General features: G+C 35.5%; 1 protein-coding gene across 1 annotated transcript; it reads right to left on the bottom strand.

Annotated features, from left to right (window-relative positions):
- Positions 1-74146: 74146 nt before the first annotated feature.
- LOC149556391 (hexokinase-1-like) lies at positions 74147-137566 on the bottom strand. Its single transcript, XM_089830676.1, has 10 exons — positions 136879-137566; positions 136041-136352; positions 121136-121286; positions 120858-121040; positions 119341-119415; positions 118918-119073; positions 118637-118735; positions 118405-118535; positions 75136-75217; positions 74147-75001 (listed from the first exon to the last, which is right to left on the bottom strand). The coding sequence occupies exons 2-10, from the start codon at positions 136310-136312 to the stop codon at positions 74663-74665; spliced, it is 1488 nt and encodes a 495-aa protein (XP_089686802.1). The 5' UTR covers positions 136313-136352; positions 136879-137566; the 3' UTR covers positions 74147-74662.
- Positions 137567-144179: the final 6613 nt, after the last annotated feature.

The following is a 144179-nucleotide window of genomic DNA, read 5'->3' as shown; positions in this document are numbered from 1 at the left end:
AAGCTCTTCATAGGCCGAGTATAGAAGCTATATCCCTACAATCATCATAGCTGAGCCCAAGCACATCTAAGGTAGAAGAAGTCACATCATTTGTCAATGTGAACTTGGATGAGGTGATTGATTTGGCCAAATTTGATTGTGCAACTATCACTGTTGAGAAAATGGGCATACTGTAGGATGCTCTAACAAAGAATAAGAATCAAGGACTGCTTAAATAGGAGCATAGGCAAAAGAAAGCCTTGAAAGATATCAAGGACATTTTCATTGATGTATTCAATCTACTGGCTCTAGAGGAAAATAAGCCAATAATTAAATAGTTAACCAACTTAGTGGAGAAGCTAAATGATACAGACCTATATTCAAATGTAAAATTAATCAAATGGTCTGAGAGAAAGCTCTAACGTAAGGTTGATGAAAAGATAAAGTGCTATTGCACTATCATAGGTTGAGTTAGCAACTAAAATAGACAGTTTGAAGAAGGTACTAGAGAAAATCTTCTCTTTGTATAGCAAATTGGGTAATCCCACACTCTTCACACAAGAAATAAGGAGTCATATTCAAAGTTTGGAGAGTTATATATAGTCATTTGGTATAACTCTACTAAAGTCTCCAACTTAGAGTGAGAAACATTTTAGACATCTCCACAACTCCCAAAGTCAGTTAGCAGTGTTACAAATAGATGAAGTGAACATCAAGGGTAAACTGATAAGCATCTAGTCAATTTTGACTCCACATATGGAGATATTACACAAGGACCTAGCCTTTGCTAAAACACTCATGAAGAAAAATTCACATCTTTCTATTCATTTAGTCTTCGTTCACCTTGTTGCCAAGTTGGCCATCTAGATCAAATCATCGGAGGTAGCTTGTGATAATTGGAATGTAGCATTAAACATCATGCTTGAGCTCCACAAATCATTTTTGGATAAACACACTCTAAGTGTATAACCCTTTGACATTAGTGTCAAAATGGGGGGAAAATAAGGTATGGGAGAGATAAGATGTAATTCCCCGCCTGGAGATCCTTGGAAACAAGGATTCAAATCAAGCCAAGATATTTTTTTTTACAAGTATGAATGCACATGACAACATCATACAGGAATCACAAAGATCGCAACGGAAGACTTCGCCACAATCTTGGCAACCAACGAATCTTTGAACGCCACTACCAAACTGACACATGTGAAAAAAAGCCAACAACCACCACAAACCAAATGAGGGCTCAAGGAATGACCACTCATCAACAAAACACCAAGATGGGGTATAATGCAGAATCCTAAAATTTGGCTAAGCCTGAAATCCTGAAGCCTTGAAGATTGGCTAAGTCTAGATTTTTGAAGCCCTGAAATTTCCTAGAATCCTTAACTTATCTCTAAGAGGTCTGAAACCTATCTCAAAAGATTCATCGCATATATTAAAATATATCTTAAGTATAAGAAATTATTTCTTATACTTAAACGATATATTTTAAACTCCAAGAGACTAAAACAGAAACATGAAAATTGGATTTCAAGAGAAACCAATAGAATTCAAAATGCAATAGCATAGGGTCAAAGAACACCCAAAAGGGTAGCCAAATCAACCCTCAAAAAGTTTGGAACACGACGAAAAGTGCCCGTTGTTCGCCCGCGCAGGTTTTTACAAAAAATCGTGTGATATTTCTCAAGAAGGCATGCGACACTCTTCCAGTGTCGTACGACATTTCTCAAGAAGGCGTTTGATACTTTACAGTATCATGACATTTCTCAAGAAGGCGTGCAACACTCTTTCAGTGTCGTATGAAATTTTTGAAATTTTTCAAGAAGGCGTGCGATACTTTACAGTATCATACGACACATTTTGCATGGGCGTGCGATACATTTTTAATGTCGCACCATGCTAAACAAATGTCGCCCAAAGAACACAAAAACACACAAGAAACAAAAACAACCAACAACTGACCAAAATAGAGCAAAGAACCTCCACACCAGGGAGTACTGGATTCACAAAGGCTTGAGGAATGAACACTCGAGTGTAAGAACAACACAAAATGATGAACATCTATCCATCTAAACTACAGTAGCAAAGAACATACTAAAGTAAACATCGCAATAAAAAAACAACCAAATTAGGTACGTGGATCCTCCCATCCGTCAATAGCATCATAAGACCATCATGGGTCCTAGTCATCCCCCGTGCGTAACATCGCAAGCCACTGACCAGATCGTTGGTACTGTCGTAATAGGGATGTCACTACTAAAAATATGTACAATATCAGCATAAGGAAATATAACATGCTAGTGAAAATGCATAAGATAATCCTATAGTAGATAACATCACCTATCACATGCTAAACAACAATAAGCAAAAAATATGCCACTACATCAATTCACATCATCTAATCATATGCTAAACATCATAATATGGGAATGCATGAAGTAAACTAACATCATCTAAACATGATATCCAAGCATTCTAATGAAAGCATAAATCACAAGAAAGCATACTTCGAAACCCGAAGTACCAAGTGAAAACATCCATCAACGGTCACACTAGGAAAAAAGACCATCTTTGTACACCGGTCCCTAGCAGTGGTGAAGGTAGCTATGCCTCCCAACCACGTGGAACCCATAGGTCCACACCCGCTGTGCTGATGGAGATAAAGATCCAACCACAAACACACAAAACAACATCCATGGCTAACACTCACACCAGACAGTATGATGGCTGCAACCAAGAACCTAAGACAATGCAAGGAGTACAGTTCCTAGTCAGACACTCAAAAGGCTACTAAGTAGGGGCTGACATCATGGAGAGTTGCTTGGCATCGAAATCCCAAGCTCGGATCATGCATTTCAACTCCTCAACGGAGGGCCCTGCACACACATTTTATTATCTTAAGTTTTATTACCAGTCACACATTTTATTTAGTTATCACTTATTTAAAACTTCCTATCCTCCGCCAAACCTATGGGACTAAGGTCACCAGGCTGCGAGATAGAAGCCCTCTCCATATGCTACCCTACCCTAACCATGCTCATCCTATGACAAGTGCCCGTGGGCAAGCATACTCCCATCCCAACCCCAATGATCATAACTTCCAGCAATTCCACGAAAGATCGAGCCTCGCAAGTCACCCAACAAATGTACGTGCACGTACTCGTGTGTGGCGCACCACTATCATGAAGATCATAACACAAGGAAATGAATGAGAACACAATGTAAAGAGAACACCCAACTGAAAGCAACTCAAGAGGACGAATTCTACACGAATCCCAAAGCCAAAAAAAGCCATACATCATAAAATCACTCAACCGGCCTCAATCTGAGAGTATGGATTCTACACGAATCCCAATGATGTAACAAGACCAAAAGTCATGAACTTACTCAACCGGCCTCAATCTGAGAGTATTGATTCTACATGAATCCAAGTGTTCACGAAACAAAAGAAAAGGTCCAACATAAACCATAACAACAAGTATAAAATCACTCAACCAAACAAGTCGAGAGTACGAATGCAACACACATCCCAATGCAACATAAAAGTGCAATAGTGGTTTGACTAATATCCAAACGGATCATCAAAGTCCATGACCCACATTGTGTCGAGAAAACCTAAGAAAATAGGGTGGTATGCAAAATGAGGTAAAAACCCTAAAAATTTGGAAAACTTCAAAATTAAAACCCATTTGGCCTTTGGGTTCAAAAACTCCAAAAATCCAAAAATAAAAGCGATCGGACACCGTATGCAAAATCGGCTAGCATAATGGCCCAAAAAACCAAACCCTCATTTCGAAAAATAAAGAAATGTTCGTACCCGCCCAACTGGGTAGAACTAACATACAGAAACAGAGGGGAACACTAGTTCTCAACCTCCAAACAAACGGCTACCAAAAATAGAAGCAAAAACGAAGTAGAAACAATAAAACAAGAAAGCCCTACCTCATAGCCAAAAGGGCAAAACAGGAATCTAAACCATAAAATAAATATCTTGTAGAAGTAGCTGAAAATTATGGCAATCCAAGGTTTTCCCGAGCTGGATCCAACGAGCTCAACCTCGTGACAATCTCGCACCCGTAGCTCCCACAACGAACAAAACAGTAAATCCTCATGAAGAGGATTTTGGGTTTTACTCTCCAACTTTCCAATTTGAAAGTGAGAAGTGAGGAATTAAATTCCTTTTTGGATACTTATTCACTTTCTGGGTGAATAATCGATCAGGGCATTTAACCAGCCAATCTAGTTAAACCCCAAATTGACCCAAACGAAAACAAGCTATTCCTATAAATAGGAATTCATCTATGGAAAAGCTACCACAAATTAAAATAAATCAATTAAAAAGCTCGAAAACCCAAAAACACAAAAATCTCCTTAATAACTTTCGCGACAATGCAAACCTCTAAATGCACAGACACGCTTACTGGTCTAATCACATAATGCAAATGAGGTCAGATTTAATAATCACCTAAAGGTTTAATTTAAACATTTTAATAAAGGATACGGCGACCATATAAGGGCAACATTGGTAAAATATGAATGGCTGAATCACTAACTCCATGTGCCACTGCCAGGGATATAAATCCTGCACACTAAACAACATGATCAAGTGCAATTGCATATAATAACATAGCCGAAGTACTAAATGCATTAAATCACCTAATTTAACCATTTAATTAATTATATTAAAATAATCTATTTACATCACTCACATTCGCATAAAGCATAACAACGTAGAAATGAAGTAAATAACCATAGCATTAAATCCATCACATAACATAATCAGAGGTATGACCAAATACCAAATAACTAGATATCATCATAAAACACACTGTCATCTCAAAATGACATCGTCATGCAATATGATCAACTGAACAACATAGTAGTCTAAAATATATGATACTAGAATCAAGGTGTAACATCTGACCCTCAAGTCCTCTCAAATATAAAGCATCACATAAGAATAGATATCTCTCAGATCAAAATATAACAAGATAAATGTCAATAGCACATAACCAAATAATCCCACATGAAAAATCCATTTCTAATTACTTAAGCATTTAATAATGATTGATTACAGAATCGACAAAAAGACACTTAAAACACATAAGCAAACATAGTCATAAACATTACTAACCACTGCTACAGGAACCTAGTCCAGTGTAGCATGGTAATAGTACACAGTGCAATCTCTGCACACATCTCAGGGTAATCACGGAACAAACTCATGATACCACATCGATCCTGGTAACCACTGGCACAAACCTCAGTGAACCATAAATCACATCATAATCTCATAGTTCAGTTAAAAGCATAAACAAAGAAACTGATACAGAAACATAAATCCAAACACCTTGACGGTGTAGACCACTCAGGGTCATAATCATGATCCCATCACAACAAAAGATCAACAAGGTTGCATCCATTAGGATGACTTACAGAAGTCAAATGGGAGAGAGACTACATAAGATGTATGAGGGAGATAATATTTTTCAGGGAGATGATAGGAATAGAGTACATACAAATCTACTCAACAGGAGGAATAATTTTGAGTTTAGACAAATACAAAACAACACAATCAACTTAGGGGGAGTTATTGAATTTTGAGGTATAACTAATGAGTCATAAGATTTTGAAAAATCTTGAAGTCTTGAAGTTTTGTATATATATGGTTATTATATGAGTTATGCTTGAAAGGCTAAAGGTTATTCATACATGCTCAAGTATTTTGCCACTCATGTCAAAGGGGGAGATTGTTAATCTTAGATTGGTTTTGAAATATGAGCAACATTATACTTAAGTCATTTATTTTGTTCATGCTAAACAAGTAATACATGCCAAGCATAAGTTGTCAGATAGTATATGCCAAGCAACATATATTTAGTGGATGCTAAGTAAACAGTGAGTGACGAGCCACTCATGTGCCAAATCACTCAAATGTCAAGAAGATAGTATGTGCTAAGTGATTCAAGTGCCGAGAAGACAGTGCATGCCAAGTCATTCAAATGCCAAGTGACAGCATTGAACTTGTAGTTGATGTTGATCATTAGGGACTTCAAGTGTCGAGTTACATAGTTTTGACATAGTTGTTTGTAATGGCACAAACTTCTATGTAAACCATTTTTGGGCTAACTTAAGGATTAACTTACAATCGTTGTTGATAAGGATGAATCTTAATTGTGAATCCCTATGCATTACATGCATCCAATCAAAAAAAGGGAAGGTTTAAGCGGTAATATGGGTGAATCACTACCATTGATTCATACCTAACCCTACGCCACCTAGGTCTTCTTAAGGAAGACAAACCCTAAACTTTATAAGAATTCTAAGGAGAATTGAAGTGATTTTTGCATGTGAAAATAGAGCATTCATGGTGATTAAAGTGTTATGAATTGAGTTACATTGTAGAATCAGTTAAAGGAGAATAGAGAAAAGGAATCAGAGGACATCAGAGATACATCTTATCAAAAAGGATCAAGTACACATCAATATAGATGTGATATGTTATCGAGAAACAAAGTGCTAACCACAAGATCATTGCTGAGACATTCTAATAGGTGAATCAGTTAAATCTCTTAACAGAGTAGTCTTAATAGGTTGTTGTAAATCCTTTAACAGGGAGCTTACTTCATTATAAGCTAAAGTCCTTTTACTAGGCACACTTTTATCAGGGTGTTTAAATTTTTTAATAGGGTAAGATCTAACAATATTGTAAGCCTTTAACATGGTAGACCTTTCATAGGGTATATTATGTGTCATGGTCAAACATTGTAACCTTCATTGGATACACTTTATTATTGTAGTAGTGAAGATTTGTGGGTGTCATCCCCACCCCATTTTTACCTTCTCCTTGGAGGGTTTCTGGGTAACCAAATATCTTGTGTCATACATGTGTTGAATATTTTACTTTCATGCTATGGATGTATATGCATAATTTGGTATTTCAGTTATATGCATAGATTGTGAGATGAATGTGTGGTGAATAGTTTTAGAGGTTGAAATTTTTAAGTGATGATTCATCTTGTCCCCCTCAGAGTTTACTCCCCTATTGTATTTCCAACATGAAATTACTCATATACTTATTTAATCCTAGGACACTTAGAAGCATACTAACAAAATTTATTACAAGTCCAACATTTAAAGATTTTCTTACCTTCAGGTTCTCTTCTCACAAATAGAGAATCCTTCTTCAATCTTTCTGTCTTCTTCAATTCTTCCTCTGCTAGTGTTAGCATAATCTCCAATAGTACTCACACTTCTTGTTAATGTAGGTCATACACTTAGTGCACTAAATTTTGTCACAATTATAGGAAAATATCCAGTTTGTCTTAAGCTTTTCTCCAATGTTTCCAATTTTCCAATAAGAGTCTCTCTTGTGAACTTCTTTGGGCATGATATAACATGTTCAACCATTTGTGCTATCTACTTTTACGCAAGTTTCAAATTTTTCATTATCTTTTGTACAATTTCATCTTCACCCTTTCCCCATCACAAGCTTTAATTCCTCCAACAATTTATGATATTCTACCAAAATAGCTTCTTATAAATTTATTTTCCATCATTTTAACTTCTTGAAAAAAAATATCCAATTCTATAATCTAGCCTTCTTAGCATGCTTATCACCTTCATAAGTAGATTCCAAAGCTTTCCAAATTTCATAGGCTAATCTTAAATATTTTACTTAATTGTATTCATTTTCAAGAAGAGATGTCAAAAGTGCTTTTGTGGGAAGCATGTTACACACAAATATTTCTCTTTGTCTTTCAATACAATCTTTAAGCTTTTCTTCTTTAATCACTTCTTTCTCATTCTTAGTAATCAACCAATATACAAGAACCATGCATAGAAAATGTTTCTTATTTTCTCTTTCCAACTATCATAGTTGGTTCCATCAAACTTTGGACTATCCTTTGTGCAATGACTCACCATTGATGTCCTTAAGACTTGATGCTCTGATGCCAATTATTCAAAAGTAAAGTCCACCATGATAATTGAGAGGGGGGCAGGGGGGGGGGGGGGGTGTGAATTAGTGATCCAATCAAAACATATTTTTATTAAACCTTGGTAAAACTAAGACATGTAATCATCAAGTGCAATAACCATAAGATGATAACCATACACAATAACACTAGATTTTTTGGCAAGGGAAACCCTTGATCAGAGGGAAAATCTTGTTGGAGATGGTACCCACAAAATGATGTAATATATAAGTTCCTTACAAAAGGATGGACACTGTTAGGATCCAATGAAATAAATTTAGTGCATATTAGTCCTTGTTAGAAGATTTGGTATCCCTGTGAGAAGATTCCAACCATGTTAGGAGTTATGCCAACCCTATTAGGAGTTGTGGAATGCATAAGGACCCATTATCCAAATAGATTTAGGGGAAAGATCACTAAACACACTATCCAACTAGCCTTTGTATTATTCATTTTAGAACAATAACAAAAGATCAAATGTCCAGTAACAATTTCTACCAAATGTAATCTCTTCGCTCTTTCACTATGCCTCTATTGCACCAAACACTTCTCAAATCTCAATACCACACTACTACATTTGGGCCTGAATTGCAATGACATGCCATCACAATTATGATAGTAACCCATCACCCAATTGACATCAAGAGGAATTGGCTCCCATTAGATGGGCATCCAAATTTTTTTTTCCCAATTTGTGATGATAAGGACAACCATCACAACTGTGATAGTCATAGGTGTCTTAAATTGAGCTAACATACTAGAAAACCATTCCTTTTCACCATCACAATTGTGACAAAAATCTATCAAAGACACAGTTGCAATTGTGATGTCTTTGCAACAAAAATGCTATGGGCCCCATGACAAAACATCAAAAACATCCATCACAATTGAGATGGGCATGTGGCAGGAATGTTGTAGAATCGACAACTAGCCATCACAATTGCAATGATGTGTTATATTAATTTTAAAAAAATTGGCGACGAACATTGAATAGCTATGATGCAATCATAGGTTAATATCGAGCTTTACTTGGTTTCTAGAATAGTTTGATATTCTCTACTAATTAGGGCCAACCATCTAAAGGTGGAAGCTCATTTGGCCCCACCCTCTTAATATCTAAATTCCTCATTAACATCTAAAATCTTTAAGAAAGAATCAATGTTTAAACTACAAAAAAGATTCTATATCTACAAAAGTGACATCATTTCCCCATCTTCTGGTGCATGTCATTTTTCTATCGCATCCAAAATAAGATTCTACCACTCTAAATCGAGAATGCACATGAAACTGCATTTTGTATGAATGGACAATAGAAGGAGCTAAAAAACCAAAACACATTTACATTTATTTAATAGGTCTATGCAAACCTCTAACAAAAATGAAATTTTTTTGGGTTTTTTTAGCTCCACCTAATGTCGTATGCATATGAATTGAGATTGCATATTGAACTATGGTGTCCTTTTGCATTGCTTGAAACCAATAGATTCACACAGTTAGTTGTCATACAATCATAAGTTAATGTTGAGATTCACTTGGTTTCGAGAATAGTTTAATATTCTCTACTAAGCAGAGCCAACCATGTAAAGGTGGAAGCTCATTCCCCCCCCCCTGCCCCCCCACCCCGCCACTAACATCTAAGTTCCCCATTAACATCTAAAATATTTTAAATATGATTAGTCTTTAAAGTACAAAAAAAGGTTCCAGACTTGCAAAAGTGACATCATTTTCCCATCTTCTAGTGCATGTCACTTTGCCATTGCATCCAAAATAAGATTGCATATTGAACTATGGTGTCCTTTTGCATTGCTTGAAACCAATAGATTCACACAGTTAGTTTTCATACAATCATAAGTTAATGTTGAGATTCACTTGGTTTCGAGAATAGTTTAATATTCTCTACTAAGCAGAGCCAACCATGTAAAGATGGAAGCTCATTTCCCCCCCCTGCCCCCCCACCCCGCCGCTAACATCTAAGTTCCCCATTAACATCTAAAATATTTTAAATATGATTAGTCTTTAAAGTACAAAAAAAGGTTCTAGACTTGCAAAAGTGACATCATTTTCCCATCTTCTAGTGCATGTCACTTTGCCACTCTGAATCAAGAATGCATGTGCATCTACATTCAAATGCATGAACAACAGGTGGAGCTGATAAAACACAACATGATTAAGTTTATTTAATAGGTCTATTAAGTTTTTAAAATTATAGAATATCATGAACAATATTCATGATGGTCTATAACTCAAAATATCTAATTAAAGATCTCAAAGTTGTCTATTTAGTTCCCCATTCTCCATCAAAGTGTGTATAGGTCTACTTGTTAGAAAACTCACTCTATGTATCAAATCCATCTAGTGATTGATCTTCATCACTAGTGAAAAACCCTCAAGTACAATATCTAACACAATATGATGAAACACATCCATAAACCTAAGAATTCTATTGATATATATTATATTTCATATTTCTTAGTTTTAGGAATCAATGCAAAGCATGTGCTTGTACTTGTACTTCATATAATTAAAAAAAAAATGCTACCATCAACCAAACAAATTATTGCTCCATTACCACCCCCTTTAGTAGTTTTGACTTGTGGTAACTCCATCCTTTGTTAAGAAATATATACATAGTAATAATATATTGTACACTGATAAAATTGATTTTGATATATTTCCAATATTATGTGACAGACATCCATAGATATGATGTCACATTGTGTCTTCTTGAGCTGATAGGCTCATTTCTATTGGACTTGCCATAAATCAGAAAGAAGTTCTTAGAAATTCAATAATCGATCACCCTCCACATTTTCATGAAACTTTGTTTTCTCATCTAATTCACACGTGGGGTGGATCGATCTTGATCATGGCAATTGATATTTGTGGAAATCCATATGTGGCCATTTCATATTTTTTGTATGGATGTCAAACAAGCCTTGAAACAAGAGATAAATTCTTTGATAATATGTCCACATGATGCATTTTATGTGCATACCTTCTATTGAAAACATTTGGTCTTAATAACTAGCACTTGCACCTCTAAAGGGTGGAAGGGTTGCGCTGATAAGTTTATATATGTTGAATGATTTTGTTATGTGACTATTGTGGAGGGTTGTAAATAGTGCTTTTGGTTTCAACTATGTTATATTTTTTTTGTATCAACATTTCAAATCATACTTTTTGATCCATCATGGGGATCAATAAAAGAGCATAAGGAGAAAAATAATCTTTGTGGAGAGTTGGTCATAATATTTTTTGTGCTACACATTCAAAACAATTTGGTATGCATATTTCTTCTCTAGTGTTAACTGTGTTACATTTCAAAAATGTCTTTTTTCCCTCAAGAAGTCACACCAAGTTTTCACATAATATTCACAACAAATCTTTTCTATGCACTCTTTATGCTATAAATATTTTCAAATCCTCAATTATTTATGACAACACATTAGTTTTTAATTGGCTTTTATTCTTTGAAAATACATAAATATTCTTTATGCTATAAATATTTTCAAATCCTCAATTATTCTATTATATTTGTATTGTCATCCAAAAGAATATGTTACTTATAATATTGTATCTACCCTAACGTTAAAAATTTCTTCTACCTAAAGTAGTCTTTTTAGCATGGGGTCTATATTGTTAGGTATTGAAAACCAATGTATAACATTCTTGTTTGTCAAAAATATCAAAGTTATGATTTTTCTTCGATGGAATTTTTTTTCACTCTTTTTCAATTTTTGCTGGCTTTTTTTAAGTTGAGATTTTCTAGCTATATTCTTTAAGGCTAATGTTAGTAGTTCATCTCTTTTTACCTTGTTTTGTATTGGGGTGTAGACTATTATTAAGGTGGGAAGGTTTATTATGACCATGGATATAAGGGTTTGGCTATTTTTGCTTATTTATTTATCTTTTTAAATGTTCTTATAGAGGTACGAGCTTCTTATATGAAGATAGAGAGTTTTCTTGTGGGAAAGGCTTGACAGTATGTTTTGGTGGTTGTACACATCTTTCATTTCTTGATGTTGAGCATGGAAAGAGGTTACTTTTTCTTCTTTCCTTTTTCATTTCTAGATTTCCTTGTTGAGATAGAGAGGGTTTCTTCTATAGTGAGTTTTCAACTTTTAGGAGGATAAAATAATGAGGGCTTTTAATTCATGATACAATGATGATATTTTAGTTTACTTCTATATCTTTATTTCTATATTCATATTTTGCCCCTTTCTCTTTATCTCCTCTCATATCTCCCTATGTCTTTAATGAATCTAATGGAAACAAACAAAAAAACCTAAAAACAAGTAAAATAATGAAATTTAATTTAAATATGCTAAAAACCAAGTCAACTATATTTATACTATATTTGTTTTCATTAGTTTTAGTATACAACATCAAATACTAACTAAAGCACAGAAACATCTCAAAATGAATATGAAATGGGGAAGTAACTAAATGTAATACATAAGTTTTATGTACCACATCATAATATTTTTCATATCTTCTCTTAAAAGGAATTTGAAACCCAATTAAAATTTTCATGGGTATGTAAAATGCATTGCTATAAAAATATTAACACCAAATTACATATACAAATAAGAAAAAATAGAAGAGACACTTATGTTGATATCTAATTGAAAAGATCATTGAATAACAAGATTGTTGAAGAAGACTATGTGTTTCAATCATTGTTTTTTCACTAATGACAAACTTGCTATTTGCTGGTAAGACAATTGCTTATATGTTTCAAGTACTATTACTTAGTTGATTGATGAGGAGGATTTGATCAACAAGATGTAACAAAAGTACCTAGAGGAAAGGTTGAGTTATGATTATGTAATGAAGTACAAGAATCAATTAAGACAGTGATATCATAATGTATTGATGATCAACCTAAGGTTACAAAATGGCTGGCTACACGTAGAAAGTTAAGAAGAATAAAGTTAAACAAAGTTCATTTGCCAAGCTTGACCAAGTGGATAGTAGGTGCCAAGCAAAGTTAGTTCAAGCTGAGCAAAAAGTCAGTTGGAGCCAAGTGAAAGAAAATTCTAGTGGATGTCAAGTGAGTTAGTAGATGTCAAGTAAGTTTTTAGTTGATTTTGAGCACCAGTAAAATTCAGTTGATGTCAAATGACACTGTATGTGGCAAGCATTAGAAGATTAATAATGTCGAGCTACTACATTATGGCAAAGATTAAAGATTCACCAAATAAAAGTTGACAAGTTTGTTTTCTTGGAACTAGTGAATCAGGAGGAAGATAAGATTGATGAGCTATAGGCATAGAATCTTATGTAAACCATTTTTGAGGAAAATTCAAAAGGATTCTAAGAGAAGTTTCTAGAGAAGACAAAATATGGGGTAGATACATTGTATCCTACCTAATCCATCCAAAAACCCTAATTTAGATGATGGATAATAGCGAGAAAATGTTCTAATTTCCTATATATATGAATGTCTAGTCATGAAGCAAAAGAGTTAGAGAGTTTGAGGTGAGAATCTGATAAGGAGAAGGAGAAAAGGATTTTTCTTCATCAAGTGACCTAAGAGAAGAGTCTGCAATGGCGTACTAAGCAAGAAGGCTTAAGAGGATGAATGCTTGAAGGGTGAACAAGTTGTCAAAGCTGCAAAGAATGGAAGCCAAGTAGAGTTTAGGACTAAACAGAGATCTATACTCTGCAAGTAAGGTTGTAAGTTGTATCAGATCAAAGCTTTACCATTACTTTCTAACAATTGTATCAGTCTAGGGTAAATCCTTTGGAGTAAGCTTTACTTAACAGTCAATGGAAAATCCTTTAAGTAGGTGGCATTCCAAGTGAATGGCCTAAAGTCCTCTAACAAGGCTTACTTTTAACAGAGTGACTAAAATCCCTTAACCAAGTCACATTTAACAGTGTGTATTGCAACCTTTAACATGGTTGGCCTTTAACAGGACATCACTTTAGAAGAGTGAAAAATGAGTAGCATATTATTGGTGGTTTTTCCCATATTGAGTTTCTATGTTAAATCATTGTGTCAAATGTGATGATGGATATGTTGTGTTTCATGCTTTACATTTTTACAAAATTGATTTGATAGTAACATATAAGTTTTAGTTGATACACAATGAATGTATGCATGGGTAAGAATGTTTTATGGGTTCATTGAATTGTGAAAAGTTTTATTTGTACATCTAGACCTTGAATAACTGATTCACCCTTCCCCCCCACCCCCCCTTAGTTATTCTAAAATAATTTTGACAATTAATTAGAGCCATTGGCTGACTAAACTACTTTGAAGGTACTAGAAGCACAAAGATCAAGATGTCAAAAAGAGAAGTACCCAAGCTCAATAGAGAAAAATTTCCTACATGGCAAAGTTTGATGATGCTACACCTTGGAGGACTTGGAGATCATGCACAATCTTGCATTTTAGTGGAGCATGTTGATCCAGCAGGAGCCCTAACTACTGAAGATATGAAGAAAAAGAAAGAACACAATCAGACGATGTTGGAGATTGCCTCTTCCCTAAGCTATGCCAAATTTGATGATATCAAAGGCCTTGACAGCATAAAGAAGATGTGGGATGTCCTAGCCACCATCTATGGATGAGACAAAAATATTCAAAGAGCCAAGTTAGAAAGTCTCAGAGGTAAGTTTGATGACATGAGAATGGAAGAAGGTGAGAATATTGCTCAATATGTTGCTAGGATAAAAGAAGTTGTTAGTGCAATAAAAGGTGCTACTAGTAAAATAGATGATGATATTGTGCTAAGTCTTGAGGATATTAGTGCATGTTTATGCCATTAGAAAATATTATTGAATAACAAGATTGTTGAAGAAGACTATGTGTTTCAATGATTATTTTGTCACTGATGTCAAACCTATTATTTATTGGTAAGACAATTGCTTATATGTTTCAAGTACTATCACTTAGTTGATTGATGAGGAGGATTTGATCAAGAAGATGTAACAAAAGTACCTAGAGGACAGGTTTAGTTATGATTATGTAATGAAGTACAAGAATCAATTAAGACAGTGATAACATAATGTATTGATGATCTATTTGAGGTTACAAAATGGTTGGCTACACTTGGAAAGTTAAGAAGAATAAAGTTAAACTAAGTTTATTTTCCAAGCTTGACCAAGTGGATAGTAGGTGCCAAGCAAAGTTAGCTCAAGCCGAGAAAAAAGTCAATTGGAGTCGAGTGAAAGCAATTCTAGTGGATGCCAAGCAAGTTAGTAGATGTAGAGTAACTTTTTAGTTGAGACCAAGCACCAATAAAATCCAGTTGATGTCGAGCACCAGTAAAATCTAGTTGATGTCAAGTGACACAATATATGTCGAGCATTAGAAGATTGATAAATATGTTGAGCATTAGAAGATTGATAATGTCGAGTTGCTACATTATGAAAAATATCAAAGATTTGCCAAATAAAAGCTGACAAGTTTGTTTTCTCAGAACTTGTGAATCAGGAGGAAGATAAGATTGATGAACTGGTGGCACAGAATCTTATGTAAACCATTTTTGAAGAAAATTCAAAAGGATTCTAAGAGAAGTTTTTAGAGAAGACAATATATGGGGTAGATACATTGTATCCTACCTAATCCATCCAAAAACCCTAATTTAGATGATGGATAATGAGTAGGAAAATGTTCTAATTTCTTGTATATAGGAATGTTTGGTCATAAAGTAAAAGAGTTAGAGAGTTTGAGGCAAGAATCTGATAAGGAGAAGGAGAAAGGGGTTTTGCTTCATCAAGTGACCTAAGAGAAGAGTCTACAATGACATACTAAGCAAGAAGGCTTAAGAGGATGAATGCTTGAAGGGAAAACGAGCTATTAGAGCTACAAAGAATGGAAGCCAAGCAGAGTTGAGGACTGAACATAGATCTATAATCTGCAAGTAAGGTTGTAAGTTGTATCAAATCAAAGCTCTACTATTACTTTCTAACAATTGTATCAGTCTAAGGTAAATTCTTTGGAGTAAGGTTGACTTAACAATCATTGGAAAATCCTCTAATAGCATAGCATTCCAAGTGAATGGCCTAAAGTCCTCTAACAAGGCTCACTTTTAATAGGGTGACTAAAATCTCTTAACTGGGTCACATTTAATAGTGTGTATTGTAACCTTTAACAAGGTTGGCCTTTAACAGGGCATCACTTTAGAAGAGTGAAAAAGGAGTAGTATGTTACTCATGGTTTTTTCCAAATTGGGTTTCTATGTTAAATCATTGTGTCAAATGTGTTGATAGATGTGTTGTGTTTCATGCTTTACATTTCTACAAAATTGATTTGACAATAACATATAAGTTTTAGTTGATACACAATGAATGCATGCATGGGTAAGAATGTTTTATGGGTTCACTAAATTGTGAAAAAAATTATTTGTACATTTGAACCTTGAATAACTGATTCAACCCCCCTCTCAGTTATTCTAAAAGAATTTCAACAATTGGTATCAGAGCCATCTGCTGACTAAACTAGTTTGAAGTTACTAGAAGCACAAAGATCAAGATGTTAATAAGAGAAGTACCCAAGCTCCACATAGACAAATTTCTTGCATGGAAAATTTTGATGAAGCTACACCTTGGAGGACTTAGAGATCATGCACAATCTTTCATTTTAGTGGAGCATGTTGATCTAGCAGGAGCCGTAACTACTGAAGATATGAAGAAAAAGAAAGAACACAATCAAGTGATGTTGGAGATTGCCTTTGCCCTATGCTATGCCAAATTTGATTGTATCAAAGGCCTTGACAATGCAAAGAAGATGTGGGATGCCCTAGCCATCATCTATGGACGAGACAAAAATGTTCAAAGAGCCAAGTCAGAAAGTCTCAGAGGTAAGTTTGATGACATTAGAATGGAAGAAGGTGAGAATATTGCTCAATATGTTGTTAGGATAAAAGAAGTTGTTAGTGCAATAAAAGGTTCTACTAGTAAAATAGATGATGATAATGTGCTAAGTAAAGTCTTGAGGACAATATTTCATGTTTATTCCATTAGAGTTTCTGCAATCCAAGAGTTAAGATGTAACCAAGAAATGATCTAATCCTTGAAGGTCTAGTAGGTAGATTTACTTCTTTTGAGCCATCAAATTTTGACAATTACAAACTAGAGAGTATTGAATCAGCTTTCAAAGAAAAATTATTATTGAAAGATTCTAAGGAGGTAAAGCAGAAGAATAAGAAGAAAAGAAAGATAAAATATGCATCCAGTGACAACAACACAAATGAGGAAGACATTGAACAATTGGAACCATTGCTGGCAAGAAGATTTCACAGAGAAAAAGGCAAGTTCAAAGGTAATTTACCCATCATTTGTTTCAATTGCAATGAATTTGGTCATATTGCTACAAGATGTACACAAAAGAAGAACTACAGAGAAGGAAACAAGCACAAAAATAGAAAATAGGATGATGGTAGAGACTAGAGAAACAAAGGCAAAAAGTCATGCTACATTGTTGATGAACATGACTCAGATGAACATGATGATGAAGTGGTGTATGTTGCAATGAAGGACGAATCTGATGAGGATGAGGCAAGTGCACTTGTGACTTATGTGAACAAGAATCATAAATGGATTATTGATAGTGGATGCTCACATCACATGACTAAAGACAAAAGTAAGTTTATTACCTTAACTTGTTATGATGGAAATAGTATAAGGTTTGGTAATGATGCACCATGTTTGATAAAAGGAAAAGGGTCTATCAAATTCACAGACAAGATTTCATGTGGCAATGCATACTATGTTGAAGGATTGAATTATAAATAGTTAATTGTGTCACAATTGAATAATCTAGGATGCAAAGTTGAGTTTGAAAATAAAACTGCTAAGATATATGACACAAATGGAAAATTGATTGGAAAAGATGATCAAACTACAAGTAATCTATTCTATTTGGATATAGATGATGGTACTTGTCTTATTGCAAAATTTGATGATGTATGGATTTGGCACAAGAGGTTATGTCATGTTAATTTTGATAATCTAATTAGTATCAGTAACATGAAAAGAGTTAAAGGTTTGCCTAAGTTAAAGAAACCTAATAATATAATATGTAAGCAATGTTAGCTAGGCAAGATGACAATGTCAAGCTTTAAAAGTAAAGCTTATACCTCTAAAGAAATACTAGAAATTATTCATATTGACTTGTGTGGACCTATTGAAGTGCAAAGCTACAAAGGAGATAAGTACATAATGCTATTTGTTGATGATTACTCTAGGATGATGATAACCATGTTTCTAAAACAAAAATATGATGTCTTTCAAATGCTTAAGTGTTACTTGGAAAGAGTTGAAAAAGAAATAGGTAAAAGTCTAAAATGTTTGAGATCAAATAGAGGAGGAGAATTCACTTCAAATGAGTTTGAGATGTTCTATAATGACAAAGGAATCAAAAGATAGACATCTACACCTAGGACCCCTTCCACAAAATGGAATTGTTGAAAGAAGAAAGGTCTATAATAGATTGTGCTAGAACACTCATGATGGAGAAGAATGTTGCTTTGAAATACTAGAGAGAAGCTATAAGCACTGTTGTATATACCATGAACCATGTACAAGTCAAGAAGGTACTCATTCAACACCTTTTGAACTATGGTAAGAATATCCACCTAATGTGAAATACTTTAAGGTATTTGGAAGTAAATGTTATATTCTTAAAGATGTTAGTGTTAGGATAAATCACAGACAGAAATAAAAAATACATTCAAATAAAACCAATAACAGAAAATAATAGATCACACAGAAATGAACACAAGGCATTGAGATTTAACATGGTTCACCCAATCCCTAGGCTACATCCACCAAACTGCAAGTCCAATATTATTACAATTCAGTGATTACAACCTAATTACAATCTGTAATCCCTTACAGCTCAATACTGCCGCAAGAAGTAATTTGGCATCACAACATAATGAAAATACCTAACCCTAAACCCTTTTATACAAGTATTTTATGTTGTCTTAGGGTTACAACATGTCGGCCATATGTCAGCCATATGTCGGCTACAACATTGGCCATGACCCAAAAATTATGAAGTATGTACAATACTTTCCTGATCAGTCACCATAATCTAACAATCTCCCACTTGGGGACTTACAGTACTTTCCTGATCAGTCATCATAAGCTAACAATCTCCCAATTGGTGACTGATCAGGCTCCACACTAAACAACAATCTCTCACTTGGAGACTGATCCTGTAGCAATACCACTACCACATGGGGCTCCCACTAGATCAAACCACCCTAGACTCAACTGTTCTTTGATTCATATTCAGTCTAAAAGACCAACCGAAGCTAAAGAGGAGTTCAGTTTCTCCCTTGTTACAACTTTTGTCAACATATCTACGAGATTGTCATTTGCATGGATCTTCTCCAGCTTTAGCTATCCATCCTCCAAAATTGACTGAATGAAATGGTACCGCAACTGTATGTGTTTGGTCTTAGAATGCAGAGCTGAATTCTTTGCAAGATGAATGGCACTCTGACTATCTGTGAAAAAATAGTTATCCTTCTAAGGATGTCCCAATTCTTCCAAGAAGAATTGAAGCCATATCATCTCCTTGGCTACCTCTATAGCAACAACATACTCTGCCTTTATAGTGGATAGAGCATTAATCTTCTGTAACCTAGAAACCTAGCTCACAACTACCCCACCAACAGTAAAGACATAACTTTTAGTACTCTGCCTAGTATCAATATCCCCTACCAAATCTGAGTCAAAATAGCCCTGTAAATCAATAGTAGAGCCCCCAAAGTGTAAACACTTATTGGATGTTCCTCTCAAATATTTGAGAATACACTTGACAACATTCCAATGCTCAAATCCTAGATGACTCATATACCTGCTAACGACTCCCACTGCATGTGCAATATCTGGCCTAGTACATACCATAGCATACATCAAGCTTCCTATAGCTGAAGCATAGGGTACCTTAGACATCTTATCCTCCTCTTCTTGTGTCTTAGGACACATCTCCTTAGTCAATTTCAAATGACCAAGTAGAGGTGTGCTGACAACTTTAGCATTCTCCATAAAGAAACGTTGCAACACCTTCTCAACATAATCAGCCTAAGATAGCATTAATGTTCTATTCTTCCTATATCTACAAATCTTCATACCAAAGATTTATTTTTTTTCCCCCAAATCTTTCATAGCAAATGCATGTGCTAACTGGCATTTTAGCCCCTTAATATGATCCATGTTAGACCCAGCGACAAGCATATCATCAACATATAAACATAAAATAATGTAGCTATCATCATCCAACCTCTTAAAATAAACACAGTAATCTAAATGACACCTATTATATCCATTCTCATTCATAAAACTTTCAAATTTCAGATACCATTGCCGAGGTGCTTGCTTCAAGCCATATAAACTTTTCTTCAATTTGCACACTAAGTTCTCCTTACCTGTGACCTCAAAACCCTGTGGTTGAGCCATATATATTTCTTCATCCAAATCACCATGAAGAAAGGTTGTTTTAACATCCAACTACTCTAAATGAAAATCTTCAGTAGCCACAAGACTTAAAACAGTACGAATAGAAGTCATTTTAACAACAGGAGAAAATATCTCATCAAAATCAATTCCCTTTTTCTGTGCAAATCCTTTGACAACTAACCTAGCCTTAAATATTTTTTGACCTCCTTCATCTTCTTTCAACCTGTAAACCCACTTATTCTGTAAAGCCATTTTACCTACAGGCAACTTGCATAGATCCCATGTCTTATTCTTTAGCAAAGAGTCCATTTCATCTTTCATTGCAGACTCCCACTAAATCTTAGTATTCACCTACAAAGCTTCATCATAACTATCAAGTTCACCAGCATCAGTAAGTAAAATAGAATACAAAGAGGGAGAAAATCTTTCTGGAGGTCTAATTTGCCTCGTTGACCGTCTAACATTCACTGGTGTGTGTGGTATTTATTGTTGCAGTTGTTGCACATCATGAGGAATGGCTGGAACATCATCTTTTGGAGTATCATCCATCACTACATAATCATCTTCTTTCTTCTCATGTTGTGGCAATAGATCTTTGTACAACACTTTCTCATTGAATATAACATCCCGACTTCTAACAATTTTAAGATTTTCAAAATTCCAAAGCCTATAACCAAATTCATTAATGCCATATCCAACAAAGACACATTTCTTTGATTTAGCTTCTAGCTTGGTTCTATTTTTAGAGTCTATATGAGCAAAAGCTTCACAACCGAAGGTCTTGAGAAAAGAATAACTCACCTTTTTACCAGTCCATGCCTCCTCTAGAATACCACAACCTAAAGGAGTAGAGGGACCTCTATTAATCAAATATATTACAGTATTGATAGCCTCCATCCACATGTGCAAGGGCAACCCAACATGCAACCTCATGCTCCTTGCATGCTCCATTATAGTCCTATTCATGCATTCAGCCACTCCATTTTCCTGTGGAGTCCTTGGAATAGTTTTCTGTCTATGAATACCATTAGTGGAGCAATAGTATTCAAATTCATGATTGCAATACTCACCACCATTATCAGATCTAAGATATTTAAATTTCTTACCAATCTCATTTTCAACCAAGCATTTTCATTTCTTAAAAGTTTGAAATATATCAGATTTTTGTCTAAGGAAATAAACCCATACTTTTCTAGTTGCATCATTAATAAATGTAACATAATAATGAGAGTCACCAAGGGAAGATACCTGAGCTGGTCCCCATACATCTGTACGCACAAGCTCTAATTTCTCCTTTTTGTTTTCCTTCCCAGTCTTTACAAAACTCACTCTTTTTTGTTTTCCATACACAATTTTTATAGAAATCCATATTAACACATTTTAGACCTGGTAAAACTTTCTTTGAATGAAGTACTTTCATACCTTTCTCACTCATGTGCCCAAGTCTGTTGTGCCACAATGATGTATCAGAATCTACACCAGCTATTTGTTCTCCCTGCTCAACTGCAACAATTGTTCCTGAACATTCATTTTTCTCTAAAATAATCAAAGTAGAAGGAACATTATGACCTGTACAAAGATATAAGGTGCCTAATTTCACACCTTTTTCTACTACAAGGGAATCTTTTGAAACCTTCCAATTTTTATCATTAAAAGTAACTACACAACCCTCATTATTGAGTTGCCCCACTAAAATTAAATTCCTACTCAGCCTTGGAACATTTCTTACCTCATGTAGCAGCCAGTGATTCCCATTCTGCAACTTAATCTTAATTTTTCCCTTTCCAACAATTTGACAGGGTTCATTATCCCCCAAATAAACAAGCCCAAAATCCCCTTGGACATAATCAATGAAATAACCTCTATGAGGTGTAGCATGAAATGAAGCACCAAAATCTAAAACCCATGAATCATCAACACTTTCTAAAGATAGAAACAAAGCATCCTCTTCGGATTTGTTACTTACCACATTTGCCTCCTTGTCTCCATCTGATTTATCTCCTTTATTTTTCTTTCAATTCCAGCAATCTTTCTTTTTGTGCCCTGGTTTTCCACAGTACCAACAATCATTTGGTCCTCTTGATTGAGACCTCTTCCCCTTTGACTTTCTGTTAGAATTCTTTAGAATAACTAAGAGGGGGGGTGAATCAATTATTCAAGGTCCAAATGCCCTAATAATACTTTTTCTACACTTTTAATAAATCCATACACTTTTCATCCATCCAAACTTAAATCAACCATATTAGTAAATTACAGTAAATCAACATGCAGAGATGAAACATTCAAGATCAACACATGACACAATGATTTATGTGGAAACCCAATTTGGGAAAAACCACCAGTAACATGCTACTTGATTCTCACTCTTCTAAAGTGGTGCCCTGTTAACGGCTTACAACACACTGTTAAATGTGACCTTGTTAGAGGATTTCACCAAACTGTTAGGAATGGGCCTGGTTAAAGGACTTTAGAACATTCACTTGAAATGTCACCCTGTTAAAGGATTTATCTCATGGCTATCAAACCAACCTAAGTCCATAGGATTTAAACAATCTGTTACAATTGCTAGAAAGTAACGATAATGGCCTTTTGATCTGATATAACTTACAACATACTTTGCAGATTTCAAATCACACTTTCAGTTTAATCCTTATGCTTGGCTTCAATCACTTCAGCTCTGATTGCTTGTCTTCTTATCAAGCTTCATCTCCTTGAGTCTTCTTACTCATCATGCCAATGCATCCATATCTAGGGTCTTCTTATTGAAACAGAGTAACTATGCTCTCTCTCCTCCTTAGCACCTCCTTCAACATTTTATGCTTTCATGCTTGACTGCCTCTCTCTCTTTTTTCTTCATGGACTTATGACTCCTTAAATAGAAATCTGATTTTGCCTTTGCCGCTCAATTCTTCTTCTCTAATTTTACGGTTTCAAAATGGATTAGGTAGGATACAATGTATCTACCTCATATCTTGTTCTCATCTAGAAACTTCGTCAGTTGTATCCTTAAAAATGTTTTACATAGTGTTTTGTGCCACCAGCTCATCATTCTTATCTTCTACTTAATTTACAAACTTCTAGATAACAACCTTGTCAGCTTAGATCTGGAAAATCTTTGATTTTCAAAATAATGCAGCAACTCGGCATTATTATTTTTACTAGTGCTCGACATCTCTGTGTTACTCGGCACTATTGGTTTTACTGGTGCTTGGCATCTCTGTGTTACTCGGCACCTATATCTGCTCGACATTTGAAGTTTACTCAGCATTTGATATCACTCGGCATCTGAAATTTACTGGGCACTTGATATCACTCGACATCTGAAGTTTACTCGGCACTTGATATCACTCGGCACTTGAAGTTTACTCAGCACTTGAAGTTGATCTTGCTCGGCTTCAACTAGGAATCTACTCGACTCCTACTAGCTTGCTCGGCTCCCTCTCTCTAATGAACTTTAGTTAGGCTTTAAAAATGTCTTAGCTAAAACCTTACATCTTTGATATATTTATGTGTGCCCATTCTCTATATCTTATAGTATGTCATCAACACACTTATTTTATCAATGGCTTGACTGATCCTTGTACTTCATTACAACATCATAACTTCAACCTTTCTCTTGTTGTACTTAGTTATATCTTATTGATTGCCTCCTCCTTGTCAATCAACTAATTGATAGTATTTGGATCACTAAAGCAATTGTCATTCCTGCAAATAGCAAGTTTGACATCAATGAAAAAATAATGATTGAGAACATTCTTTACAATTTCCATATATCATTTCAACAACTTTCCTCATGATCTTTTCAATCATTTCTAACACTTTCCTCTTGATTTCCCACGATTTCTAGAGTTACTTTCTCTCTCAGTCGTTCTACCCCTGCTTTGTGCATTCAAAGCACTTCCTGATGTAGATCCACCTAAGGATTTCCTACAAGTTTCCTCACTCAAAATAACACCAATCACGTCATCATATTTTAGGGTACTAGATCTAGGAACATAATTACTTACTGCCATTACCAAGCCATTCCAGCTTTCAAGCAAAGAACACAAAATCAAGAGAGCCATAATTTTTTCATCAAAATTTATACCAACAGAAGATAACTGACTAGTAATAGTATTAAACTCATTTAAATGATCTGCAATAGATCCACCTTCTGCCCTTTTCATATTAAATAAACGCTTCATGAGAAATACCTTGTTTGAAGTGAAGGGCTTTTCATACAGTGTCGCTAGGGTTTTCATCAACTCTTCTGTCATCTTTTCTTTTGTAATATTAAATGCCACCAATGGTGCCAAGCATAACCAAATGCTTCTGAGTACCTTTCTGTCCAAAAGATCCCATTCAGCATTTGACATAGATCCCTGATTCTTGGCTTTGCCTTCCAACGGTTTCCATAAATCCTTCTGATACATATAGTCTTCCATTTGCATCTTCCATAACTAGAAGTTTTTCCCATTAAACCTATCAACCCTCAGTTTACCCTCATCTGCCATTTCTCCCACTCAATTGTGAGAGTCCCACTCAACTGTGAAACTTTGCTGTAGAGGATAACTAAAAAAAACTAGGCTCTAATACCACTTGTTAGGATAAACCATGGACAGAAATAAAAACTACATGCAAATATAACCAATAACAAAAAATAATAGATCACACAGAAATGAACACAAGGCACCAAGATTTAACATGGTTCACCCAATCCCAGGGCTACGTCCACTAAACTACAAGTCCAATATTATTACAATCCAGTGATTACAACCTGATTACAATCCGTAATCCCTTACAGCTCAATACTGCCGCAAGAAGCAATTTTGCATCACAACATAATGAAAATACCTAACCCTAAACCCTTTTATACAAGTATTTTATGCCGTTTTAGGGTTACAACATGTCGACCATATGTCGACCATATGTCGGCTACAACATCAACCATGGCCCAAAAATTATGAAGTATGTACAGTACTTTCTTGATTAGTCACCATAATCTAACAATCTCCCACTTGGGGACTTATAGTACTTTCCTGATCAGTCACCATAATCTAACAGTTAGGAGTGGAAAGTTTGATGCCAAAAGTGAAGAAGGTATATTCCTTGGTTACTCCACAAGAAGTAAAGCTTACATCTATTTAAATATTAACACTAACAAAATTGTGGAAAGTGCAAATGTGAATTTTGATGAGTTTAAAAAAGTACATCAGGCTAAACCTACAAAGAAACCAAAAGAATACAAATCATTTGTATACTTCTATGAAGGAATGCTTGCTGAAGAAGATGCTACAAATCAAGTTGCAAACTAACAAGTCTCAATAACTACTGAGTCACAACCTGTGAATTTTGAGTTGCATTTAGGAATTGAGCTACATTTAGATGTTGAATTGTAGAATGAGAAAAATGAACATTCTGATCCTAAGATCAGCATACATGAAAGAGATGTTGAAACACATGATAGAGATGTACACAGTGACACTAAAGTTGAGAGACAAAAAGTAGTTACAAGAACTGTGCCAAGATTGTCCAAATATGTCAAAAGACAGCATCCTGCAAATAAAATCATTGGAGACTTTTGTGGTCCCACAACACACCCCATTCCCTATTAAAAAACCAAAAATTGAAAAGTCATAAAAAATATAAAAAGATAAAATTTAAAATTCAAATAATAATAATAATAATTTTTCAAACACTCGTGCACCACATACAAGGCATGTGACATGCACCACCTACATGGTGTGCATCGCGCACCTATGCATACGCGCAGGGGCGCTCCATGCACCCCACGAGTGGGTGGGGTTATAAAACCCTGCACTGCCCCCAAAACCCCAACTCATTTCATTTTTTGAGCTTGACCGTTCAAGCATAAGGTGAGCAATGAAATACCATGTAGCCCTCACACTCCCACGCTGCACCATGCAGCAAACGCCCGCCTCACACTCCCACATCATGTCACGCAATGTGTGCCCATCACCCCACTATGTGTAGCGCATGCCCACCTCACACTCTTGCACTGCACCGTGTAGTGCGCACCCATTGCACATGCTTCCACTTTCGCTCTGTGCCCAAGTGCACTGTGCCCACCTATGCATCGCACCTGCACCCGTGCCCATTTCAAAACACTAGTCGCACGCCTGTGCATGCTAACTCCATCGCTCCACTTGTGCCCACACTGCGTGCACCACGCGTCCACCTCTTAGTCAAATTTTTTTTATAAATAAAAATAAAAATAAAAATAAATAAATAAAATAAGAAATAAAAATAAAAGGATCCACCTTTTTTTATTTTTTTTTATTTTTCATCAATAGTCAGTTAAAGAGTAATTGAGTGGTTTTTCATTTTTTTGTTTTGAGATAATAAATGTTATTCTTGTGTCATACAAGTTAAATGGTGTCCACATCTAGAGAGAAAATGATACCCAAGCTCGTTGTGCTCAAATTCCAAGGCGTGCTATCAAAATCGAGATTTCATGACAATCATGCAGAAATCAAAGATATTGATCTAGGGTATACAGAAATGGGAGAGTTCCTTAAAATCTACAATAAACCCATTAAGAGATTAGCACTGATATCTGCCTTGATTCATTTCGGTTTGGTGAGCGTAGCTTCACATCCTATATCAATGCAATTACCAAAATTGATTATGACACTAGCACAACACTTTCACACAGGAGAGAGTGATTAAGAGCATGATAGGAGAAGTGGTCCTTGACCTCTGACCTAACAACTTTGAGAGGGTCTTCCACCTCTCGAGGCCAGATCAATTCATCAAACTCTCCTACAAAGCAGCAGAGAGATGGTATAGGGAGCACCAGAAAGAGGCGAACAAAATTATTCAATCATCCTACCTCATTGAGAAGCCTCCTTAGGGAAAGATCACAGGAAAGGTGGACATGATTAGGGGATACATGAAGGAAGATATTGGTTATTCCATCATCCTTTTGAGTAGATTCATGGGTTTACTAGCAGCTGGCCACCTCAGTGCTTTCATGGTCAACTTCATTGAGACAATCAAGACGGCGAGGATGCCATTGGACTGGGCCACCACACTAAGTGAGAACTTGTGTGAGTAATTAGGGGTAGTTAAGAACAAGAAGAAGTTCTATATGAATTCTTACATGGTTTATCTTCTTGCAGCAAGGGCAACAAACTACCCAGGTTTGTACAAGAGAGGCAGTATACAAGATCCTAATGCCTAGCCCTATATCATTTACCCTCAGCCAATGAGGAAGAAGCTCTCAACACAAAGAAAATAATACAAAATTGTGAATCATGCATTCATTTTCATGGTCATCTGATTCATAGAGGGAGATTATGCAAAGAGGTTATTTGATGAGGCAAAAGCATAGATAATAGCTCTTGAGGCCTACTCCATCCAATTCAAGACATTCACATATCTATAGGTAGCTGGTGCCACTATCAACCCCAAGAAGCTCCCCAAATATCCAAGTGACAAATTGGTGTTATTGGAGATTGCACAGAAAATTAAATCTGCATATGAAAAGGTGAATAGACAATGGAGACCTTGCTGGGCATGGCCCTTGCTCATAGGACCATATCAGGTGAAACAAAAACAAGATATTTTGTCCTTTGAATGTGAATGGGATAATTATCCCCTTCAAGAATACAATTCCCCTAGGCCCTACTTTGATAATATCGGGAGAGTGGAGAGTTTGGTGGGTAAGGAGCTTCACCATGAGGATGCTATTGAAGATCATTGGATGAATGCAACAAATGACTACAATGTCTTCATAAGGGACTATTGAAGGATGAATTTGTATCTAGTAGAGAAGGCTCTCAAGCTGAACATTCCATAGGAAATAAGGCAACAGGGTTCACGAGAGCTGCTGCACCCCCTGTTCAACTCAAACAAAATAGGAGAAAGGATCATCATGAATGCCGAGGTTGATAGGGACGAGGGAAATGATGTCAACCATCAGGCAAGGCATGTAGTCAGAATGACCAAGGATTAGACCAAGAAACCTTTTCAACTTGATCCAATACTTGACATAGTGATCTTTCATGCTCAAGCTCACCCTGAGAAAGGTAGAGGGAGGAAAGTTACAATTCCTACCTTTGCAGCCCAGTCTCCCATCAGGCTAGAGATAGTATACCAACTTGACTGCTTGGTTGGATACTATCATCATCCAGAGAGGAAGGGAAAGAACAAAAGGAAAAGGACCTCCCCTCAAAAGATTCAAGAAGAATAGGGTGAAGCACAAGTACCTCCCCATCAATAGGAAGAGAGTGTACAAGGGTCTAAGGATACTGGTGCTTCTCAAGTCTAGGATGACCCTCAACTGCCTCCCTTTGTGCCTAGCCAATTAGAAGAGGGAGAGAGTTAACAAATTTCCATTCCTCCATCATAAGAAGAGCTAGCATCCCCTTTTTCCTCGACAAAACAAAAGTGGACCAAGATCCGAATGGAAAAAAAAACAAAGGGTGACTAGGAGAATGGTGCCTTTTCTATCTATTCTGGAGACCATTCCAAAAGGAGAAGAGGAGGAAAAAGAGGAGACATATGAAGAAGAGTAGCTACCCTTGCAGAAAAGAACTCGACTAGCTAGAGCCACTGAGTAAGAAAGGAGAAGAATTACCACAGGCATATTGCCATCCACCCCAACAGGACCTTTGGAAGTCTCTTCTTTGGAAGATGAAGTATAGCAATGGGTGGATGAGAAAAGTGAAGAAGGTGATGACATTTTCAAAATATCATATTTTGATTTAATGCTCGTTGATACAAAACTAGTTGGGGATAATAACAAGGATACCCCTACAGATGAACCTCAACAAGAAGAATGGACATAGATGCCGCCATATTCATAGGGTCCTGATCTTACTCCCCCATCTCCAGCACAAGTCACGATGGTAGATAAGGGCTCAGTTACTCCTCTGCCCCAAAGTTCAGAAGAGGAACAGATTCAAAAGGAACCGTCACAAGGGGAGGAACTTGAACAAACAACAATCGATGAAGTGTCAAAAGAGGGACAAATGGTCGAATATTCTCAACCACCTTCCAAAGACATTGAGGTGCAAGTTACAGGGTCCACTGAGACTGAGACTGCAAAAAGAGAGCCTTCACAGAGGGAAACAACTCTAAGTAGGAGTGATAAGGGGGTAAGGTGTACTTGAGATTTTATCTCAAGATATTTCATTAACCACTCCTTAGTTCTGATTTTAGGAAGAGGTATTTCTTTGTCAAAATATTTAGATGATTGTGTGTCTTATACCAACTGAACAATGGACATTCCTTGCAGAAATAAGGGATTTTCAATCTAAAATTCAAGATTCTAGTCCAACAAGTTCTCAACACTTTGCAAATCTAAAAAATTGATTGTTTTAGGTGTTGTCGAATTAAAGTCAAAGATGAAAAGAGACAATCCAAACTTCAATTGGTTCAAACAGAAGGGGTCTTCTTGAAAGGTTGCTAAGGTCATTATTTGGCATGAGAGTTTCTAAAAGTTTTAAAAGAGGAACGCAAGGGACGTTCACAAAAGATTGAATCTAGGAAATGACACCGATGTCTTGGCTACATAGTCTAAGCATAGTCAAGATATAGAAAAAAAAAAAAAGGAAAAAGAAAATAAAAGAAAAGTACGGTGTTAAGACTGAAGGATTCTAAAGATCTGGAATGGCAAAAGATATGTTTTCAAAACAAAGTATCTTGCATCCAAAATATTGCTTCATCAAAGAGTAACATTATGAACTACATGGAGTGATTATCCAAATTTTTCATAAAATTAAAAGGATGTGGCAACCCCCCAAGAGCCCTCAAACTGATTCCCTCATCTAGTCAGGCAAGCAATTGACAAAAAGCATTCGTAAAGATTCTCAATGAATGAGCCAGGAGGAGTGGAAGATAGTTTTTGAGTTGTCAGAAAACTCTAATAAACTGCATCCCAACATGTCAAAGGGAATGAACACCACTAATCACACACTAAGCTTGAAGTATTTGAATTCTGGAGTTTTGATTGCAAATTCATTCGAAATAAACTCAAAGTATTCAAAGTTCAATTGGTGTTTGACACACATTGAAAGGATGTTTGCTGATGAAGAAATGCCTTGGTCATTTCTTCCTTTTTTTGTGGCTATTTGTTGTGGTCCCACAATGCATGCCCCATTCCCTACTAGGAATGGGGGCCCCCCTACTTTTTTTGAGTCACTGAATACATGATTCGAGATTCAGGAAAATTTTAGAGGGTCAAAAATTGAAAAAAACCAAAAATGGAAAAATCAAAAAGTCATAAAAAATATAAAATTTGAAAAAATATAAAAAAATATAAACTTTAAAATTTAAATTTTTTTTTTTCAAAGACTCACGCACCACATACAAAGCATGCGATGTACACTACCCGCATGGTGTGCACCACACACCTACGCATATGTGCAGGGGCGCATCATGCACCCCGCAGGTTGGCAGTGTTATAAAACCCCACACCACCCCCAAAACCCCAACTCATTTCATTTTTTGAGGTTGACTGTTCAAAGCATAAGGTGAGCAATGCAATACCATGTGTTCCTCACACTCCCATGCCACACCATGTAGCGCGTGCTCACCTCACACTCCCGTAATGCGTCGCGCAGTGCACGCCCATCATGTTGTCGGCCCACCTCACACTCCTACATTGCATCGTTGTTGTGCGCTTCAACTTTCACTTTGCGCTTGAGTGTGTCGTGCCCATTTTAAAACCCTAGCCGTATGCCCACTCCATCGCTCTGCTCGTGCTTGTGCCATGCGTCCACCTCTTAGTCAAAAAAAATTAAAATTAAAAAATTAAAATAATAATAATAAATAATTTTAAAAATAATAATAATAAATAATTTAAAAAATAAAATAAGAAATAAAAATAAAAGGACCCACCTTTTTAAATTTTTTCGTCAATAGTCAATTAAAAAGTAATTGAGTATTTTTTTCATTTTTTTGTTTTGAGCTAATAAATGTTGCTTTTGTGTCATACAGGTTAAATGGCATCCACATGCAGAGAGAAAATGGCACTCAAGCCCGTTGTGTTCAAATTCCAAGGTGTGCTGTCAAAGTTTAGATTTCATGACAATCATGCAGAAATCAAAGATATTGATTTGGGGCATACAAACTTGGGAGAGTTCCTTAGAATCTGAAACAAACCCACTGAGATATCAACACTGATATCTGTCTTGATTCATTCTGGTTTGGTGAGCACAGCTTCACATCCCATATCAATGCAATCAACAGAATTGATTATGACACTAGCACAACACTTTGTCCCAGAGGAGAGGAGCATGATAGGAGAACTAGTCCTTGACCTTCGACTTGACAACATCGAGAGGTTCTTCCACCTCCCAAGGGTAGATCAATTCATCAAACTCTCCTACGAAGTAGCAGAGAGAGGGTACAAGGAGCACCAGAAAGAGGTGACCAAAATTATTCATTCATCCTACCTCATTGAGAAGCCTCTTCGGGGCAGGATCATAAGAAAGGTGGACATGACTAGGGGATACATGAAGGAAGATATTGGTTATTCCATCATCCTTTTGAGCAGAGTCATGAGTTTACTAGTAGCTGGCCACCTCAGTGCTTTCATGGTGAACTTCATTGAGACAATCAAGACGATGAGGATGCCACTGGACTGGGCCACCACATTAAGTGAGAACTTGTGTGAGCAATTAGGGGTAGTTAAGGACAAGAAGTGCTATATGACTTCTTACATGGTTTATCTTCTTGCAACAAGAGTGAAAAACTACCTGGGTTTGTACAAGAGAGGCAATATGCAAGATCCTAATGCATGGCCCTATATTGTTTACCCTCAGCTGGTGAGGAAGAAGCTCTCAGCACAAAGAAAAGAATACATAATCGTGAATGATGCACTCATTTTCATGGTCATCCAATTTATAGAGGGAGATTATGCAAAGAGGTTATTTGATGAGGAAAAAGCACATATAATAGCTCTCGAGGCCTACTTCATCCAATTCAAAACATTCACATATCTGCGGGTAGCTAGTGCCACTATCAACCCCAAGAAGCTCCCCAAATATCCAAGTGACAAATTGGTGTTATTGGAGATTGCACGACAGATTAAATCTGCATATGAGAGGGTGAAGAGACAACGAAGACCTTGCTGGGCATGGCCCTTGCTCATAGGACCATATCAGGTGAAACAGAAATAAGATATTCTATCCTTTGAATGGGAATGGGAGAATTATCCCCTCAAAGAATAAAATTCCCCTAGGCCCTACTTTGATAATACAGGAGAGTGGAGAGTCTGGTGGGTAAGGAATTTCACCATGATAATGCTATTGAAGATTATTGGATGAACACAACAAATGACTATGATGTCCACATAAGGGACTATTGTAGGATGACTTTGTATCTGGCAGAGAAGGCTCTCAAGCTAAACATTCTAGAGGAAATAAGGCAACAGGATTCATAGGAGCTATTGCACCCCCTATTCAACTTGGACAAAATAGAAGAAAGACCCATCATGAATGTCGATGTTGATAGGGAGGAGGGCAATGATATTAATCATCAGGCAAGGTATGTAGTCAAAATGACCAAGGATTGGATCAAGAAACCTTTTCAACTTGATCCAATACTTGACACGGTGATCTTTCACACTCAAGCTTGCCTTGAGAAAGGTAGAGGGAGGAAAGTTACAATTCCTACCTTTGCAGCCCAGTCTCCCATCAGGCTAGAGATAGTATACCAACTTGACCGCCTAGTTGGATACTATCATCCTCCAAAGAGGAAGGAAAAGAAAAAAAGGAAAAGGACCTCCCTTCAAAGGATTCAAGTAGAATAGGGTGAAGCACAAGTACCTCCCTAGAAATAGGAAGAGAGTGTACAAGGTCTGAGGATACTGGTGCTTCTCAAGTCTAGGATGACCCTCAACTACCTCCCTTTGTGCCTAGCCAATTAGAAGAGGGAGAGAGTCAACAAGTTTTCATTCCTCCATCGTAAGAAGAGCCAACATCCCCTTTTTCCTCCACAAAACAAAAGAGGATCAAGATTTGAATGAAGAAAAGGCAAAGGGTGACTAGGAGAATGGTGCCTTTTTTGTCTGTTATTGAGACCATTCCAGAAGGAGAAGAGGAGGAAAAAGAGGAGATGGATGAAGAAAAGCAGCTACCCTTCTCGAAAAGAACCTGGCTAGCAAGAGCCATCGAGAAAGAAAGGAGAAGAAGTACCATGGGCGTATTGCCATCCACCCCAGCAGGACCCTTGGAAGTCTCTTCTTTGGAAGATAAAGTACAACAATGGGTGGATGAACAAAGTGAATAAGGTGATGACATTTTCAAAATGTCATATTTTTATTTTATGCCTGTTGGTACAAAACTAGTTAGGGATAAGATAAGGGATACCCCTATAGGTGAACCTCAACAAGAAGACTAGATGCAGATGCCACCAGATTCACAAGGTCCTAATCTTACTCCCCCATCTCCACCACAACTCAAGGTGGTAGATAAGGGCTTGGTTACTCCTCTGTCCCAAAGTTTAGAAGAGGAATAGATTCAGAAGCAACCATTACAGGGGGAGGAACCTAAACAAACAATAATTGATGAAGTGTCAAAGGAGGGACGAATGGTCAAATATTCTCAACCACCTTCCCAATACACTGAGGTGCAAGTTGCAGGGCCCACTAAGACTGAGACTGCAAAAGGAGAGCCTTCGCAAAGGGAAAAAACTCTAAGGAGGAGTGATAAGGGGAAGGAGGTAGTAGAACACACCCCTTTGTCCTTGAGAAGAAGGTCTTCAGCTGAGCACATCCCAAGATGGCTCCAAAAAGAAATAATGAGAAGTACCAGACTTCAATTCTATGCTCTGGAGGAAGACATTTTGAGATTGCAGAGATTTTGAATAAACCTGAGTCCCCATCACATGAGGCAAGACCGTTGACATTTTTCACCAATACATGGGACCAGGAGTTGTTTGCACAAGTGGTCGTTCCTCCTGAAGACACAGGTGTAGAAAGCCTTGGTCCCAAAGATTATCAATTGAAAGTGGTTATGTTAGGAAGACCCACACAAGATACAACCCAATTGATGGTGACCATGGGATTCAAAGAAGTCTTCAAGAGCATGGGGCAGGATGAGGTTGAACTCCAAACACTTCAAAGGTAGATTGAGATCCTGAAGGGATATTTGGTCGAAGTGGTTGGTCCTCTTGATCCTAAGCATCCTGAGGACACATTGAATACCATTCTTAGAGAAGGGGGCGCTATGCATATGGATCCATTTTTGAAAGTCTGTCAGCAATGGCAAGAAATTTTTGAGGAGAAAGGTATTCTGATTATCATGGGAAATTTGAAGCTATGGCATGCTACATAGGAGAACGTAAATAAAATTGTAGCAATTTTGAAGCAAGACTTCTACATTATGGATGAAGTAAGGGCCTTGAATAAGGATTTACAAACTCTGCAAGCCATAAAGGGGCAAAGGTACCAAATTTTGATTAATGTATATACAGGAGAAGAGTTAGATATGATTGATGATTGGATAGAGAAAATAGTAGATAGCAATAAAGTAATGGAAACATTACATGAGGAGATTCATCAACTCAAGGGCCAAGCCCAAGAGCGAATTTTGGAAGCAGAGAGACACTATAGTGATGCATGCTTGGATTTTTTTGAAGATGAGGAACGATAAAAGTTGTTGCCTGTAGAGACAGTGGTAGAAAATTTTAGGATGACAAGAAAATTTGACAAGCCTTCAGGGCTGAGAAGCTTCGTTAGAATTGGATACCAAACTCAAGGATTTTGGTGACACCCAAATTGAGGTAAACAATTACAGACAAAAGGTCAAAGAAAAATATGAGGCTTTGGATTTACTGGATGTGACTAAAATTACTAATATTATAGAGAAATTCAAGGGCAAACATCCAAACATAGCTTTGGGATGAAGAAGAACAAAACCCATATGCCAGAATTTCAGTTTTGACACTTAGTAAAATTTTGAGATTTTGGACCATTTTGAGGTGTGTAGCTCTAGAGGTCCATAGCTCTGTAGGTGTGCATTTTTGAAAATTTATGCTGACAGTTAACTACCAGTTCCAAAATAGAGCACTTTTCATGCATTGAGAACGCATTCTAACTACAGTTTAACTCCTACAAATGCACTGTGAAGGATCAACTTCCAAATTTGGTACTTCTAGACACTTCCACTTTGACTCAGAGCTTTCTCATTCTTTCTTCTCTCATAATTTCTTTGTTTTTGACATGTAAAGGTTCATGCATCTAATTAATGAATATAAAATGGATGGAATCCTACTAAGCACCAGTTAGATTTGTTAGTTTGTATATAATTAGTTTGTTTTATTGTTTAAAAACATTTTATTGCATGAAGATATCTCTCACTCTCAACACAAATTGAGGAGACAATTTCTTATAAATACTCCATTGCAACATGTAATTGGGGTTTCCATTATTTTGCAATAAAATTATGCTTTTGTTGCACGCATTTGGAGTATAGTAATTCTTTCCTGAATGTGTCATAATGTTGTGAATTTTGTTCATGGAATTGTGATTGAGCCAAAGGTTTATTGTTTTTTTTTTGGTTGTATGATCTTTTAGTTTTGGTGTTTGCTACAGTATTAACAAATTTCACTAATGTATCTAGCTTGAGAAAAAATCATTGAATTGTTTACATACCGATCTCTTTGAAAGCTTAACTCGCAAATGTGTTGTTTTTTGTAGGTTATGTCTATTAGAATTTCAATTTCACATTAGTTGCTTTGAATTTCATGTTATTTTCTTTAAATTTCTTTGTTATTTTCTTTATTAACCCCTTTTTAGAATAGGATTTCATACTAACTGCACTGTTAGATTGCATTCATAAAAAACATAAAAATACAAAAACATAATTCTTTTTTAGTGTTATTTTTGAAATAGTGTGCAAATCCTTCATTCCATCCGAGACCAAAAGGAACCAACAAAGGCCTCCTTGTGAACATTCATATTTATCCTCAACTAAGTGGATTCCAGTAGGTTGCAAGATCACCTGGAACCTTGGAGTTGATTCATAAAATCAATTTCTCAAGAGAGGAGTTCACAAGAATTCCTGTCATTTAACATCGTGTAAAATGACAGCTCAATAGAGACAAAGATGAAATGCCAATGACAAGAAATAGATTGAGAAGCGAATCGTGTTTGTTAAGCATGAAGGAACCTAAGATAGTAAAAGATGCATTGGAAAATGATGACTAGTACAAGGCTATGGAAGAAGAAATTCAGCAAATAGAGAAGAGCAAGACATGGAGTCTAGTTCCTAGACCAGAAGAAAAGAATGTGATTGGCACCAAATGGATATTCAGAAACAAGCTAGATGAGAATGGTGAAGTGACAAGGAAAAAAGCAAGACTAGTTTGCAAAGGGTATGCACAAGAAGAAGGAATTGACTATGGTAAGACATTTGCCCCTGTTGCAAGAATGGAAGGAGTGAGAATTTTGCTTGCTTATGCTACATACAAAGGTTTCAAAGTTTATCGCATGGATGTCAAGTCTACATTTTTGAATGGCATACTAGAAGAAGAAGTCTACATAGAATAGCTAGAAGGATTTGTTGACAAAAATAATAAGAACATGGTATGTAAACTACACAAAGCCTTATATGGATTGAAACAAACACCAAGAGCATGGTATGAGAGACATCATACTTATCTTGTGAAGATTGGATTTGAAAGCACCGATGATAACATCAATTTGTACATAAAGACATATAAGGACAAAGGTATACTATTATCTAAAATATTTGTTGATGATATGATATTTGGAGGACAAGATGCTTTGTGTAAGGACTTTGCAAATCAGATGAAGCAAGAATTTGAAATCTCAATGTTTGGTGAGATCAAATTCTTTGTGGGACTAAAAGTATATCAAATGAAATATGGTATATATATCACTCAGTCAAAATATGTCAAAGAGACATTGAAGACATTTGGATTAGAGGACTCCAAACCAATAAGTACACCTATGGTGACAGTACTCAAGCTATCAAAAAATGATGACTTAGTTGAGGTAAATCAAACATTATATAGATTCATGATTGGCAATTTGCAATATGTAGTACACAAAAGACCTGATATTGCATTAACTATACAGATAGTTGCAAGATTCTCTGCTATTCCCAAAGAGAATCACTTGATGGCTATAAAAAGAATAAGGAGATACTTCAAAGGAACAGAAGAGTTTGGTTTCTACTATAAGAAGAGTGAAAAGTTTTAAGTGAAAGCCTACACTAATGTTGATTGGCCTAGAAATATTGATGACAAAAAAAGCACCAGTGGAGGAGCATTCTTCTTAGGAAAAAGACTCGTTACATGAACTAGCAAAAAGAAGAGTTGTACTTCCCAATCTACTGCTGAAACAGAGTATGTTGTTGCTACTATTAACTGCACAAACATTGTATGGATCAAGTAACTACTTAAGGGAATGAAGGAAGAAATCATAGAACCAGTGACACTTTATTGTGATAATACAAGTGTTATCAATATATCAACGAATCATGTGATGCATATAAAGACAAAGAAAATTGTAATCAAGTATCATTATGCAAGGGAATTGGTTTAAGATAAAGAGGTGAAGATGTAATGTATTAACACAAAGGATCAAATTTCTGATATCTTCACAAAAGCATTACCTAAGGATGCTTATGAGTATCTAAGAGGTAAAATAGGGGTGATACCCCTATCAAAGGCTATGAAAAAGATAGAGGGAGTGCCCTGCATCAAACAATATGACATTCATTTAATACAAATTGATGCAGTGGATCTTACTTTAGGAATTGCCTAAAGTAATCATAGAATTGGAACTAAAAATCAATCACAAGCAAGGTGACAGAGGGAGAAATTGAAGAACCTACAAAAGCCTATATCTGCATATATTAAAGATGCCAAGTGTTGAGTATATGTCTTTGGCACTATTGTCAACGATGGGGAAAGTACATTAAACTGATCAAGTACAAGAGGAACAATGGAGAAAGTACACCATCAAAAGATCAAAATAAAGAAAGAGGGAGAAAGCAAAAAGCAATTAGATGAAGGATCAGAACAAAGAGTGAGATATTTGCTAATCAATTATGTATAAAAGAGAAGAGATATAGAAGGAACTCAAAGAGAGTTATATTTTGTAACCTAATCAGAAGATAGAAGTTGCTGATAGAGGGAGAAATTTCAATACAAGTTTTCCTTTTGTATTATCTTACTATTTTAACCTAGTAGTTTGATGGAACAAGATGTTCATCATTTGATTGACTTAGTTGATTAGTTTGGTTTTCCATCAATGCCAAAGAGGGAGATTGTTGATATTTGATTGAAAAGATCATTGAATAACAAGATTGTTGAAGCAAGACTATGCGTTTCAATCATTGTTTTGTCACTAATGTCAAACCTTCTATTTGTTGGTAAGACAATTGCTTATATGTTTCAAGTACTATCACATAGTTGATTGATGAGGAGGATTTGATCAACAAGATGTAACAAAAGTACCTAGAGGAAAGGTTGAGTTATGATTATGTAATGAAGTACAAGAATCAATTAAGATAGTGATAACATAATGTATTGATAATTTACTTGAGATTACAAAATGATTGGCTACACTTATAAGGTTTAGAAGAATAAAGTTAAACAAAGTTTATTTGTCAAGCTTGACCAAGTGGATAGTAGGTGCCGAGAAAAGTTAGTTCAAGCTGAGCAAAAAATCAGTTAGAACTGAGTGAAAGAAAATTCTAGTGGATACTGAGCAAGTTAGTAGATGCTGAGTAACTTTTCAGTCGATGCCAAGCACCAGTAAAATCCATTTGATGTCGAGTGATTTTACAATTGATTTCGAGTGATGCAATATGTGTCGAGCATCAGAAGATTGATAATTTCAAGCTACTACATTATGACAAAGATTGAAGATTCAGCAAATAAAAGTTACAAGTTTGTTTTCTTGGAACTTGTGAATCAAGAGGAAGATAAGATTGATGAGCTGGTGGCACAGAATCTTATGTAAACCATTTTTGAGGAAATTTTAAAAGGATTCTAAGAGAAGTTTCTAAAGAAGACAAGATATGGGGTAGATAAATTGTGTCCTACCTAATCCATCCAAAAACCCTAATTTAGATGATGGTTAATGAGCAAGAAAATGTTCTAATTTCCTGTATATAGGAATATCTAGTCATGAAGCAAAAGAGTTAGAGAATTTGAGGTGAGAATCTGATAAGGAGAAGGAGAAAGGGGTTTTACTTCATCAAGTGACCCAAGAGAAGAGTTTGCAATGGCATATTAAGCAAGAAGGCTTAAGAGGATGAATGCTTGAAGGGTGAACAAGCTATCAAAGTTGCAAAGAATGGAAGCCAAGTAGGGTTGAATAGAGATTTTTAATCTGCAAGTAAGGTTGTAAGTTGTATCAGATCAAATCTCTAATGTTACTTTCTAACAATTGTATTAGTCTAGGGTAAATCCTTTGGAGTAAGGTTGACTTAATAGTCATTGGAAAACCCTTTAACAGGGTGGAATTCCAAGTGAATGACCTAAAGTCCTCCAAAAAGGCTCACTTTTAACAGGGTGACTGAAATCCCTTAACTGGGTCACATGTAATAGTGTGTATTGTAACCTTTAACAGGGTTGGCCTTTAACATGGCATCACTTTAGAAGAGTGAAAAAGGAGCAGCATGTTACTGGTGGTTTTTCTCAAATTGGGTTTCCATGTCAAATCATTGTGTCAAATGTGCTAATGGATGTGTTGTGTCTCATGCTTTACATTTTTGCAAAATTGATTTGACAGTAACATTTAAGTTTTAGTTGATACACAATGAATGCATGCATGGGTAAGAATGTTTTATGGGTTCACTAAATTGTGAAAAGTTTTATTTGTACATCTAGACCTTGAATAATTGATTCACCACCACACCCCACCCCCTAGTTATTCTAAAAGAATTCCAACAAGTTATACAATTAGAACATCAATATTTTTATTTCAAGAATGTTTTATTTGAGATTTATTTAGTTATTGTTGACTTTTTTTAAAAGTTTGACTATGAAATGCCTTCAAATAAAAGAGATAAATACTAAAATGATCAGCTTGAAATTATGGAAAAGTTGATAGTTTCTTGAACTTTCTTAATTAAAACTAAGATTGAAAAATTACAGATATATCTTCTAATAGAGTAACTATTTTTTCATAAGTTAGTCGACAATTAATCAATTGTACTCACAAATAGTTCCTTGGACTTTGAGAAGTTAAAAATTATATTTCATTTCTATGATAAAACTATAATATGCCTTCGAAAATATGAAGCTATATCAAGGAGATTTTAACATTTCATTTGTGAGTTATTTTCTTTGATCAACTTGTTGTTGGATAAAACCAACTGCATCATCTTTATCTTCACATGATTTTGTATATAAATCTTCATGTACACTCTAATAACATTAAAAAGCATGCATAATCTTTGAGAAACTGATATATAACTTTATATCATCATTCAAGGGATTGATACACTTTGTAAGCTATGAACATAAGTTTAACAACATCAAAAGTGTTTGAAGCTCTCTAGATAAGTTCGTTATCAATCATGATACAAGTTTGTTCATAGTTTATAGTATTACTAGGTTAAATTATAAATATTAGTAAAAATAAAAAATATATTTCTATAATATTTATGAATTTCACAATTTATAATGATTATTATTGTTTCTAAGTTAGACCATACAAACTGATGCAATATAATAATAAATTTTCACCTAGAAAACAAGTACATTTCTATATTTTTGTAACTTTTTCAAGTTCTCAATTCAATTTCATATGAAATAATCAAATATATCTCATGAATAAACTATACATTTATTTATTTTTTATTTTAAAGAGAAATATCAAAATTCACTAAATATCAGGATACCCATGTTCTTTGAATACATATATAAGATTTCCAAGTAAATAAAACTTGTCCTTGTTAGACACTTGCATTGTTAACCAAATAAAAATTAATTTTCACATAGTTCATAGATGAATCAATAGTTAGGGGTTCACATTCAGTTTCTAATAATTTGTGTCATGTCTGAGATGTGTCTTAGATACCTTCTCTATCTCATTATGTTCAATTACTCAATGGTTGTCTAGATAGAATGTGCTAAGATAATGCATAATTAAACACATTTATCAAAGGAACTCAAAAATGTAACATATATCAACAAATATTTATCATTTTAATTTCCATAACAAATTCCTAGCCTATATTTAGCCCATAAGGATCATTTAGGACTATAAAAATTGAAGTGCACAATATTGTATACAAAGAAAAAATGCACAACTAAGTTTTCCCTTGAGTACCAATCTAAAAGATATTAATCTAAATTGAACTCAACAAAAAAGACATATATATCATGGTAAATTACATTTGAAAGAAATACTTTAAGTAAAAAATATCAACCACACAATTATAAATGGGATCAAGATTCAAATTAAGGGCATGATAATGTTATGTCTAAGTCAGTAAGTCACTACAGATATGGTGAGCGAAGTATTGAAGACATTCTAATCAAGAGTATTCTTTAAGTCACTTGTTGGATATGTTATGAGCATAGTAAAACCCAATAACAATGTACCCATTATTCTTCTATTGGTCCAAGAAATATTAGAATATGCATCTGAGTATCAACATTTTCCATGAAAATTCCAAGGCACTAATGATTCTAGGCATCTCAGAATCACCATAAATGCAAATCAACAAACCTATACATAAAGAAGGAGAGTTTGAAAATTCCCTAGAGATTGCAAAAAAAAAATTCATTCAATTATGATCTAGTTGAATATCATACTATTACTCTATGTTGATCACATTCATTGATATGCGATACATTATTTGAAGCATTTTCATCTATAGATTTTGTATCTATTTCATTTATGAAATATAGTCAAAGTTATGGAAGACAACCTTTTGGCATTTTTATGAAGTCACTTGACCATTTTATAAATGTGTAAGCAAGGGAAAGATCTATCTTCCAAATTTAATTTCCAACAATTTAGGAAGATAAATGGAAGATGACCTTATAGCTTCCCTAACATTTTAAATCTTTGGTAACGCTAACTCCCGACGACGAGATTCTTGACTGTTGGCTTCTATTATATGACGTCTGACACCATCAAAATGTCATAACTTCCAGTAACAGGCTCAATAGAAACAAGCCTATCAGCTTAATAAAATTATATTATTAGCATGCTAAACCACTGCTACTTGCATTGTGGTCGTCACCATTAAAGTGCAAGGTTACACTAAAGTTGTGAATAATAAACTAGTAAAGAATGCTAGTGTCTAGAAGTGTGTAAAATAAATTAACAAGTTCCATGTAGTGGCTAACTTGTTGCATTATAATAAATGCAAAATATTTATATGATCTTTTAATTAAATTTAATATTTAAATATAAATTATAAAATTTAGTTTAATAATTTAAAATTATGTTACGATATATTATAATATTATTTAATTATATCTAAGTTGTATATAATATATTTTTAAAATTATTTTGTTAATAAAATTAATGAATGATTTGAGCAATACACAAAACAAATCCATGAAGCCCTTGAATACCTGCATGTAAAAAACTTGTTATAGAAAAGAAAAAAACAAGAGGAGGCAAGGGTTTGCTCTGAAAAATATGCACATATATTCTTAGAAAAAGAAAAGATGCAAGATACTTGCAAACAATCTATGCTTATAGAATTATATCGAAACTCATAAAGGGTAACCTAAAAGGTAAATGTTATTTAATTATTACTAAATAACTATTAAGTGAGAATGCAAAAGTGCATAAAGTGAAATCTTAAGAAGGGAGAAAAAGTAATTTAATTAATGAAATTAAATTAACCTTTTTCTCTAACACCCCCTTAAGATGAGCAACAATGCAGAAAGAGCAAGGTAACTACAATGCAATGTTGAAAGCAAAGTTGGGTCCTGACAACAAGGCCTAATAAGGTACCCAATCACAACCAAATCTCTATGAAATAGAGAAATAGAGAAAAGTCAGTGGGAAAAATTCTCCTCCAAAAAGAGATAGTTGAAAATCTAGTGAAGGACTGCAGAAGCCTCCAATAAGGGGAATGTTCCAAAAAATAGGAAAAAAGAGTGATCATGAAGAAACATCATTGAAGCATGGAGAAGTTGTAAACTCTGTCAAAATGAAAATGTTGATATGTATAACCTCCATTGAAATAGAACCTGACCAGGTAGAGAAGACTATAATTTGCATCGAATCAGGAGGCATACAAAGGCAAACAACTAAACTCGAAGATACAAATGGCATGAAACACCAAAGCCTGAAGAGCTAATCAATCGAATGTGATGATCCTTCTCTATCATCCTTTTAGTTTTTCCCAATTTCTTAATATAAAGCTATTTATGAATGCCTTTTTTCCACGATATGATTTCCTCATTTATATTCTTACATATGAAAGATTGTGTCTTTCTATCTCCTTAGTTTTATTATATTATTAATATAATTACTATGTGTTTATATTCTTATATTATCAAATATAATACTATTATATTTGTATGTTATTATATTATCATATTTTAAGATCAACTATATTTAATATTTAATATCTAATTAAGTTAAATTTATATCTTCATAAAGTGTTACAAATATATCATTATTATAATAGATTATATTTTACTTCAATGTTATTATTCTTAATTATTATTATATTATTATTATTATATATTATTTAATATTTATATATCTTATTGATTTGGGCTCATGACAAGTCCACCCTTCCTCAATTTGCTTGCTCTCAAGCAATTTCTAATTTTCATTCAATAACTTATAATCATAAAATTAAATATTATTAGAATAATGATCATGCTCACAAAATCATGAAGTATAACTATATATAATGTATAAACATTAATGCATGAAAACATGAAGTAGACACAAAGTATACACATTGATGCAAGAAGACATGAAGCAAGCACAAAGTTTACACATTAATGCAAGAAGACATGAAGAAGACACAAAGTATATACATGAAGACATAAAATATGAGGTATAAACTTCAAAGTGATATCTTACAGAAGCACATTCTTAAAGTGAGTGGTCAGATTATTGTGCTTTGGCATGGAAACAATCTACTTGAGGCTTCCTCATGAACGAAGCCCATTTTGGGGATCTCAACTCAACATGACTCAATTAATCCCCTCTCCCTTCACTAGATTTGCATTCACTATAAGACTTTGAGGTAGATAGATACTTGGAAAAACTAATGTACATATTGGCCACTTACATTGTCCTATTCCTATAGTGAATGGTAGAATTATTGTGCTCAAGTAGAAATAGTCTCCAAGAGGCTCCCTCATGAACAAAGCTCATTTTGGGAATCTTCTCTTCACTGTGACCAGATTATCTCCCTTTCATAAACTCCCTATTCACTAAAGGAATAAAGAAATCATGAATCATTTGTTAAGTTGATAATATCAACAATAACATTTAATTATCAAGTAACTAGATGGATCTTCTTAGACACCTTCCATTTCCATAATGAAGGGCTAAATTATTGTGCTCAAGTAGAAACAAGCTCCAAGAGGCTCTGTCATGAACAAAGCCCCTTTTGGGAATCTTCTCCTCACTATGCTTGGATTACTCTACCTTTCATGAACTCCCTCTTCACTAATAATATGGAAAGACCTACTTTGAATATTTTAATAGTTATGTTACTAAGATATGAAATGATTCATTGAGTTCAAATATTTAGTTTTAATGCATGTGTGAGTTAATAATAGTGTTTTACATGGTCTTACCCTAGTTACCACTATTAACTTGTGATTTTTCCTTTTATTAGAATGTTATTCTTGGTGATACCTAATTGGCTTGTAAATATCATAACTTCATATTATTAATTATAATAGTTTAAAATATATTTATCAAACTTATAAGTTAATGATCTTATTCAAGATCTTGTTAATTTTCCTCTAAAACTCCTGACTAGAGTTTAGAATATGTCTATCAATAATAAATTTTATTATTTCATATTAATAAAGGACCATAATCATATATAATTATATAATTCCAATATAAAATTTGATATACAAATATTTGAACAAATATTTTTATTTTAAATTAAATAACTATTTTCTTTTTATCTATTACCATTCAAAACCTTGTATTTAATGTCCCTCCTATAATCTAGGCTTTTTAATGGCCAAGGACATTTAAAATAGTTTGAAACCTTAATCTCTTAAGACCTTCTCAATAGTATTCCCTTTTTGGTGCCTTTTCTTGCTTTGGTCAAATAGATATTTTTTAATATTCTTTATTTCTACTATAATTGGTATGCAAGTGTAATTCACTAACTTTTTTTGTGTAAGAACCATGTCCTACTTAAATTTAGCCACATCATCAAATTGTAGAAAATGTGGAAGAGAACCAATACAAACATTGTGGAAAAGTCAAACTGATTAACCATTAACCATTAACAAATAGTTTCTTACCATAGCATAACAACAAGATGTTGATATGCAATATCACATCTTTAACATGTTTTAAAAAATGATGTTTAGAAAAACACACTAATACTGGTGATAACTAATCACTTAACACATCTCATGTTTTGTCGATAACTAATACCATATAAACCAGGTTTTTGATCCAACATACAACAATTGCAGTGGTTATACATTTTAAACATTTTCCAGAATATACATTTTTATCATATACAATTTACATAGTTCAATGCATCTCATGGATGAAAGTTACAAGAATGAAGTTAACCTTTCCTGTTGTGTTTTTCAATGTAACCTATCTCCAAAGCTGTAGGATGTCATCCACCTACTATCTAAGATAGGAGTGTGGCCCAGGCACTTTTACCTCACCAAATACAGAGAGATTACTCCTCCAAGATTCTTCTTGACATGAAGAATACCTTGAACTTGGCACAACAAGCCTAGATTCTCAGAACAAGATGGATCAGATGGATCTGATGTGGCCATGAAACACACTACATGCAACCATGTGCCTAGTAGCCTAATCACAGAATGTAGTAGGGAATAAAATGAAACTACGCATCTACAAATATATAGTAAAACCAAATAAGCATAGCCACATACACACATATGCATTATCTGGGAAATCAAATGGCTTGGCCAAGCACTTATAAAGCCAAATTTAATGGTAGAAGGAACAAGAACAACATTTATCCATTCTACAGAACTGGCAGATAGAAGAAACTAAACGTGAAGTATCCATCTATCTTTCCCATTATTACTACATTGCACCCAACCATGAAGGAAATTACACGTTTATATGCTGATTTACAACAAGAGGTTTTAACTAAGACTATTTCATGACTAAAATAAAATAAAATATCGCATGTCTTTATTTTCTCCTTATGATACAGTCAATCACAATATTACAAAAAGAACGCTCTTGCAACTAAAGACACACAAAATGTATACCATTATGTTCTTATGGTTTAGTCAACACTTAAATGCTAAATGAATGCTCTTACAACCTAAATAAAACATAACATATTTATCCCTTCTGTTATTATGGTTTAGCCAAGGCTTAACTATTGAAAGAATGCTTTAAACTTTAGAAAACTAACAACAAATTTAAATACTCTCAATTGTGGAAGAAAAATCAATGAAAAAAACCACAAACTATTAATCTTTAAGTACTCAAAAAAATTTAGGTAGTAGTACATGCTAATAAATGGAATTATCCAAAAAAAAATCATTAAAATAGCTTCAGTATTAAAACTAAAGTTAAATTTTGTTTGCTAATTGTGTTTCTTATCTACTGGAATTAGAAGATACTTTGCAAAAGAAGAGAACAACTATCTTGGGCAGTCTCTTTTCTTGTTACAAAACTCTATGTTTCAGTTAAACTTCTACTTTAATCCAAGATGAATAGCTCACCATACAATTTAGACATTTGGATAAAGGAAGACCTGAATTTAGTGTTTCCTAGGTAAATGTTTCGTATTCAACTATAGTTATAAGATGTCATTTAAATAGCTATGTTGAAAAACTCTCCAATTTCCCAAAATTGACTACTAAGAATTCAAGAAGATACATGTGTGGGGATTACAAATGGGAAATGTATACTTCTGGGGGTGGTGAATCATAAGTACTAAACTCTAATTAATAAAAATTTTAACTTTAAAAAATTGCATGCTTGAACATATAGAAATAACATATAAAACAAATACATCCACATAAACACTTGACACCAAATATGATTACAAAGAAACCCTCCAATGAGAAGGTAAAATTGGGGTGGGGATGACACCCACAATTCTTCACTACTGTAGCAATAAAGTTCACCTGTTAAGGTTACATACTTTGACCATTCTCATGATCTGCCCTATGAAAGGCTTGGCTTGTTAAAGGCTTAAAAAGGATTGTTAGATCCTACCCTATTAAAGGATTTTAAAACCCTGTTAAAAGTGCACCTGGCTAAAGGACTTTAGAACACTCAGAATGTCACACTTACAATCTTGTATTACTGATTTCAAATCCCAATTTAGTTCATCTTGATCCTCTTTGATTTGATATGAAATTGCTATAACCTTGATCCTCTGTTCTACTAATTGATTCTGTAATTCAATCCTTCTTCTAAGTCACCTCAATCGTATGCTGATCAATTCACCCCTTTCACTACTATCATCACCTTCTTGCATGTATTCTCTAATGCTCTTTCATACATACTCTCTACGAATTATGGGGCTTTGTCTCCCTTTAAAAAGACTTTGGTGGCTTAGGGTTAGGTATGAATCCAAGATTGAGATTCATCCAACTTTCCTCAATTCCCTCTATTTTTATAATTGGTTGCATGTAGATCACATAGGGAATCCAAATAGATTCGATCTTATCTCTAAGCTTTGAGATCTATCCATATGTTGGCTCAAAAATGGTTTACATAATTGTTTGTGGCTTCACAAACTCTTATGTCAATTTTGTGTTTCTCAACACTTTTTAAATACTGATGCTCGACACTAACTAAAATTATGTTTGGCTTGACACTTGAACTTACTCAGCATCTATTGTTCACTCGACACTTTAAACTTTCTCGGCACTATCTATTTGCTTAGCACTTGAGTGACTTAACACTTACTATATTTCTGACTCGGTACATGTTGCAACTCGGCACTTGTATATATTATACTTGGCATATATTGCTAGCTCGGCACAAACTTAGAAAATAGCTTAAGTGTATTGACACTCAATTGTCAAAACCATTTTGAGATCAACAATCTCCCCCAATGACATGAGTATCAAAAACACTTAACTATACATGATGAGTCTATCTCCCTTAAGTATAATACAATTATAGTTCAATATATACACAAAACTTCAAAATTGTTCAAAATTTTGTGAAGGACTATATACCTCAAATTTTGTGTCTACGCTTGAGTTGATGTGCCTTTTTCTCTATCCAAAATTTTACTCCTTTGAGTGGATTTTCCTTATGTTGATACTCTTTTTCTGATATGACCTATTTTTTTCTTTTCTGATGTTTACTTCCCCTTTGTTTTGTTTGCTCTTCTCTTTCACATGTCTCCCCTTGCAGATTGTCTCCCCCTTTCTTTCATCTCCCTTTTATTTATCTCCCCCTTTTTGACACTTATGTCAAAGGGTCTATACATTGTATTTAGCTATAAAGTTTTTATTAACTTCCATGACAATCTTTAGAGCAGCATCCTAGTTTTGTATAGAAAATTCTAAGGATTTAATTTGTATTGTTGTCTCTGCTGCAAGGTGAACTAAGCCGTCTAATGTTGAAAGATTAGGATCTTTCTTTAATATTGTCTTAGCATAGGCTAGTTCCTTCCGTAGTATGTCCGTGTGAGGGGTAAGGGCAGCTTGCATTTGTATAGCTTGGCTCTAGTATTAGCCTCTTCTACTATGAATACAACTATTTCCTTCTCTGTGTGTAGCATGGTATTGAAGTGTTTTTCACTTCGAGCTGGGTCTTGTGGAAATTGCATGCCTAATACTTTCAAATTGCTCTCTAGACTCAAAATTCTTTGGCTTGTTTCTTGTGTGAAGAGTGTGGGATCACACAATTTAGTGTACAGTGAGAATACATTCTCAAGTACCTTCTTCATTTTTTCAATTTTATTTGCTAGCTCTAATTGAGATAGTGTTATCTCACTAGATATCTTCTCATTGACCTTTGCTTGAAATTTCTTTTCTAACCATTCCATAAGTTTAACATTAGCATCATGGTCCTCATTTGTCACCTGGTCAACAATATCTAAAATTGTCTGATATGTTCTTTGCTTCATCGTGTAGCTACAAGCTGAAGGCATCTAAGAAGATGTCCTTAATCTCATGTAATGCTTGCTTTTGTCTATACTCATTTCTAAGTATCTCCTACTTCTTTTTCCTTTCCAATGCCTCCTGCATGATATTTATCTGTTCAAGTGTAATGTTTTCTTAGTCATATTTTGGAATGACTTTTTCCTCATCTAATGTAGGATCTCCATAATGAAGTACCCTTGCAACTCTTGTGGAGCTTGAGCCTGGTGCAGAGATTTGTAGTGGCATAACATCAGTGCTTGTCTTCTAAAGCATTCTTGTACGAGTCCCAGTCGTTCGTAGATTTACCAATGTTTGAATTGCTTCTTGCTCCTTTTCCTTTAGACTATGCTTGTCCTCTTCTAATTTTTCTTTATCAATTAAAATTATTTGTGGTGGTGCACCTTGTACTTGTGCAATAGGTATAGAAGTGTCCATCTGTCCTATTTGTTCCTTCGTAGGCTCTCTTTCCTCTATAGTCTAAGTCTATTGTTCAATCATCATGACTTTTAATGTGTTATCAACCTTGGCAGATGTATCTATTGATGTTTTCACTATAGGTTGTCCACTTGTAGTTGTAGGGATTACAAAAGGTGGTTCTTGTGCATTCACCTTGTCCCTAGTTAGGTCAGCTACTACTTTCTACAACTCATCTACATTGACCAATATGAGATTGTCACACAAATTTGCTTGTAAAGTTGATTGGTCAAGGATCTTCTTTAGATCCTTTATAGTGAGTGGGTTGATGTTCTAAATTGTGTTGTCAGGAACATCTTTCACTTTGATTGTTTCTGCAGGTGTGTTTCTATCATGTGGAGGGCTAAGTGGTGGAAATTGTATGTCTGGCATACTTTGATTTGTTTGTTTGTCCTTAGCAATTGCCATTTCATCTTTTCTTTGTTGTGTCTCCTCCACTATGTTATCACCTTTTTCTTTCTCAGTTTCCTCTTCTTTATCATTCTCCTCCTCTTCCTCGTCATTCTTTCCCTCAAAGGGATTTGTCTCTCCTAGTTTATCATTAGTCAATCCATATATCAACTTCCACATCTTGGTGGATTTATTAACAACATCTTCAATGTTGTTTTGGAGAATGTTGAAGGCTCTATACTTAGGTGCAAACTTGCTTCCATGTTTCTTGTTTGTCTTTGTTAATTGGCTTTTTGATAAATCTAGCATCACTTGTGCCAATGTGGATTCCCTTATTTCCTTCTCCATGTTTAGGCAATAATCCCATTTATTCTCAACAATGGACTATAAATCCTTAGGCATAGTAGTGTCAAATTCAAGAGGTGTATTCTTGAATTTAGCCATCATGGCATACACTGATTCCTCAATCTTATTATGATCCTCTCTATTCAATTTATTGAATTCAATAGTTTTTAAACTAGTCAAGTCTGCATTATCCCTAATATTTTCACAAATGTTATCAATATTGGACTCGGGTGCATGACTTACCACTCTTAACTAGTTGTTTTCATCTGACTTGGTCCTTTCTTCATCAGAGTCAAGTTGTGCAACTTTGCAAGGCTTGGTTTCACAACTTTCTTACCTTTTGGCTAAGCAGTAGGTTGTATCTTTTCCTTTCTCTTCTTGGGCTCTAGTTTAGTTGTTGCTTCCTTGGCTTGTTCATCCTCAACACCTTCTTCTTCTTCAACATATTCTCCCATGCCTTGTGTTAAGGCAAGTGGCTTCTGGCCCTATTCTTCTTCTTCATCATCTTCTTCTTCCTCGATAGTTCCCTCTCCAAATTTGGCCTTGAGTTTCTTGACCAACTTGTCTTTCTTTTTTAGCGTTGATGTTATTTTCAACTCCATTTCTACTTTTGATTTCACAACATCATAAGTACCAAAAGGTTTTGCTGCTTTGTCAATTTCCTCTACTAGCAATGTTGTGATTGCTACTGATGCTTCATCAATGTTTATTTCATATCCTAGTGACCTTAGCCATCTAACTCTTGGCACTACTGCTTGAATATAGGTGTAATCAATATCAACTAGAAAAAAAATATCACTAAGGTGTTGCTCTACTAGGGAAATTGGAATTCTCAATCTTTTCTTCATAGACTTCTTAAAGTTCTCAAAATAGCTAGTCATTATGGTTTCAAAATTAGCTCCCATCTGTTCTATTTACTCATTACTTTGTACAGTTATAGACCTATTGGTCTTCCATCCTATCTTTCCAAATGATGAAAATTCATTCTGAACATAGAAGAATGTACATATGAAAATTGAACCAAACTTACACTGAGCACTTTCTGATCTTCTTATTGCTCCCAAATTTTCCATAATTTGTTGCAATTGAAGCTTTTCCAGATCATATGTATGATCTTTCTTCACAATTTTGTACCCAACATCAACTATAATGCATGGGATACTATTCAGTCAGCTTGACTGATAGAATTTATGAGATATGACCATCACGACAAATTCTAGAAGTAAATCCTTGATGATGTCAATAGTCATTCCCCTTTTGTTCCACTTTGCCCCTGTATTCTTCTCAATAGCTTCTTTTGAGTCACTCCTAAAGGTCTTTGGCCGATCTAGGGTTGGATATCCTGTAATCCTATGTACAATTCTCTTTGACAATTTAATAAGCCCTCCTTCCAACCATAAGCATCCATCATGAATCCTGCTCAAAACTATTCTAATCCACTCTATTTTGAAGATCGTAGGGAAATCTAGGGCATGTGTAGGTCCCTTTTTCTCAACAATGTTGAATTCCTCTTTCAACACTCCATTTTGGCATGATTTGTCATACGCTTGGTGAATCTCCATGTCACCAATTTCTCTAACCTTACAATTGTAACATTTCCTAACATCTTGTACCATCACAACCTTTGGTGGAATAACAGATAAAGCTCCTACTAGATTGTTCTTGTATGCAACCTCTAGTATGGCCCTAAAATTTGGTTGCTTAACTTCATTGCTAACTAGTTGAACCTCAAATAGTTCCTTATCCTTAAGGTTTTTAGAACTAGAGGCCATTTTTGTAATCTAGGGTCTTAGTAACTTTGAAACTGCGTAGCTCAACACTTGAGAAATACCTTGAATCAATGAAATCGCACTTGATTGTCATTGGAATCTACTCAAATTCTTTGGTCTTTGCTTGAAATTCACTTCTTTGCTCTACTTTCCCTTGCTCTTTTTTCGTAATGACAAGAAATGAGCAAAAAAATCTACTTTATACCCTTTCAATATGTTGCATTTAATGCTTGGTGCTTATACAGTTGTAAACTCAACTCCTATGCAATTTATGTTTCACTTGGTAGCTATTAGAATTTCCTTTACTTGTCTCTAATAGGAATTTCCATCACTCAGTAGCAACTAGCATTAATTTTTCTCTGCAGCAACTACTCACTTGGCTCCAACTAGTCTTGACTAACAACTCGGCACTCGTTATCATTCACTCAGGATCTGAAGGCAACTTTCTTTACTCGAAAACAATGTGAAAACTTAAAGATTTAACTTTGGATTTTTGTCATAAACTTGCATCTTTATTCATGCTAATTTACCCTTTTTAGCACTAACTTACTTTGGAACTTATGTATGATGAGGCACTTGAAAATCAATCCCACATACCTCCTTTTGCTTAGTTGGATGAAGTGTGACCACTTAACCTTTTAGGTGAAGTGATCCCTCCATTTGATGTGCTACATCCATCTCTTCTTTTTCATTTCTTATTCATTTCTCCTCTAACATGTTCAACATCTACTTTCCCTTTTCCTTTGTTGAACTTTGAGTTAGGTGTCTTTGTCCTTGTTGGGCAGTACTTGTTGATATGACCAGTCTTCAAACAACTAAAGCATGTAGTTTGACTCAACCATCTGTTGTAGCTTCCTCTAAAATGTGTTCTTATGCAATTTTTAGGAATGTGTCCATAATCTTGACAATAATGACAGTTGTGCCTTGTCTTGTAGTCCCAATTGTAGGAATTTTCATGGTTTCTTCCCTTGTTTGATGACCATGTGGGCTTTGATCTACATTCAAAGGCTTTGTGTCCAAACTTTTGACAATTGTAGCAATGTCCTTCAAATCTTGGTGCATGCATGGTTCTGGCTCTGCACTCATGTGTTTGATGACCTTGTTTGTTGCACTTGTAACAATGTGTCATGTTCTTTGGCTTAGCATTCTGACTAACATTCTTGCTCCTACAAACATTAGTTATATGTCCTTTCTTTCCACAATGATAACAAGTAGTTTTAGAGTTCTTAACTTTGTCATTCATTTCTTCAGTAGTCTTGGATGTCTCTCCTTCTTTAGTGCTTGTGTAGCCTGATCCTAATGTGTCTTTACTAGATCTAGGGGATTTTAGTAGTTGCTCAAAGTACTTGATGGCTTCATTTAGCTTGTTGAAACTTTCATCAAACTCTTTCTCTCTTTTTAGGTCATTCTACAGTTGCTCATTTTGTAACTTCAATGTAGTTATCTCAATGTCCTTGACATTCAACTCATGATGGGCATTCATCATTTGGCTTAGGGTGTCCAACTGCATGTTTGAAATCCTAGACAACTCTACTAATTTTTCTTCCAATCTATTTGACAAGATTCTTTTGTCTTCTTCAATCTTGACCTTGTCTTCTATAGCTTTCTTCTTTTGCTCAATCACCTCATATAGCAATATAGCTTGTGATTCTTGCTCCAACTTGAGATTTTTGATCTCCTTAGCTTGTGGTCTGTTCTTGTCCAATAGTTCTACAATTGTTGCATCAAATTCATAGGAGTTACCATTTGCAAAAAAAATTGTGGTGTTAATCTCTTTGTATTGAGTGTCATTTTCTGCTATAGCAATTTCTTTGCTTCTCTTTAGCGAACTTCTCAAGGCATCTCTGGCTTCATCCAGTTGTTGCAGTAAGAGATGTATCTCAATCTCCTAATTCTAAATGGTCTTTCCTAACTTGTAAACCTCCATCTCAAGATCTTTTCTCCATGTTTTAAGGCTTCTCCTAATGAGAACTTAGATATGATACCAATTGTTAGGATTACAAATAGAAATGTATACTTCTGAGAGGGGGCGGGTTGAATCAGAAGTATTAAACTCTAATCAATAAAACTTTTAACTTTAAAACATTGCATGCTTGAACATATAGAAATAACATATAAAGAAAATGTATCTACATAAACACTTGACACCAGATATGATTACCCAAAAACCCTCCAATGAGAAGGCAAAACTAGGGTGGGGATGACACCCACAATTCTTCACTACTATAGAAATAAAGTTCACCTATTAAGGTTACATATTTTGACCATTCTCATGATCTACCTTGTGAAAGGCCTACCCTATTAAAGGTTTACAAATGATTGTTATATCCTACCCTATTAAATAATTTTAACACCTTGTTGCAAGTGTGCTTGGCTAAAGGACTTTAGAACACTCACTTGGAATGTCACCCTATTAAAGGATTTCTCCATAACTGTTAAATCAACCTTGATACAAGGATTTCATGTTGTTGATACAATTGTCGACATTATTTTAATCATGGACCCTATTTTATCAAGATTTTGGGCGACATGTAATTATTAATTATAACCCTGAAGTGGTAAAAATACTTGTATAAAAGGGCTTAGGGTTAGGGATTGTTTCAATGTTGTGATGCAAAAATTGGTTCTTGCGGTTGTATTGAGCTGTAAGAGATTACGGATTGTAATCAGGTTGTAATCACTAGATCGTAATAATATCAAACTTGCATTTTAGTGGACATAGCCCAGGGATTGAGTGAACCACGTTAAATATTGGTGTCTTGTGTTATTTTTTGTGTGATCTATTATTTTCTGATATTGTTTATATTTGCATGTAGTTGTTATTTCTATCCATGATTTAATCCTAACGGTAAGAAGATATGATTTATTAATTTATATCGTTGAATTCAATTATTTCCTTTAATGAAAGAAATTTTTCTCATCAATGAAATTGGTAACCAATTAGATTGGTTGATGTTCCAACTGAACATGGAATATATCTATATGCAAGAGATAGGTTTATCTAATGGATTATTATTTCAGTCTTTCATTTATAAGAATATTGATTATAGCATATCTTCTAATATTATGTTATTTCCACAGCTAGCAATAGAAAGAAAAGGAAAGATGCAATGGTATAATGATACAATGGTATTGATGCCCTAAAAGATATAGTGGTATTTGATGCCCTAGATGATATATTGGTATTTGTCATTACAATAAAGTAGTATACCTATGTATTCCTTCAAAGGTATTTTATGGACTAACATGGGTTTTCCAGAAGCATCCCGAAATGGTTTTTCAGTTTTTGAAATTCTATGATATATAGATTTTAAATTCTTTGGCAAATTCATTGATGGTATCTTCAATTGTTAGTTATGAGATTTCTATTTAAGTGATTGTAACTGTTAATCTCATTCACATGAACATAATTGATATAACTATCTTCCTATGAATGTGAATTTAGTACTGTATTTCATTGAGATGTTAGTTGATACCTAAGGCTTGTAAACAGTGGTTGTTTCAATTTAGATATTTAATTTTTTTAGAGTGTAAGTATTAATTTTGGATAAGATATAAGAACAATGTCTTATATATTGAAGACAAAAAAATTAATATTGTTAAAATAATTTGTCTATAATATTATTAAAAAGGCAAAATTAGCAGGAAAAGTCTTTGTGAACCATTGGGTGATGGAGAATTAAAAAATTATGGAGTCCTTAGTACTAAGAATAACAAAGAAGAAGAGGGGAAATCGAGATTGGGTTGTTTGGGGTTAGGTTTGAATGGTTGTTATGGAATGAAGTGCACCATATATTAATTGATTGATCTGTCAGAATAATTCAAATCAAATCACATGGATAGAAATATAGAGATTTCAAGCGATTGGAATAAAAGTGGTTTCTCACTTTCTTTATAGTAATGGGAGAAACTAATCATATAGTATTTCATTTTTTAACGTCTTATTGGGCACAACAACTGCAATTGTGAGTAAACCCACTATCAACTCTATTTTAGGGCTTGTGATGTTTATCTTGAAGAAGAAATTATGCCAAAGACAAAAATTCAGGAGAGCCCAATATAATAAATCTGGCTATTGCAAAATGAAAACCATTTTAATTTTATTCCCCCACACCCCCTTCAAAAATCTAATAGACAAATCCCCTAAAAATTTCTTCTAAATTATTTCAATCCTTTATCTGCAAACATTCATCTTCTCACATATGCTTAGACCTGTTCAAGTAAGTACGCCTCATAAAAACATTAGATTTTCATGCCAATCTGAATGCTTTGTTCACTATGTGTGTTTAAAGTCCTTCCCACATATGCATATTGAGGCATTTGGTTAAACACTTTGTTGTCTTCCTATATTCATCTTCCAATATAGTAACCACAGTAGCAGGGAGGATAATTTATTGTTTTCATGGAGTCTTAGTGAAAAAGGGAAGGGAAACATTAACAGCATACATGGGATGTCACTTTGTAAAGGTAGTCTTAGCTCTTTTACGGAGATACTATTACAATTCTTATTACGTGACTGTATAAATATGTTTCAACACTTGCAAAACTCTATAACATTTTGGTTTTGTGCATTGTAAGACCCAAATCTAAAGTTTGGCTTGAAACTCCGCACTAAGGGATGATAGCACACTATGTCCATTTTGATGCATGGGATATATCCAGTGAAGATTGGTACTACAAATTGTGTTGGTCAAATGCTACAAAGGTTATAGTGCTTTGCGGGCATAATTGCTAGTCTTTTTGTAAGGATTTTTTTTTTGTGGTTTCAAGGGGTACGCATACTATTTCTATTTCTGTACATATTTTCTTTCAAGGTTTGATAAGCATGGGGTGACTGCCTGAGAGGAAGGATGCGTGAGAGGACAGAATACTGACAATGTTTCCAACCACTAGAAGGGTGTAGAACATTTTAAAGATTGATTTTATTTTATTTTTCTTTGTTTTAATCCATTACAAAGTTTTCAGTTATAGCTTGTAGCTTGTATATATTTCTTTGTTTTATTCACTACCCACACAAATCTTGGCTGACATTTTGACACAGTTATTTCAGTCGAGAGAAGTTATTTCGATGGCAAGATTATTGATTTGATCGATGATGGACGTGCTGCCACATATGCATGTCCTCTGCCTGCTCCTTTTTTCACTCTCCCAATAAACTCTACCACTTGTTATATCCATAAATTACGCAACATTGATGGGAAGACTTCTGACAATAACATTAATTCCATCTTTATCATTTGGATTTTCTGAACATTTATCATTTTGAGAAAAAAAAATGTCCAAGAAAATAGCTCTTAACCAATAAGAAAAAAGTATTTTTGTTCTAATAAATAAATTTAAAAATATTCAATTCAGATCTTTAGGAAATGAAAATTGTTCACTCAAGAAAGAAATAAGAGAGGGTCAAACAAAATTATTAGTTCCCTACCTTATATATAAGACAGGGACTAATAATATAGTGTGTGAAATTAAAATAATTATTTAAAGTGCATTTGTCTGCTTGCCATTGTTTCTTTAATAAGAAAATGGTATTGAATTAAAACAAGAGCTCTGAGAGAGCTTGAGTCTCTGCCTTGTGCAAGGGTTAGGAGGTAGAAGAATGAAATAGATAATGTTATAAGTGTGTTAGCATCATTGACAAATCATAAGAAGTTAATTTTTATTAATGATTATCTAATTACAATTCTGAAAAGGTAACAATTGGATGTTCTTGATGGATGAATTTTTGGTTGAATGTCTTGTTAAATCTCATTAAGATCTTCTTGGATAAGAAGTAAATGTATGAAGTGTAATTGTCTATCATTGTTGCATAAGGAGGAAAGACATGATTTTCTACTATCCAAATTTAGAATGCAAGAAGTGAATTCAATACTTCATCTTAAAACCACTTTTAATTTTGTTTTACTTTGACAAAAATTTCATATAGTTTACTAGAGAAACTTAGATTGTTATATTATTATTTTAAACATCAACTTTAGAGGGTGTTGTCAAATCACATTTTGTTCTCTAATATGATGAAAGATCTAAAGTGCTTAACTAAAATATTTTTACTCACATATCTCCACAACATTGAGGAGTATAAGGTGTGAAAAGAAAAAGAGGTAAAACTGAAATTTATGGGAAAAAAGAAAGATGAAAATAATTTTTAGAAATTTGATTTAAATAATATATTTTATTTTTTAAATTTATTTATTTTTTAGTTTATACAATTATATAAGTGACATTAAGATTAAGATTATTTTGACAGTTTTTATAAGAAATTTTTTTAACACTATTTAATTTGATTTTATCTTTTATAATTTTCATTTTAATTAAAATCTTTTTTAAAACTTAAAATAAAGTGTGAACACTAGAATAAAGAATAAAACAATGATTAGATATCTAAACTCATATCAAATTAGTAATAAAATACTATTTTCTAATGAAATTATTTGAAAAGATAATATAATTGAAAATTGATAAAAGATAACATAAACAAAAAAACCATTCAAATGCAAAATTAAATTAATAAATCATTTTAATTAAATAAAGAAATGTATTAATTTTTATTAGTATTTATTTTCAAATTTAATAGAAAATAAATATGAGAAGATATTAGTGGCTATACATTCTAAAAACATTTCAATAGTTCCAAAAGAAACTTTTAACTTAGATATTACTCATTAACTATCTGAATATTGGTGTTTATTCTAGACGATCTAATTAAATTACTTGTGATGTTGTAATCCACTTCCTTATCATATTGTGATCCGCTTCACAAATACCAATAACATGCATAAATGACAAACATGCTATTTTACAACTAAATAGAATGAATACATCTAAGCAACCACAATTTTAGACATAGAAGCTCATCATGTGGAAACATCCTTCTACTATCATTCAACCCATAAATCAAAAGCCAGTTCTTTGGACCGTAGCATTTTGTTTTTAATAATTCTACTAGGCAAAATAACACATGGACAACAACCATAGTGTTAGTTTTTATAGATCTCTGATAGACAAAACTATTACAGTAGATGTGGATAACAATAGATATTCTTACTTGAATAATTGTAGTGCAGATTTGTTCTTCAAATGATGAATGATCTCTAGTTGCTGAGATGCAGGATATCCTTCAATATATATCACTAATGACACAGACTGTAGAATGAATGTGTTGATTGTCTTCCAAATCAAATCGAAGAGCAGAATACTTAAAATATATTTTGCAATATTAATGTGCAGATCCTTGGGTATGTGATGCCTTGGATTGATGACATTCCCATCGATATGCACTTTGTTAATATAGATATGCAAAAGGTCATGCCTCTATGGAGGCACAACTAACTAATAGTGAGTTTAAACTAAATCAACACATGACTCCCAATGGCATATAATCTAAACATGTTAAGATGTCCGCAGATAATCTGAAGGTAATACTGCCTGTCGATAATATATGTTAAGACAACCATTCAAACGTGTGTGTGTGTGTGTGTGTGTGTGTGTGTGTGTGTGTGTGTGTGTGTGTGTGTGTGTGTGTGTGTGTGTGTGTGTGTGTGTGTAACATAAGTAAATATTATCAAAAGAACCTAATACAGATTTGCATATGTCTTAATAAACAAAATTTTCATAACATCATTACTTCTACTGATGTTAAACATTAACACTCCCTCTTAGCAAGGGAGAAGTAATACACCTTTAGATTTTAGAATAGAATATATGAACACTTTATCTGATCTTAACACTCTAAAACAGGGACTAGTCAAATAATTAAAATCACCATGCTATGAACACTATCATAAAATATATTATGATCTCTAATTGTCTAAAACAATATCTAGATTAATCATAATGGATATGTTATCTATGATCTCTAATTGTCTGAAACAATATCTAGGGATGTCCATGATAATAGGCATATCATTTGCAAGATTGTCACCTTACAAATGATTACCTTCTGAATATATATGTCCATAAAAGATCGTCACCTTTCATTACATATCTGGTGCAACTAGACAACAACACAAGCATAAACTCACATGAATTGAAAATTTAAGTTCAATATTCAATATTACAAATTAATCATACCAAGTTTTTCTCTGAAGTGTTTCAACTTCACTTTAGCAAGAGGCTTAGTAAAGATATATGTTGTTTGCTCATTACTACTGATGTACTCCAGTTGAATGATTCCTCAATTCACCATATCTTGAATGTATTAATAAAGAATTTCAATATGTTTGGAATGATTGTGGAAAACCGGATTAGTTGAAAGCTTGATGCAACCATGATTATCACAATGAATTACAGTGGACTTCAAAGGTCTTTTGGACAAATCTGCTAACAACTTCTATAGCCATATAGCTTCTCTAGCACCCAAGGAAGATGCAAGGTATTCTACTTTGGTAGAACTTAATGCAACTGGAGATTTTTTTTAGCTAAACCAAGAAACCATTCTAGATCCTAGACTAAAGAAACATCCAAAAGTACTCTTACGTTTAATAGGATTGTCTGCCCAATTAGAATTAGAATATCCATGAAATTCGATGTTAACTTTATCATATTTGATTCCCATGCCAATAGTACCCTTTAGATATCTCAAAATATATTTAGTTGCATGTAGATGTATCTTCTTTGGTGCACACATAGACTAGCTCAAGGTGTTAGTAGCATAGCATATGTCAGAACGAGTATTCATCAAATACATTAAAGACCCAATAACCTACTTGTAGTAAGTAGAATTAGTAGGTTCTGATTTGATCATATTATCCTTCAACTTGTGCAGATTGACTTTCATAGGAATAGAAGTTGGTTTACATTCCATCATTCCAAATTTTGTTAGAATGTCGACTGTATATTTTCCTTGATTTAGAAAAATATAGTTATCCTGTTGCCAAACTTCCAATCCAAGGAAGTAGTGAAGAAGACCTAAATCTTTCATTTCAAACTCTGCTATGAGTTCTTGTTTGCATTTCTTTATGAGATGTTCTTCACCTGTTATTAACAAATCATCAACATATAACACAAGAATAATCATATCATCACCATCTATTTTGAAGTATAAGTTTTGATTAAGTAAAAAAAAGTTTTGAAAGGACCCGAAACCTTGTACAAAGGGAGAAGAAAGATATAACAATGAGGACCATAACACAACTGTGGAAAACCACCCAAACAACTAGAGGGACACACCCAAGTTCCCTACAAGAGGGAAAACAACCCAAGAAACCAAAGACAATCAAGATTTACATTTTTATCTCAACTTATGACAACGTAAAGCCATATCAAATGAGGGTTTGGTGGACTTGCCTTTTTTCCTTTAATTGATGTCCAACCATCCTCCACCTTCCCTATAGCATTTTTCCAATCTCCACTAACCCCTAAAACCCCAGCTACAGGAAAAGCACCAGTAGTAGAGTTTTGGCTAGAGTCAGCAGCAAAAAAAGGGTCAGCATCAACCTTCTGTTCAAATCTGCCAAAGGAACGGCAATTGAATCAACAGGGTCAGTAGCAGGAGAAGAGCCATCAGTAAGACAAGTGTCAACAATCAAAGGAACAGCATTCAAATTGCCACAGACAACAACTGAAACCTCATCTGAATCAGCAAGAGAAGAGCAATCCAACTCATCTATCACCATGGACACTTTCTGAACCGTATAGTGATCATCTAAAGCCCCCAACCACCAAGAAGGTGATTTCTTTGAACAACTTTGTTAGAGGAACAATGCATCGCTAGATGGCCAGTCATATGACATTTCCTGCATCTAAAGGGGATGCCCTCATAATCAATAAGTTGAATCCAAGACCCATGAGGAGAAGCCAACTTTATCTTTTCTGGAAGCCCCTTAGAGACATCAATCTCCACAAGGATGAGGGGATACGTTGTCCTATAAATGTTGGAGAAAGCTGCACCAACCATCAAAAAATCCCCAAAGGCCTCCCCCACAATCTCCAAGACTAAATCCATCCAAAGTGAAGGGGGAAGTTTGGCAGCTGAACCCAAAGAGGAATCTTATTGAAGGTTTCTGTATTTGGATTAAAAGTTGGATACCAAGGCTTAGCCATTAGGGGGAAGCTTTCCTCCTAAGAGAAGCCACATCCCAGGATGGAATTTCTATCATCAACATTAGCAAATTTCACAATAAAAAACACCCTTTGCCATAGGGTAAATCTAAGCTGAATCTGAAATGATTGGTTTCCAGAATTTGGAGATCCAAGCATGCAAAGCTGAAAGAGAAGGACAAAAACTTCTAAACCTAAAAATAGCAGTAGTGGAAGAGTAATCTTTCACATATGTAGAAACCTCATCAACAATATCTGAATCAAGTTGAATCTCAATCAGTTTACTTATAGGAATAGGCACCGTTGAATGACTAACAGAGGACACAGCCAAACCAGACCCCAACTTCAAAACAGGAGCACCAATACCCACTTCAAACACAGCCGCATCTGCATAGGAAATAGTTGATCTCCCCACAACAACCTTTGATGCAACAGGGGAAGAATCCCTGGCAACAACCAGAGGACGAAGGGTAGGAGAGGCAACTAGATGAGCCCCAGCACGAGCTGCAAGGTCAAAACCAGGCGCAGGAGTCCGAACAAAGCTAGGCACAAGAACCCGATCAAAAGCAAGTGCATGAGTAGGAGCCATCATAGGAATCACCAAGGCTGGTGCCACGTAAACAGATGCATTGGGGAACCAAGCCGCAGCAGAAGGACGAGAAACCTTCACACCAGCACTGGTCGAAGAGCCATGGGCAAAGCAAGAGTTTGAAATGTCACGCGGGTGGGAGCAGGAGCCATTGAGAATTCTAAGTTATACTTCTAACAACGAGGGGACCCCCAAGACTTATTTTGAAGTATAAGTTAGGATCAACTTCATTTTTAGAATATCCTAACTTCATTATATAGTTGTCTATCCTTTCATACCATACTCTAGGAGCCTATTTGAGACCATATAGAGCTTTCTTTAATTTACAAACGTGAATTTTTCTGTCATGAGTGTTGAATCCTTATGGTTGCTTGATATAAACTTCTTCAATTTTGTCATTTAGGAATGTTGTTTTGACATCCATTTGATGAAACCCATCCCTTGGATGCTGCGATAGCCAAGATGGTTCTAACTGAAGTATATCTAGCAACTGGTGTAAATGTTTCTTCATAATCAATGTCTTCTTTCTGTGAGAAACCCCGTGCTACAAAACTAGCTTTGTACTTTGCAATGCTGCCATCATATGCATGCTTAATTTTAAACAACAATTTTGAAGAAACAATTGATTTGTTTTTAGGTCTTGGTACAACATCTCATTCATCATTTTTTAGTATGGAGTTATATTCTTCAATCATTGCTTCTTTCCAAGACTGATTTGAAAGTGCTTCTTTAACATTTGAATGTTCAGTTTTTATAAGTTTAGTTAATAATGCAACATAACATGATTGATTTCTTGTTCTTTTACTTTCTCGAATCACTTCATTAGGTTCAATCTAATTTTCTTCTATCATTTTCCTAGCCCAAAGTGGCCTCTTTTTATTGTTGACATTTTCAAAATCTTCATGATTAGAAGTAGTGGTAGAAGATGGTTCAATATCATTCTCCCTCTCAATTTTTGCTTGGTGATTTTCATCTACTTCAAGAATAGATTCAGTAATAGATTCATCATTTTTTCTAGAAATATTAAAGGTGATATCTTCTTCAAATTTCACATCTCTACTAATCTCAATTGTTCTTTAACTTGGAATGAAGACCCTGTAGCCTTTTGTTGTTTCATTGTATCCAATGAGTACTCTCTTCTTTCCGGATGCTTCTAGCTTTGCTCTTTTCTCTTTAGGAATGTGGATATAAACAGGACATCCAAATATTCTTAGATGACTTAGATCTGGTTTAATGCCTATAAATACTTCTTCAAGAGTGGTGTTCTCTAATACTGAGTGTGAACATCTGTTTTGAATGTATACTACAGTGTTAGATGCTTCAACCTAGAAGCAAGTATGAAGGTTTTGATCGTGCATTATTGCTCTGGTTGATTCAACAACTGATCTATTTTTGCATTCTGCAACTCCATGCTATTGAGGATTATATGATACAGAAAACTTCCTCTTAATCCCAACAACAATGCAAAAGTTTTTAAAATTTTCGTAGATGTATTCACCTCCATTGTCTAACCTTAGTATTTTTATTTTATGTCCAAACTAATTTTCAAATAGGGATTTGAATTCTTTAAATTTTGATAATACATCATTTGATTCTTTCTGTTTCCAAAAGTAGATCCATTTTTTTTTAGAGTAATCATCAATAAAATTACATAAAAGAAGCACCCGATAAGAGAAGGTACAAACATATGACCGCAAAGGTCAGTGTGAATCAATTCAAGAATGAATCTTGATTTGTGAACATTTTTAGGAAATGATTGCTTAGTATTTTAACCTAAAGCACATCCTTTGCAAATACTTAAGTAATCAGTTTTGAGACTAGGTAAAGCTTTTACAATTTTACCTATGGATGATAATGCACGATAGTGAAGGTGACCTAGCCTCCTATGCCAAATTTCAGTGAAATTTGAAGTTTCATGACTAAGAGGTAGGTTTTGATTATTACAAAGTTTATATAGACTTCCATCTCCAAATCCGATGAAAATGGCTTTCTTGATATTAGAGTTCTTTGGCCAAGATAGAACTTTGTCCTCTGGGAAAGTGATTCTAAATCCTTGATCAACAAGACCAAAAATAGAGACTAGGTTTCTTTATATTCCTGGTACATATAAAACATTTTTGAGTTAGAGAGTAATTCCTGAATTTAGGTAAATTGAATAGGAACCAATGCCTTTGATAGAATGAGTAGAGTTATCTCCAATGGTAACTTCTTGTGAGGATTGTTTTGAGAAAGTTTCAATTTGTCTTTAAAACTAGTGATGTGTTGAGATGCTCCACTGTCTATGATCCAAGTGTTGTGGTTTGAATTTAATTCACTTGAAAGGGCTAAGTAAAAAGCATAGTTTTCCCTTTCTTTCTCTACTTCCTCCCCTTTGATTTCTGCTAAGTCTGTTTGAATTCTCTTCTTTTCAAGGCAGAAGTTATGGGAGTGACCAATTTTATCACATTTGAAACATCTAACTTTGAACCAATCACATTTCTTATATGATTTGTCAGATTCCCTTATATTATGTTTGAATTTTCTTTTCTTGTTTGAATTTACATTAAGTGCTTGAATGTCTCCCTCTTGATTTGTACTTAGTCCTCTTCAGACTAATCTTGATTTTCTTCTGTGCATTCATTCTTTATTAAATCAAATTTAGAGAGTTCAAGTTGAGAGCTTAAACCTTGAATAAATATTTCCCAAGATAGAGGAAGACCTCTTAGTGCTATCATGTTGAGTTCTTTGTCATCAACTCGATTTTCCATTGTTGCAAGTTGATCTTTTAATTCAGAAATCTTTCGAAAGTAGGATGTAATAGATTCTCCATTTTTCATCTTTATATATAGTAGATCTGGTTTTAAGGTTAATAATCTAGTAGTATTGTTGATTTCAAACGTATCTCTTATAGTGCAGAACATCTCAAATGCAGTCTTGAGACTGGATATGGATGGAAGAATATGATCTTTTTACATAATGTATTATAATTTTCATTGTTTGGTTATTGTGTCTTTTCCATGTTACTTTCTCTAGATCATTTTCAGGCATGGATATGTTTGTTTCAATATACTCCTCTAATTCCATTTCTCTTAATATTATCATGACTAATTTTCCATGTTCAAAAATCTGATGCGCTCTCAAGCCTATCTTCTAGCCTTGCATGATTCACCATTTTGATTTAAGAATATAATTTAACTTTTGTAAATCTGAGACTTTCAGATTTAATTATGAGTAATAGATTTTCTTATCAGAATGGTTCTGATACCATGTTAGTTTTTATATATCTGTAATAGATAAAACTATTACAGTAGATATGGATAACAATAGATATTCTTACCTGAATAATTGTAGTGCAGATTTGTTTTTCAAATGATGAATGATCTCTAGTTGTTGAGATGTAGGATATCCTTCAATGTATATCGCTGATGACACAAACTGTAGAATGAATGTGTTGATTGTCTTCCAAATCAAATCGAAGAGGAGAATTCTTAAAATATATTCTGCAATATTAATGTGCAGATCGTTGGGTCTGTGATGCCTTGGATTGATGACATTCCCATCAATCTACACTTTGTTTATATAGATATCCAAAGGGTCATGCCCCGTAGAGTCGTGACTCTACGTGGCCTTTGGCCACCTAGGGTCATACCTCTATGGAGGCACAACTGATAGTTAGTTTAAACTAAATCAACACGACTCCCGATAGCATATAATCTTAACATGTTAATATGTCTGCCAATAATCCTAAGGTAATACTGCCTACCGATAATATATGTTAAGACAACCATTCAAACACACACACGTACGTATGTACATACATAGGTATGTATGGATGTATGTAAGTACGTATGTATGTAAGTAACATCAATAAATATTATCGGAAGAACCTGATACAGATTTGCATGTGTCTTAATATACAGAATTTTCATAACATCATTACTTCTATTGGTGCTAAACATTAACACATAGATGATTAGAAAGTGACATGAAATACACCACGTAATTTCCCACACTGCTATGAATTTAGCTTTTTCTAGGTCAGTGGCTCGCGAATTATTTTTATCCGGATCCTTCACTTATCATTTTTGGACTAGCATAGCTGCCAGATATATGTATTAGTTTATAGTTGGTTAGTTTAATTTTCTATTTTTTGTAATTGCAGAGTTTCTTTTAACCAACTATACACATTATATATCGTATCCTAATTTTATTTCAATACAAGATTTCATAATTAATTATTTTTGAAATAGGAAGAAGCCTTGATTAGGAGACTCGGAGGCCTCTACCTCTGCACCCTGTTCTGATGAAAACTGAGAAAATTAAAGTACATTAAATGAGGACGGCAATGGAAGTTCTCTATCAGTAGGTAAGAAATCCCGCTTGGTCTCCACTCATGAAACCCCACAAGCTGACGGCTGAGCGACCGTGGCCATTTGTGGAGAGGTAAAAATGTGGCTATAGAGGCTACATGGTGGAGGATGGGTTACCGAATAATTACAGCCCCACAAGGACACCTATGACGTGGTATCCAGACATTTTTGTGAATGATTTAGTAGCTATGAAGGAAAGGGTGTGGGCACTTGAGGAGAGGAACCAAATAGAAAGTATCACAATGAAAAGAGTTACTGAAGATAACTGGAAGCTGGCAGCGGAGGTCAAATCACTTAGAGAACAAATTCAAAAATTGCAATTTAATATGGAAAAAGGAGAGTATGAATTAATATTGTTGAAGAAAGAAGTAGGGGAAAAGAGGACAGCAGCAAGTACTATGGGAGAAGGAGAGGCTACAGAAGCAGACAAAAACTCGCAAATGAAAAATATACAAGATGCCATGGCCAATATGGAAATAAAAGAGAATCAACTTAGAGAACAGATTGAAGAAGTTAGATCATGGGCCAACATAGTAAAGGGGCCAGCAAACACTCCTATTGACAACATAGAAAAACAAGTTCGGAGACAGATTAGAGAGGAAAAAGAAAGAAATGAGAAAGCAACAAATATCGTTGTCAAAGGGCTACGAGACTATGGAGAACAGGAGAAAACAACGGATTTAGTTAAAGACTTCTTTAAAGACCAATTAGATTGGCATGGAACAACCATACAAGCTCAAAGAATCGGAAAATGGATTAGAGGAGGCAAAGATAGACATGTTAGAGTGACAATGAAGAATATAGGAGATAAAAATAACATTTTCAGCAAGAGGAAGTTTCTTAGAGGCACACGCATATATCTTGATGATGATCTCACCGTAACTCAGCAAGAAGAAAGGAGGAAGGAATGGGAAAAAGTGAAAACAGCAAGAGGAAAAGGCAAGTGGGCGTGGTTACAAGATGGCAAAGCCCAAATCAGCGACAAAATCACACGCAATAAATAGAAACTCGGGCCCACCCAGGAACATTTAACTATAGTTAGCTGGAACTGTAGAGGTTATCCTTGGAGAAGAGGACCTGGGTTAGGGCCGATAGCTAAAGATAATGACATCATTATGCTTACCGAGACTCATGAGCATGATGGATGTAGAGTTCCAGATTTTGAAGGATATAAGAAGGTATCACTGTGGAATGAAAAGATAGATAATGGTAAGGGGCATGGAGGCATCACCGTTCTAATAAAAGAAACTTGGAGCAGATTTGTAAACTTAGAGAAAGAAGATGTAAACAAGCAGTATATTTGGATAAAAATAACAGAGAATCAGATTTCTACAAGGGTGGCTATATGTTACTTCGCTCCAAAAGGCTCAAAAGTATATAAAAAACATAGGTTGGATCGAGAAGATCCGTTTGTTGCGCTAAAAAAAGACATAACAGCCTTTAGCTCTTTAGGGAAAATAATGTTAATAGGGGATTTCAATGCTAGAACAGCAAACAACCAAACTCTCAATCTTAAGGAGAGTTACAATGAAAACAGAGATCCAGTTTGGCTCGAAGAAGAAGGGACACAAAAATGGGAAAGATCTTCGCAGGATAGCATGGGAAAGATTAATCATTTTGGTGCTAAATTACTAGGATTATGCTGCCTATACAACATGGTTATATGCAATGGTATGGAAAAGTGGCCTAAATCAGGAGGCATCACATGCAAAAGACACAATGGACAAAGTGTTGTTGATTATGTTATATGCTCGCAAGACTATGTCGCAAAGATAATTAACTTTGACATAGAAGATTGCCCCATGGAGTTAAAATCTGATCATAACCCCATCTTGATAAGGGTGACTACTCACTTCAAAGATCAACATATTGTCCCAAAACTTTTACAGAAGAGGAAGATGATTCCGACTGGCAAAGTTTTAATGACACAAGAAAACCATGATACTTTTCAAGACTCTCTTTTGCGGCTGTCTAGGGTTCCGGGAAACCATCTAGAGTCTGAAAAACAACATTTCATGGACAAGGATAATCTTGTTCTTACTATCATTAAAGCATTGGAGGAGTGTAAAAGATCTAGGGCCACAAAAGAAGCCAAGAACACTTTTCCGGCCAATCCTTGGTTTGATGAGGAGTGCAAAATGGCAAAAAGGAATTGGAAAAAGAACATGAACAAAGAAAGTAGAAAAGAGTATAATCAACTGATTAAAAAGAAGAAAGAAGAGTATGTGAACAAGAGAAGAATAGAGTTGGTTAATCTTGGTAAAAACAACCCCAGAAAATTTTGGAAAGAGCTTCAGCAGAGAAAAACTCAGATAGTGAATAACATAACAGGAACCAAATGGCTGGAATATGCCAAGACTCTCTACGAATGTGATCTAAGAGAACACAGTATCATGGAAACAGAGACTACGGGGGAGTTATTCAGTGAAAATGATATTATTCAAGGCATCAAAAGGTTAGCTGTTGGTAAAGCGCAAGATATAGATGGGCTACAAGCGGAATACTTAAAATGGGGTGCTGAAATCCTCACACCACACATCACTAAGATTTTCAACAGTGTCAATAGAGAGGGTTTCCCTGTAAAATGGACTACAAGTGTGGTGATCCCACTCCACAAAAGTGGAGATATAAACAATCCTTCTAATTACCGAACCATCATGATCAATCCACTATTTGGCAAGTTATTTGGTAGTTTGGTAGAACAAAAAATCAGCAACTGGGCTGAAACAGAAGGCAAACGTGCAAAAGGGCAAGCAGGCTTTAGACCAAAACACTCTACTATAGATCACGGCATCACTCTCAGGCATTTGATAGAGAAAGTTTGGGACACTCCGGGGAACGAGGCTTTTTGTTGTTTCGTGGACTTTAAAAAAGCTTTCGACACAGTGCCACGTAATAAATTATGGGATAGAATGGTAGAGCTGGATGTCCCTAAAGAACTTACGTCAGCGGTTTACAGATTATATGAGCAGGTCAAAGCTAAAATCAGAACGACAGAAGGGTTATCAGAAGATTTTGATAGCAACATCGGGGTTAAGCAAGGGTGTCCGCTTTCTCCCACACTATTCGGGCTTTATATTGACAAGTTAGAAGAGTGGATAAACAAGACCAATGGTGAGGGGGTGCAGCTGGCCCACTTCGTGATAAGATTGCTCTTATATGCAGATGATCTCATTATTCTTGCTAGAACAGCTAAAGGTTTGAAAGAGCACTTGAAAGCACTAGAATTTTTTTGCCATGATGTAGGAATGCAAGTTAACACTAGCAAAACCAAAATTATGATCTTCTCACTAAAGAAGAATAGGGGCATACAAGACAAGTTTCTGTTTGAAAATAGTCCCCTTGAGATTGTGGAAGAGTACAAATACTTGGGCATCGATTTTCATAACAAACTCAACTGGGATACTTGTAGATCGAAAAGAATCCAAGGGGGCTGGAAGGCGTTGTGCTCTTTACAAAACAAGTGCAGGAACGCAGAATTATGGGATTGGACGACCATGAAAACTCTGTTTGGTTTGCTGGTCACTCCGGTTATTCTATACGGATGTGAAGTGTGGGGCGGTAGTATGTCCAAACAGAAATGGCGGCAAGTAGAAAGAATTCAAAAACACTTTATCACATGCAATCTTAAAGTCAAGACCACAGTTCCGTATGAAATCCTTTTGGCGGAGGTGGGTTCCTTTCCATTAGAAGCCGTCGCATTGACCCGAATGCTAAGCTATTTAAAGAAAACTCAAGGTCTAGAAACACATCGTTGGCCCAAGTTGGTAATAGAGGAAAAACTTGTGAGGCGGAAAAGCACATGGATGAAACAAAATGACAAATGGATGCAAAAATGGGATATCAACATCCAAGCTTGCCCGGATAACATTAAAGAAATAAAAAAGTTTGTCAATGAAAAATTTCGCAATATTCTGTGGACAAGACACATAGGGAGGAAAAAATCTTATTACATTAAAGAATTTAATCCCACTTCTAGTCATGATGAAAAGGCCTATATAAGGGCACCTATTAACTGGAAAGCAAAAATGTTGATGGCACAAATTAGAACTAGTTCACATCAGCTGCGATGTGAAACTGGTAGATGGCAAGTTCCAAAGGAAGAGTGGGCAGACAGAACATGTTTATTTTGCAATATGGGAACAGTGGAGACAGAGCAACACTTTGTCATGGAATGCTTGGCTTACAACGACATCAGATCTGATTATACAAAAATTCTGCAGAACAAGGACTTCAACTATTTATTTGAGGAAGATCAAGTGAAGAGAACAGCGGAGTTGATTATCAAAATTCAGAGAAGAAGAAACAAGTTAACCAAAACTTTGCAACTGACTAGTTTGGCTCTTGACTCGAGAGGGCGATTGCATGGGTCCCATAGACTACTTTAGTCTCGTGGACGTCATTAAAATCTATCATATCATATCATATCATCCATGGCAAGAGGAGGAAATTTAGCGAGTCCTGAACACCCTCCTAGGTAAAGGTAGGAAAGAGACTTTAGTTCGCAGATAGTTATCATAAGTCTTGAAAACTGTGCACAATCTGTCAATGGTGTCATGGTAAAGCTTGCAAAGATCGCTCTTGAGAAAGCATTGAATGAGGTATCTTTGCTTTTCAACTTCAAATGTGACTTTCTGTGGTTGGAAAAGCAGCTTGGCCAATTATGTAATTCTACACAGGCTACAAATCAGGTAATTGGGCACATTGAGGGTGTGAAAAACTGGCTGGCTCGAGTGCGGCATATCGCCTTTGATGAAGAAGATATTATTGATGAGTGTGATGTTGAGCATTTGTATTCTTTTATCCATTTGGTCTTCCGGTATATGATGGGGAACAGGATTAAAGTGCGGAAACAGAGGATCAGCTGTGTCATTGAAGAAGCACAGCAGCTCAAGCTTTTCCACGATATGACCCATCTAAGAAGCTTGCAAAATGAAGCTAGGATAATTTTTGCTATTTTTTGAGTTCAACAAAATTTCAATTTAACCCCAGCAAAATAGAAACTAGCCAATCAAAAAAAATGAATTAATGATTAAAAAGTAATTTAAAAATAAATTTGTTTTGAACTTTAGAAATTCACCAAATCTGATTTTGAAAATTAAATGTGAGGGGCAACTAAAACATTAGTTCCCTGCCTTATTTACTAATAATAAGTATTATTTATATGATAACTTGTCACTTTTAAATTCAATATGGTATTAGAGCAGGTAGTAGTGGTGGCTTGTTAATTTGTGAAGGGGCAAGTCTACAATTCCTTGCTTACCCTGAGCTATACAATCCTGGGAGAGAGATCTTTCAAGGATAGTGATAAGCGTTGTGTTTATTAGTAGTTTTAAACAAGCATAGTGGATTTCATTATTAGAAAACCTGAGTGGAACGTGCTGGAATGTAGAGAGAGGTCAGATCTCAAAAGAGATCGTGAAGGGATCAGATTACATAGATCTATAATTATTGTCAAATCCATTGATAGCTATATGTCCTCTATTGTTGTCAGTATTGAGGCTCCCATCTTTGTCCATTCATCCATTCGAATTGTGAATCAAATTGTATTTTTCCTCTGCACTGAGAAATGTAGGAAGCCAAAGTCCGGTGACTGAGAAAAGATTTTTACAAGAAGAATTTTTGGGTTTGATTGTGTTTAAATTTTTGCATCAATATTTTGAATCTCACTCCATGACCCATCATCGGGATGAAGCAAAGCAAGAAAGAGCAAAGTTAAATGGTTTGACTCGTCGAGCCTTCCAAGTTTCGCTGCCTATTTTCCCACTGTCAATGCCACTTTTTGGTCACCTCTTTCGCATTCCATGATAGCACTCCTATCGTCTCCTTTGTTTAATTGTTTTCCACTTTTGTGGACTAAACATTTCCAAATTTGTCACGAAACCTGAGCACTCTTTAAGATTTAATAATCACTAAAATTTAATTTTCAGGCACATCTAGATTCCTTGTTTGTGTTTTCCTTTCCCTAGCCATAGTCCGTGTTTATACATTACACTTCCCAGTTGTCTTTCCAGTTGTATCGACTATCTTTACTACTTGCTAGTTTTTCAAAATACTCATTTAGCTGAATCTAAAAGCCTTTAATTTGAACTATAACTAACAAACGCACTTGAAATAACACTCTTAACTAGTTTTTTATCCATTTTGTATAAGTTCATTTCTCTCTCTCTCAATACCAAGAAAGATTAGGCTTTTCTAAGTTCAACTTCAACTTTAGTGTGAAGTCTACTAAAAACAGTTTGGAACATGCACATTGTGTTCATGATGCATCTAATTTTAGGTAAGGATACCATCTAATGAACAGTGATTGATCCAAAAAGGCATTACCAATATCAACCATCAGACATCCCTTTCTTTGCCTTGCATGCAATCTGCATATCTCATCTTTGCGACGCTTATGTACATTTTAGGCAATCAACATGTAAATTATGAGTATGAAAGCCATGGTTAATATTTAGTTTTAGGAAATAAAGACAACGAATAAATGCAGCCAAAAATGGTAATAAAAATAAGATTTCTTGACTCTACTGAATAAAATATGAATGATTTTTTCTCAAACTCACACAGTATCGTAGCAACAGGAGAAACACCAAACAATGGATTCCTTGAAATTTTTTGTGTGACTAAAAATCAAGTTCAAAGCAACTTTATGAGAACCAGAGCTTTTCTCTGGCTATCAAAAAAGATTATATGGAAAGTTACAGGGTCATGTTCCAGCATGAGGCAATGCCACCATGTACACTCTTACTCATTCCTCATCAGCTCCCAGGACTTCAGATTAGATTTTGGTAGCCGTATCTGATTTAACCCTAATAATGCCCTTTTCGGATAAGCTCATTGTTGCAATTGAAAAATAAATCCTAAAATTTAACGTCATTATTTGAAACATCATTAATTTATTGACTGCAGTCTGTGGTGAAAACTACAAGAAACATACAAATGACACAAGATCCCTAATGCCAGCCTCAGTAAAAAGATACTGAATGAGGATGGCATTTTATAATAAATATGTAACTGATTAAACCTGAGACTCGACAAAAAACGGTTTGCCAAGATTAAGTAATTCCTCACAGTAATTGGCAGAAAACTTAGAAACAATCATCAAGATTGCTGTATATACTGTGAGTGAGATGCTGCAAGAAGGGCGGCTCCAATACCAGATCCATCTCTAGAATGATCTATAGCAATCATTTCTGAAGCTTCACTTCCAAGTAACTCTGTAACTGCATCTTGCATATACTGCCTAAAGAGTGGATAATGCTCATACAGTCCCCCATCCATTGCTACCACAGTTTTCTCTTTACATGTAATCTCATCACCTGCTCTGCCAATCTTTTGAAGTATTCCGACAATCCCTGCTGCAGCCAAACGTGCACCACGCTTCGTAACAGTGTCACAAAGCTTGACCACAATCTTTCGCTTTTCTAGAGAAGCTTTTATCTGCACATACAATTAAAACCAAATTAAAAATCTTGAAATGTAGATGAGACGTTTTTCATTTGAAGAAAGCAAGCATTTGTTATTCCTAGGGGCAAGCACATTTTCATTTCCTTATGATCTGAAAAGTAACTTACCCCGAATATACTCTTCAGTTTGTTTCCAACTACTTCCAGATTTGGTGAGTTGTCTTGGTGCATAGCAGACATATCTGGGGTTCTGCATAAACAAAATCCGTCAGAGCAAATTTAAGGTGGCAGGGCATGATGCAGAAAATACATAAGTACTCCAACGAACAATGTCGTTTCTCCATTCATAACAGTAATTTTGATCAAACAGTCATCGTGTCAATAAAATACTACTAAAAGTTTGGGTAGCAGAAAAAAAAGATTGACTGCTAGAACCAAAATTGAAATTACATTTAAATAATGATATTTTGAGATGATTACAGAGAAATGCTACATACAAATATTTTTATGCAATTTGTGTTTCTACTGTGCGTCAGTATGCATTGTGATATTTGGGGATTCAAATACATAGTTCTAATTCAAAATTTCAGTCCACATTGACCCATATTTGACATGTAGTGATTCTCAAGAACATGTCTCTGATGAGCATGTTAACTGCAAATTTTATTCAGATCATGTTGCCGATAAGTTTTTCTTCATATAGGCCATGCAATCCTGCTTAAGGAGTTCTAAATCCCTTAATTTAAATTCCTGGCGCACTTATATAGCTTATTTTCAATTATATGGCATCTATTTTAGACCCTGTTCTTGCAAACCATTTCTAACATCAAGGTTATAATGAGCAATATGAGAGCCTACTTAGTTCTTAATTGATTATTTAAAGCTACGCCAATATGGAGCATTAAATCTTTTTGCACTCGCATAAATCTCTAAAAAATATTTCTTCAATCACCATTGACAGATCTAAAATACTATACATCCTTTTAAAGTAGTTTTTGTGCTTTCAGATGAGATGCTCACACATCCTTTATGTAATGGCACCCCCAGAATGCTAAATATCCCTTCAAGCTGCAGTCTTTTTAATCCATGGGACAGCTAGGCAAGAGAGATGGCATCATGCCTGTTGCCTCATACAGAAACGGAACCAACAGAAATGTTTCTTAGGTGTTCCCCAAGGAAACTTGTTTCAAATCTGGACCATGTTATATATCTGGTATGTATCTGTTATATGTGTGAAGTAAATGAAGTCCTAAGCAAAAACATGTCATCGGGATGGGATAACACATAATGTTAACCCCTGCCATGTGGCACCATTTCAGGTTCCCACGAACTCACATGACTTGCCTTGTTATATTTCTCCCGAAATCAGTATGGACCATTGATCTTAAATGAGATGCACAGATCTCAATAAGTCATGTTAACTGCACATAAAGTTTGCCCACGAGTAGTTTAAGTATTTATGACAAAGTTTGACTTTGTGAAGCTTCCAGATGTTGGCGTCTTGTTTCTATTACTTATGTATTTTATACATTCAATGTATTTTTTGTAACCGGGGGTAATGTAATGTGCTGAAGCTGTAGATAACTGCTGGTGATTTATCAATAACAATAACCAGTTTCAACTCTGGGTTTGATGTGACTATTGTTGTTGTTTGTATTCCTTATTGTTTTATGCTCATTGTTTGTTCTATTTTATCTTTGCTCTGCTATTTTTCTTAACAACTGGTGTTAGAGCTGTGCAATTTTCCTAACTACTGGTATCAAAGCCATAGGGTTGGAGAATTTTGGAAAGCCAAGGGTATGCAACCCTGAGATATTTGTTGCAGGCAAAGTGAGGAGAGCAGAAGGTTGGGTTTGACTGAAGGAGATTGAAAGTTTTAGGCAAACAAGTCGTGTCCGTGTCCAGCAGAGACAAAAGGAGAACTAGTCGTGTTCATGTCCTGTATAGACAGAAGGTTAACCGATCCTGTTTAACCTCCAGAAACAGAGCAAGTGTGGGGTTCTGCTAGAGAGCAGTTCAAGTTATAGTTACCCAGGAACTTGTGAAGAGTTTGCTAAAGGGTTTTATTGGATTAAAATGAAGTCAACAACAACTAGTGATATGGAGAATTAAATGGGGCTAACTTTGCCCTATGGAAATCCCAAATGGGGGATATTTTGATTTTAAAGGATAAATATTTGCCAATTGAAGGAGTATCAAAGAAACCCACAACAATGACAAATGAAGATTGGAAGAAGTTAGACGGAAAGGCCATAGCAATCATTTGTCAATACCTAGCCAAGAATGTGTATTTTAATGTCGCTGGAGAGAATACAGCATAAGAGTTATGGAAAAAGTTACATGATTTCATTGATTTGTATGAGAAAGACACAACTTCAAATAAGGTTTTCTTGATGAAATTATACAACCTGAAGATGAAGGAGGGTGCTTCAGTAATAGAGCACTAAATGAGTTCAATATAATCACCAGCCAACTCACCTCTGTTAAAATTGTTTGGGATGATGAGATTAGAGCCATCCTACTAATGTGCTCCATGCCTGACAGCTGGAGAATCTGATTGTAGCCATCAGCACTTGTGCAGAAGCAGTAACCTTGAAGTTTGATGATATCTGTAGCAACCTAATGAATGAGGGGCTGAGAAGAAAATCTATCACAGAAAGTCAAGGAGGAGGAGACTTAACTTCAATTGACCGTGGTAGAAAAATGGAAAGAAGCCATCAAGTGCATTCAAGGTCAAGGGGCAAATCAAAATCAAGAAGGAGCAAGCTAATTTGTTTTCATTGTGGAAAGCCAGAACACATGAAAAAGAATGTTGAACTTTGAAGAAGGAGCAAAAGGATAAAAAATGGAACAATGTAAATAAGAAATCAGCTAGCACAAATGAAGGTGAGACCACAGCTGTAGTTTTGGATAATGAGGTTTTATTTATTGTTTCAATGGAAGATGCATGTTTATATAACTCCATTGGTAGTGTTGATTGGATTCTTGGTCTTGGGGCATCTCATAATGTAACCCCAAATATAATCCTGGTAATTACGGTAGAGTGCATTTGGGAGATAATCACTTTTGTAATATTGTTGGAGAGGGAGATGTCCAAATCAAGACAAAGGATGGACAAAATAATTTGCTGAGACAGGTTAGGCACGTTCCAAAGATGTGTATGAGTTTCATCTCCATGTGACAATTGGATGATGAAGGCTACTCCACATATTTTGGAAAGAGTGGCTGGAAAATTAGTAAAGGGGCATTGCTCGTGGCTAAAGGATCCAACCAAGCAAATTGACTTGAGGTATTATTGGATTAAGCGAGAGCAGGAAGAAGGAACAATTACACTTGGGAAAGATTCATACAGATGAGAATCCTACTGATATGCTCACAAAAATATTGCCAAGAGCAAAGCATGAGCTGAGCGAAACTTAATAGGCCTAGGGTGATTTGATCACTACTCTTGTTTAGTCCTACTTCATTTCTTTCAAGTGGGTGAATGTTATATGTGTGAAGTAAATGTTGACACAAAAACTTGCACCCTAGCCTAAGGGAATACTTCTCAAGCAGCCTTTTGTAACATGGAAACAACCTCCAAACTAGGGGAGTTGAACTATGAGGTTGAGTCTCCAGAGAAGGCCGGCTTCCTTTACTATCAGGGTGCACCTAAACTACGCTTGGAGAGGAAAAGAAAGAAGGAATGCATGAAAAGAAAATCTACCTATTCTAACCTAAGGGGTGATGCACCGAAATAGTTTGCTTGATCATATCTCTGCCTAACAATGCACTATTCATCAATAGAACCCAAATACACTGATTCAACCTCTATCTTAACCCAAAAGTTACATACGGATCAGAAACCAAATGAAATGCCACAAGGAAGGGATCTTCACTCTATAACATTCAAAGGGCAAGAATAGATACTAATATGCAGATTTAAGAATGAAAACAAAACACCAATAGAGGCAAGAAGGTTTTGCACTAATATTGATGGATGAATGAGGTAAAGTAAAGGATTACATTCATTATAGACAAAAGGGAAATACAGTAACAGAGTATAGGATACTACTGCTATAGAATCAGAGAAAGAATGACCCACCCTAAGAAAGATTACAAAATCTTCTTTTATAGTTCAAGCATAACTCAGATAACTTCTACCCTAAGGCATAGCACAACTAGCGCCATTAAGATTACAAAGAGAAATCACTGTAAATCAAGAAAATCAGATCTTTGGTACACAGCCAAATGCAAGAAAATCATATATTTCACCCACAGAGCTCTGAGAAGCAGCAGCCATTAACATTCTGATGGAGTAGATGGATAAAACCAGGATGGTGGAGTGTTCTTTACATTTTCTTAGCGTGGCATTCATTCGGAAGTGGTTGGAATCGATCATGGAGATCGGATTGTGCAGAAAAATTTTCTCACTTTCCTGGTTTGACAAATCAGCAGAGTCAGTAGGTCAATTGAGTCAAGCAACCGGAAAGAGCCACGTGGACCGATAGTCTTATTTCTTTCCGCCAGCTCACCAAGTCTTCATGAGTTTGACCGCCCTGTTGGTGCACACCTTGTAAACATAACCACAACTGCTCTATGAAACCACAGGCTTAACTACAATTGCTTACCTTCCAACTAGGTCCGCTGGGACACGTGGTCGTTCGTCGCTTCCCCGCATTCTCTATAGACCGAGAAACTTCATAAAGTACAAAAGCGAGAATCGTTGATCTCCACAAGATCGATGATCACGAAAGACTTTAGTTATTGCGGCCCCTGCCTTTAAAACTTTCGGGTCCATTTAACACCCTACTTCCACCTCGGCAGACATGTAGACCCCTGACCAATCAAGACCCGCTAACCTGCCACACTACTCTGACAAATTCCACGCTGGGGTGGTAAGCTCTACTTTTGCAGCCCAGAAGGGAGATGACGTCACGAAGTCCACGTGTCAAGACTTCGCTTCCCCACATTCTCTAAAGTTCAAGCAGTTCCATAAAGCGAGGAAGCGATGATCCTCTTACATTTGACAGCCCAAAAACATGCAACCAACTTTATTCACCATGTTAGTACCTCAGCCAATCAAATACCTGTCATATGCCAACTCAACTTGATAGCCTTGCCACCTTGTTTGCGGCCCACTGATGAAAGCTAGACGTCGATCCTCTTACATTTGACAACCCAAAAACATGCAACCAACTTTATTCACCATGTGAGTACCTCAGCCAATCAAATACCTATCATATGCCAACTCAACTTGATAGCCTTGCCACCTTGTTTGCGGCCCACTAATGAAAGCTAGACCCACGAATATCAAGCACGAATCAAAAACTGCCAACTGTACCCCTATCAGACAATCCACCAGCCGCAAAAGGGAAATGACCCACCGAGCCACGTGTCAAAAAGTTGCTTCCCCGCAATCGCTAAAGATCGAACATGTTCGAAATGCGGAAAAGCAACTGTCATAGATCTTAATCCATCTAACAGTCGACGAAAAACTTGCTGATGACTGCACAGAACCAAAGAGAAAGGGTCCCATGATGCTACATGACATGATGCCACTTTCCCACACTGTTTAAAGAACGTGCAATTTCAAAATGCGAAAAAAGAGACAATCGGCGATCTGTGCAAGATCTGACGGTGGAGAAAGTTGCGGGGCCCGAGAAATAAACTTAGGAAAATAAAGAAATACAATAAGGTTTTTATTTCGTTTAATTTTTATTTTCCGTTGGCATATTTAATATTTAAATATGGAATGTGACCGTTGGGTGGGCTATTATCATTTGAGTTTAAATATTTGGCGGGAAGGCAATTTTGGCTAACATTTCTGGCGACTCGAAAGGGATGCTAGCTTGCTATGCATAAGACCAATGACCTTAAGCATCCATTGGGCTACATAGTCATAAAAAATTGGGATCTACGCATTATGAAACACTAACCCTACCTCTATCTTCTCTGCAGCTGCAAAACCCCAAAATTTGGCTATCTCACAGAGAGAAAACCTGTGCTCATGCACTTCTTAGAAAACAGGGAAAAACTGAAAACAAAATTACTCTACTATGTACATGATTTTACATATATGCAGGGTTAAACAAACCCATTGACTAGTTTGTTGAAGTAGCTGCTCCTAACAAGTTGGTTTCTCCTTCCATGCACATGGGCAGCAGAAAATGGCAGCAAGCATAACAAAAATGTTGCTGCATAGAACACCTCTTTCCCAATGCTGAGAAAAATGAAGCTCTCCAACGCTAGGACATTGACTTGTGGAGCAAAACATACTTGCTCCTCCTTGTAGGATTCTTCCTCATACTCTGGAGTAAGCATGACTAGGGACAACTTGTATTGTTGCAGAGCTAGATGCCTGATGGGGCATCCTCTTGATGGCTTACGATCTGGGCAATCAGCTTTGATCATGTTGTGCTCTGCAACGGTAGCTTCCAACTGGTTTGGAACTGGCTCCTCCTTTTGTTGTGAAGAAATAATCTTCACATCTTATTCATGCTGCTCACGGACCACTTCCTTGGGGGCTACTGGTATGATATGATTCCCTACTTGTTGCTGCTGTTGAACATACTCTTCACATACATGATTCAACATCTATAGAAGAGAAAATAGCATCAAACTCATCCAAAAGGTCATCCTCATCACCAGTCTCCTCCATTATAGTTGCAATGACATGCATGGGTTGAGGGGCAACCTCATGCAGGTTAGCATGCTCTTTCTCAAGGATAGAGCCATCCTTGGAACTCTTTTCCCCATCCTCCAAGTCATGGAAAACTAATTGCTGCAGCAAATGATCCTCTTCTTGCTTGACTTGTAGCCGATCCTCGTTATCTTCTAAAGGCTCAAAAGCCATGATTTGTTCCTCAAGGGGAGAAACAACCTTGTTGTCTTCTTCTTCTTCCTCAACAAAGGAGGGCAGCTCTTCAAATAAGAGGATGGGATCCTCTTCCTTTCCTCAACCACTACCTCCTTGGAAGCTACTGGTATGGTGTCAAGCCTTGAGCAAAACTTCATTATGATACTGGAAAAATCCTCTTCCAGATCATAACATGCATCTATCTTTTCTTCTTCCTCTTGCGCATGCTTGTCTTCCTACTGCAACTAATGATTTCTCTCTTCTTCTCCTTGCAGCAAGTCTAATCTTTCTTCCACATCTGAAGCTTGATCAGCTATCTTTGGTTCCTCAAGGGTAGGAACTGTTAAGTAACATGGATCGAATTATGCAAATGTAATTATCATTGTCATTGTTATTGATGTGTTCCAATTGCAGATTTGCATCTCATATAAATATGAGGAGACATTTCTCATGAAGAGACATGTCTCTATAGTTAATCATCATTGGTTAGTATATTTTAATATAACTAACCATATGCATAATATATATATATATATATATATATATATATATATATTATTATATATATATGTATATTATTATATATTATTATATATATAATATAATATGTAATATTATATATATAATAATATGTATGTATAAAGAATATTTATCTAATGATGATTTACCTTTATAGTGAATCTCATATCATATCAATCTGACTAAACTGCAATTTAACACTCCCTCTTAGTTAGGAAGGATTGATATAGAACATACTATGTTCTTGAGTATAAGAAGATATCATCTCACTATGATATCCCTAGAATGGCATATCAAAATGAATTCATCAACACACATGTAAATTAACATATTTAACATATGGAATTTATTTCAATTCACTATGAGGCTAGAATCCTCAACACTCCCTCTTTAGCAAAGAGGTAATCAAAGTAGAAATAAAACACCACTTGAAATGTGGTCTAATAAATTATGGTGTCCAGCAAGATCTGGCCCAAAGAACCATAATAAATGGATTTTCATGGTGTTCAGCAAAATCCGGCCCAAAGAACCATGAAAGTCATCAATGTGTCCGACAAAATCTAGCCCGAAGAACAAGGATAACCCTTAACTTCAAACAATTCTGTTCGAAGCTAGATCAACTATAATAAAGTTGTCACTTTAAATAGGATCAGAACACAAGAAAGGTCGTCACCTTTCACAAGAAAAGTCGTCACTTTTCACAACACAAGCTTGCAAGCAATTTTATATTCATGAATATATTAGTTAATAAATGCATTTACAAAAATGCGATACCAAGTTTACCTCTGAAGTACACAATTTTCAACTTCGCAAGAGGCTTGGTAAAATATCAGCATGTTGCTCATATGTACTAATATAAACTAATTTGATAACATCATTGCCAACCATATCTCTTATATAGTGATAAGGAGTCTCGATATGCTTCACATGCTCCCATGGAGACAGCTACATACTTAGCTTTAGTAGAATTCAAAGAAACAATTGGTTGTTTTCTACTAAACCAAGACATCATAGCTGACCCAAGACTGAAGCAACAACAAATAAGAGTGCATTACAAAGAATTTCACTTAGAACTTCTTCTCATAGAGAGGATATCATCCATGAAGGATTGCATCTCAGAATTTCTCCCTCTAAATATCAATCCTAGGAGGTTAGGTCCTCTAGTTACTTCCACAAAAGTTTCTTCACCCAAGGATGCTTGTTAAACTCCCTCTAAATCTGATAGTCTTCCATCTTGGTGGAAAGTCATTATTTTCTCATGATGTACATAGTGGTAGGCCCATGAGGTAGTTACCCACATGTATTTCTAGACTCCCTTTGATTATTAAACTTCTAAGTTTATTTATCTTCTGAGCTCGAATGTTGCCTTTAGAAGAAGTGACAAACTCCCTCTTATTATGGAAGGATACTCATCGTCACGGATATTTGCTTTACAGTCCTTACATTATCCAACTTGATCATTAGAAGACTAATGAATTATAGATCGTAAAAGCTACTTCATAAGATTGAGTCTGTACCATTCTTGTTTTCCTACAAGATCATCTTTTAGATACAAATAAAAAGATCAAAGGAAAATAGTTCATAGAAATACAAATAAGAAAGAGACTAAAATAGATAAATGCATACTTAAGGATAATAAATACTTATCCTTGATACCAATTTCTCTAACAAAGATCCATATGCATTACAATTGCCTCTAATGGGAAATGCAACATTTTTTAAGTTAATCATTCACCGCCCCTCAATGTAGAATTTCGATATGCTCTTGTTTCTAGTATTGCTCTCTTGCTAGCTCAGATAGATATACTCTAACTGATTCTTCTCGTAATATTGTTTCTTTTCCAATACGCTAATCAAGAATGAGTTCTTCCCATGTGATGTAACCCTTTTTATTTTTGTTCATAATCATCAAGGATATTTTCTTTAAATGCCTAACTTTATACGTCTTGATCATCAGGGACTTTGGAGTTACTATCATCTATTTTAGCATGCACAATGTGTAATGTACCAGCTTTCTTTTCCTGTAAGATCAACTTCAAATACAAAATAAAGATGAAGGAAAATAACTCATATAGTACATATAAAATGCAAATAACAGAGAGACTAACTAGTAGATAATTGACTAATATTTAATAATAATGACTACTTATTTGTGTATTCTAGATACAAGTTGGTCCAATAAAGGTCCATATACGTCAAACAAGAGAATATCTCCAATGGGAATGAAACATTTGCTATTATTCCCCCCTTACTGTAAGATTCCCATCATTATATTGATAGACAATTTTACATCTCTCTCCTCTAAACTTTGGAAAGGCACTAGAATCATTTCCATGTCAATACCTTTATATACATTTGTTGTGACAAATCTGTACTAGTTAAATCTCCACATAAATGAAGCTCCTCAAAATGCATTCTTGATTATCAATTTTATTAATTTGTGATGTCACCCATTGTCATGGATACTAAGATTGGAACCATTATTAAACTTCAGGTTTGACAATGTTTATAGCATCATTTCAATTAGTATTAATAACTCTTCCTTTCTTGATTTCCAATTTATTTCAGATTATAATTGTTGTTATTACCAACTTAATAATATTTATGTCTTTCTCTATATTCATCAATTAAATATTCTTGATTACACTTGGTATAATGACCCTTGAATTTGCATCGCTTCAACATCAACAATACCAAATATATATTATAGACCTCTTAATATACATTATATTTTCTTATTTCATTCCTAATCAGCAATCCTTATATTTCTTGCATATGGACTATATATACATGTCTTGCAAACTTGTGATGAAAATTAGGTTTAGAGTTTAGAGCTTGTTAATTATATGACTTCAAAAGCCAATATAGTTGGAACATCATTTCTGGCCCTCATATGCTGCCATAGTCACTTCATTGGTACTATCTTCTTAAGATTATGCACCAAGCGAAGACGTGAACATTGAGATGTTTTGGCACTGTCTTTAACTTAGATCTCTTTGTTCCTATATCAGGAAGATGTGTGATGACTCAGCACTTCCAAATTTTACGATGGCTCCTAATACATAGAGGCTTCTTTGTCTCTCAAACCGTAGGTTGCTTGCATCAGTTTGAGGTGTTTGATGAGATACAATCTGCACTATTCAAACTTTGGAACGTTTTGTTTCAGATCTTCATAATAATAAGTGCTGGAAATCGTTGTAAAAAATCTGGAAATGGCTTGTTTCAAAAATATGTCTCTTACTTCAGGGTGTATCATTTTATTTTTGTATCATTGGGCTGCACAGATAAAAACAATTATGGAGTGCAATTGTTCATAATTGTTTCAGGAACAGGTCTGTTTAGCAGTCTGTATATGTGAATCTATATTTATTTTTTATTTTCACTTCAGATTGATCGCTTTTCCTCATATTGATAATCAAATTCTTGAATATAATTTTCAAATATTTTGTTCGTAATTGGATTGATCATAATTGATCACTGTTTACCTTAAAGAAGAATCTATTAGAAAGTAATGATTGATAGAAGCTGTGAAGAATGAACACATCTATAAGTTTCTCAAAAAGTCTGCAAGAAAGCCATGACAAGAAGGAAATTTGGAGTGCTGGTAATGTAATAAAGATTGTCAGTTTGGGCGATATGCAAAATAGGGAAAATGTTCCTCTCACATATCTACAATACTATATATCACTCTAAGGTATTTGTTAAACAACCTTCAAACACAGTCTTCACCACCAATGTCTCTACATCATTTAGAAGAGCAATATCTGTATAAAAACATAAACGGAGTCTTAAAATTGGGGTTCCATCAGGTGCTCTAGAAGCATTTTTCATTTTCCATGAATAATAAATGGGAGATTTTCGAAGATGTTGTCAAAGGAGCTCATTATGGAATCAAATCAACATGTAATTATATACCCACAACTCTCACAATTACTTAATCATATCATTCCAGAAGGACAATGATAATTAATTAGGTTAAGTCACTTAGATAATATTAACAATATTATCATATATCAATTCCAACTGTTGAAGGTGATCTAGAAGCATCAATAGTGTAATATTGAGGTATATTCTTCAAATAGTGTTTTGTATTTTGTTCCAGATGAGATTTACAGCCTACATATTGGAATATCTTGCAGCAGGCCCTAAACAACGTTAATTGGTGTTCAGATCTGAAACATGTTGATGGACGATTAGATTCAAGGAGTACGTGTCCAGATCTGCTCATTAATAATTATAAATTTGTGCATAATTAAATCACATCTGCTTATTATTCATATCTTCTGTGCACGTTCAATTCTGAGAATTTATTTGGATCTGCTGCCCAAACATAAACATTGTTCACAATAAAGTAGTCACCCATCTATAACTTCTGTCCAGCAATAATATACACAGAACTTAGATTTCCAACAAATAACCAGATTCCGCACAAAAACAACCCCGTATACGCATCATTAGGTTTCTAACTTCAAGCACGAAATTTCAATGCCAGTTTGTATGCCACAGCATGTTCGTATCCAGGTTAAGAGTACAATTTCTGGGTAGTGGCTATCTTTTAAATGTCTTTATTTTCTTGTATTTGCAGTTAAGCTCTAATACCATGTTAAGTAACATGGATCAAATTCTGCAAATGTAATTATCATTGCCATTGTTATTGATGTGTTCCAATTTCAGATTTGCATCTCATATAAATATGAGGAGACATGTCTCATGAAGCGATGTCTCTATAGTTAATCATCATTGGTTAGTATATTTTAATATAACATACCATATATATATATATATATATATATATATATATATATATAGTGTGTAATATTATATATATAATAATATGTATGCATAAAGAATATTTATCTAATGATGATTTACCATTTATAATAAATCTCATGATCATATCAATCTGACTGAATTATAGTTTAACAGGAACCACCTCATCCTCTTCTATCTCCTTCCTCTCTATTGGCAACTGCACAAAATTAAGCTGAGGAAGTGTAGGCTCTTGATGATTGCAGCAACGAATGGAAATCTGGGGAGGCTCGCTCCTTTTGAAGCTAGCAAACTTGCATTTGGGTGGCTATTCTTTAGATGGATTTGGCAACGTGGCTTGTGAGTGGACCTTAGGCTCTTGTGTGTTTTTTTGCATAATAGGAGGGTTGCTCTATCTAAAGCTAGCAAATGTTCTCCTTGGAGGCTCTTGTGCTTCAGCTGCTTGCAGTAGAGCAAGCTTGAGCCTTGACTCTTCAATCTACAAAAGCCAATCCTCTTGCAAGGTCCTCCTCAAACTGGGCTTTTCTCACCTCCCACTCCTGAGAGTGGAAGAGAGCCTGACTATCTAATTCTTGTTGTTGAGGAGAGGTCTGACAAGAAGTTTCTTGTCTACACTACCCCCATTGGACCTTCCATTGCTGAAAATCAAACTCAAGCTGCCTTTTAATCTCCTCAAGTTGCCTATCATGGGCCAGCAGCATTTCGCTTTGTCCATGAAGCAAACGGTCCACCGTCTCTTGGCATTACAACATCATATCTTTAGGCTCTTTATATCGGGATGTTGGGACTGGTGGAACAGGGGCAGAGGGAAGGTAATTATTCTAAGCATACTAGTTATAACCAGCCTGAGGCTGAGATTGAAATTGGCAATATGAGGGTTGAGGAATAAAATTTCATGATATGGGGGAAAATAATAGTTGTTTCTATGAAATGAGTCCATGGTTGTGGCTTAATAAAAACTGCAAACTCATAGAAAACTTGAAAATCACAAAGATCAAGGATGATCCTTACATACCAACACTGTGTCTGTATGAAACCAGAAAATGTGTACTAGAGTTGCCATGGTGTTTGATTGAATGCCTCCAAAGGCTGATTTGACTAAGAATAACACCAAATTCTCAATGTATCAAGATCAACTGGCTAACCAGTGGACTTATGTAGCTGAAACAATTAGTCCCACCGGGCGTGCCAAAAATTGTTGACACAAAAGCTTGCACCCTAGCCTGAGGGAATACTTCTCAGGCAGCCTTGTGTAACATGGAAACAACCTCCAAGCTGTGGGACTTGAACTGTAAGGTTGAGTCTCTGGAGAAGGCCTGCTTCCTTTACTATCAGGGTGCACCTAAACTACGCTTGGAGAGGAAAAGGAAGAAGGAATGCATGAAAAGAAAACCTACCTATTCTAACCTAAGGGGTGATGCAGCAAAATAGTTTGTTTGATCATATCTCTACCTAGCAATGCACTATTCATCAATATAACCCCAAAATACACTGATTCAACCTTTATCTTAACCCAACAGTTACATACAAATCAGAAACCAAATGAAATGCCACAAGGAAGGGGTCTTCACTCTATAACATTCAAAGGGCAAGAGTAGATAGTGATATGTAGATTGAAAAATGAAAACAAAACACCAACAGAGGCAAGAAGATTTTGCACTAATATTGATGGGAGAATGAGGTAAAGCAAAGGATTACATTCATTATAGACGAAAGGGAAATACAGTAACAGAGTATAAAATATCACTACTATAGAATCAGAGAAAGAATGACCAACCCTAAGAAAGATTACAAAATCTGCTTTTATAGTTCAAGCATAACTCAAATAACTTCTACCCTAAGGCATAGCACAAATACCACCATTAAAATTACAGAGAGCAATCACTGTAAATCAAGAAAATCAGATCTTTGATACACAACTAGATGCAAGAAAATCATATATTTCACCCACATAGCTCTAAGAAGCAGCGGCCATTAACATTCTAATGGAGTAGATGGATAAAATAGGGTGGTGGAGTGTTCTTTACATCTTCTTAGCATGGCATTCATTCAGGAGTGGTTGGAATCGATCAAGGAAATCGGATTGTGCAGAAAAACTTTCTCCCAATCCTGGCTCAACAAATTAGCAGAGTCAGCAAGTCAACTGAGTCAAGCAACCGGAAAGAGCCACGTGGACCAATAGTCCTATTTCTTTCCACCGGCTTGCCAAGTCTTCACTAGTTTGACCACCCTATTGGGGCACACCTTTTAAACTTAACCGCAACTACTCTCTGAAACCGCAAGCTTAACCGCAATTACTTACCTTCCAACTGGGTCTGCCAGGGCACGCGGTCGTTCATCGCTTCCCCGCATTCTCTATAGACGGAGCAGCTTCATAAAGTGGGAAAGCAACAATCGTTGATCTCCACAAGATTGACGATCACAAAAGACTTTAGTTATTGTGGCCCCTGCCTTTAAAACTTTCGGGCCCACTGAGTTTGTTGTGACTGTTGTTGCTGTTTGTATTCCTTATTGCTGTGTGTTCATTTTTTGCTCTATTTTTATCATTGCTCTGTTTCTTTGCTCTGCTATTTTTCTTAACAACTGGTATTAGAGCTGTACAATTTTTCTAACAGTATCCTCAATAAAATGCATAACTAGTAAAATCAAATCAAGATCAAGTATATGAAAACGATAATAGACATCAATCTTACCTATAACATATTTATTATATACCCCACAAAATGTATAAATTGGTTGTCTATTTATCTACTTTTAAATGTGCATGGGTCTGATGGTGAAGTTGAATGGTTCTGCATGAGCCTACCATGGATCATCTTGCTGAGTGCAGGGCCTTCGTACCATAAGGGATGAGACCAAGATCCCACCGAAGAAAATTTTGTTAGAATGGATAAAGCTGTTCTTGGTTATCAGCTGAAGAAGTTTAAGCCTAAGGCTCATTATTCTGTATTGGGTAGCTAAGCAACTCCATGGGTTGATATAAAACCCTCCAACAACAAAAATATCTTTCTAGTACCATGTTACTCCATTATCCAAATGCCTTCCATACAAGCCACCCCAAATTGAGTTTTAGCCTTTTGATCATTCACAATGAAGCAAATATGAATAAAGATCAAACTAAACATGAGACAGATGCATCTATCAAACTGGGAAGCAGCAAATGTTACAGCTGCAGTAGTTGCTCACTATATGAGAATCCAAATGGAGTTTCTAACATATTTGTTTTACTGGCAACCATAATAAGAGAGAACATGCACACAATAACCAGCCACAAACTCTTGTAAATGATCAAGGATCAATTATAAATGCAACTGAAAAACACCAGCTGTGATGGATGCCATTAATTCCAGCTAAACTCAGAAGGACAAATCAGGCACACATCACTTATTAGAAGTAACTGAAATGGCCTTAGAAATCTAAGGCCAGTCTTCGAGTTTACTGTTTGTTTAAGTACAAATTGGGAAAACTAGTAGACTATTTTGCAGATCAAAGAGGTTTGCATAAAAAGGACATGATAAAATGTCTTGGTACTGACAGTCAGTCATACATGTAAATAATGTCCTTAGTTAAAGTAGGTTGACACCAAAATGACAAAAATATAGAAAATTAGTTCAATATAATAATTTTATTGTACTTCTAAAGTAGAAAGTCCTAAGTTGTTTAGAGACTATCAACATACAGTTTCAAAAAATCTATATTTCATGCACAGGTTTTAATTACAACCGTGGACTTTAGTTAGTGAAAGTTATTAGATGTCATTGGATCCAATGTCAACTTGGATGACAAGAAATCAAGTTTTCAGGATAGTCACATTTCTACCCTTTAATTGAAACTTGTACTCACTGATTTATTTCTTCTTTAATTTTTATTTTGCAAGCGTCATATCTATGATCTTTTGTCTCTAGATGCAGCTGTTGAAATCAATATCACTTGGAAGAAGATTTGACTTCTTTTAATACTGGATTTTAAATATGAAAATATATTGTATATGTTTTGATAATTTTACTTTATTCATCATCATGTTTAGGCATTCTAAGTCCCTCAGATGTTAGAAAACAATGTGCCTTATTCTCAGTTCTCCGGATGTTGAAAACCGTTGGAGAATTTTCCCAAAGTTGGGACGTTACAGAGTTTAATCTCAAGGAAACTCTACAACCAATCAAATAACTAAGTTAATATTTTATTTCTAGCCCATCTTAGTTGAAATTTAACCTGTATTGCCTAGTTAATGGGGAAGCTACAACATAACTCTTATATTGGGATTCTGTCCATGATATGATATTCAAATCAAGTTCAAATACAAGAGTTCCCATTCAATCAGCCAAGGCAACAAAAGATCGACTTAAAGCTTACTTTTTACAAACTACTAAGATTTCCTCATCCCTTGAAATGGTTAAAATAAGAAACAACGCAATGTTCGTAAATTTAAGTGCAAGGTTCATCCTAGACTGTTCTATAGCAATGTCTTGTTTGAGACTAAGATATTATAATGGAGTTTTTCCCATGGAAGCTACTTTCTATCTATATGTACTTCTGATAGAGATAAATATAAGAAGATTTCACGCATATATTATGGAGTGTAAGATGAAAGACCAAAATGGCATTTGTAAATTACCCATCATTCAATGACTTTTTTTGTTTAATAAGTTTGGACAAATAATTTATACAGAAGAATACAATCACAATTGGTATTATCCTATTAATAATGGGAACACTGCATTGCTACTCTGAGATTTCAAAAATCTTCTGACACACTAGTAGAGAGATTGGTGTAATGGTCAGAAAGAGTGTATTCAATTTTTATTCAAGTTTGATAATTTTTGGTAGAATGTATTTCTGTAACTATTCTTAGGTATTCCAATTCCATCATGCTCTGATGGTATAATGTTAGGGCAATAAATAATGGAAAATCGATTGCCATGTTATTGTCTACTGTGATGATTGATATAAGAGTATTTTAAAATTTTCTGTAAATGTGTCTCTAATCTAAACTTATTTGAGAACAATGTTATTGAGATTGCTATATAATTTTAGCTTTCATCTTTCTTAGGCACATACACAGCATCACAACAAGGAGATGAAAATTCAAAATTTATATCGTTCTTGAGTAAGTTGGAAATTTCTTTCCAGCACAATGCTGCTTCTGTCCTGCTTAAGCGAAATTAATTAGATATGATCCGTAGGATCCCTTTTGAGAGGTAGTTGTTAATGTGAGTTTTGTATCACTTACATAACATATTAGTAATTGAATATCTGATACGGAGTATCAAACATGCAATTCCCCTCTTGAAAAGTTATTGCTCATGGGATATGAGAATAACTCCAATGTTCCTTACACTTATGGATACTCGCTCAGTTTTATCGATGTGATTCGCTGGTAATCATGTAGGCGGCCTTACGCAAATTGTTGGGATGACTTGGACTTTGGTAGGATGATGGAGATGGTGGTTCAATTTGAATGTTAGATGATGTTGATGGGAAAGTGATGGTGGTGGAGGGTGAATGGTTCTTACGACTGGTGTTTTTCTAACTCTCTTCTCCTAAATTCTAAGTCCTAAATTACTTGCTATCCTACTCCTACTCCTATGGATGGAAGACTAGCAAATGGACTGGGATCGAACCTAATGAAAGTTAACCAACGGCCTCACTTCCACAGGTGCAATGATTCGAAGGAAAAGGTAAACTAGTTTGCCACACAAGGCTTCCCAACAAGCCGCTAGGATGCTAGTGGTCTAGTATTGATCCCTATCAAACATCTACTACTGCTGCCATACAACTATCCATCTACTTTACTCTTACTTAGCAACTTGAAATGAAATTTGCTTCAACAATTTGAAAAGAAATCTACTCTAACTTTTTGGAAGTAGAAACCATGCAATAATACCAAAGGCCCTTAATCACCATGCAAGTCACAACAATGAGAAAGAAATAGCGAATTTTGGTATTATCTTATGTAACAATTTTCTCCGACCCTTACAAATGAGAGCAAATGGCCTTTTATAGATGCCAAAATTACAACCGACGGTAGAGATCAAAGGCAAAACCGACGATTCAGATTGAATCCTAGAAAACCTAATTAGGGTTGCCACCCCATCGGCCAATGAGAAGATGCCACCTCGTCAATGGACCAATGAAAAAGGTGGAAAAGTGGCAACCAATGAGAAGGCACCAAAATCACTGCCAATCAAAAATAGACACTTGTCCTATTCTAGAAGAAAGAGAAATTGCCACTTGGGCTTACATTAAATGATCTTCTAATATGACTCTCCCCTTTTCTTTCATTCTTTTAGCTAAGGCAATGAACCTAGCTAGCCTTTCGTTGACTTCCTCTATAGGAGGTCAAGGTGTGTGCTTTATCTTGAGCTTTGCCAATTTCATCACACTGTTTGCTGCTTGTAGTGTCTTCTCATGATCTTTCTCATACTCCTTTGCGAATCCAATGAAAGCATTTAGGGAGGAAAGGGTGTTCAAATGTTTCTTCTTGATGGCAACCCTTCCTAACTCATCCAATCTTGATCCGAGTCTTGTCTCATTAATATCCTCTTCTCTGATGTCTTCAAAATCAAGCGTCGTCCCGACGTCACTCATCATGGTTGAAATGGAAGTGTCGACGCTTGGGCTGTGTTGTGCAACTACCTTCTATATCTCTTCGAGTATTCTCAATCTGGTAGTCAAGGAGACAAACCAAGATTCGACCATACCCAATCCTCTCTCATCAACCAACTTGGCCCTCTGCAAATATGCCTCTGGTAGCCCAATGAACGCCTATAGCTTGGGAATAGCTAAATCTTTGATGGGAAGGAAATCCTTCCACTCTTCTTCAAATAATCTAAACTTATTTCTAATAGTCACCAATGACCAAAATGTCGAGATGAAGGCAAGAAATTTTGCCCATCTTGGATTGTATCATGGATCCAATCCCTAACTTCATATAGCTGAGTTGATATCTCTTCGAGGTTGCTCCCACTATCTTGAGGAAGGGCTGCCTAGTGCAACTGTTGGATGGGTTGGCAATCTCTCCAATATTTGTTTTCAGCCTCCAACTTTACGATCCTTTCATTTGCCTTCCTCAACCTTTCTCTGATTGAAGCTATACCCTCCTGAATCTCCTCACATTCCATATCATCCGTGTTTCTTCCCAAGTTGTGTTCCACTATCTCATATTCCTAGGCTGCAATTTCATCCACTGCCTTATTGACTATTGGTATAGCAATCTGAACCTTTTGGTGACCATCATTGCTGCTCCTGATTACCTTTGCCATCGTATTTTCCATTTGTTTCTGGTTCTCACTATCACCCTTTTCTATTAATCCTCGGATGTCTTTCGTCGTTCGGGCAATTACTACCTCGCCTCTTGGCATAAGCATTTGGTGCATCTCCCCAAATCTGGATTTGGTTTGACTAACAAAGCATCACCAATGGCCTCGGGTGCCTGACTTATTGTCTCAATGTCAATCGGCCCATCTTCTTCTCCACTAGTTACTGCCATATCATCTCCTTGTTGGTTTTCTAAGAGACGGGAATACTCGGTGCTTTCACTGTAACCACTTGATTCTGAATCAGAGCTTACTTCCACCGTGGCCCCTTCATCACTTGAATTGACCTCTTGGCTTCTAGCCTCAACTATGCTTTCCCTTGATGGAGCTGTATGCTCTCTTGGTTGGAGGTTCCAAATGTTCTTTGCCCTTCTCTACCTCCAAGGCTCTCTTCTTGTCTCTGGCTATTTCTTGTTGCCGGCTACTTCTTTCACCCTTCTGTCTGACTGATTCTGCTGGACCTCCTTTTGGCTTCATCTTCTCATAGGTAAGGGGAATCCTTTGTCTTTGTAGCCTCCTTAATCTTTCATTATACCATGACTCAGTATGCAAGTCAACTGCCCTTGTGACTGCCTCCAAGGAAGGATCCCAATGGTCATCCCAATCCATTGGATTCAATTCTGTTCCTTCTACCGTATCATAATCTTCTCTCAACACATTTTCATCATCTTCTAGTTGATCCGGAATATCAAGGCCTCTCCATTTGATATCTCTCATCATGTTCACTAACAATCTTGAGAAAGCAAGCTTCCTCACATGAAAGTCATCTTTGGCATTGGCCCAAAAGTCCTCTATAGTGGAAACATGCTTAAATGCATTTCCATGAGATACCTTGATAAGACCATTAGGATCGAATCCTTGCCTTGCTTTGTACCACCCTAAATGATACCACTCCAATTCTTTCTCCACAGCTGCAAAGGCGGCCCAATTGGGGCAACTATCATTGCCAATTCCGATTGAGAAGGTAATCCTTGCTTTACCTTCATTTCTCATTATTCTATCATAGTGCTCAAGTTGCCTAGCCAATTCCATCAAAACGACCTTGTCCGGTGGGTATCTTGGAAGCCTCTTAGGACAAACTGTACTCCCTACTACTCTAATGTAGGTGTATTGCAGAAATTGGATGAACCAACTTCCAAACTTCTTTATCTTTGCCTCTGCTTCTGATAAAAGTCTCTTAACAGGTGTCCCTTGTAGTACCCTTATTGTCTTCATGGCAAAGGCGTCACAGAATATCTTGTAATCCTTGTTGTTGTGCAAATGAAGTCGTGGATAGCATTCATGCACCAAATATTGCCCCGGCCCCTTGCCAACTTCTCCTAAAGCCTTAAGTCCCGAACTCTTGTACAATCTAGCAATTAGCTAAAACAGATTGTCAGATAGGAGCCCATGTAGAATTGCTTTTGGTTTTGGACAGTTCTAATTTGCAATTCTAGGTTCTCACTTATGATCCTAGCCCAATCAAATCTTCTTTATCCTTTTTCAATTACATCAATGAAGAAGTACATCCAATTTTCAAATTGTGTACCTTGAGCTAGGCCCATGATCCGACTAAGAAGCACAATGAGATCTCCATATTTTGATTTGAAGTCCGGCACTGTAAGCTTTGATGACTTAGTTACACCTTTCTTTCCCTCGTGTAGCCAATTTTGCTTTAGATGTGTGAAATAGGCCTCTCAGTTATCCTGAAATGATTTAGCTTGTTGATCCATCATTACTACTGTCATGTTCTTGTACTGGGGAATGTTAAATGCTTCTTCGATTGTTTGTCCGCCGATATTGGCCAACACCCTCTTCCCTTCACCAAAGATGATGGATTTACTAATCAGATCAAACTGGGATGCACATTCCATAACCAATTCCGGACAAGGCAATGTAGGAGGAAAAGCCGCTGCGTGTACAAGTCCACTTTTGTATATCTTCTTTGTCAAGGGAGATTGTCCTTTTAGTCTATCCTTGACTTGTATCATGTTTACTATACCGACGTTGGTATCGGTTATTCGCTTCATTTTCGAGAAGAAAGTTGTTTTGGGCATCATATCCTCTTTGTCTTTCTTAGTATTTGTTCCCTTAGGATTCTTGCTTGCACTACCATCCTCCATCTTGTCGCCCTATTACGAGATGGTAAAGTGGTGGACAATGAATGCAAGAACCACAGGAGACAATATCTAGACAATAATGAAAGAAGGAAGTCAGCTTAAGGACTCCTTTCAACTCTAAATAATTAAAAGTCACCTCTACCAATAGTCGGATCTTCTTTTCGAATCTAGGACCAGACTTTCAGAATTTCAAATCCCTTGAAAATCAGAATTTTACTTCTTTGGGATTGTCCACCTTTGGCCTCAAAAATCAGACTTTCACCTTTATCTCCTCTCCAAACTAAAATCGCCTAAGTCTGATGTAAAAAGGGTGCAGCTCTAATGGAGAAAATTAGACCCCAAACAAGAATTATTTAGGGTAAGGAAATCGAAAAGTGCAGATCAGCCTCTGAAAATCGCCAAGAATAAACAATATTCTGCCCTTGTAATAGTTCGCCAAGCATGAGAAAGTTCAGGTCTGCAAGTAAAATCGCCAAGGAAACAAACTGCTCCTTCTAGAAGAAATCGCCAAACATGGAAATCTACCTTTTGCCCCCAAAAAGAATCGCCAAGCAGACCAAAATTCTGCCCTTGGAGTAAAAATGGTCCAATCAATGGAGAAAGCTGCCCTCAAACCGATTCACCAAACACACCAAATCTGCTCTCCAAATAAAAATCGCCCAAGCATGGAAGAGAAGGAATGAAGAATGAGGGAGAGAGGGGAAAGAGTTTCCTCTTATACCCAATTTGTTTGCCCTCCCCAGCTGGCCAACTGGGACCTTGGGAGCAAGAAAAACAAATAATTAATGCAAAATTATGGCCCACAATTAAATACTTTGCTAAATATTAACTTTACCAAAATGAAAATTATTTTTTTTTAAATTGTCAATTAGACCAAAATTGCAAAAAGAAAGTAAATAATGCCTTGGAGATGCTAAATGTTTCCATTTAATGACGATTTAGCAATTAATATATCATTAAAATCGAATTTTGGCTAGCCAAAAGCCATTTTTCAATATTAAATCACCAATTTTATTAAAGGCTAAAAAGCTTTCAAGGCAATTTTAATTCATTAAAGACAATTTTTGCAATTTTTATCCACATCTATTTTGCTATGCCATTAAAACAAAAATTTGACAAAAATAAAATCACTTCTAGAGTCTAAAATCGATTTTGCAATTTGGCCTCATCTCCACAAAATTAATTTCTTCACCAAAGAAAAATTTAAAATTTTTCAAAACTCAAGTCTAACAAAATTTCTCTTTTGAAAATTATTCAAATTTACACAGTTATATCCAGATTTTCAAAAGAAAACGTCTAAGTACAAATTTACAATTTTATTTTGCCAAGCGTTGCCTCTTGAATTTTGTCCGTCCTAAGGATGAAATTGGTTGCTCTGGAAAATCAAGCGAAACCGGGTGAAATTAAACCTAGCCCTCTCCCCATCTGGCCTAAAGGTGTCTATTACTCAAAACTCTCAAAAAAATCAAAATTGTTAGACAATCCAAAAATTTGCCAAGGCAATTAAAAAAAGGGGGGTCCCCAAAATTTCGGGGCGATGGTGTGAGGACCTCACAACAGTAGTTTGCATTGAAGGTTCCAGGATAGTTTAGTCAAGTCTTTAGGCATGAGTTTCTCCTTAAAGTCTGATTGTATCTGGGCAAATTCCTCATGGAGTTGATCTGTTTACTAAGCTTAGTCATCCATATCCTATTGAAACTGTTTTCAAGGTTAATAAGTTAGACTTAGTGGTAAAATCTTGTTCTTGTTGAAGACAGAATATGGATTCCCCTGATAATAAATGACTGAGATGTCCTTGTAATTGGTTCCCAGCTTTATATTATCTGGCTACCAATAATCCCATCATAGCCATCTATCTCACATTGAACAAACCTAGTAACCTGTTTGTGACCATCAGGTAATTCGCTAGGTTCAAAACAAGCTGAGACATATGATCTCCTTTCCCAAAAGAGATTTCTGTGTCCCCTTCTATCCATCGGTCTTTGGGAATACAGTTATATCATGCTATGTTGATATCTGAACCAGTGTCATAAAAAAATTAAGAGAATATTTCTTAATATGATCAAAATGAAAATCTAGAATAATTGCTGGACAGCAGGTTTTTCTAGTCGTTTGAGATTTTCCTTAACCTAGTTCCTTGTCCATTTATACTTCTTCAATGGCCATCATGGTTTCCAATTTCTATTATTGGTGAATAGGTCTTTCCTTAAACAAAAAGATCTTATTGTTCTTTAGCTGGTTCCTCAATCTTGATTCCTTTGGAGGACTCTGGTCTATCTAATTCTGTGGTTAGCCAAGATATAAAATTCTCTAGCTCTTGTCTGTTTATTGACTTCTTTTATTTGATTTGGTTATATTATTCTACCAGCTGAAGTTCCTCTATCTCAGTTTGTATTTGCCTCGTAACTCTTGCTAAAAACTCAAGATGCCGGTGACGCCGTGTTCTCCTTGCTAGGATGTGTTTCTTCTATTTTTCTTTCTCTCGCTGGTATGGGAAGTGCTTGTCTTGATCTATGAAGCTTGGTCAATTGAAATTAGTTATTGATACTGGAGAAGCTTCTGATTCTTCTAATTGCTGTTTTAATGCATAAAGCACATTTAGCTGTTGTCTCTGTTTCTACAAGGTTCCTTGAGTTCCTAACAATTGTTTGTTTGCTTGCTCTAATCTCCTTATTTCAGCAAGTTTTTTCTGAATTGTCCTTATATTTATAAGGGTTGTTCTTTATCATTCTGCAAAAGTAGGATATTTCAGATTCTATGGCAGAGCTATCTGAACTAAAAGCAGATTCTGATATTTCTTTGTTGGCACTAGTGGAAACTCCCCCTTCTGATGACAATTTTATATCATCATTATGACTGGGATAATCAAATATGAAATTATATTCTTCTTTCATTCTTTATCCCCAGTTCCCTAACTGCTCTAACCTTAGCGTTTCCCTTTTCCTCATTTCTATCTGGTCACATATTAGCATAGTGATCACCTTTGCAGATATAGCAAGTAGGTTTCCATCTACTTGATATTTTGTGCAGGTTCTTCTTCCTGAAAAAACCTTTGCCATTTTCTTTGTTAATGTAGATAAGTCATATTTGCTAACTTGATATCAAAACTACATTCTTATTATTTGTATACTTCCTCTTATGAGTTATTAGGATAATTACTATTGCATTATTATATGTTGTGCAGATTGATAAAAGAGTTTTCCAAAACATTCTATGAACAAGTCTGAAGTCGGTTGAGGATGATGTTATTAAATTTGCTCAACATTTGAGTTGTTAATCTGAGTCATATTTTCTACTGAGAAACAAGATTTCATAATTATTTTGTATATTTTCTCTCATGGGTTACATGGATGGTCATGTAATTATTCTGTATTTTTGTAATAAAGGTGATTAGTAATTGCCATCAGCCCTTAAGAAGAGCACCATGGATGGATGCACCTTGGCATTTCAGGGATGACATCCCCCTAGCATCCCTAATATTTTTATGATAGACTGTTCCAGGAGGCTTTGGACCTTCAATGACTCGTCACTAACACATTTCTATTTTTAGAAAGACTTTCAAGCATGTCTTAGAATCCCCAATATGTTTGAGGGATGTCCCCTTCTGTTGGGAACATTCACAATAATATCCAACATCTACCACAACATTTTCCCAACAGAAGGTGATGCCAGCAGTTACTAAAATGCATAATGGGGAACATTTGATAACAAATGGAACAAATTTTAAGAGATGATGGAGAATACTAGTATCACCCCAACGGTAACCTATCAAGATGCTAGGATGTAATAACCACCCCTGATTTCTTGGTAATATATGATGCAAAATATAAACAAATCAAGAGTAACTTGCTGATTTTTAGCTTCAGATTACAAGAATGATAATGAGCCCACATATAGAAAGGTTCTCAACATCAAACTAGATGAATTGGGAATTTAACACCATCACCAGTCACAGTTAGCATGTTAGCATAAATTAGAAGAGCAGATTGCAACTAACCAGATGAAGTGGAGGTTTTACACCATCACCACTCAGTTAGTACATTAGCATGGAAAATACCATAGCATTGCAAGAGAGTCTTTTCTTCACATCTAGTTTATAATAAATCAATTACAATATCAAAGAGTTGCAATAAGAAAATAGAAATCAGACTTCTCATATAAAAACCAGACCTGAAATTGTCTTCACACAAATGTTACCAGCACTAAGCAAGGCATAAAATGGATGAGTGATTTTTTTGGATTATAGAATATGTCACTTGCTGGTCCAAGTCTGCTCCAGCACACTTTCTTTGTGAACATCAGTACTAAACTCAGTTGGAGACAACATTTCAATTCTTTTTTTAACCTTTCCTAACCAAGCGCATGTGCTAACAAGAGGTGATGCCTACAACTTGGGTTGATTTGGCATTTATAATTCAGTTCTTCACTAAAGGAAAAGAAATGACCACTCAAAATGCATCATGCACCAAAGAGGAATACTCAGAATAATACCTAGAATGATAGCAGGTCTGAGCACTGTGATTAGAACCAAAGTTTGAAACCAGCACTCAGAAGAAGAATCTAATCATTTCCTACCTTGAACAGCACTCCAAAAAGACTCATACCATGCCAATACCAAGAAACCCACATAAAACAAAGTAAGAATATCTTCACTTTCTCAAATCCAAAATTACACATAAAGTCAAAATAACTGTAAGTATCAAAACATGTACACCAACCAGCTAGGGTGGGTCTCTCACCACCAAAACCAGCAAACAAGAAGAGGGTTTTTGTCCTCAACCAGCAAAAGAAGAATTCCTTGAGCTCATTCTAGCAGCATTTTGTTAAGTTGTCAAATCAAACAACCAAATGAGAATATAAAAGGTGAGGAGAGAATTAGGGCAACCTTTTGAATCCATTTCCCTCTAAAATCATTTTTCCTGGAGCTCTCAAAATATAACATTAAACTTCAGGTCCCTTCAATTTTGGCATCCACTTTGGAAGCAATAGAATAATCTTCTAAATATTAAAATAGCTCTACACCTTGGTGTCCCCTTAATGAAATCTTTGTCTTTAAAAACAACTTAAAATTGTCATTTTACTTGGCAATGATCAAGGGAGTTTCTCATGAACACGTTACCCTCACTGAAGTCACGAAGTGACTTTATAATATACATAAGTGATAAAAATCAAATATCTCTATACAAAATTAGAACTTCCCAAGGCCAAAACTGGAAAGCATTGTACTCAGCTGAGACAGAATGGAAGCCAAGACCATGTGCTAAAAATAGCACTACTAAATATATCAAGTCAGTCAAAACTCCCAAGTGACCAATTGGTGAGCAAACTGGCACTAACTAAAAATAGTAACTTACTACACATAGAAACTTACTTTAAATAGTAAGTCCTACACAAGATGTCGGAAATCATTCCAACAAGCATCATACATCTCCATTGATCCCTCTAAACACACAAGCAACATTGAAATACTCCTTTGATCCTGCTAACACAAACGCCAATACTAGCTGCACTACAAGGGAACCAGAAAATGGGGACATTACACAAGACATCCCACAAAGCTGAAAGCCTGAGAAAATAGAAGATAAGTAGTAAAATATATAAAAATTCATATATAATTTATTTAATTTTCTAGATTACATTTTCTCAGTTGAGATAGAGACACCCACAAAGCTAAAAGCCTGAGAAAATAGAAGATAAGTAGTAAAATATATTAAAATTCATATATAATTTATTTAATTTTCCAGATTACATTTTCTCAGTTGAGATAGAGACACTTGTTCGTTTGATTATATGTTTGAACTTTATATACAATTAGATATTTGAAATTTGGAATTCCAATATATATTTATTGAGCTCAATTTTCGATGTCATGCATATCAGATTTTCAATTCGTCTTTTCAACAATGTGAACCACATCTCAAAACCATTTCTGAGAAAACTTATTACCATTTTCTTCGATGATATTATTCTCATTTATACCAAGAATATAAAGGAGCATTTGCATGACTTGAGAAATTTCTTAAGAGCTTTTGTGACTTTGATCCTCTTTAGTAAAAGGATCACAACTTCAATATTCAAAGAACAAGGTGTCCTGGATGTGTGATAAGTGATAACTAAGAATGGAGTAAGAGCTGACCCAATTAAATTTCAGCCATTTTCTCCTTGGCCAACCCCAAAGCCCGGGGCAATTGAGGGCTTGTCGGTATAAAGATTTGCACTACTAGAGCCGTTCTGTATGTAACCCTGTAAGGACCAAAAGATAGTGAAAGCTGTACAACAGTTGGTGAGATTGCAACAATAAGACAACCTACATCTGTGTTGAGAGAAGCAGCTCCTTTATGTAATAAGGATTTGAGGTTTTGATGCAATTTTTAACAAAAAAAATACTAAAAATTTCAAAATGCAACTAAAGTAGAAAATCTGAGAGAAACCCAATCAATAAACATAAAAACAGCAACTCAGATTTTTCCAATCGATTAAAATAGTGATAACAAACTTCACTGCAACAGAACAAGAATACATGTCAGAGCTTTACAGTGTATACCACAAAGATTATACTATGCAATAGAAAAGAATAAATACTCTAAAACTTTTCAATATTGTATATCGCAGACAATTTCATAGACAAGACCAAATGGAATTTTTTTTTCCACAAATTGCTAACAATAGGTAGCTACATTTTTATTACTATGATCTGGATAGTTACATTCACAAAGGATGACTAAATGCAATTTTGAATAAAAGGGAGCTGCAAAGAAATGTTTATTTACTCAATACACAAAAATGAAAAAACACATAACCCAGAAAATAATTGAACAATACCATTCAAATATTCTCTATTTAATTTGCAAAGAGCTATACAACTCCAAGCCTTAAACTCAAAAAATTCTGAAAAGACAATACTTCATATATATAAAATTTTCCTTCTTACTAACTCATAAACTTTTCCTTTTTAACTAACTCATAAACTTTTCTTTTTTCACTTACTTGTAACTAACTGGTTAGAAAAGGACTAGTCACATTCAGGTCATATAAAAATGAATTGATTTAATAAATAATAAGATTGAGGACCTTAAACTTGGGCTAGTATATTCTCCTGCACAGCTTCTACTTTGTCCGAAGATGAAGAGACAGCTTTGTACTTCCTATATTATTTCACCACAAATGTCAAGGCCTTCATTTTTGGAACCATGATATTATATAGATGTTGCTTCCAAACTGATGAAAAAAATTGAAACCCTTCCTTAATACTACATAAATGTTGCTTCCAAACTGACAGAATTTTCAAGTTTGTTCTTTTTTGTTTCTATAATTGATTATTCTTCGTAGAAACTCACACCTACATTTGATAGTATAGACAAGCGTTATAGGACTTGGCGAGTCCCGAGGTGAGGTGGGAAAAACAAGGCAAATTGCCTCTAGACTCGGACTCGGCCGAGTCCTGACCGAGTCTTGGTTGACTTGCCAAGGCGGCTGACTCGCCGAGTCCTACTGGTCAGACTTACCAACAAGGTCTTTTTCTTCATTCTCCTTTCTCGTTTCCTCCTCCATTTTCTCCTCACTGGCATTATGAGAAGGGTGATCACTCTGTTTATCATCATCCTCCCCAAGGGCTTCCGACCCCACATTCGAGTCTATATTTCTATCCTAACTTCCCTCCACATTTTCTTTACCAGTTGTTAGCCTTATTTTGAGTCGCCATATTTTTAACTTTCCCCGGTTTCCTTTGAAGCCCAAAGTCATACATTGAGCAAGCCCTTCTTGGTCTCATATCTTACAAATGTCACCAAGCTTTGCATATAAACATTAACCCTGTGATGTCCGTCGCACCTCTCGTGTCTTGAACCTCTTTGAACTTCAGTTCAAAGTAGTTCAAAGTAGTTCAACCAAAGGTTTTGATACTAATTGTTTTCTACAGGTGGGACCCGCTGAGCATAATGAAGATGTTTGTTTGAACCTCTATGAACCTCTTTGAACCTCAGTTCGAAGTAGTTCAAAGTAATTCAATCGCTGAAGGTTTTTGAGCAAGCATTAATGATTCTCCAAGGATGATCAATTCTCGAGAATCCAATTATGATGTCAGAAGTAATGATTGAAGATCGTGTCGGATTTAATTTTGTTGAGATGTGAGATTGGTTGTCATCATGATTCAAAAAGGCAAATCTTTCATCCAAGAGTTGGATTGTTTGTCAGAATTTTGTAATTATTGCGAAGACACCCGCAAAGGATGATCATTTAATGAAGGTGTCTTATCATAGTTTCGAGCGTGCAAATCAAGCCGCAATGAAATCACCATGAATACCTCATAATGAGACGGTACTTTCGCCAGTATGTCTCCTTTCCTTTTAAAGTATGAGTTTCCCATTTCATTGTTTTATCATGTGAAAGTGCGAATTGAAGGAGCAGCCATAAGCGAAGGAAAAAGGCCTAGTTTTCTCTCAGCAAATTACACGCGAGAACACAAGAAACCCCTTGTTCTTTCCTCTCTATGTGTGTTTCAAAGAACAAAGTAGTGTTGGGCTTTTATTCCTTTTTGCTTAAAATGAAGTTTGTTCTACATTTCTTCGGGAAAATTTCCAATTTAGAGTGTAGGAGGCCTATCATTTCTGATACTAATTTGAAGGGTGTCAAAGTTGAGAAGTTGCAAGGGAATTTTCTTGAGCAAGCTGACGAAGTTACTGGTTGTCTAGAAATCTTAACAAGTGGTTTGATCGAAGCTGCGGCTTTTCCCCTTGCCCTTTTGAGTCCCAAGTTACTCCAATTATGTATCAATCACTATGATGTGAGCACTAAGAGCATTTTGAATAAAGATGGAGAATCTGTGTTATCCATCTCTAGGGAGACTATCTCATCAGTTTTGCGTCTGCCTAAGTGTACCTTTGTTGCTTTTGGCCCTACCCAATCTCTAGTTGAGTATCAAGAAAGCCCAGACAAATACTGTAACATGATGGCTACGAAGTGGACAGAAACAAATTATAAAGGTAGTTCAAGACTTCCCAATATAATCACTAAGGATCATATGAAGTCTCATGTTCGCGACCTCATGGTCTTATTACACCGGGATAAGGGTTCTTCAGATGTTTTCCTCTTTGGGGATTGGATGTATCGTTATGTAGAAATCATTCTGAAGGGAAAACAGTTGTTGGATTGGGCGGAATTGATAGCCAGTTCAATGAGAAATCAGCTAAAACATGCTAAGATGTCTAGAGAATATTTCTACATGTCTTCCTATCTGACCTATTGCATTGCTTGTATCAACAATATTACTTCTCTTCCCCATGAAACCTAGAATGGAGACATAACTGTCTACCAGTATTGTCCTTTGCTCCAAAGAGAGAGAGTGTTGGAAGATTTTAGAAGAACACATGACGTGCTGATAGAGAGTGTGCATCTCAACCTCAAAAAGGCACCCATGCCCAGACTATCCCAGAGGCCCAAAAGCTAGTTCAGATTTATGGGAGCTTTTTCATTCAATTTCCTAGATTCACATATTTAAGAATAAAGGGATTTGAAGAAGAACCGGTGAAATTGCCTCGTTATGCCCTAGACTGTTTCGTCATAGCTGAAATTTGTAGACAGTTGTTTTCAGTAATTAAAGATAATCTACCTCAGAAAAACTGGGAGTCTGCTTTCCCTGTTAAGCTTGGTCACTTAACTTGTAGCAACATGATTAATGCCTCAGTCATTGGAAGCAACTTGCTCAATTTCAATCTTGGATCATACCAAGGAAGGAGAAATTTCAACAGCAAAGGTTTCGCGGCTAAAGTACTTGGTCTGAAGGGTCAATCACCCACAGTTCTGCATTTAGAAGATTTATGGCAAGATTGTAATGATGAAGAAGAAGTGATAAAGAAGGATCATTCAAGACTAACACTCCCGCAAATTAATTCTCTCAAATTGAAGTTTCAGTTGGAAGGAGTAGTTGAGGATGGTTTGGATATTGTTGAACTGGGATGGGAAGAAGCAAGTGAGCTAAAACAATTGGAGGTAGACTGGAACCAAGGGGAAGAAGATGATATTAATTTGAGAACCAGATCTATTCCTACTCACATAGATAATTGGTTGAGGAGAAGAAACATGAAGACTGTCAATGAAAAACAAACTAGAAAATCTCCAAAGAAGGTTTTCTCTAAAACATTGACCTCTGACATATCAATTTTGTCTCATGTTGCAAGTAGTACTTCAGCTCCCATTAAGCAGAAAAGGACACCATCCCCTAAAGAAAGCACGACCCCTAGAACCAGGTCAAGGACTAAATCCGAGGCACTCATGCAGCTGGAGATTCAAAAAGAGAAAATGATGTCTCAAGGACAAGGTTTGGGAGAAGAACTCAGCTTCTCAAATACTCAGGATGGTGATGTGTTGTTAGTAGAAGCTCCTAGGTAGGATCAGCCTAAGTTCATGACTCCTCCCAAGGGAAGTCAAGGGATGACCGCTACTCCTACTATTCCATCATGGCTGTCTAATTCAATCAGCAAGAAACGAACCCTACAGCCTGTGTCTACACCTGTTAAAGATATTGTCAACAAGTATGCAACTCGTAGTTCTAAGAGTAAAAGGATGAAGAGTGATGCGTGCCTGATCAAAGAACCAATGACCGGAAGGGTAATGGCAGAAGTGGCCACATACAAACAGAAAGATGAATCCGAAGAAATTGATGGCAAAGGCTTTAAGGTCACCACTATAGAATTAGGGGCCATTACCATAGATACTGGTAGTCATTTCTTTGAATTCTCTGCAAGTCATATGCTAACTCAATCACAAAAGGATAGCAAGGAGAAGAAAGAATTAAAGGCATTGGTAATCACCATGGCGGCTTATATAGATTCGCTGATGAATTTAGGCGCCAGTCCAGACCCCTTAGTCTTTTGATCCCAATTCCTCAAACAGCCAACAGTTGGTTAAACAGATGCAAAGGGGTAAATTGCTCTCAGACGCAAGATAGGAATGGGTTGCATCCATTGTTAAAGAAGGCAGTAAATTCATTTTAGATTTTACCACCACATTCATTGAAGGAGAAGTGTTGTTAAGTGAAATTCAAACCCTTGTGCCAGTATGGGAAGCCGATCAAAATCGTTGCCAAGCCATTGTGTTCCAAGTTCATGAAGTTGAGAAATATGGGGTATTCGAGTTTCTAAATGAAAACCCCATGAAAATTGTGGATTCATGCATGCTTTTCATTCTTAAGAGCACTATGGGATGGAAGGAGTCAATTTACAAAGGAGCCATTGAAGAAATGCGACCAGTGGAAACTGAAATTGTGTGAATGCACAAAGAACTCCTAAAGGACATGCAGGTTGTTAACCCTACCGAAATCCTGCAATTCAAGGATGGTAACATGGACTCCGAGGTCTTGATCAAGAACTTCAATGATGTTGTGACAGAAATCAAAGAAAATGAGACGCCTACCCCCGGAGACTTCATTACCCTAGCAAACATCGAATCAATGTTATATCTAAACAAGAATCTCATGCCGAGACAAAGCCGAAGAATTAAAGAGCTAAAATGGCAGAAGGATGCTTGCAGGTCAAAGTTACTCAATCTGAAATATCCTCACTCCCATGCAATGCAGGAATTCACAAACGCCTTCAGGAGCTGGAAACTAGTGAAGTAGACTATGGCAGATAGAGGGAATACTGGGGATGGTGTTTAGTTAGAAGCAGTTATTTCTTGTTTTGTTTTCTTTAAACTGTTTCGAAATTGTTTCTCTTTTTCGTAACTGTTTCTAACCGAAAGGTCAGGCTTTAATGGAGGCCTTTCAGGTTTGTAATGAACTATAAATGCTGGAGCATTTAGCTAGTTAGGGGTTAGATTTTTAGTAGCCAAAATATACTTTGATAAAGCTAGTACCATTTTGAGTTAATTATATGGAAGTAGCGATAGACAGATAGTCATATATTTGAAAATGCTTTCTTAAATGACTTGGTGCTAAAGAAGTCATTTTGAATATATACATATCTATTACATTTGTTGTGCTTTAAAACTTGGTGTTTGAAGCGGGTTCAATCATGGTTACTTTGTGAATTGTGTTGATTAGTTTTGTATGAAATCTATTGATGTTTCTTTGTTGTTCATTTTCATTTATCTTTCCCTAATTTCAGTTTGAACTGTTGTAAAGTTTGTTTCCAAGTTAAATCTTGCTTATTCATGGAAAGACTGAGCTTTTCATGTATCAATTCCTTGAGTATGTAAATTATTACCTCAATACCCAAGAGTACATGAGCGTCCCTTATACACTTTCTAGCAAAAGTGTGTGTTTCAGTTAGTTTTAATCTTTTAAATTTATTGATAAATCTTTTGTGAAGGGAGTTGTACCTGTAAAATTCAGAGGGAAACGAATAACATAACGTTTACCCAACTGTTATGAACTTTATTGGATTTTCCAAGCCTTGGGCATAGATTGAATTATTGTTTTTAATAGGAAAAGACAATCTATTCACTAACACCAGTAGACACCCCTTTACTCCCCAAGTCACCATCCAAGTTAGAACCAAAATCCCCCATTTCCGTTTTCTCATCATTGTCCATTTCCATTTTCTCATTATTGTCCAAGTTCTCAGACTCTGTAATTTCCTCAACATGTTTCTTAGTGCTTTCCTATTTTAAAACCTTCTTGCTAACACTAGCCCCTTCTTCCACCTTAATTCTCTTAGGGTGGGTCTCACTTCCAGTCCCTTTCCTTTTCACATGAACCAGAGAGGGCTGTATAGCCTTACTTTTACAAAAGTTTTCAATAAGTAAAATTAAACCTTCATGAAGCACAGGACGGAACTCTTTCTTTTTGTGTGCATAAAGGCTAAGAAGCATAGAGTATTTCAGAAAAAACGGGAAGGAAATCCTATCTTTGTGCCTAAAATGATTCAGGAAAACAAAATAAAATTTATGGACTCTTTTAGCCTTACCATCAAGAATATTTTTATTATGTTATTCAGTTTAACTTGAAGTAATTTCTTTCAAATATTCGCATTTATATTTATGTGATCTATGAAAAGTTGTGGATGTGTGCAAAGTAGCTTCTATTTATCTCAATTATTGTGAATTTGATGATAATTGGCCAAATGATGCACGAAAAAAATTAAAATCCTTAAATATCTTTGAATTTCATGGGTTTTCAATTGCCGAGTCCGAGTCCGAGCCCGATTTGGACTTGTCAAGTCCGAGCCAAGTCCGAGGCTTGTAATGCTGGTATAGGCAAATTCATCATGGTGCTGGCACTGGCATTTTCCGGATTACACAATTCTTGGTATATCAGCTCTTTGTAGTTCCTCTTGATCACATGCGTATCTTCCAGAGTCAAAACATTTTCCTTAAAGATATTCACTTTCACAGCCAAACAACCAACTATTTCAAACTTGATATTTTCAGTTTTTTTAGAGAGATTCTTTAGTTCGTTAATAGCATGTCTGATGACTGTAAGTTTCCAAACTGCTCCTTATCCACATCCTGGTAATATATTCCCCAACTTTGAGCAAAACATTTTCAGATAGCAGTGTATTTGTATCAATCTTTGGCATTTTTTCTGTGTTCATCTGGTAGATACCAGATACTTTCTTCTTCTTTTATCACCTGAAGCACATTTTCTCTTCAGTTTCTTTATAAAACATTATTTGCTCAAACAAAGCTTCAGAGGCTTTCCCAAATGTTTGATACCTGCTTAATATTTCCATTGGACTTTTATCGACACCTGATATATTTGTATCATCCAAGACCAGAGGTCCATTTATTGGTCATGTTAAATGTCCATAATAAATTTTATATAGGATGTAAACTTTTGGACTTGCTCTTCAAGCTGCTCTCTGAGGGCTTTCTCTTTCTCTGTTCTATTTACAAGTTTAGCAATTAAAATTTGGAAATTATGAATGTCATCTTCATGAGTTGAAGGGCCAATATCAATTCTACATTTGATAGTCACGTTTTTTAAAGTCATATTTACTCTTCATCAACAGGGTTAGCTAATTCTATATATTGATTGTCTAATGGATCAATCATAAACCTTCAAGCAATTTGACACTTTTTCAGGATTTGGTGTAGTCCTGTGTAGCAATTTAGCAACTACATCATTATCAGGTTCAGATGCATCTTTATACTTCGTCTCTTCGCTAACTACTTCTTTGAACCATTGAGAAAAGGATGGAACTTAAGACGGGCTTAAAGTGAAAGTAGAAGAAATAGGAGGACAAAGAGTTTTCAATACTGGGGTTTCAAAAGTATCATTAGGTGATGGGAAAGAGAAATATGAACAGCATTATATTTATTTGAGGGAAAAGGAAACAATGAAGAAGACAGAACTTGAGATGAGGGAATGTTCACTTGAGCAATATCAGTAGCTTCTTGTCAAACCATTTCATGTACACCCTGGTCAAGGCCTTTATACCTATTATTTAGCTCTAGATTCAGGTCAATCTTGAGCACAAGAACTTTTTAAGTCATACATCCTCATCAGGTTCTTCACCATCTCCTATACTGACCCTAGTAGTAATGATCTTGCTGTGGGAATGCTACTAACATTTGTTGTGGCTAAGAGTACCCCGCTTGAAATTTTTGTTTTCTTTTTGCCTTAGATGACCTTTAGAGGTTTATTGCTAGTATTTTCATCTTTTTAGCATCGAGCCATTTCTTAGATTTATTCAAAACAAAGAAAGACTTCTCCTTAATATCTTTAATTTCCTTCTTTTTCCAATAAATGAGTGTAAGTGATTCAAATTGATTTGAGTCTAAGTAGACTTGATCAATCATTTTGGAACCATCATCTCCAATTTCTTCAACATCCCATTCCAATTCATAAGCTTTCATTTGTTGTATACAGTGATCTGGGCCAATTTCCTTTTCTTGATTCAAAATCATTTTCCACTAATCCCTGCTTTTGCTCGTCCTCGTTGTTTTTGCGATTAACTGATTGAACGGGAAAACTGTATTAAGTAAAAACCGCTTTGCCATACAAACATTTTCTTCCGTTGCAGGAAAGGTGCTTCAAACAAAATTTCACGGAAATTGATCTCAAATTGCTCTGTAGCATTTCTTTTTCCACTTTTTCCTCCAATCATTCAAGCTTCTGTACCTCGAGATTTTCAAAGATTCACATATAACTTTTGGATTTCTATGAATATTTCGCAATTATCGATCTGCCAAGAAATTCGGGAACATTTGATAATTAATAATTGAAGGTAAGCAAAGATCTTCTTCTATAGCTTTTTGCATGCCGTAACATTCGGTTCACGCCCAAGGTTAACTCCACAGGTAAGGAAACGCAGGAGGTAACGAAGCGGGTCAACAGGTTAGGGGTTCGATTCTTTCACGGGAAGATCGATTTTCTGTGATGGTGCGGTAATATGCTCGAGATACCTTGCACAGGAGGTTCTTCACGTGATCAATCCGCATTTTCAGAGCAAGAGGTAAGAGGTATTCCACGTCATTGCAGGTTCGTGAGCGTGGAACAGAACAAAACGGGTGTGAGCCAAACTGGCGATTTGTTTATTTTTGTGGGGATTGGAATTGCCACGTAACAAGGTCTACATACAAATTTGAGGGGTCCAGCATTCTAATTGAGGGGTCCACAAGACACGGGATCAGTGCAGGGGCAGATTTAAGGGTTTGGTCGGTAGTCTTAGCAACCGGTGGGACCATCCAGTACTAAAGACTTTGATATTGGCGGGCTTCCAGATGATGATTTTACTTGATATGGTGTCCCTCTCTTTCAGTGGGCTCCAGCTCGGTTCCATTTGAAGACAACAATATGTGCCTCCAATAGGCGGACAGGCAGATCCCAGGTACGCCTTTTCCTTTTATCTTGCATATGATTTTGCACCTGTTCAGGCTCCCTTTGTTTCTTCTCCTGGCATTGGTAAGTTTACAACAGTAAAACACTATTAAAAACATATAAACAAGGCACCGGTGGGAATGATATGGTCCTCATGGACGGAACAAACAGGGAAATCACAGATACATCTGCAGATAGGATACTTGTAAAAGTATCATTGACTGATCAACCTAAGATAAGAGAGGAACAGTCAGAACTCGATGGGTCCACCTTACATAACACAGGATTTGATAGTAACAGGGTGGCAGAGAATCAGATAGTCAGGGCACCCGTAACAGCAGAACAACAAACTAGTTTGAAAGAAGCTACGAAACACGACATCTCTGGCAATAGTGGCTTGGTCCTGACATACGGAGATAGTTTAATGCACAACAGCATCATCAAGTGGAATCACGGGAGCTTCCTCATTATTCTAGAACCCTCAGCCGGACACACGAGTTCATTCAATCTTGGAGGGACAAATGGTAATTTACCCACAAACACTTTGAGCTTATCACAAGCCAGCGGACCACTCACAGGAGGCAACTACATCTATGTGAATGCCAAACAATATAAAAGAATAATTAGGCGGAGAAAGATACGAAAGTTTAAAAATGCAAAAAGAGGGAAGTTAGCAGCTTTACTTCCGAAACCGATTCCACAAACCCCAGACAACACAAGGGAGGGAGAACAAAGTCTGAGGCCGACTGAAATCTCTAAAACAATTAAGCAGTTTGATAATATCAGAGATATTAACGGTAAAGGGAAGCCAGATAATTCTCAGGTGATAGACATGGTGGAGGATGGGCTACCGAATAATTACAGCCCCACAAGGACACCTATGACGTGGTATCCAGACATTTTTGTGAATGATTTAGTAGCTATGAAGGAAAGGGTGTGGGCACTTGAGGAGAGGAACCAAATAGAAAGTATCACAATGAAAAGAGTTACTGAAGATAACTGGAAGCTGGCAGCGGAGGTCAAGTCACTTAGAGAACAAATTCAAAAATTGCAATTTAATATGGAAAAAGGAGAGTATGAATTAATATTGTTGAAGAAAGAAGTAGGGGAAAAGAGGACAGCAGCAAGTACTATGGGAGAAAGAGAGGCTACAGAAGCAGACAAAAACTCGCAAATGAAAAATATACAAGATGCCATGGCCAATATGGAAATAAAAGAGAATCAACTTAGAGAACAGATTGAAGAAGTTAGATCATGGGCCAACATAGTAAAGGGGCCAGCAAACACTCCTATTGACAACATAGAAAAACAAGTTCGGAGACAGATTAGAGAGGAAAAAGAAAGAAATGAGAAAGCAACAAATATCGTTGTCAAAGGGCTACGAGACTATGGAGAACAGGAGAAAACAACGGATTTAGTTAAAGATTTCTTTAAAGACCAATTAGATTGGCATGGAACAACCATACAAGCTCAAAGAATCGGAAAATGGATTAGAGGAGGCAAAGATAGACATGTTAGAGTGACAATGAAGAATATAGGAGATAAAATTAACATTTTCAGCAAGAGGAAGTTTCTTAGAGGCACACGCATATATCTTGATGATGATCTCACCGTAACTCAGCAAGAAGAAAGGAGGAAGGAATGGGAAAAAGTGAAAACAGCAAGAGGAAAAGGCAAGTGGGCGTGGTTACAAGATGGCAAAGCCCAAATCAGCGACAAAATCACACGCAATAAATAGGAACTCGGGCCCACCCAGGAACATTTAACTATAGTTAGCTGGAACTGTAGAGGTTATCCTTGGAGAAGAGGACCTAGGTTAGGGCCGATAGCTAAAGATAATGACATCATTATGCTTACCGAGACTCATGAGCATGATGGATGTAGAGTTCCAGATTTTGAAGGATATAAGAAGGTATCACTGTGGAATGAAAAGATAGATAATGGTAAGGGGCATGGAGGCATCACCGTTCTAATAAAAGAAACTTGGAGCAGATTTGTAAACTTAGAGAAAGAAGATGTAAACAAGCAGTATATTTGGATAAAAATAACAGAGAATCAGATTTCTACAAGGGTGGCTATATGTTACTTCGCTCCAAAAGGCTCAAAAATATATAAAAAACATAGGTTGGATCGAGAAGATCCATTTGTTGCGCTAAAAAAAGACATAACAGCCTTTAGCTCTTTAGGGGAAATAATGTTAATAGGGGATTTCAATGCTAGAACAGCAAACAACCAAACTCTCAATCTTAAGGAGAGTTACAATGAAAGCAGAGATCCAGTTTGGCTCGAAGAAGAAGGGACACAAAAATGGGAAAGATCTTCACAGGATAGCATGGGAAAGATTAATCATTTTGGTGCTGAATTACTAGGCTTATGCTGCCTATACAACATGGTTATATGCAATGGTATGGAAAAGTGGCCTAAATCAAGAGGCATCACATGCAAAAGACACAATGGACAAAGTGTTGTTGATTATGTTATATGCTCGCAAGACTATGTCGCAAAGATAATTAACTTTGACATAGAAGATTGCCCCATGGAGTTAAAATCTGATCATAACCCCATCTTGATAAGGGTGACTACTCACTTCAAAGATCAACATATTGTCCCAAAACTTTTACAGAAGAGGAAGATGATTCCGACTGGCAAAGTTTTAATGACACAAGAAAACCATGATACTTTTCAAGACTCTCTTTTGCGGCTGTCTAGGGTTCCGGGAAACCATCTAGAGTCTGAAAAACAACATTTCATGGACAAGGATAATCTTGTTCTTACTATCATTAAAGCATTGGAGGAGTGTAAAAGATCTAAGGCCACAAAAGAAGCCAAGAACACTTTTCCGGCCAATCCTTGGTTTGATGAGGAGTGCAAAATGGCAAAAAGGAATTGGAAAAAGAACATGAACAAAGAAAGTAGAAAAGAGTATAATCAACTGATTAAAAAGAAGAAAGAAGAGTATGTGAACAAGAGAAGAATAGAGTTGATTAATCTTGGTAAAAACAACCCCAGGAAATTTTGGAAAGAGCTTCAGCAGAGAAAAACTCAGATAGTGAATAACATAACAGGAACCAAATGGCTGGAATATGCCAAGACTCTCTACGAATGTGTTCTAAGAGAGCATAGTATTATGGAAACAGAGACTACAGGGGAGTTATTCAGTGAAAATGATATTATTCAAGGCATCAGAAGGTTAGCTGTTGGTAAAGCGCAAGATATAGATGGGCTACAAGCGGAATACTTAAAATGGGGTGCTGAAATCCTCACACCACACATCACTAAGATTTTCAACAGTGTCAATAGAGAGGGTTTCCCTGTAAAATGGACTACAAGTGTGGTGATCCCACTCCACAAAAGTGGAGATATAAACAATCCTTCTAATTACCGAACCATCATGATCAATCCACTATTTGGCAAGTTATTTGGTAGTTTGGTAGAACAAAAAATCAGCAACTGGGCTGAAACAGAAGGCAAACGTGCAAAAGGGCAAGCAGGCTTTAGACCAAAACACTCTACTATAGATCACGGCATCACTCTCAGGCATTTGATAGAGAAAGTTTGGGACACTCCGGAGAACGAGGCTTTTTGTTGTTTCGTGGACTTTAAAAAAGCTTTCGACACAGTGCCACGTAATAAACTATGGGATAGAATGGTAGAGTTGGATGTACCTAAAGAACTTACGTCAGCGGTTTACAGATTATATGAGCAGGTCAAAGCTAAAATCAGAACGACAGAAGGGTTATCAAAAGATTTTGATAGCAACATCGGGGTTAAGCAAGGGTGTCCGCTTTCTCCCACACTATTCGGGCTTTATATTGACAAGTTAGAAGAGTGGATAAACAAGACCAATGGTGAGGGGGTGCAGCTGGCCCACTTCGTGATAAGATTGCTCTTATATGCAGATGATCTCATAATTCTTGCTAGAACAGCTAAAGGTTTGAAAGAGCACTTGAAAGCACTAGAATTTTTTTGCCATGATGTAGGAATGCAAGTTAACACTAGCAAAACCAAAATTATGATCTTCTCACTAAAGAAGAATAGGGGCATACAAGACAAGTTTCTGTTTGAAAATAGCCCCCTTGAGATTGTGGAAGAGTACAAATACTTGGGCATCGATTTTCATAACAAACTCAACTGGGATACTTGTAGATCGAAAAGAATCCAAGGGGGCTGAAAGGCGTTATACTCTTTACAAAACAAGTGCAGGAACGCAGAATTATGGGATTGGACGACCATGAAAACTCTGTTTGGTTTGCTGGTCACTCCGGTTATTCTATACGGATGTGAAGTGTGGGGCGGTAGTATGTCCAAACAGAAATGGCGGCAAGTAGAAAGAATTCAAAAACACTTTATCACATGCAATCTTAAAGTCAAGACCACAGTTCCGTATGAAATCCTTTTGGCGGAGGTGGGTTCCTTTCCATTAGAAGCCGTCGCATTGACCCGAATGCTAAGCTATTTAAAGAAAACCCAAGGTCTAGAAACACATCGTTGGCCCAAGTTGGTAATAGAGGAAAAACTTGTGAGGCGGAAAAGCACATGGATGAAACAAAATGACAAATGGATGCAAAAATGGGATATCAACATCCAAGCTTGCCCGGATAACATTAAAGAAATAAAAAAGTTTGTCAATGAAAAATTTCGCAATATTCTGTGGACAAGACACATAGGGAGGAAAAAATCTTATTACATTAAAGAATTTAATCCCACTTCTAGTCATGATGAAAAGGCCTATATAAGGGCACCTATTAACTGGAAAGCAAAAATGTTGATGGCACAAATTAGAACTAGTTCACATCAACTGGTAGATGGCAAGTTCCAAAGGAAGAGTGGGCAGACAGAACATGTTTATTTTGCAATATGGGAACAGTGGAGACAGAGCAACACTTTGTCATGGAATGCTTGGCTTACAACGACATCAGATCTGATTATACAAAAATTTTGCAGAACAAGGACTTCAACTATTTATTTGAGGAAGATCAAGTGAAGAGAACAGCGGAGTTGATTATCAAAATTCAGAGAAGAAGAGACAAGTTAACCAAAACTTTGCAACTGACTAGTTTGGCTCCTGACTCGGGAGGGCGATTGCATGGGTCCCATAGACTACTTTAGTCTCGTGGACGTCATTAAAATCTATCATATCATATCAATTATCTTCTGAAAGGGAGGTGGTGATGAATTTTGTTTCCAAGATATAAGTTAAATTTTCACAGTCCTGACTCCTTATCATATAGATATCTCAAATTGTAATTATGCATGGTTATCTTTACACAAAAACTTTCTATATTCTGTGCTCCAGTTGAAGATGGACAAATGTATTAAGAAAACCCTAGTGGGAATAGGTACCCTGCCCTTTCCAAATCTCTACATTTTTGTATTGACTGATTCTAGCTGTTTACAAAGTTCGGATCAGATGGATATCTAGGCAATTTATAAGGATGCTCATCAAAACCTCCTATTCTTGCATAATAAATTTTAAAACCTTGGAAACTGAATAAAATTAACTTTCCAAGATATAAATTATTTTTCACATAGTTGTTGTCATACAGATACCTCATATTATGATTATGGATGGTTATCTATACCAGAGACCATTCTATATTCTGTGCTTCAAAGTTCTAAGGCATAACTAGTTTATGCTTGTAGTTTTTTTAAATTGCTAGCCTGCCAAATGGATAAAAATCCGCTAGTTGACCCAATTGGATCCCCTTTAGGCCAATGGGGCTTTATCTCCATGCATTTTCATTTTATTTGTCTCTCTCTTATCCATTTAAACATTTGTAGCCAAGAGCATATTATAACAAGCAGAAAAACATTCTTAAGGTATTCCTTACTGGTTTTCCATGGAAGAATCTGCTTGTTTGGATCATTGTGTATTATAAACTTGAAAAAATCAAAAATTGTAAAAATAAAGATTAGTGTATCTGTCATCATTCATATGATGGCTAATCATTTAAGTCAAAACACAGATGAAATTTATAAAATCTAAAGAATCTACAATATAGCAACTTGATAAGCATACTCATAATATGCATAATGATAAGATATTTATTATGTAAATCAAAAGGAATAAACTTATTTGCAGTCAAAAACTTGGTCTTAGAATCTGCTCTTATGATACAAAATAAAATAAATATGTACCTTAAGGCAAATGGAATGGAAAGTCTTGGCAAAATGGAATCTCCGAATAAATAAGTTTCTTCAGCCATTCTCAGCAATACTCTTCTTACAATATCTCCAAGGTACATTCCTGATATTAACTTCTCAAATAACTGGATATAATGCAAAACATTAATAAAATGAACAATTTAGATGCTAATGAAGAGTTGATGTCCATCTTGAAAATTATTCACTTAATGCAGATTGATTTTACCTGATAACCAGGATTTAATGTTTCCACATCCAAAGCTTTGTCAAATTCAGTTACAGGAAGATGTGAAGACCAAAAGTTTCCCCATTCCATGTTTATAACCTTTATGTAATCAAGGTCTTCCAATCCATCAGATAAATATTGATAATATTTTAGTACCTCTTTATCCTATGCTTGAATCATTTGTATGACAGTTTTACTCAGAGAGTCAATAACATTATTATTCCTATTGAGCCGGGAATTTGAAAAAGATCAGTGAAAACAGGACAGAATTAACACACAACCATGTCACCAGATTCTTGAAGAAGTCCCTTCCCCTTTGGAATGGCATCTACACGTTCCACATAACATGCATTAGTTCCAGTCCCTAGAATAACAGCAGCCATGACATTTTCATCCCAGTAGCGGCCCCCAGCCAAAGTTCCAACTGTATCATTGATCTGTTTTAAATAGTTAGACATTGTTTAAGTACAGAAAATGGTTGTCAAAGCCTCCATAGAGCAGGAAACAGTTATTGAAGCTTCCATGCTAAAATCAGAAGCAACTCCATTCATGTTCTAAAACGACATGTTCATGCCATCTTAACAGAGTAACAAAATCATATATAGCAAAACACAAAATTCAATTTCTGCTGTTGAAAACAAATTTATGTTGTGCTTCAAATATTAACATACAAATCTGCCAGCCTTATAATTAATAATCATTACCAGTGCTGCAACTCGCATGTCTAACCCTTGCCTTTGAAGGGCTTCACTTAAGGCTGCCACAACATCCTTGCCAATCTGTCATTACATTTAATCCTGAATTAGAAACCAAAAACAGAATGGATAAAAACTTGTTTTAAAAGGGGAGAACATTCAGCAACAGCATAAACTTGATAACTGCTTTAAATTTCCATTATCAAAAAGAAAGGAGACAATGAAAAACTAAGTAGGTTTGGTCTTGCTGCTGGAATCATCCCACAAGACCACCAAAATATTGACCAAAATAACCTTATAAGAAATTAAGACCGTGTAGGCTTGGTCTTGCTGCTGGAATCACCCAACAAGATCACCAAAATATGGACCAAAATAACCTCCTATGAAATTAGGACCTTGACCATATATACTAAAGGTATCAAAAGAACATTAACAAGTTGAGTTCTTATAGTTTCTATCATGTTGATTGTCTTCTTTAATCTTTTTCGTTAGTAAAAGAGTTTGACATTGAATAGTTATATGTAAATTCTCATAAGAAAATATGGACTAAAATAACATACAAAAATTAAGATCTTGCTCATCTATTCTTGAGCTATGAAAAATATACACTTGGGGTGGTTGGGTATTTGTATGGTTGGCTGATTTTTATTTTTGGTAGTTTCTTTCTTATCATTGTTGTTATAAAAAGTTTGCGAACACTGCATGTACTTTCTGTGAGTTGACAAATTCATGTCAGTTATGTCTGCCCATTAGTTATCTGAGTTGAAAGTCATAACACAAAAGGAATTGTCCCATATTCACAAAGAGCATCGTATAGGGAAAATAACAGTAGGAACTTCAGCCTTCGAAGTTAATCTATGTTTTGAAAACAGTTAGCCAGATCGAGAAACTGTACAGTTGCCAAAGGCAGATACCATTATAAACTTGAAGACCACTATGACCTATGTTTGGCATCCATACCTTCTCAACAAAGCTCTCTTTCTTTTGCGTTGCCTGAATCTAAAAACTGATACTAATGCAAATGCTTCAATACGACTGTACCCCATTCCTTTCCTAAGGATAAATCTTTCGTTCTGTTTTTCAGTTTTTAGAAGAAAAAAAGAAAATACTTGCTAAGTGTACATTTAAAGCTCCATTTTTCAGCACCACACTCAAATTTTTAGTTTCAAATCAAATGATCACAGCAATTATTTCAGATATTTCAGATTTTCTTTTCCGCATTCAGATTTGAGATATTTTATTTCTACAATTCAGATTTTAGATTTCTTCTTTCAGTCCTGGGGGCTTTATAGCTGAGAAAATATTATTTACAGTTCATGAATGAAAATAGGCATTTTATCCAGCAAACCTAGGACCAATACAAACAAATGCATGTTCGTGGCTCAATTCTATTTTTAGTATACTAATAGGGTTGCTCCTTTAACTTGATTCTAAGCCCACTCTTTTTTCTATACACCAATGGTCTGGCAGCCCAGTAAAAGTCATTAAACAGGAACCATGCACAAGAACATGACAGTAAAACTAACCGTTTCAGAGACAGAAAACCCCTTGGTCCAGTTTACAAGAGTGCCAGAGTCAATTGATGTTTGCTTCACTGGAAAGGAAAATGTGAATCCAAGCTCTCTTTTCTGACCAGGTGGTAAATGGAATTTCTCACCTTCTGTTGCAACAAAGCTTGCTAGTTCTGAGGCAATATAGTCAAACAACTCCTGCAACCAAATTCTAGCAGGTTGTTAAGAATTCAATCTCTGAACTTCCTACACAAATAGATAACAAATACAACTTTAACCAATCCGGTACCAACCTTGGTTGTGCTGACCATCAAACTTGGCGGAATTGAAACTTCTTCAAATTCTTGGTCAACAACTCGGTTTTCTTTACCACCCAATTGTACACGCAAGACACGGAAATTGGTTCCACCAAGATCCAGTGCATAAAAGAGTCCCTTCTCGTTCCTTTGACAAGCAAAGTAACCAGAAATTTTCCATATAAGCAAAATCTCAAATTTGCTTTTCCAGTCAGAGGAATAAAAGCTACTATCAGAGTTTCAGTTCAATATTTTCAAAGCACCAACAGTTAATGGAAATACATTTTTATATAAGGGGAAGCAGCCCAAATCCAATCCCTATATAAATAATAATAGATATAATTGGGCTAGTGCCATTAGTAATTGCTTATAAAAATTATTTTAATTAAATAATTTCAATCTGCAAGAATTAGTTTCTATCAATTTATAGGCCCTGTTTGAAAAACTAGAAATTTAAGAAAGATAGCCGACAAATATGAAAATAAATCCTCATATGAATGAAACAAACACAAGTTATGGAAAATATTAACATTCCTTGTCACAAATATCCACTGTTTAAGATTAGTGGTTTGAAAAAGATCCTTCATGATTCATTCTGATTCTGAAAATTAATTCTTACACTCCAAAATTGGTTAAAAGCATGTTGGTGCGATAAAAATAGAGAGACGAAGATGACTAGGAAGCTCAACATTTCTGAAATTCAGACTTACCTCAGATGCCAAGTTAGGCTTTACAGAAATCTGTAGAAGCATGCTATTATGTACTCCAAGGATATGCAAAATAAATATACCAGTGTACCTTTCATGGTAGGGATAATATTTCCCCACCAAAGTTCATGATTACTGAAAATTTATGGTACCGCATAGTTTTCGTGACATATTCTATGATATAAAAGTTCTAATTTTGACTCTGTTAAAACATGCAGAGCTCACAGTTGAATTTCTTATAGAATTTATGATTTGATTTTTTCAGACTGCTCTAAAAATTGGAGAAGCTAAACATGAAACATGCGTATAAGGTTGGTCGAAATGGTATTTCAAGTAATTTATAAGTGCACATGAATTTCTTCTCTTGAGCTATTGCTCGTCTATATTATCAGTATTCAAAGTTTATGCACAAATATGAAAAACCTAATTTAGCATGCCTCCTAATTTAGCTACAGCTATTAGCATGTGGATTTGAAACAGTAACAAATATGAATGGGACTGCAAGTAAAGTGGGCTTAACCTAGGAGGAAACTCTGTGCTTAAGCACATTTGAGTTGGAGTAGTACTAGGATAGATGACCTCCTGGTGCTTCACCTCTATGAACATCAACTAGATGAAATAGAAGCAACAACTACTCGCTTGCAAGTGGGGTTGCAAGTAAAGTGGGCTTAACTTAGGAGGAAAATCTGTGGCTAAGCATGCTTGAGCTGGAGTAGTATTGGGATGGATGACCTCTCAGGAAATCTCAGTGCTTCACATCTATGACCAACACCTAGATACAATGGGTGCTAAGTGTTCCATTCATTCTCATGACATATGGGTTCTTGTGAGCCACTACTCATGAAACATGAGTCAATGAGTTTGACTAAAACATTACACAATTGAATCCTGATAGTAATATCACAACAGTTATGAAGTTAAAACCAAGACTCTGCATGTTGGCACATTTACTTCATTATAAGATGAATTTATGATTAGACATGAGTCTGCTGCAAAGCTGACTTCTTTTTGTTTCCATCCCAAAAGGTGACTCAATGAATTTGATTTTACAAGTTTTATCAGATCTATAGAGGAAACCTATAAGAACCAATGGACTGTGACAGGGAAATAGCAAACAACAATTTGGAATTCCCATTCTGGCCTTCCAACTAATGAACCACTTTCTTTAAGGCTGTGTAGATATGGCAATCAGCTGTGATTCTCTTTCCAAGAAAAATATCAGGCAATGAGCATGGAAGACTAAAAGTTGAAAGATGGTTTTTTTCAAGTGAACTGCAAGTCTATCTAAAAGTGTTTTAGGTTCTCTAACTGCCATAAAATGTAAAGGAAAGAAAGGAAGACATTGCAAATGTTTCGAATGAATATCAATTCTAAAAAGATCATTGAATTATTCAATTTCAAACAACATTGGACCAGGAATGTTTTTCGACAAATAGCTTAAATCATAACCTACAAAAAGCTACAACAATCAACACTTCACCCACCCACATGCTATTGGAAAAGCTAGCAGACAGCAAGCATTGCTTTTAAATCCAATATCTTGGACAATTTTTCTTCTACACTGCCATCTAATACTATATTTTCTGAGGGATGTATCAAAAATGTTAGATTACATAACCAAAAGTAACAACCTTACCTTTAGAATTGTAATCATGAGTCATGTATCCTCTTTGCTGCAATATCCAATTTGTATAATTGTCAGGCAATTTCATAATTAAAGAGATCAGATTTCCACAATCCATTGCATAATATATATTTGTGTCTGGATTTGATTGTGTAGAGATTTTTTAACATCAACGTTTCGAATCACACTACGTGATCCATCATCAGAATGAAAATAGAGCAAGAGATGTAAAACAAAAAAAAAAAATCCTGATGATGGATCACGTAGTGTGATTCGAAACGTTGATGGTAAAAAATCTCTACACAATCAAATCCAGAAACAAATATATATTAATTTCATAATTATTTTCCTTGCATTTATTTTATTACTTTATTGCATTGTATCCACCTAGATAAGATAAACTCGATCGAGTAGTTGCATCAACCAGTCATCTTCCCTTGATATGCACTTAATTGACATTTTAGAGTGTTACAATCCTATCATGCTAGGTTATCTACTTATCTCTTCCTATTAGGCATGTCTAGCTTTAGTTAGATCTATTTGTCATGAATGTCTAACTTTAGTTAGTTTCCACCTCTCATGCACTGTCTTGCTCTATATAAGCACAAGCTTATTTGTACCTTGTGACAACAACAACAATCAGGAATATTGATTTACTCTATTATTCAATCTGTTGGCTGCTTCCACTGTGCCTCTCCATAACTTTGCACAGATCTACTTGTGGAAAGTTTTTTAATTTGATGATTATTGGACCTGTCAAATAGTTCACCATTCTTACATGATATCTAAACCAAATCTATTTAAATCCTTTCTTGCTTAGAGCTTCCCATTGCTGGGTTTGTTCTTCATTAATCCCATTTAGAGGAGGTCTGGTTGTAGACCTCAAACTACATCCATTGGAATGCTAAAGGCCAACAACGGTGGTTCTTGAGTAAAATCAAAACCCACCACCATTTCTAGAGGAGTTGAGAAACTGAGGTCTGTGTTTCATTTCATCCGATATTGATGCTCAAAAGTCAAATTATTTCAATTTCTAATTGCATATGTTTCTAGTGTTTAATGATAACAGCACAATTTTCAGAGCACTTTGGTGCAAAACCAAATACCACATACATCTAGAAGGATAGAAAAAACCTATATCAACTATCAAAACACCAAATTTGGAGCAGCTGTTAAAAAAGCAATTTTGTCTAACCCAAGTTGTACAATTTGAACATTGTACAACAGTGAAAAATATATATTTTAAAATTCTTGAATGCAATGTGTAGTCTCTATTATAATAAGAAACTTAGAAGGCTATTTTTCTAGCATGGCCAAGGATGAAAATTTTTGTTTTAATTTTTTTTCTTTTTCTAATTTATAATGCACATGAAGCTGTAGACATCCATCATAACCCACTCCAAGACATCAAGGACTGCAAGCTTGTCCACAGTCTTTACATGGCAAAGTCTATAGACTTTTATCGAGGGAACCAATCCCCCCATGCCACCTTCATAAGGTGGTATGTAGAGGAGCCTTCACCCCTGCAAATTGATAAAAAAATATTTTATTCAATGGCCACTTCACTTTGATCCCGAAAAAGTGGTGGTCTGTGCCTCCCACTTGGTTTCAGCCAATCCACAAGTCAGGAACCACCATCAGTTTTCTTACAGAATTTGCTGTGTCATTCTCAGTTTTAGAACACCCAAAGGCCATAACCTGCATGTAAGGAGTTCTTTTTAGGTCCTTTTTGTAAAACTACATATTTTCCATGTACTTTGCATTGTTTGCTTCATTTCTTCTCTTTTTTTCTCACTTACCGGATTCTCTCCTGGTAGGGCTGGATGCCTATTTATATGTGCAGGGAGCCAGATGCTGATGTTGATGCTCCCCGGATGTGCCCAGGAAACACATCACAAGGCTGTGCATGCCCTGTGGCCCAGGCCACAACCCATCCACAGGGCATCCACAGCCTTGTGATGCGCTTCTTGGGCACATCCAGGGAGCATTACCACGCATCCAGGGCCCAGTTAGTCAGAAAACGTCATTTGTGATGTTTTTTCACTTTAAAACACATTAAAACATGTGTAAAATTCCTTTTTTTAATTTGTTTTTGCCTCTAAACCCCAAAACATCCCTAATGAGGCCATTCATTGTTTTTCTCATCTCATTTTGTATTCTGCTTTGCTCTCTTCTCATTTGGTCTCCATTTTGGCATTTTGGGGGGCAAGTGATTATTTTTGAAGATGATTGCCCGTGGGGTGCTAGATAGCTTCCACAAAGGAGATCTAACATCTAAGGTAAGTATTTGATCCCGTTCTAGAGTCCTTTAATGAATTTTTGGAGATATTGATGAATGTTTTCAAGTTTGGACAGAAATTTTTCATGTTTTTTAATTTTTTTCTTTTTCTAAAGAAATAGAGAACCAAGTTTAGCTATTTATTTTAATATTTCTGTATCATTTTTTGCACTTGTATGCTTGACGTTCATAGTTTTTTTTTTTCTAATTTAATTTTTTTTAATTTCTTATAATAGCAAGAAATCAAATTGTATTGTGCAAGAATGGCAGCCACTGGTAGTGAGTTTAGTAGGCGGGAAGAAGCTGATATATTGAAAATTGGAATATGGTGTAGGAGCACATAGTGCCAAAGGAACACCATTAGGCCTTTCAGTATTTTTCTAGGTTTTGAGTCTATTTGGACTAATAAGGTTATCTTTGATGTATTCAGAGTCACTTCAATGTGAAACATTTGTACAAACTAGTTCAATGAGGTCCTGATTGAGTCAAAGTGATCAAAATGTACAGAAATGCCCAAGGAAGGTGAGTTGGATGTAAAATGTCATCTTTGGTCCATTTTAGAATGTTTAGAGCGTCCAAGCAAAGTTTGTGAAGTTTGGAGTTAAATGCACAAATTGTCAAAAATGCATAAAAGAAGTAGTCAAGCAAGAAATGCAAAAAAAGTTGCCAAGTTGATGTAAAGGGGAAGTAGATCGGTCCTACGGAAGTTAGAATAGTTATAGGACTATGGGAAGCTATAAAATACCAATTATTGGTCAAATCTAACATGGTGACCAAGTTAAAGGGAAAGTTTGTAAGGTTGGATCTGTAGAACCTCTAACTGCCACCTATTCTGCAGAGTTTTGGTCAACAGTTTAGAGTTTATTTATCAAAGATTCAAATTGAAATGTAACTCCTTTATGTATTGGTTATTGGATGTATAGAAAGGAAGTAGACTTCAAGAGGATCATTTTCTATGCAGATTGAATGGTGAACAAATGAATGGTATTGTCATTTTACTTAATACTCTTGATTGTTCTCTGTGACAGCCACGTTTTCTGCTGTTCCCAAGCATTTTTCTATTAGTAATTGGATTGAATGAATGTTAAAACCTATCAGAATGTATGATATGATAAATCTACTTTGTAAGGAACCTGGACTGGGCTTTAGCAGATTGGTTTCACTGAAAACTGCTTTAAAACCATCACTGATTGGGATTTCGTGATTGATTTGTTAATATCTCCTGTTTGCACTAGTAGAAAATCTATAACTCGGTGATCTAATAATATCTTGAGTCCTCTTTCTGATGCAAAAGGTTTGAGTTCAAAAGATCACTTGGTTAATTAGATATTTGACGCCCTAGCGGGCTTACTCTGTGAAATTTCGGAGTGTGAATGGTTTAATGGAATGTTCAGTCAGTTATTGATGTTTGAAAGGTATCCATATGGCATAAGTAGTTTGTAATGGCTAAGACAAACTCAACGATCTCTCTAATAGGCAGGACAAAGGATTTTATGAACCTTGGGATTTGGATTTTTGTATACAGTTAAAATTGTCATGAAATGACAATCACAGACATATTGGATGGCAGATCTTTGTTTATTTGAATTGCTTCTCGGCAAAAGGTTTATCTATAAAGTTTGGAATGGATCTTTGCTGTGCCAATAACCTTTTAACCAGAAGACATGTTGCTTGTTAGAGACTGATCAATCCTTTCCTTCTTCAAACTGATTGGGACAGTGAAAGTGACTGTCAAGAAATTACAGAGTTTGTTTATCAATGAATGTTGTTGTGACCCAAAGACAGTAAACAGGAGGAGTATATTGTTACCTTGTATATGGAAGTTAGTAAATGGAGTTGGTTGAATGGCTTGAAAATTGCTTATTGGAATGTGAGCAGAGTTGGTTTGCTATGACTAATGCGTCTGTTTGTGGACAGGAAATGTGATCAGCAAGTAAGGGCATTGTAAAGGAATAATGAAGTGACTCAAGAAGAGATAATGGGAAATCAATGTAAGTCTTTACTGATTGATAAGTCGTTATCACTTTCAAAGATATCGGCATTGTCTGGTTTGGTGACACCAAGGCCTAATAGGCCTTGAAGCTTGATCTTTGAAACGATGAGTTAATAGTATAGATGTGGACCTTGAAAGATGAAGTGGTGAGATTGGTTGAATGGCTCTCTATCATATTGAGTTTATTTGATGAGAAAATTGATAGATTTGAAGGCTTAATCTTGTTTGATGCTTCAAATAGAGGTTGAATTGAGTTTAGATCAGAGTTCAGACAGATCTTTGGTAATCTCCTTTATGGAGGTATAACACAAGAATGATTGCAGGAGGTGGATTACATATTTGGAAGTGAAACATATGTGATAGTAAACCATTCGAAAGTTCATACTTGTGAGTTGAACTTCATTTTATGGGCCCTTTGGATAAAGGAATCGGAATGTGCAAAGGTGAAGGTAAGAATGGGATGTCTAATGCACAAATAGCAGCAAAGAGCAAGAAGAGGCTCATAAATTAGTTCAAAGATCAAAACAAACTTCTTACAGTGCTCCATCCGCAAAGAAAAAAAATGGAATCACCCACTGAACCAGATGTATCCTCCAAACATCCATTCTTACAAGCACCTATACTGTAAGTGGAAGAGGAAGAACTAGAAATTACCAGGTCCATTGAATACAGCATTTAAAATGGAGGCAAAAGAGCTTGTTGATCGAGCTATTGCACATTGCCTCTATGTCAATGGTCTTCCTTTCAACTTGGTGAGATCACCATATTGGAATGGCAGCCATCAATTAAGCATTGGCTGATTACACAAGTCCTAGGTATGAAAAGGTGGGCACCACCCTATTCCTAAAAGAGAGGACTTTTGTAAAGCGATCTCTTATGTTAAGTTTTATGGATCTCTGATAGATAAAACTGTTACAATAAATATGGGAACAATAGAACTCCTACTTGTATTACTGTAGAGCAGAATTGCCCTCCAAATACTGATGATCTCTGATTTTGTATGCAGAATCTACTTTTTTGAATATTGCTGATAATGTGAGATGTATATTGTATGTAACAATGACCCTGCAGATTAGATAATAAAGAAAAGTGCTGATGATTATTTGAATGCAGATCGCAGAGTCCAAGATGCCGTATATTGATGTTGTTCTACAGCGATCTGATTACCCAAATATATATATAGCAGCAAAGGGTCATGACCCCTGTAGAGTCATGGCTCTACGTGGCCTTTGGCCATGAAGAGTCATGCCTCTACAATGGCATGACCAATAACTGCCTTGTTAAACAATGTAATCTTAAACATAATGCAGTCGGCAATCAAGTAATACTGTGCATTATGCCTGCTTTAATGCCATTAGCATTTAATGGACAAGGTAACAGATTGAAGGTGAATATATGATTTATAATTATGATTGAATATATATACATCTGAACATTATATTTATTAAATATATATGAGAACATCATAGTTATAAACATTATAAGATATCTATTATTAATACATTATAGAACATTTATAGATATAGAATATTATGAGATTATATATTAATCCACACAATTATATATATAAATATATATAATCAGAGAGTTTAATCTTTAAGATTACATCTCATATTTTATCCAACGGAAGCTATAAAACATTAACACTCCCTCTTAGCTAGGGAGGATAAACATACAATCATTTATCACTTCAATATAAGAATATCGTTGATCAGAAGATATTCAACATTTTGATATCACGAGTATTGGCCTCCCAGAATATCGACATCCAATATTCACCAAGTACTCAATTTAAGGTGTGATATCACATTTGACATCACGAGTAATGGCCTCCCAGAATATCATATGATATTCACCATTTACTCAAAAATAAGGTTTGATATCACATATGATATCAAGAGTATTGGCCTCCCAGATTATCAAAGATATTCACCAAATACTCTGAGTAATGGCCTTCCAAAATATTGAGATGCAAGACATTCACCATTTACTCAATTTGTTTGATCTCATAATACAAGTTATTATAAGATCGTCACCTTACAATAACTTCTCCAAATACAAGTGACATCATTTGGAAGTCGTCACTTCCTCATGATGCACACAGGGGTAGGCCCATCATTTTTATGTATAAGGATGTTTTCAACTCCCTCTGAATATCAATCATTAGAGCTCCTTATAAACTCCCTCTTCCTGTAATAACATTCTCAAAACAGAAAGGTCATGGTACATAGCAATAATGATTAAAAGTAAATACACGTAGATAACATAGTACAATCATTTTATATTCTAAGACTCTATCTTAGAAATTTTAACAAGCTTATTTTACACTTCAATGAATATATAAAGAGAACTCCCTCTTAATCCATTACTTCATACATGTTGAGGATATTCGAAGTTTCTGTAGAATGTACATTTCTTTGGATCTGTATCAAAATCATTGACTTTGACAAAAGTTGCTTCATGTTTCAGTCTATCAGGGCATTTGAATGCTAAGTGACCATAGTTGTCAAATCTAAAGCATTGCATTTTCGAGTAATCAACATGTCTTCTTTTCCTTTTGAATTTAGGTTTCTTGTTTTTATCAACTTGGGTTGTGAGAGCCTAAATATCACCTCCAATAGGAATATCGCCTTGAGATATTAACATGCCCTCCTCTTGTATGCAGTCATCCTTTAGTCGACCAAGTTTAGGACGCTTTGATCAAGAGCACATAACCCTTGTCTGAAATATTTCCACGATGATCGCAAAACCTTGAGAGCTATCATTGTTAATTCTTTTTCATCATAAATTTGGCCAATTTTGGAGAGTTGGTTTCTTAGTTCTGTTATCCTCATGAAATATGAGGCAACAGAGTCTCCTATTTTCATTTTAATGTTGGAGAGATTATCTTTCAAGGTTATAATTCTCGTTGTATTGTTTATCTCAAACATTTCTTCAAGTGTTTTAAGCATTTCATGTGCTGTGTCTAATTCAGAGATAGTAGGGAGTAGATGATCCCTAACACCATCCACAATTAATTTCATGGCTTTAGTGTTATCTTTTTCCCATTTAATCAATTCATCATTCCCTTTTGGTTAATCAGATTTTTCAATGAATTGCTTGAGATCATTATCTTTTAAGGTTAACTTCATTAGTAATTTTCATGCTACATAATTTGAATCATCGTCAGGTCTATCCTCCACTTTTATACTGCTCACCATTTTGAAGGAAACAAAATTGTGAATATTTTAGGGCACTTGAGTAAAATAAATCTAATCGGGATAGTCTCTTAAACCCACTCTTAAAAAATTCTGAGAATTCCTTTCAGTTTTGAGTAATAGTTTTTCTTACCAAAATGGCTCTGATACCATGTTAAGTTTTATGGATCTTTGATAGATAAAACTGTTATAATAAATATGGGAACAATAGAACTCTTACTTGTATTACTGTAAAGCAGAGTTGCCCTCCAAATATTGATGATCTCTGATTTTGTATGCAGAATCTACTTCTTCGAATATTGTTGATAATGTGAGATGTATATTGTATGTAACAATGACCCTGCAGATTAGATAATAAAGAAAAGTGCTGATGATTATTTGAATGCAGATCGCAGAGTCCAAGATGCCGTATATTGATGTTGTTCTACAACGATTTGATTACCTGAAGCAAAGCGTCATGACTCCCGTAGAGTCATGCCTCTATGTGGTCTTTGGCCACGAAGAGTCATGCCTCTGCGATGGCATGACCAATAACTGCCTTGTTAAACAATGTAATCTTAAACATAATGCAGTCGGCAATCACAAGTAATACTGTGCATTATGCCCAATTTAATGCCATTGGCATTCAATGGACAAGGTAACAGATTGAAGGTGAATATATGATTTATAATTATGATTGAATATATATACATCTAAACATTATATATATTAAATATATATGAGAACATCATAGTTATAAACATCATAAGATATATATTATTAATACATTATAGAACATTTATAGATATAGGATATTATGAGATTATATATTAATCCACACAATTATACACATAAATATATATATAATCAAAGAGTTTAATCTTTAAGATTACATCTCATATTTTATTCGACAGAAGCTATAAAACATTAACATCTTCAACCAGTTAGAAATTCTTGGAAAACTTCAAGTGTTTCTATTGTTTTTGACGAACGAAGAGACACAAGAAACCATCCATCAATTAATGTGATTGCAGTGTCTCCCAAAGGGGCAATGTTATTTTAGGGCAGCTAATTGTGAAGGGGAAGTGAAAGATGCACAATTCATTTCCAGAATTCTCATTGAGGCCATAGAGATGGCACATAGTCAGAATGTGGTTTAGATAATCACAAACAATGCAAAAATTGTAGGGTTGCAGGTGTTTTGGTTGAGGACCGATATGACTACATTTTTGGACACCCTAAACCATACACTCCTTGAACTTTGTGATGCAGCAAGTTGGCACTCAAATAGATTGGGTGAAAGAAATATACCAAGAGGGGGAGGAGATCTAAATGTTTGTGACAAACCACCAAATGTCACAATTGATATTCAGATCTTTCTTTTGAAATGGGGTTGTTGAAGGTAGATTCAAATTGTAATTACAAAATTTAATTTATTTATTTAATTTTAATAAATATTATGTATTGTTCAATTTTCAAGTTGTATATAAATTTGTTTAATATTTATTGACATTGTTATTAACTTACTTAGGTTGTTATTAACTTACTTAGGTTGTTGAGACTGATTAGCATCTCATACTGTTGTTATGAAACGACTTGTCAAGGTGAAAGAGGCATTGAACCAAATGGTTATTTCTCACCAATGAGGTGTATGGAAGGCTTAGAATGCAGAGAGAGGCCAATTGATTATCACATTGGTCTTGGATGACAGTTCGTGATATCGTGTGCAATACTTATTAAATTTCACCAAGCATATCATGACTATGCTTCGATTTGCAAAAACATATTCACCTTGTTTAGGGGATGTCTACGATGGCATGGGCACAATGGTGGAAAAGGTAAAATTTGCAATACAAACACGGGAGAATGACCCTATAGAACGAGAGACATTATGCAACAAGGTGGAAACAATAACTCATAATCGTTGGAAAAAGATGACTACCTCATTGCACCTCCTTGCATATGCCCTATCTACGAGGAATTATAGTGTTGAAGTACTCGCTATGCCAATTAGATTAGCACCATATACAAATGAAGATGTTGCTTATGGGTGCTATAAAGCTTTTGAAAGATTCATCCAAGATGAAGAAATTCACAAAAAAGTCAAGACAGATTTGACTTATTCAACTCGGAAATAAAACATATTCTACTTGCAATTAGGGACCAAAATGACATGTCAGCTATCAAATGGTGGTACCTCTATGGTCAACCACTTAAGTATCTACAACCTATTCCAATCAAGGTCCTCTCAAAAGTACATTTTTTCTTTTTGTTTACCATTTATATTCTACGATTTAGAACTTAATATTCTTTAATTTACTTTGCATAATCTTGTGAACGCTATCCAAGCTGCACATTCTTCTACCACTAAATGGAATTGGAGTACATAAACATTTATCTACTCAATGAAGTGTACCCAGTTGGGCTCAAAAAAAGCTGAAGACTTGGTTTACATTCATACCAACTTGCGTCTTTTGTCACGTAAGGAGGAACACTACAAGGATGGGGCAGCCTAGCATCGGGATGTGGCCCCTGAGTGTGCCAACATAATGCAACCATTGAGGATATTACTAGACTTGCTACAAATTGTGATGAAGATGATGATAACATCACGACAAATGGGGCATCTAGTACAAGTGGAACCACTTTGGACTCAAATGATCTTGAACTTGCAGCAGTTGGAGATGATGAAGATTTTTTTGAGAATCCTTATAGTTCTGATTAGTAAATCTTGAATCTTGATTGATGAACATTCAATCATAAACTACATTTTGATTTTGTCATTGTAATGATTTTATGATTTGCATTGGAATCATGAACATAGACGTATATGATATGGCTTATAAGTTATGAGCAAACTATTGATTGGCATTTAGTATTTATCTTGATCAATGATGAAGGATCATACTATCAGATGATTTAATTAGATTTATTTCAAGCATTTCCTTGTACATATATATAAACACAGCCAAGCCCCCCAAGGACAAAAATTACGCATCCGTGCACCTGCATCCGCACCTGAATCAGCATATTAGCTTTTTTAGGGGAAAAAATAGCAAAAAAGTCATTCATCTTTTTTCAACCATTGATTCTATTGAAAGCACTACCAAAATTATAAGCAAGCTGAAATAAAGAGTAAAATCCAACAAAAGTTTATTTTTGCCTTTTTTTCACAATCACAGCCCCATCCACCTTCATGCAAGTATGCCATGTTGTTTGCACCCTTTTCTCGGTGCAAGTACTTCATATGTTGCATTTTGATGTTGCTTCTTGACCATCTTCTACTTTGTCATGACACATAGCTTTTAGTGGAGCTCCTATTCTCCATCAATAGCATTATGGGGGCACGTTTTATTGTTTGTATTTGTGTTATTGTTTCCTTTCTTTTATTTAGAAACAAGACTAATAGCATCTGCATCATTGACTACCGAATTGTTGCCTTGTTGCAATATACTAGTGTGAATTGACCATCTATGCAATGTTTGGGAAATGTCATTTTGATCAATCATGCAAATCCGTAGCCTGTTTACCCTGGTTGCATTGGACTTTTTCACTTCCAACAATATAGTGATTTTTCTTTGGCAATTATTTACAGCTTCTTTATGCTTCTTTTAATGGAGTTTCCCATATTCATGTTTATGTTCCTAGCCTTTTAAGGACAAGAATTTCTTCTTTTGAAGAGACTCTTTTGTCCTCATGTTCTCTCTTTTAAGGTGAGCTACTTCCTACAAGTTTTTCCCTTTTCTTTTCTTATGAGAGATTTTTCTCTAAATGGTACCTGATCAGGCCTATTTCTTGAGACCCATCCTTTATCTATCCCCCACAAGTTTCATCTATTGGGCAGTGTTTGTGCATTTTATTTTCCTGGCATTTAGTTTATTACGTAATTGCATTGTGTGCACCTAGATAGAAAAAACTCACTTAAGGTAATTGTGTCAATCAGTCATGTGCCCTTGATTTATGCACCTGATTGACACTTCTCTAGTCTACGCTAAGTTACACTCCTGTCATGCTAGCTCATCTAGTTGTTTACACCTGTTATGCGAGTTTAATTTTAGTTAAATCAGTTTATCATGTATGTCTATCTTTCGTAAGTTCCCACCTTGCATCCATTGCCTTGCTCTATACAAGCCCGGCCTTATTTCTAGTTTTTAAAAACAGTCACCAATATTGAATCATTATATTATGCATTTGTTGGCTACTTTCTTTGTGCCTCTTATTAGCTTGCATAAATCTACTAGTGATAAGTTTGTTAGCTTGACAGTTACTGGATCTATGGAATATTTCTCCATTACTTTAATAATTACACGGCTTCTTTGACATTAAAGAACGTCATCTAGGTACTAATAAATAGATAAGGATCAATAATCATTGATTTGTTTACTTAGAAGGCAATTTAATGTTCTGCACGTCCAACTCTATAAAAAAAAAAACATTTTCATTCATGCATGAACAAGTGAGAAACACCTAATCATAAGATAGAAATTTATCAAGACCTTCCCTACAGACCAAACACAGCCTTCTACCAGCAAACACAACGCTCAAAAAGAAAAAGGACTGATAACAATGATCTAGTTTGTCAAAAGCAGAAAACAGAAAATTAAATGTATTGAAACACTGACAAGTTTCTTTGTGAGATATGGATCAATGAGTTTGACTCAAAAAATTTGCAGCTGAATCTTGATAATGCATAGTAACTTTTAAAGGAAATGTTTAGAATTATTTTTCAATTGGTTAATTGTTTTAATAAACGGCATGGCCTAAGAAATGCATGTATCTCAAAAAGCACACTACATCGCCCCACAACTCTTAACCACAATTCAGGCCACTATCTCACCATCACTAATTTCGTTTTTTTTTTTAAATCCACTTTATTATCAGTGAAAACACAATTTAGTGGTGAATTTTATTAACTTGATCGAGGGCAAGAACTCAATTTTAATCCAGGGCAAGAACTTAATTTTATGATATACTGCAAAAACTAGAGAGAGAGAGAGAGAGAGAGAGATTGTCCACGTGTAATTTGATTAGAACTTAAAGTAAATTTATGATATGTATCTTAGACAAAATTGAGAAATAGAATTTAAATATGCATGTTAGACAAAAACTGAAAATTATGAATACCCTGTAGGCAGATTTTCCACAAAGCTCAGTAGCATCTGTAGCATACTTCCATTCTCCTTCTCTAGACCTGCGCACATCTCGGCAGTCATGGCATCTGCCACGTCTTTCAGCAGATCCAATGGTGTGGAAGAGGCTTTTTGAAATTCCTCGAGAATAGCCACAGCCTGACTACATCTATTCTTATTGCGAGTTCTCTGTCTTGAAACGAGAATAGCTACGGCACAGACAGCTGCAGATAGTGCTAGTGTTGCTCCCACTACAGCCTTACCCATGGTTTCCCCACACGATGAATCCCGCTAGGCCTCCAGAATCCTTCACTCCCACTAAAATTAATTAGAACCTTCATACAAAACAGAACCAATATCTAAAGCCTTCTTCATGTACATGATATAAAAGAACCTCTCCTTACACTAGAATAAACCCAATTCCTTATCTGTCCAAACAAATGAAAGAACACTCCACCCACCTACAATAACTATAAACGACTTTACGTAAACGTGAAAAATACTTATTCCACTAAAATAAATAAATCCATAAAAATCTCGACTCTGTCACAGTGGCTAAAGCAAATCTGAATCCATCTCCATCTCCTCCATTTATAATAAATATAAATTTCAAAAAAAAAAACACAACATTTTAAGTTGTAAGCATTTCAAATGCAACCTTTCCGAAGCAATAAATTCAATTCAAATGCAAACGAACCCTGATAATTTCACAACAAATCCTTCACAAAATTAAATCTACATCACACCCAAAAAAATCCTAAATCAGAGCAATTCAACAAACAAAGAAATTTCGACTGAAAAAGAGAAACGTTTGGCAGATGATCTACAATTACCGAAATGGTTGGCACTGCACGCGTCGGGACCCTGTGGGCATACAAGTCGAGTATTGTCGATCTCCGGCAAATGTAAGCATCAGATATCCCCGCTTGATATCCAGTGCTAGTACCTTTAGTGTGAACGAATAGATTCCTCCGTTCGCATGATGACAGGTGGCCACCAGATCTGAGCTATAATTGAGGAGTCAATGGCACGAATTGCGAAGCTCTGCCCCAATGTGACAAAAAGCACTGCGTAGGATTCGATGCCGGGACCTCTTTGAACTTACATGGATTCTAAATAAAAACTGGTTAAGCTGAACGAAGATTGTTTTTTTCAAACAAATGGGCAAATATTTGGAATTAAGGAGATTAATCGGCGGTTGAATTTAAAGAAAAGAAGAGTGATAACATCGAATGTTTTGATTTGCTCTGCACACGCTGAGACGGATCCCTGTTGGAGAAATTTTTATTATTTTATGCAGATTTGGTTGTGGAAGCTTTGGAAGGGCAGCTGTATTTAGCGGAAGCTGAGCTATTTCATCGATTTTGGCGGAGGATGATGTGGAATTTAGATAAAGTTAAGATAACTTGCCACATTTCGGGCGTTCCTTGGGGGGTAGAGGAGAGGCGAGCACACAGATCAGATGCCATTTAGGTGTTGAGAAGTTGGTTGACAAAGCGCACACCATGCACATGTTAATTCGAACATAATTATTGTATTTGATAATATTATAATAATAACAAGCTTTTAAAATCAAAAGCTGATTTGTATCCCCACTTCGAAGGGGCGCTCGCAAATGTCTCATGCTAAGGGTTGTCATTTTCTTCATAATTTTTTTCCTCAAATTACTAGCAATGGCACATTGTTGTGCAATGGGTATGCTATAGTGTAGTGAATAGTAATAGGTAAGTATACGTGAAAAAAACTTACAAAGTAGATCTGACTAAAGCCATCAAAGGGAAGGACTAAAGCATGGGAGCTCAACTTTATAAGTTTGGTGGGCTCTCGTTGGCTTTGATCTCCAAGTTATGAAGATGTGTGTGAGATGTGTAAATATAATCTAGATAAGGGAATGTAAGAAGTAGAGATAAGAGTGTGTATACCTTGAAAATCACTAGGAAGAAAAGACGAAATAGTAGATTTACCACTAGTCAAAGATTGTATGACCTGATTTCTGCTTTGAGCCTCCAGAAAGTGTTAAATGTAAATTGGGTTAGATTATGATTCTGGGTTGGATAGGATAGGAACGACCTAGAGGGTCAAACAGCCTTGCCCTTGACTCAAGGTTAGGGACGACCTTGTCCCTTTCCTAGACAAAAAATGAAGTTGGAATCCCCAATTTTGCACTCTAAAATATCAAATCTTCAATTCTCTTGTTATTGTAATTGCAGAGTCAGGGATGATTGCGCCCTTACCTCGAAATGTCAGATCTTGGAATAAAGTATAGATTTAGAAAGTACATACTCAAATCTATACTTGAGACTCTGCTCTAAATCTACACATGTACATAATAGAGGGAGAAATTTAGGTTGGTGGGGAGGGGCTTACCTTGATCAAGCCCACGTTGAGGAATCAACCTTAAGTCAAAAGAAAGATAGATAGAGGAATGTTAATATGTAATAGAAGAAAATATGGCAATGTAGAATACTATAGTAATTTTAGTGCAATTAAGTTTGATATGTGATCAATATGTTGGAGCAATAGCTTTGTATCAACACAAAAACCAAAATAAAATCATGTAAGACAAAACCTCATTTATATAGATGCTTACATATGCCTTAATGATGAATATTTGTAGGAATGTAAATCTTCTCTTTGACGTCCACTATGAAGCTAGATCTAAGAGGAAGAAAGCATGATGTTTGATAAAGATCTTGAAGGAATGGGAATATCTTGCTTGCTTAAAACTCCTTGAATGTACTTGTTTACTTGAAAGATTTTGGAATGCACCTTGAGAGCTTGAGCATATTGTTATAAATAGATAATACTGAGAGAGGGGGGTGTGAATCAGTATTCTACAAACTTTTGCCCACAACAGGATATTGTTATTTACTTTATAACTTGCATAAGAAAGTAAACCAACAATACTAAACAGTAAATAAAACCATACACAGAGAACTCATAACACCATTATTTGTTAACTAAGGAAACCTTGGCTAAGGGAAAACCCCAGTGGGGATGATACCCACAAGATGATCCACTAAACAAAAGAATCATGTTAAGGATATTAACCCTGTTAGGAGTCTATGAATTACATATAGTGTCTCGAGTCCTTGTTAAAGGACTAGGCCCTGTTAAAAGCCTCAACCCTGTTAGGAGTTGGTAAAGAAATTACAATGAATGCAAGAAGAGCCCACTGCCCTAACATGTAATACACAAATAAGTTTCTTCACAAGAATAGATATACATACAATACTTGTCTCACTATTGTATCTCGCACTTTCTCTAATTATACATCAAATTTTTGTATCGCATAAGGCTTGCATATCACTTGTACTTTCTTCACAATAGTCTGCATCGCATACATCCTTCACATTTATTGTGCAAGATATGATATTTACTTATATCGTGCAAATTATCAAAACTATGCTTAGTCGGCCTTTATGTTTTCACATGCTTGACTAATTATAACTTAGGATGTTGGCTCATGATAATTATGTAGTTATTTTGTTACCAAAATAATTCCTTAAGCCATACAATTCAATTTATTGACATGTTATGTTTTGCTTTGTTAATTACATGTACTAATAATTCTTCTATAACTTACATCGTACAATCTGTACAGATCTGCACACTAACATACGTCATCATGGCATTTTCAAATATCGATCCTCAATTGTGCAAGAGCTAACTCGAAGTCTTTCATCCATATATACGGTAATTGTCTCTGTGTTGCTAGAAACTATCCAACACTTAGACAATTTTCTAACTTTGATTATATAATGAAATATGTTGCCATAAATGACAACCCTTGTACATCTATCTAGCCATATTTCCAACAATCTCCCCCTTTCGCATTGATGGCAACATTTGGGAAAATTGGCCTAAGTCCCAAAATGATGTCATACAAAATAATAACTACAAAAAATAACTACTCAAAATTTGGCCTTCAAAACTTGAAAATTCTATTCATGTTTTGATGGATCATTACACTCCTTTACAATGATTTCCTACATACATAGCTAAGCTCCCCCTTACATATACATATACATACTTCTCCCTTACATACTTCTCCCCCTTTGACATCAATGACAAAGGTGTCAAAAATCTGTGCACAGAAAACTGTGTTGATTTCCTTTGTTCAACTTAACATTCTAGATATACAATTTGCAAAACCAAGTTGTAGTCTTTCAAGATCCTTCTTCCAGGTTTCTTTAACTATATCAAATATATTGATAAGTGCATAAGGTGCTACTTCAACTACGCTCAAGTCAATATAGGAAAATTTGTCATAGGATGCCTTTGCTACAAGACATTCCTCCAATTGCCTCTACAAAATACTAATTTTAGGTGATAAATATACTCTTATCAAATTCAATACCTCTGATAGCATTGTGAATTTTTGCCATCTTATTCCAATATATTCAATACTTGCCTTTGGTTGTTGTAATCTGATAGTGAGTCTTTGAAGCCCACTTATCTGGCCTTTGATTAGATTATCAAATTCTATTAAGTAATTGTATGAAAATGCACATTTTCCATACAATATCTTGCCTTCATTTGTGCTCTTCCTTAGTTCTTTAATGCACACATTCAATATTTGCAAGTCATTTATGACATTTGTGCATATTGCATCAAACAGTGATGAATCATGTGTTGTATGTGCTTGCATTGAACCAATATAAGACAAGGTGGTGAACTCTGCATCAAAAGATCTTATCATTTCTTTTGCCTTTTTCTTCAAGTTTAGTTCTGTAATAGTGTTTTGTACTGTCCTTTGTAGTCTTTCCAAAACTTTTGCTAACGATCTCTCCAAATTCTTCACAAACTTATTCTTCTCAAGTAGTTTGCTCAAGGAGCTCATTAGACCTTTATGATCATCGTCATCATCATATATCACTAGCAATAGTTGAATTGTTGTTGTTGGGTAGCTGATGTAAAAGGTATAACTACCAGTGCAACATAAGTTATGTCAGCTTCATGCTAGAAGACTACCTTCCCAGATTCAGTTTGCACATGTTTCAGATTGGGCAAGAATGCAGATTCTTGCATCACAATCTTCCATTTATGTTGTAGTTCAGAAGTTTCCTTCATTTCTTCTTTCTTTCTTCTCTTTCTTTCTTTCTCCTTTTCTACTTTTTTCCTTCTCTCTTCTTCTTTTCTCTTCTCATCTTCAATCTTCTTAAATTCTTGTTCTTTGCTCCTTTCCTCTTCTTTTTCCTCTTCTTCAACTTTCATATTCTTAGCTTTATCATCCTCTTCATCTAAGTTGGAGTAGGCAGTAATATAGCCAACAATGTTGGCCCCGTATCCTACAAAAGGATTCTCTTTAGCATCGATAGTTATATGAGTACTATCCACTTGCATGGATTTAGTACCAATAACTATGTGAGGAGGTGAGTTTGTTTGTTGAATTTCCTCAACCTCTTCTTCATCATCATTAAGTGTACTGGCCTCAACATATACAAGACTTGTTGTCACTGGCTACACACTTTCCTTAGTGGTCTTTGGCATGCAAGTCATATACTTCATTATAACCTCTTCAGTCTCCTCCTTTACCTCTTCATAGTTTCCTCCCATAAGAAGGATTTCTAATATGTTATTCCTCAACAAAGGCTCAATGCCTTTCAAAATCTTTTTTACATCTTATCTGTGTTGACTTCACACAATTTCTTAATCACGCTCTCTCTAAGTTTAGTATCTTCATCTACTAATCTTCTCTTTCTGTTTATGAGCCTATTATACAAATCTTCTAGAATCTTATTATGAATGTTGTCAAACCTTTTATTGCTTGAGATCATATTCCTCACTGTAGCATTTTCTAATTATCTTCTATCCATATTATTGTACAAACTATAATACTTATTTAACTAAATAAAATTGTCATTATTTATAATCTACATATTCATTTTTAAACTTTGGGCTTCCAGGCTTTCTTACCAGTTAGTGTGCCTCCTTCTCCAAGTACTTGTTCCACTACTTTTTTTGTAATCTCTTTATCAGACTCTTAGTTTCACTGATCTAAGTGTCTTCCTTCTTTTTTCGGGTCTACTGGTGGTTTGCTTGACCTTTTCTTAAGGGATGGTGTTAGTTCTTGCTTAACCTTCACCAATCTCTCTAATTTCCACTATGCAATTATTACATCATCTTCAAGTTTCCTCTTTTGTTGACCAAGTTCTATCTTGACTAGTTGATCTTGTGCAACTATTGCATAAGGTGCAATAGGTATTTGGCAATAGGTGTAGCTGCTAACACTTTAGGTTGCTCACTGGTCTTCATCTCCAAGGCTATCCCTTTAATTTCATTGAACTCTTGTCTAGTTATGCCTAACTCTTTAAGGATGGATTATATTTTTTTCTCCATGTTCTTTTTTATTTCCTTGTTGTGAAGTTCACAATGAACTTCTCTTATCTTCTCTTCATATGTTCCCCATCTTGGACATTTAGTGTCCCTTTCGGATTGCAATGTAATCTTTGCATATCCTTCAATGAGTTCACTCATTTCATAGCCCATAGGTTCAATAAATTTCACTCTAAGTTCGATTGCCTGCATACAAGTTGTGTCAGTCTCTACCATGAAACATATTTCATCTTTGTACTTCTCTACCATATAGGGAGGTAATCTATATATTTGCTTCATTTCTAATTTGAAACTCTTCATCATCTTTTCAGTGTCTCTATCTCTGACATCTTCAAGTCTTGCCCTACAATATTGGGTGACCATCTTCATAGAACATTCAATATTGTCCCAATTTGTCATTCCAAGAAACTGCTTTGTTGCATGGAAAAACAAATGTGTCCATAGAGATTCAAATCTAAAGATTGCATTCTTAGTTTTCTTTAACTTTACAAATTTTTCCAACAATTACACTCTGATAATCTCACACATGTTTACTTTCTTCCTTTCAACTGCCATAACATAGACTGCATGTAAAAATCCTGTTGGCACTGAATTTACTCTAGAGTTGTGATTTAGCTTGTATCCTACAATCTTGCTCAACACTCTAACTCAAATATCTTAAATTAGGTCTACTCTCATGTTTCTTCCATCAAACTTAGTCTTCAAGTTTGTTTCAATAGTCTTTCTTATATTTTCGTCAATTACGGGATTACAACCTTCATTGCTTAAACTTGTGACCTTATGAATTAGGTCATTATCAATTATAATAGGTACGTCATATACCCAAAACATTTCTTAATGGACTTTGCTTAGAATAATTCTATTCCATTCATGAGTGTTGAATTTTGTAGAAAACATATACTTAATTAGGTTCAGTTTTTCAGTTCACTAAGGTATGTGTACTCGGCCTTTAGGGTTAGGTCTCCATTGCACATAAATCCTAAATTCTTGTGGATGTCTTCATCACCAATACTCTCAAATTTGTAGTGAATGTAAATTCTAACATCTTCTACATGAAGTACATTTGGTGGGATTTGAGAAAATGCTCCTAATGGATCATCTCTGAGTGAAACAAATGGGTGCTTCTTGAATTTGTACCTAGGTCTCTCACTAACATCACATACTGACTGGCTTGCCATAATGCTTGACTATTTATACTGTAAATTTTAACTCAAGCTTCCTAAATACCTTGAATAATGTGTATTAGGGATTTTGCAACTTCACACTTCAAACGCTTTACTTTGCACTTCAATTCACTGTCAAATCACTCATAAATTGCTCCAAACTCTTTACATGATCAAATGGTACTCACAATCTTTCTCACAACCCTTAAATCATTCCAGATTTAACTCTACATTGAATGCACATCTACTTTGCCTTCAAAAAGTTGTCATTGATTAACAGTAACCTTGTTTACTTCCATACAACTTACTACGATAATAAAAATGCTTGTGCACTTTACTATAGCTTGCTCACTATGTCCTATACCTTCGGTTGACTACACAACTTCTAATTCTCCTTCTAACATCAGTTCTGATTAACTAACACTCTACCTCTACTAGAAATTCTTAATTCAAATAAGATGAGTCACAAGCAACTACTAATTTCAATCTTCCATCAGGTGCATCAAAATATTGCTCTTCCAAAATTGTATGAGAACTATCTGGATTACTATCTTTCACAAATGCTTTCTTGAATTCACCAACCTGTTCTTTAATTGCTTCCTTCTAATTATTATCAATGTCACCATCATTTC

This window comes from Cupressus sempervirens, chromosome 5, assembly GCF_028749045.1.
Source record: "Cupressus sempervirens isolate cs-2001-9-10 chromosome 5, ASM2874904v1, whole genome shotgun sequence".
NCBI classification, from domain to species: Eukaryota; Viridiplantae; Streptophyta; class Pinopsida; order Cupressales; family Cupressaceae; genus Cupressus; species Cupressus sempervirens.
Note: the sequence above shows the minus strand (reverse complement) of the source record. Positions and strands in the feature narration are given on the sequence as shown.

Excerpts from the sequence above, each read along its gene's own strand:
- LOC149556391 (XM_089830676.1), bottom strand. The coding sequence starts at position 136,312 with ATGGGTAAGGCTGTAGTGGGAGCAACACTAGCACTATCTGCAGCTGTC. Across the intron at positions 121,041-121,135 it reads TGATGGTCAGCACAACCAAG|GAGTTGTTTGACTATATTGC; the intron begins GTTGGTACCGGA and ends ATTTGGTTGCAG. Across the intron at positions 75,218-118,404 it reads TCCATTCCATTTGCCTTAAG|AACCCCAGATATGTCTGCTA; the intron begins GTACATATTTAT and ends TTGTTTATGCAG.